Source organism: Erinaceus europaeus, chromosome 14 (genome assembly GCF_950295315.1).
Source record: "Erinaceus europaeus chromosome 14, mEriEur2.1, whole genome shotgun sequence".
NCBI lineage: Eukaryota > Metazoa > Chordata > Mammalia > Eulipotyphla > Erinaceidae > Erinaceus > Erinaceus europaeus.
The window spans coordinates 49,754,241-49,898,419 of record NC_080175.1 but is presented as its reverse complement, the minus strand read 5'-3'; positions in this window follow the sequence as shown (position 1 = coordinate 49,898,419).

The window sequence follows — 144,179 nt, the reverse complement described above, 5'->3', positions numbered from 1 at the left end:
AACAGATCGAAAAGTGGTTGCAGGCAGCTCATAGGCAGATAAAGATACTGCCTAAGCCAATTCAAATTTCCAAGAAAACTTTGTAAAGAAGCAAGAGTGATATTAGAAGGAAAAGTAACACAAGGTTTTAAAGGACGAATCTGCATTAGGGAAATCTCTGAGCCTAAGAAAGATATTGGAGGAATTAGCTGTATCTTCTCAGGAGCTACATTAAGTTCACTTCTCTTTAAGGCAGGGATTAGATAATCACGTAGGGCAGAGAGATCTGTATCTAATTCTCCCCATATTAACACGTCATCCATATAATGAAAAACCTTAAGGCCCTTATGAATATATGGAAAAAGGGCAAATTTAACAGCCTCTTGACAAATAGTAGGACTATTAGCCATGCCCTGGGGCAGTACCACCCATTCAAATCTATCAACAGGGCTGGCATTATTAACAAAAGGAACAGAGAAAGCAAAACATTTACAATCTTGTGGGTGTAAGGGAATAGAGAAAAAACAATCCTGTATTTCAATAGCTATGATTGGAATTCCTGTGAGAATCACGGAAGCAAGAGGCAAACCCCTTTGGGGGGAGCCCCAAAGCTGCATGGTTTTATTAACTGCATGAAGATCTTGGAGGAGGTGCCATTTTCCTGAGCGCTTTTTAATCACAAAGACTGGAGTATTCCATGGGCTCTGAGAATGACGAATGTGTCCCAAAGATAACTGCTCTTGGACGAGTTCTTTTAAAATTTCTAGCTTCTCCCTAGGCAAAGGCCACTGTTCCACCCAGACAGGCTCATTAGAAAGCCAATCTAAGAAGGGAGTTCTGTTACGAACAGTGGCAGTTAGAGTTATGGTGCTGGTTGGGTCTAGCAGTCTCACAGGAGTGAGTGTGGTGTCCTGCAGAGGTGTCTGAGGATATCACTACATCTAAAGATTCCAGCAAGTCTCTTCCCAATAAATTGGTGCTTATATCAGCTATTAAAGGCCAAAAGAATCCTGTAGTTCCTTCTGGATCTTCCCACACAAAGGAATCTCATGTGAGGAATGCCTGAGTCAATCCTCCAACACCATGTAAGCGGGGTCCTGGGAGGAGTTTCCAACTCTGGGGAACCTCTGCTTATCTTAAGATTGTCTTATCTGCTCCCGTGTCAATCAAACACTTAAAAGGAATATTACCAATCTTTACTGTCATAGTTGGGTGACCCCTTTCTAAAACAGGGGTGGTCCATAAAATCTCAGGCTCCGAATTCTTGCTGTTCTTTTGCTCCAGCCGGTTATTTCTATGCTGGAAGTTCCCACATACAGTGAGTTCCTCCTTCTGCTCACCCTCTGTTATTGTTACTTGGCGTGGTGGGTGTAGCAATGGGTTTGGTCCCAAGCTGGGATTCGGTTTGTGGAAGAAGGGCACAGCACCAAGGGGGTGACCTGTTTCCTTCCCTCTTGGGGGCGGGGCTAAGGGAAGCCCCACACCTAGTTTAAATCCCTGTTTACATTTGGCAGAGGCGTGCCATTTCTATGGAACCTTGACCAACAATCTCTCCTCCAGTGAAATCCTTTCTGGCATCTGGGACAAGGCATTCGTGGTCTCTGATTCCCTGTCTGGAGGCAGGGTTGCCCTGATTGGAGGTGGGGTTGCCCTGACTGGAGGCGGGGTTGCCCTGACCAGAGCAGTGGTTGCAGTCTATTTTCTGGACATTAGTTACACCAATGCCCTTTGCGACCGCACTGAAAGCAAGCCCCTTTTTGCTTATGTAAGGTAGCTGCATAGGCCTGTAACATAGGTCCTTGAAAAGAGCTTTATCTGAGATCCTGTGTAGCTATAATCTAAGTATCTGGGTGTTCGGTTTTAAGAGTGATATAGGCCTGTCGAAAATGCAGAAGCATTTCATCCCAGACTATGGATCGCAGGAGAGAAAACGAACATCAGGATTATAAATCTTCCTTTCCAAACTCGACTGGACCCTGACAATGAATTTAGTGAGAGATTCATCAGGTTCTTGTTGAAGGGAGATAATGGGGGCTGAAGCTGCTCCCATGGGTGGCGTTAATTGCTCCAATGCTTTTAATGCACACAGGTGCACCTGATCAAAATACCCAGGTGGAAACTTGGCTTCCGCCTGTTGAATCCCTGTTTCTAATTGGCCTGTTTCAAACAATGCATCAAAATTCCCCTCTGGCTGATTTTGAATATTTTTCCGCGATTGCTGTAAACATTCATCGTGAAAAAATGCCTCCCATTGCAGGAAGAGGGGCCCTGGGAGCATAGCGTGAGTTACATCTCTCTAATCTTGGGGGGTATTAAGGTTCTGAAGCAGGCCTTGTAAAATGGACCTGGTCCATGGGGCATGAATACCGTCATCCTTGATAGCCTGGCATAGTTCCTTCAGGTCTGTGGTGGAATATGGATACCAGGCCTGAGGTTTTTGTCTATTGGGGGCGACATTGACCAGAAATGTGTGGACTTGCTCTGATAAGTGTGTAGTGGTAGGAGGAGTCACCGAAGTGGAAGCTTCTGGACAAGTGGCCGAAGAAGTGGTTTTGGAGACTACAGGAGTATTCGGACATGTGTCTGTCAAAACGGAGGTGGGCGAAGAAGAAGCTGTGGAGGCAGCAGGAGGTTCTGTACACATGTCTGCCAAAATGGGAGTGGCTGAAGAAGTGGCTGTGGAGTCCAAAGGAGAATTCGGACACGTGTCTGCCAAAATAGGGGCCTCAGAGCAAGATGCAGAGGAATTAGGGTGGGTCAGGATCACGACAGGCCTTTGCTTCTTCTTGTTTTTAAAGTGCTGGTTAAGTTCTATTATCACTTCCTTTATCTCTTGGACCTCAGCCTCTAGGTCCTTAAGCCTTTTGAGAGGTTGCCCTATATATCCCTTAAAAGCTGCTATAATGATCAACAGGATATAAGGTGCAGCCCCGAGAATAATGTCCCAGATATATAAAAATTGTATACTGGAAAAAGAGTGCAGAATTTGGAAAATATTTTCCATGGTGGAGAGATCTCAGGAAAACAATAAGAAAGAAAAAAAGTCACAGTGCCTTAACACAATATTGCAGATACCCAAAAGGTGTGTACTTATCTAGGATGTCTTCTTGTAAATCTGCTGCTTACGTGTCCCTGTTCCAGGCGCCAAATGCTGGGATAGCCTGAGGGTGCTTCTTCCCAAGCTAGTGCTCTCTGGGTTGGAGAGAACTCAACTGGAGCTGATCTAGGCTGCTGCGTGGGAGAGGGATCAGGAACTCGTGCCGCACTAACTTCGCAGGAGATACACTCTGGAACTCTCAGAGCCGGAAAGCAATTTCCAAGTGTGTTTAATCAGAAGAGCAGCTGTTTTTATACTCTCCAAGTAGGGTGGAAACAGGATGTGACATATAGAGGGTGGAGTGAAAAGTGACTGGTGGAAGATCAGGGTGTGACAAGGAGAGGGGGTAGAGCAGGTGAGAATTTTACCACTAAACCACTAATGCCCTGGAGGGAGTGTGGTGCTTTATGTAAATGTAAAAGTGATTTATGTAAATAGGCTGCTTTGAATGGGATCAAACCAATCCCTATATAGGCATACCAGTGCTTGGTTAAGCAGAAGCCAGGAAGAGCTGGCATACTATCCAACACCCTCTACTCCTACAGTCTTCACTGATGGTTGGAAAATGGGAGCTGCTGCCATTATGTATTATCTAGACAAGCAATACCCCAAACATCTCTTTACTGAGCTTCCTGATAATTCCCCTCAGTACAAAGAACTCTATGCTATTTTCCTAGCCTTAAAAGCAGTACCAGAATCCTTCAACTTTTTTTTTTCTGACAGTGTGTCTACTCTTAACTTACTTCCATGGCTTGCCTGTTCTTATGTGATAATTGATGTCAACCCACTTTCTCCTCTCTTAATTCAAATTGCCTCCATGCTTTGTTCTCGAATCCAACCACTGTATTTCAACACTTTCATTCCTACATCCCTCTTCCAGGTCCCCTGTCTGAAGGGAATGCTTCAGTTGACCACCTCACTTCCACAGGAATTCTCCTAGCCTCTGCCTCTAATCCTGCTGACTTTCATTCTATAACCTATGTTAATCTTAGAATCTTTGGGTTCTATTTTCTGATATTCCTCTGGCACAGTTTAAACATATTTTTGCTACATGCTCCTCTGCAGGTCTAATCAAGATATCTGCTGTTCAAACTCTTTGGGTTAACTGCTGAGGCTTAAAATCCAACACTCTTTGGCAAATTTATGTCACCCACTTACCCAACTTTGGCAAACAAAAATATATGTTTGTCTCAATTGATACCTTCTCTAAATTTATGTGGGATACAGCTCAGACTGAAGAAAGCTCAAAAAAGTAAATAAGCAATCTGCTCTCCTCTTTTGCTATAATGGGCATACATCTTCAGATTAAAACTGACAATGGTCCTGCATGTACCTACAAACAATTTAAAGATTTTTGTTCCCTCTGGAACATTACTCTTACTACAGGGATTCCCTATAATCCACAAGGACAAGGAATTTTCTAGAGGGCCCATCAGACCCTTAAGGCTCAATTAAATGAAGAAAAAGGGGCAATATACCCCCAATATCCAGGTGGCAAAAGCCTTAGCTACAATAAATCTCTTTAATATTTACAAAAACTCAGACCAACCTCCTATTATTCTTCATTGGCAAACACCATCCACCCTCCCAGATATTAAGGTCAAATGGAAAGACACGCTCAGTAAAATTTGCAAAAGGCATGACCCTCTATTGACCATGGAGAGGGATTTCACATGTGTTTTTCTTCAGAATAATCAAAACCTGTCTGGCTTCCTGACTTCCATGTCTGGCAATACCCACATGATGGCACTGCTATCCCTGAGGAACAAGAAGCACTGCAAGAGGACTGGCTGCAGGATGCACCCCAGGACCCATAATAGGACATGGCAGAATCTGAAAAATCTGCTTCACAGACCCCCCCTTTCTCTGAATATCTTATACTATGACTGGCCAGTTGTGTTTTGTGAGTGAGTGAGTGAGTTAATTTTTTTGAGTGATTTGGATGACCAACAATTTTTGTATGACCCAATTTGCTCAAAGTACTCTGAAACTTAATTGACTTTATGTGAAAATGCTGGACGTAGCCATATTTTGTGGAGATGTCCAGAAACAGTCCAATTTGTTTTTTACTATTTTGAATATATATCTTGGTATAAATGTAAAGTGTTTAATCTTAAACTGTGTGAGTAAAGATGGTTTAACTAAGGAAGTACAGATCTAAATTTGTGTTTGAAATGATATGTCTTAGTAACAAAAGTTTTTCTCCTCTTGTGTGTTATAACTACATGTTTAAGTGTATGTTTCAAGTTTGGTAAACAATAACTTAATGGTTAAAAGTGTAACTTTGAAGCTACATTATTAGCAGGCAAGGTAAAATTAATTTGCTAAAGTAACTAACTAAGGTAAAAGTCTAAATATTTGACGTGATAATACATCTCCAAAATTAAAATACTAATTCTCTATACAGATAATTTTTGAATGACCCACAAGAATCTCCTGTAAACTAATCTTGTGGAAATTAATCCACAACAAATCTGGCATCAGTCTACATTATAAATGTTCAAAAAAAAAAAAAAAAAAAACCATCGTCACTAACATGTGTTAACTCTCTAAGTAACCTGAGTTTGCTTAAAGTCCAAAGTAAAAAAAGTTGAAAATCAATATATATTTTAATGAAATTTGGTCTGCAGATCCTGCTGTATAGAGACTGCTACATGAGGTTACATAAAATGATCTTTTAACAAAATTATAAAGATACTTAAACCGATTATAGTCATCGAGTTATCAATTATATTAAACTTCTAACTTGTTAAAAGTTTTTTTTTTATTTTTTCTTCACAAAGTAATTGACTACAACTATGTCAAAGCCTTCACATGAAGAAACATCTGCTCATATGGTAAGGTATTAAACTATAAGATGTTATTCCATATACAACTTATATAAATTAACAACAGTAACATATTTTTCTACACTTGACTGGTATATCTCATTTTGACACTAGGCCAGCCTTTGTCAGCTAACAATTTCAAAACTTTTTTTTTTCCTTTATAACATCACCCATGCCACAGACATTCCTTACAATCCCCAAAGACAAAAGGTTCTGAAAAGGCTTAGGTCCAATTAAGTAAACAACAAAAGGGAGATACATACCCTCAATATTCAGTTACCTAAGGCACCAACTACATTAAACCTCTTTTAATATCTATAAATAATTGAACTAGATGCCCTGCTAACCGTGGGAAGTGGATTTGTTTGTGGTTCCTTCACACGGAATCCCCAGAAATCCATTTGGATACCTGTCATCTGACATCACCCACAAGATGTCATGACTACTGTGCACCCCTGAGACCCATGATGTGACCTGACATGATCTGAAGAACCTGATACACAGACTCCAAGGACAGAACTTTCTTACTGCATTTTCTCTCATCCATCACTGGCTGGCCTTCCTGCTTCTGCTTTGCCTGTCAAGTTTTGGCAGTTCCAGCTCACTCTCTACAGAAAAGCAAAATTCTGGTGGTTGACCTTCCCCATCGAGATAGACATGCAGCATTTCATCCCCTGGCATTTCTATTCCTGGTAGTCTGCATTAGACTGATGCCTCTATTGGATTTGCTGGTACACCTCTTGGACACTTTACACCATTTTACTACAGCTTCCCTTTTCACTGCTGGGTTGCTCAAAGACTGACCACAGCAGTCCATGGACATTACAGGTTGCTGTCTTGGGACTCTATAGGCGACATCCTCTCACCTGCAGGCCCTGTCCCCAGAGGAAGGAAATTCCCATCAGGCCTCCTCTTGGTATCACATGGCTCTTGCTGCTCTCTTACTTGTCCCTTCCTGTCCTGTTCCAGTTCTTTGGAAAATGCCTGCATGATATCATGATATCATTCAGGTTTATGCCCAAAATGTTTCTGTTCACCCCTACACTACTATTCCTCTCTCACAGATGGAGTCTTCTACAGACATCGACCCATTTTAATGTGACGACTATATAGAAAGATAGGGAAAGGTGTAGAAAAATTGTGTAGAGATGGTGAAGCCTGGCAGAGCCTAACCTATGAGATGAGTCCATCCAGGTAAGTCTCTCTCTCAACAGAGGGGTTGAGCAAAAGGGGGGAGGGCACAAAAATCTCACAAGGTTGGTAGCTATGTAAGTCTTCCCTCCACCACAGAAACATCCTACATCTTCCCACCAGAGCTTGGCATTCTTTAAAAAAACATTTAAGCCCGCTCTGCTCTAAATGTCCTATACTATGACCATTAGATAAAAATAAAGGGGGAGGTGTTGGGATATTGTGCAGATTTGGTAGAACATTGGCACAGCCAAGAAAACATTATATTTCCATGCAAGTTTTATTTACAGATATCCACCACATTGCCCCCCCCCCAGGGTATCACCCATTCCCTGAGACCTGAAACCCTAGCAACAATTGCTACGGAAGCTTTCTACCTTCCCAGAGTGCCTTGTTCTCTCCATCCCCTTTTCTAGCCAATCCTGTCCCAACTTGCCACTTCTGGAATTTCTCCCTGATTCCGCCTTTCTCTCTCTTGCTTTTTTCCTTTCTTCAGTGTCCCAGAGAATGGTTGCTAAGATAGTGGGAGGTGGACATTTTTGCTAGTTCCAAGTGATCTAAACCACTCTGCTCTTGCCCATTTCTGGGGTGCCCACATGAATAAAGATTTCTGTCCCCGCACTGCTCTAGTGTCTTCTCTCTCCCCAGCAATGCAACCCAACATGAAAAGAAAGTTGTTTTTTTGTTGTTGTTGTTGTTGTTAGCTAATAGGAGAGAAAACAGAAGGTGGAGGGAGGAGGGTGAGAGAAACAAGTTCATTCACACCATCTGTTGTCTTCAAGTTCCCATCTTGACAAATGTCTCCTGATATTGCATCTTAACTTCGCATATGATTGAGATTAGCCCATATTCATCCTTATATTTCTTACTTATTTCACTTAACATGATTTCTTCGAGCTCCAACCATAGTGCTCTAAAAGTGGTGAAATCACCATTCTTAATAGATGAGTAGGATTCCACTGTGTGAGGTTGTTTTACTCTTTAATATATATCCCCAGGAGAGGAATTGCAGGGTCATTGGGTAGGTCCACTTCTAGCCTTCTGTTAATTCTCCAGATTGCTCTCCACAAGGGTTGGAGCAGTTTACATTCCCACCATCATTGTAGGAGGGTTCCTTTGTCCAGTTTATAGTCTTATTCTCAACTATGACACCATTTTTTGAGACAATACTTGTAGTCCGCCTGCATGTTAGCACTCAAGATTTAGAAAAAATTACTAAAGTCATGGCCTCCTTTGAACATACATAGAATAGATTTCCTTGCTTCTCCCCACACAAAGACCCTACATTTCATCTGCACTATTACTACCTTTGCATTCTTATTTGTTGAACAATTTATTTTATATCTTACAGCCTTAAATCACCAAGTTGCAGATGGTATCATGATTCCATCCTGACTTCCCTAAGCAGACAACATCACCAATGTGACAGGGAACTCCACTTCTCCAGATCCTTGCCTCACGAGGGAAAGATAGAAAAAGGCTGGAGAAATGGATCCATCTGCCAATGCACATATCCAGCAGTGAAATAATTATAGAAGCCAGACCTTCCATCTTCTGCACCCAATAAAAATGTTGGGCCCTTACTCCCAGGGGGATAAAGAACATGGAAGCTTCCAATGGAGTGGATGGGACTTGGAACTCTGATGGTGGGGACTGTGTGGAATTAAACTTCTGTTATCTTACAATCCTTTTAATCATTATTAAATCAATAATAAACTTATTAAAATACCTAATCTCTCAAGTTATTGTATCAATTTTTATTCATAGTAAAATGTAATATTCTGTACATCAATGTTTATATTCAAAAATGATTATTATCAATACTTAGCAAAGTTTTTCACTTTTACAAAGTTTCTTTTTACATTCATAAAAAATGGCTGTAGATACTTGCAAACCAACTATTTTCTATAATATTCATAGAAAGAATGAACATTGAAGATTAAAAAGAAAAGACAATTCCTGTATTCAGAGTTATTTTTGTTCATGACCCTCAGTTTTAGTTTATTATTATTATTGTTATTATTATTATTATTATTTTCACCGAGGCTTGGTGCCTGCACTATGAATCCATTGCTTTTGGAGGCTATTTTTTCAGATGTTTTTTTATGGTTGTTATTGCAGTTTTTTGTTGTTGGATAGGACAGAAGGAAATTGAGAGAGAAGGGGAAGAAAGAGAGGGGGAGAGAAAGACACCTTCAGACATGCTTTACTGCTTGTGAAGTGACCTCCCGGCATGTGAGGAGCCTGGGGCTCAAACTGTGATCCTTAGGCAGTCATTGCACTTCATGTCATGTGTGCTTAACCGACTGTACTACCACGTGATCCCCAGTTTTAGTTTATTCTTGAATCCAGAGTCAGTGAGTATATTAATAGCAGAAGTTTCATTTCAAAGTTTTACCTATAATCAGTATTTGGTGGTAAGAATACTGCATTATTTCTAAGCATAAAGAGTAATAACATCAATTTAGTCAACTATTATCTATTTAATATGTATCAATTAAAGTTTATTCCATAAGTATTTTTCAGGGTTTGCTATTCCACTTTATCTACTATGGGATGCAAATATAGAGTTCATGAAGGATAATCCTTCTCAGATACTGGAAGTGGAGAGATTGAGAAGAAGTTGAGAGAAAAGAAAGCAAATCTAAAGAAGAATATAAATGAGCAATTTTTTTTGGAAAATAAGTATTGCTGACATTGCATAACATGGATCTGGGGCTTGGTGGTGGTGCACCTGTTTGTGCACACAGGTTACAATGTTCAAAAACCCAGGTTCCATCCCCTGGCACCCACCTTCTTGGGGAAATATTTCTTGGGTGTCTCTCTTTCTTCCTTTCTATCCCCCTTTCCCTATCAATTTTATTACTGTTTCTATCCAATAAATAAATAAATTAAATTAAAAATATAAATGATCTCAGAATTGTTCACCTGAAACTAGACTGAAGATATGTGTAGCTATTGGGTAGTGCCATAGTTGTTATAGTCTTCCTTGTTTCAGCTTTATGAAAATAAATGTTCCCAGTGTGAATTTCTGATTGACTTCAACAACTACTACAAGATAATTTAATGCAAAACTTTATTAGAGGGAAATTATGTAATCTATTGCAAGAACTATGTTTGAGACAAGGGTTCCCAGAAATATAACAGGTCCAACTTCCTCCTGCTCCTTATTCATGTATCATGTGCATCAGCATTTAGCCAACAATTTTGATTTTAATATAATTCAAGTAGAAGTCAGTCTTCAGATAAGTTTTTACTTATTTATTCTTTAATGTATTGTCAGAGATAGAAATATGGATCCCATGCATGATTTCTACTGTGAGATGCCTTCCTGGTTGCCTCTTCTGCTCTATTCTGTATAAGTAAGAATCACCATTCTGTTATCCATGGATTCCCACTGGTTACCAATGTCTTCTGTATGTTTCTGAGATCAAAGCAAGAACTCACATATGCAATGAAGTCACTCACCAGTCACCCCCTCTCTGTCTTTCTGGGGTTTTTGAATACATGGATTACCACTTAATCTAGAGAAGATGAATTATCTGATTAGCCAAGTGGCAAACAATATAATGTGAATATTAAAATATTTAGGATTTCACTCAAATAAAATTTACCTGCCATTTATATGGTGTAGAGCATTATATTCCCAAGTGAATTTTTTGCAGGGATATACTAATGGTTTAAATACTACATTCTACCCCCCTTTTCCCTTCTCTTCCTTCCTTCCTTATTTCCTTCCTTTTTCTTCTTTTTTTATATTTATTTATTTATTTCTGTTGCCCTTGTTGTTTATTTTTGTTGTTACTGCTGTCATTGTTGTTGGATAGGACAGAGAGAAATCAAGATAGGAGGGGAAGACAAAAATTGGAAGAAAAAGATAGACACCTGCAGACCTGCTTCACTGCCTGTAAAGTGACTCCCCTGCAGGTGGGGAGCAGGGGGCTTGAATTGGGATCCTTAAGTTTGTCCTTGTGCTTTGAGCCAGGTGCTCTTAATGTGCTTCACTACCTCCTGATTCCCTTTTTCTCTTTTCTATCTTGCTCTCTAACCAGGTTTATTTCTGTGATTTAGGTCCTACACATGAATTCACCTCTGCTGAAGACATTCATTGATTCATTCATTTATTCATTCATTCAGTTTTTGATACAGTTGTCCATTGAGATAGAGGGAAAATGAGATAGGAGATATACCTGTAGGACTGTTCCAGTGCTGTCAAGATCCCCCTTCTGAAGATAGGACTGGAGGGTTTACGTTACACATGGTTTATATAAATGTAATATATTGATACATAGATGGACTTTAGTAGTTTATGGGCTTTCCCCCTGCATAGTCTTTCATGCTCCCTCTATTTAATTTTCATAGAGACATGGAGAGAGATACAGAAAAAAAATAAAGAAGCACAGAGTGGAAGATATCATACTACTGAAGTTCTCTTCAGTTTAGTGGGGGGTGGGCCCAAACTAGGGTCATGTATGTGGACAGCAGTGTATTATCCAACTGATTTATTTTACCAGACTAGATAAAATTATTTGTGTATTTTCATAAGTAGTGAGACTTTAGTTAAGATAAGCATTCTATTGTATTTTCTACTTTCCCCAATCTGCAATGTTTAAAAAAGGAGTCTCACATTATATACCTCACTTTTCTCTGACATGTGTAGTGTATTTGAATATTCACTCAGATACAGATTGTTGTCTACTAGCTTTTCTTGGATGATTAAGACTGTCGTCTGGGAGTTGGGTGGTAGCATAGTGGGTTAAACACATGTTGTGTGAAGTACAAGAACTGGCATAAGGATACCGGTTTGAGCCTGGCTCCCCAACTGCAGGAGGGTCATTTCACAGTGAGTGAAGATGTTCTGCAGGTATCTTTCTTTCTCTACTCCTCTCTGTCTTCCCCTCCTCTCTCCGTTTCTCTCTGTCCTATCCAACAATGATGACATCAATAACAACAATAACTATAACAACAAAAAGGAACAAGAAAATATGGGAAGGCAAAATGGATGTTCACATTATTTTAGAATTTCTGTAATAGAATACATTTAAAAAATTTAGCAAATAAATGTTTTCCAGTTATTAAAGTGTATGTTGCTGTGTTAAGTACAAGGTTATATGAAACTATAAATCTGGGAATTAATAAGTGAGATAATGTTTACTGCTGATGGTTAATTAGCAGAGTATTCCCCCAATCAGTTAAATGGATAAATCAAATGCATATTTAATTCTGATCTTATAAAGCATTAATGATATCTAAAGATAAGACATAACCAAAACATACATAAACTCAACGTATGTGTCAATTTTCAATTCTCATGGAATTTTAGTTAATAATTAACAATAATTCTTTCTTTATTTTTATTTTAAGAAAGCAAAGTTTGTCCTCATCATATTCAAGTAAGGAAATGCAGTGGTGCAGCTGTTTTGGACATATAAAGATAAAACTTTTGTCAGTCTTTCAAATAAGGGACCATCAAAAAAAGATCTGCTATGAATATAGGTAAACACAGATCTTTTTTTGATGGGTATTTTTGGTTTCTTAGAGAATATCCTTAGCAGAGGAATTGCAGAGTTATAGGGTAGGTCCACTTCTAGCCTTCTAGAGTTCTCCAGACTGCTCTCCACAGAGGTTGGGCTAATTTACATAACCACCAACACTGAAGGAGAGTTCCTTTGTCTCTCACAATCTCTCCAACATTTGCTGTTGCTGTCATTTCTGATATATGACATTCACACAGGAGTGAAGTAATATCTCATTATTATATTTGACAATCAATGACTTGGATCAAATTTCTTAAGATGCTTATTGGTCTTTTGGATCTCTGATGAATATTCTGTCCATATGCTCTCCCATTTTTGGACAAGGTCATTTCCTTTTTTATTGTTGAGTTTGGTAAGATTTTTATTATTATTATTATTTTATATTAGCCTCTCTGACAATTATTTTTTATCAAATTTTGAAAAAATTAGGATCTCATTTTGTTGATTCTTTTTCTGGGTATTAGAAAGCATATGAATATATTAATGATTTTAAATGTTTTATAAAATAATGTAATATTTGATTTTGAGAGCAAAAATTTGTCTTTATGTGAGAGTTGAGTACATTTTAGACAGTTTTCATTGAAAGTTCACTATACTACTCTTCTAAATTTTGTACTTATATAGAAAAGTTGATAAAGTGTTATATTTGTAATTCCTGTGTGATGCCAACATGAATAACTATAGTTATTATATGTGCCCAAGTAAGGTTATAGATTATTGAAAAGTACAGTTTTATATATTTGGTGAAAATGTAAAATAATGATTCAACTAGAATAATTTATTAAGCTTGTTAAGTTTTTTATACTTATATTTAGATCATGGAGGATAAAGAATTTCACATGGAGGATAAAGAATTTCATTAAGTTTCTAATATTACAATTTCTTTGCTGTGCTTATATAAGTATAAATATATCTACAAATGTTTTGTAATAAAAAAGTACACAGGTTCAAAATGTATAGGAGATTAATCTATGACAAAGGTGCTTAAAATATAAAATGAAAAAAAAAGAAATAAAATATTCAGTAGTATAACTACTGGGAAAACTAGGTAGCTACACATAGTAGTATGAAATAGGGACACCCCATATCATCATGCATCATGCTAACTCAAAATTGACAGAAAACATACAAATGCATAGAAGAAATATTGGTAGAGCACTTCATAATATCTGCTTCAGAAATGTCTTCAATGAATTAAAAAAAAACTGGAAAAAATGTATATATCATCAAAACAAAAGGACATTCTATTGAATGGGATAATTGTATTTTGTGAAAAGAGCAATAAACAATGAACAAAAGTATATAATGAACTCAAAACTCAGAAACAACAAAAGCTCCATTGAAAATGTAGAGAGGATATTAACAGAATCTTCACCAACAAAGATAACCAATACCTACATAAGATGTTCTCTATAATAAAAATAAAAATATCTGTGGCATTTTGTTGGAGTTTAATAAGTAGGTTTATTAGTTACATAAAAACCACACTGAAGCAGAGTTTCTGAGGTGAGGCTACAAAGTAGCTAGCATCAGCTACTTTTCTCTCCTCTCCCTGGTCAACTAGAAATATCAAAGTAGATCACCTTAGACCACAACAAGTTAAGACTAGGACAATTTTGGGAATCCACCAAGTCATCTGTGAGTACAAACAGATGTGGGTCATGGACAGAGAAGAGGCCAAAGAGAGATTCCTGGGGCTAAAGCCCTTATCTACTCCAGAGATGCTGGTAACATTTCATGTCCATGTTTGTGAAAGCAGTAGTAATAATAACTAAACTATGGAAGCACTCGTGTATCCAATAGAAGATGAAGGGTAAGAAGTTGTAGAATATATCCTCACTGTAATACAAACTAGCTATAAGGAAAGATTACATGTTTCCCTTTGCTACAACATACAAGGAAGAGATAATCATGTTCAGCAAGACATATTAAAAGAGGAAGGACACTGCCACCTCAACATGCTTCACCTCAGACTGTGTCCAGAGACTTCACGTGTGGAATGACAACCCTTCAGCTTCATTACTCGGGTGAGACCTTTCCTTTTATAGTACACTCTAATTTCATCTCAGGTAGTTCACTTTCTAACAAAGTCCCATAACCTAGATATACACAAGTTTCTGTGAGAGAGAGCTTATGTGCACAAGTATCCATAAACTACTGCAAAATATATACCTGAAAGCAGTAGTATACTAGAGTTTGCAGTGAGTACCTCCCTAACACTTCCTCTCCACTATTCCAAGCTTGGGATCCATGATTGCTCAACAAATTGTTTGGCTTCGTATGTTAACTCTCTTTTCAATCACCAGGTTCCAGATGCCACCAGGATGCTGGCCAGGCTTCCCTGGATTGAAGACCCCACCAATGTGTCCTGGAGCTCAGCTTCCCCAGAGACACACCTTACTAGGGAAAGAGAGAGACAGACTGGGAGTATGGACCGACCAGTCAACGCCCATGTTCAGCGGCGAAGCAATTACAGAAGCCAGACCTTCTACCTTCTGCAACCCTCAACGACCCTGGGTCCATGCTCCCAGAGGGCTAGAGAATGGGAAAGCTATCATGGGAGGGGGTGGGATATGGAGATTGGGTGGTGGGAATTGTATGGAGTTGTACCCCTCCTACCTTATGTTTTTGTTCATTAATCCTTTCTTAAATAAAAAATTAAAAAAAAAAGAAAATGGGAAAGCTATCAGGGGATGGGATGGGATATGGAGACTTGGTGGTGGTAATTGTGTGGAGTTGTACCCCTCCTATCCTACGGTTTTGTTAATGTCTCCTTTCTTAAATAAATTTTTAAAAAAAGAGGAAGGACAAATAATAGATGGTTTCATTCATAGAGGGGACCGAAGAAACAAAGAAAAGGACACTATAGAGTTAATCCTCAGTGGACAATATTCCATCACGTTAGGGGTAGGGACTCAGAAAAGGAAAAGAAGAAACACTGAAAGGAGGCCTGGGACCTCAATCCCTGTGGTGGAGCAAAACTATGGTTTAGTGGATTGTTAGTTGTACTGAACTAACCTGGGAAAATATGCGTAAAATGCCTTTGTAAAAATAGTGATTGTTGGGAGATTCCAGAAGATGGCCAACTGAGAAGCTGCTACTGGCTTGAGCTCCAACAACATCTACTGGAAAAGGTAGGATTTATTGCCTTTAGCAGGACAGTCAATAAGGGGTCCTAGTGGTGACACCAAGGAGGTAACTATAACTCAATTTGGGTTAGAAAATAGAGTAAAAAGAAAGGAAAAAAAAATATTATTCCCTAAGTGCACCCCTTACCCCTCCCCCCATAACCAGTCCCTGAGGGCCAGAGATTTGCTCCTAGCAGGATCCCCTGCTGAGATTCTTTCTTTAACAAGATTCCTGTCCCACCAGGAGGTGTCATTCCAATTCCAATTCTATTCCTTTCTGAAACCCTTGGCCTTTTTTCTTTTTAAGTGGCCAATTCCAGCTAAAAATATTCCACCAAGCAGAGTGTTTCTCTGACAGGGAAAAATTGCCTGAGTTTTTGTTGTTGTTTGTTTGTTTGCTTTATTTTCTCAGCAATCAACTGTCTCTGATCAGGGGGACTGAGGCAATCTGGAGCCATCCAAGCTGAAGACAAGAAGGTTTTTTTTCTTTTTTTTTACTCTATTTTATTTTACAATCAATATTAGATAAACACATATCCCTTTCCCCCTCTCCATCAGGTTGACCAGAATTAACTCTTAGTGTATTTTCCATTGCTAGGATACTGAGTGTATTATCCATTGCTAAAGAAACTTGTTTTACTCTTCCTTACTCCCTTACCCAATTTCACCCTCCCCTGCCTAGCTAATTAAATAATAAATAAATAAATAACTCTTTCATTTTACTGCTTTCTTATTACTGTTCTTTTTCTTATTTTTTTTCTTTCCTCTCTCTCTATTTTCTTCTTTTTCTAATTCTTGTCATGATTTCTAACTTTCTACTTCAGCTTTCTGAATTCACTGATACATGTTTGGGAATTATTTTGGGGAAGTAATCTGACTCAGAGTGGACTCTGTCTGCATGTATCTCTGCTCTACTTCCCTTTCTCCTATAGCTACCACTAGAATATACAGTGTATAGTAGATTTGCATAACTGTCTATTCTTGCTATTCTTATCTATTCTTACAATTCTTGTCTATTCCTGAGGTGGGTTTTTTGTTGTTGTTTATTTGTTTTACTTCCTTAACAATCAGCTACCTCTGCTCAGGAGGCTTGAGGCAATCTGTAACAGGTTTTTTACCCTGCTCTATTTTATTATTAATATTATATAAAGGTGTTTCTTTCCCCCCTCCTTTAGGTTGACCAGAAATAACTCTTAGGGTATCTTCCATAGATAGGGTACTAGGTGTCTTATCCATTGTAAGAGGAACTTATTTAACTACTCCTACATCCTCTATAGACTATCCCCTTATCCCTCCTCCTAGCAAATTAAAAAATAAAATAAAATAAAAAATTAATTAATCAATTAAAAAACTTTCCTTTCACTGCTCTTTTATTACAGCTCTTTTTCTTATCTTATTTCTTTTCTCTCTCTTGTTTCTCTTTTTTATCTTGTCTTCCTTTATTCCTTCCTTCTTCTTTGGCTTTCACAATTCAATGATGTTCACTTATGAATTGTTTTGGGGAAGAAATCTGACTCAGAGTGGACTCTCTATGTGTGTATCTCTGCTCTACTTCCAATTCTACTCTTGCTACACCTAGAATATACAGTGGATAGTAGATTTGAATGATTGTCTATTCTTGATAGCTCTTCATTCCTATCTCTTTTTTCTTCACTTGGACTTGGTGGCTATTTTTTCACAGACTATACATTTTCATAAAGGTATTTAGTACAGTGTTGCTTGTACTCAAAACACAACAACTGAGGAACAACAGATCATAAAAATAAGAAACACATAAATCAAAAAAATGGGTAGATCAAAAACAAATAAAACTGCTACTCCAATGAATGAAGACAAGAGCCCAGAAGAAACTACAAATCAGCCAGAAGTAACCATAGATAAGAAAACTCTGCAAGCAATAATAAACTTATTAATCACAGAAATGAAAACAACATTGGAGGAAAGGAATGGCAGTATTAGGAAAACAACAGTTGAAACCCCCAAGGAAAATACTGTTTATCTTGAGGCAATTAGAGAACTGAAAGCTGAAATAGCTGAACTGAGGAAAGAAGCTGGGGGAAGGGGAAGCAGACTAACAGAAGCAGAAAACAGAATTAGACAGAGGATGAGTTAGAGAAAACAAAGAAAGAGGTGAAAGAGCTTAAAAAGAGATTGAGAGACACTGAAAACAACAACAGAGACATATGGGATGATCTCAAAAGAAGTAACATTCGTATAATTGGCCTGCCAGAGGAAGAAAGAGAGGAAGGGGAAGCAAACATTCTAGAGGAAATAATACAAGAAAACTTCCCAGACCTGAATAACAGAAAGGATATCAAGGTTCAAGAGGCCCAGAGAGTACCAAACAGAATCAACCCAGACCTGAAGACACCAAGACACATCATAGTCACAATGAGAAGAAGTAAGGATAAAGAAAGGATCCTAAAGGCTGCAAGAGAGAAAAAAAATCACATACAAGGGAAAACCCATAAGATTATCTGCAGACTTCTCCACTCAAACTCTAAAAGCCAGAAGCAAGATATCTATTGAGCCCTGAATGAAAAGGGGTTTCAACCAAGGATAATATATCTTGCTAGACTTTCATTCAAACTAGATGGAGGGATCAAAACCTTCTTAGATAAACAACAGGTAAAGGAGGCAACCATCACCAAGCCGTCCCTGAAAGAGGTTCTAAAAGACCTCTTATACACAAGAACATCACTATAGTACTTGCAATATATCAGAGCAAACAATTATTTTTGAACAATGGCAATACAATACATTAAATCCATAATATCAATAAACGTCAATGGCTTAAACTCACCCAGCAAAAGGCATAGGGTGGGGGGATGGATCAGAAAACATAACCCAACCATATGCTGCTTGCAAGAAAACCATCTGTAACAACAAGACAAACATAGACTTAAAGTGAAAGGATGGAAAACTATCATACAGGCTAATGGACCACAAATAAGGGCAGGAACAGCCATTCTCATCTCAGACACGATAAATTTTAAATTAAATGAAGTAATAAAAGATAGGCAAGGACATTACATAATGATTAAAGGATCAATCAGCCAAGAAGACTTAACAATTATTAACATCTATGCACCCAATGAGGGACCATCTAAATACATTACGCACCTACTGAAAGAATTTCAAAAATACATCTATAGTAATACAATTATAGTGGGAGACTTCAATATCCCACTCTCACACATAGACAGATCAACAAAGCAGAGAACCAATAAAGATACAAGAGAATTGAATGAAGAGATTGACAGACTAGACCTCTTGGACATTTTCAGCGTTATCACCCCCCAAAACTGGAATACACCTTCTTTTCAAATCCACATAACACATACTCAAGGATAGACCACATGTTAGGCCACAAAGACAGCATCAATAAATTCAAGAGCATTGAAATCATCCCAAGTATCTTCTCAGACCACAGTGGAGTAGAACTAACATTTAACAACAAACAGAAAATTATTAAAAGTCACAGAATTTGGAAACTAAACAACATACTCCTTAAGAACCACTGGGTCAGAGACTCACTCAAGCAGGAAATTCAAATGTTCCTGGAAACTAATGAAAATGAAGACACAACCTATGAAAATATTTGGGACACAGCTAAAGCAGTAGTGAGAGGGAAACTTATAGCCATATAATCACATATTAAACACCAAGAAGAAGCTCAAATGAACGACCTTACTGCACACCTCAAGGACTTAGGGGAAGAGGAACAAAGGAACCCTAAAGCAGCCAGAAGGACAGAAATCACTAAAGTTCGAGCAGAAATAAACAACATCGAAAATAAAAGAACCTTACAAAAGATCAATGAAGCCAAATGTTGGTTCTTTGAAAGATTAAACAAAATTGACAAACGCCTAGCCAGACTCAACAAACAAAAAAGAGAGAAGACTCAAATTAATAGAATTGTAAACGATGCAGGAGATATCACAACTGACATCACAGAAATCCAGAGAATCCTGCAAAACTTCTATAAAGAACTATATGCCACAAAGCTAGAGAATCTGGAAGAAATGGAACAATTCCTAGAAACCTATGCACTTCCAAAACTGAACCAAGAAGAACTACAAAATCTAAATGCACCAATCTAACACAAAGAAATTGAAACCGTTATTAAGAATCTCCCCAACAACAAATGTCCTGGACCAGATGGCTTCACAAACGAATTCTACAAAACTTTCAGGAAACAGTTAGTACCCATACTTCTAAAGCTTTTCCATAAGATTAAAGAAACAGGAATACTCCCTTCCACCTTCTATGAAGCCCACATCACCCTGATACCAAAAGCTGAAAGGGACAGAACAAAAAAGGAAAACTACAGACCAATATCTCTGATGAACATAGATGCCAAAATATTAAACAAGACCTTAGCCAACCGGATAAGGCAACACATCAAAAAGATTGTTCATCATGACCAAGTGGGATTCATCCCAGGAATGCAAGGCTGGTTCACCATCCATAAGTCAATCAATGTCATTCACCACATCAATAAAAGCAAAGCCCAAAACCACATGATTATCTCAATAGATGCAGAGAAAGCCTTTGACAAAATCCAACACCCATTCATGCTCAAAACTCTACAAAAAAAAGGGAATAGATGGGAAATTCCTCAAGATAGTGGAGTCTATATATACCAAACCTACAGCCAACATCATACACAATGGACAGCAGCTGAAAGCATCCCACCTTTTATCGGGGACTAGACAGGGCTGTCCACTGTCACCATTACTCTTCAACATAGTATTGGAAGTTCTTGCCATAGCACTCAGGCAAGAGAAAGAAATCAATGGAATACAGATTGGAAGGGAAGTAGTCAAGCTCTCACTATTTGCTGATGATATGATAGTATACATAGAAAAACCTAAAGAATCCAGCAGAAAATTACTGGAAGTTATTAGGCAATACAGCAAGGTATCAGGCTACAAAATCAATGTACAGAAATCAGTGGCATTTCTTTATGCAAACACTAAATCTGAAGAAGACATCCAGCAATCACTCCCATTTTCTGTTTCAGCAAACTCAATCAAATACATAGGAATAAAGTTGACCAAAGAAGTGAAAGACTTGTATGCTGAAAACTACGAGACGCTACTCAAGGAAATAGAAACTGATACCAAGAAATGGAAAGATATCCCATGCTCATGGATTGGAAGAATAAATATCATCAAAATGAATATTCTCCCCAGAGCCATATACAAATTTAATGCAATACCATGAAAGTTCCACCAAGCTTCTTTAAGCAAATAGAACAAACACTACAATAATTTATCTGGAACCTGAAAACACCTAGAATTGCCAAAACCATCTTGCGGAAAAAAAACAAAATAGAGACATCACACTCCAAAACCTTAAACTATATTATAAAGCCATCATCATCAAAACAGCATGGTACTGGAACAAAAATAGCCACACAGACCAGTGGAACAGAATTGAAAGCCAGAAATAAATCCCCACACCTATGGACATCTAATCTTTGCTAATGGGGACCAAAGGATTAAATGGGAAAAGGAGACTCTCTTCAATAAATTGTGCTGGGAAAACTTGGTTGTAACATGCAGAAGAATGAAATTGAACCACTTTATGTCACCAGAAACAAAAATCAACTCCAAATGGATCAAAGACCTAGATGTCAGACCAGAAACAATCAAATACTTAGAGGAAAACATTGGTAAAACACTTTCCCACATACACCTCAAGGACACCTTTGATGAATCAAACCCAATTTTAAGGAAGACTAAAGCAGAAACAAACCAATGGGACTACATAAAATTGAAAAGCTTCTGCACATCCAAAGAAACTATAAACAAATAAAGAGAAACCTCACAGAATGGGAGAAGATCTTCACATGCCAGACATCAGACAAGAAACTAATCATCAAAATATATAAAGAGCTCAGCAAACTTAGCACTAAAAAAGCAAATGACCCCATCCAAAATGGGCAGAGGGAATGAACAAAACATTCACCTCAGAGGAGGTCCAAAAGGCTAACAAACATATGAAAAACTGCTCTAGGTCACTGATTATCAAAGAAATGCAAACTAAGACAACACTAAGATACAACCTCACTCCTGTAAGAATGGGATACATCAAAAAGGACAGCAGAAACAAATTCTGGAGAGGATGTGGGGACAGAGGAACCCTTTTACATGGCTGGTGGGAATGTGAATTGGTACAGCCTCTGTGTAGAGCAGTCTGGAAAACTCTCAGAAGGCTAGATATGGACCTTCAATATGACCCAGTAATTCCTCTCCTGGGGTTATACCCCAAGGACTCTATAACACCCAATCAAAAAGAGGTGTGTACTCATATGTTCATAGCAGCACAATTCATAATAGCTAAAACCTGGAAGCAACCCAGGTGCCCAACAACAGATGAGTGGCTGAGAAAGCTGTGGTATATATACACAATGGAATACTATGCAGCTATCAAGAATAATGAACCCACCTTCTCTGACCCATCTTGGACAGAGCTAGAAGGAATTATGTTAAGTGAGATAAGTCAGAAAGATAAAGATGAGTATGGGATGATCCCACTCATCAACAGAAGTTGACTAAGAAGATCTGAAAAGAAACTAAATGTAGGACCTGACCAAATTGTATGTAGGGCACCAAAGTAAAAACCCTGGTGTAAGGGGTAGACATGCAGCTTCTTGGGCCAGTGGGTGGAGGGATTGGGTGGGAGGGATGGGTCACAGACTTTTGGTGGTGGTAATGGTGTTTCTGTACACTCCTAGCAAAATGTAAACATATAAATCTCTAGTTAATTAATTTGAGAGGGGTAAAATCAATTGTATGTCTCAAAGTTTTTCAAAACGCAAACTGAATCTTTTTAATATATAGGCTGTGTATTTGATATGCTGACTCTCTCAAAAGCCTAGACCAAGTAGATCAGAAGCATCCAATAGCACAGCTATATACAAGATATTGGGTACTGTACAACAAACCCTAACAAAAGGACATTTCAAAGTTAACCCAATTACCAAATAATGTGATGATAACATTAACTATTGATTGTCTTTTGGAACCCTAAGACAGCAGGAACCTCACATCTCCACTATAGAGCCCCTACTTACCCCATTCCTGGAACTCAGGATAGGGCCCACTTTCCCACATGCTTCTCCCAGTCCACATCAAATAATATTGCATCTGCCGATCACAACCTAACCAATGCAACGATTGCCACCTCAACATGCTTCACTTCAGACTGTGTCCAGAGACTTCACGTGTGGAATGACAACCCTTCTGCTTCATTACTCGGGTGAAACTTTTCCTTTCATAGTATACTCTAATTCCATCTTAGGTGGTTCACTTTCTAACAAAATCCCAAAACCTAGATATACACCAGTTTCTGTGAGAGATAGCATATCTTCACACGTATCTATAAACTACTGCAAAATATATACCTGAAAGCAGAATTACATTAGAGTTTGCAGTGAGTACCTCCCTAACACTTCCTCTCCACTATTCCAACCTTTGGGTCCATGATTGCTCACCAATTTGTTTGGCTTTGTATGTTAACTCTCTTTTCAGTCACCAGGTTCCAGATGCTATCAGGATGCTGGCCAGGCTTCCCTGGATTGAAGACCCCACCAATGTGTCCTGGAGCTCAGCTTCCCCAGAGACACACCCTACTAGGGAAAGAGAAAGGCAGACTGGGAGTATTGACCGACCAGTCAACATCCATGTTCAGCGGGGAAGCAATTACAGAAGCCAGACCTTCTACCTTCTGCAACCCACAATGACCCTGTGTCCATTCTCCCAGAGGGATGGAAAATGGGAAAGCTATCAGGGCAGGGGGTGGGATATGGAGATTGGGTGGTGGGAATTGTGTGGAGTTGTACCCCTCTTACCCTATGGTTTTGTTAATTAATCCTTTCTTAAATAAAAAAAAGAGAATGAATCCTAAAGGATGCAAAAGGAAAACACAAAGCCATATATGGGGAAAATTGATGAGACTATCAGCAGATATATCCACTCAAACTCTAAAAGCCAGAAGACAATGGCAAGATATCTACTAAGCACTGAATGAAAAAGGGTTTCAACCAAGGATAATATATCCTTCTAGAATTTTATTCAAACTAGATAGAGGGATCAAAACCTTCTTAGACAAACAACAGTTAAAGGAGGCAACCATCAAGAAACTGGCCCTGAAAGAGGTTCTAAACAACCTCTTATAAACAAGAACATCACTATAATACTTGCAATATTAGAGCAAATAAAATTTGTTGAACAATGGCACTACAATACATTAAATAACGTAATATCAATAAATGTCAGTGGCTTAAGCTCACCCATCAAACGGCACAGAGTGGGGGGATGTATCACAGAACATAACCCAAACATATGCTGCTTGCAAGAATCCCATTTGACACAACAAGATAAACACAGACTTAAAGTGAAAGGATGGAAAACTATCATACAGGCTAACAGATCAAAAGAAAAAAAAATGGTAGGAACAACCATTCTAATCTCAAACACAATAGATTTTAAATTAAATAAAGTAAAAAAAAATAAGCAAGGACATTACATAATTATTAGAGTATCAATTAGCCAAGAATACTTAACAATTATTAACATATATGCACCCAATAAGGGATCATCTAAATACACAAAGCACCTACAGAAAGAACTTCAAAAATACATCAATAGTAATATAATAATAGTGGGGTACTTTAACACCTGATTCTCACACTTAGATCAAAAAAGCAGAGAATCAACAAAAAAATAACAAGATAATTAAATGAAGAGATTGACAGACTAGACTTCTTGGACATTTTCAGAGTCCTTCACCACAAAAAACTAGAATACACCTTCTTTTCAAATAACACATACTCAAGGTTAGACCACATGTTAGGCCACAAAGACAGCATCAATAAATTCAAGAGCACTGAAATCATCCCAAGTATCTTCTAAGACCACAGTGGAGTAGAACTAACATTTAACAACAAACAGAAAATTATTAAAAGTCACAGAATTTGGAAACTAAACAACATACTCCTTAAGAACCACTGGGTCAGAGATTCACTCAAGCAGGAAATTCAAATGTTCCTGGAAACTAATGAAAATGAAGACACAACCTATCAAAATATTTGGAACACAGCTAAAGCGTATTGAGAGGGAAACTTATAGCCATACAATCACATATTAAAGAACAAGAAAAAGCTCAAATTTACAACCTTACTGCACACCTCAAGGACTTAGAGGAAGAGGAACAAAGGAACCCTAAAGTAACCCAGAAGGACAGAAATCACTAAAATTAGAGCAGAAATAAACAACATTGAAAATAAGAGAACCATACAAAAGATCAATGAAGCCAAATGTTGGTTCTTTGAAAGATTAAACAAAATTGACAAATCCCTAGCCAGACTCTCCAAACAAAAAAGAGAGAAGACACAAATTAATAGAATTGTAAACGATGCAGGAGATATCACAACTTACACCACAGAATTCCAGAAAATCATGCAAAACTTCTATGAAGAACTATACACCACCAAGCTAGAGAATCTGGAAGAAATGGAACAATTCCTAGAAACATATGCCCTTCCAAAACTGAACCAAGAAGAATTACAAAACCTAAATGCACCAATCACAGACAAAGAAATTGAAACCATTATTAAGAATCTTCCAAACAGCAAAAGTCCTGGACCGGATGGCTTCACAAACGAATTCTACAAAAACTTTCAGGAAACAGTTAATACCCATACTTCTTAAGCTTTTCCATAAGATTGAAGAAACAGGAATACTCCCTTCCACCTTCTATGAAGCCAACATCACCCTGATACCAAAAACTGACAGGGACAGAACAAAAAAGGAAAACTACAGACCAATATCTCTGATGAACCTAGATGCCAAAATATTAAACAAGATCTTGGCCAACCAGATACAACAGCACATTAAAAAGATTGTTCATCATGACCAAGTGGGTTCATCCCAGGAATGCAAGGCTGGTTCAACATCCGTAAGTCAATCAATGTCATTCAACACATCAATAAAAGCAAAGCCAAAAACCACATGATTATCTGAATGGAGGCAGAGAAAGCCTTTAAGAAAATTCAACACCCATTCATGCTCAAAACTCTACAAAAAATGGAATAGATAGGAAATTCCTCAATATAGTAGAATCCATATATAGCAAACCTATAGCCAACATCATACTCAATGGATAGAAGCTGGAAGCATTCCCCCTCAGAATGGGAACTAGACAGGGCTGTCCACTGTCACCATTACTCTTCAACATAGTATTGGAAGTTCTTGCCATAGCAATCAGGTAAGAGAAAGAAATCAAAGGAATACAGATTGGAAGGGAAGAAGTCAAGCTCTCACTATTTGCAGATGATATGATAGTATACATAGAAAAACCTAAAGAATCTAGCACAAAACTACTGGAAGTTTTTAGGCAATATAGCACAGTGTCAGGCTACAAAATCAATGTACAAAAGTCAGTGGCATTTCTTTATGCGAACACTGATTCTGAAGAAGACATCCAGAAATCACTCCCATTTACTGTTTTACCAAAATCAATAAAATACCTTGGAATAAAGCTGACCAAAGAAATGAAAGACTTGTATACTGAAAACTATACTGAAAACATCCAACCAAAAACATGTGTGTACTCCTATGTTCATAGCAGCATAATCCATAATAGCTAAAACCTGGAATCAACCCAGGTGTCCAACAACACATGAGTGGCTGAGAAAGCTGTGGTATATATACACAATGGAATACTATACAGCTATCAAGAACAATTAAACCACCCTCTCTGACCCATCTTGGACAGAGCTAGAAGGAATTATATTACATGAGCTAAGTCAGAAAGATAAAGATGAGTATGGGATGATCCCACTCATCAACAGAAGTTGAGAAAGAATATCTGTAAGGGAAAGTGAAAGCAGTATCTGACTAAATTGAAAGTAGGGCACCAAAGAAAAAACCCTGTGGTGAGGGGTAGACGTGGCTTCCTGGGCCTGTGGGGATGTTTGGTAGGTGGGTGGGATGGGACACAGTATTTTTGTGATGGGAATGGTGTTTATGTACACTTCTGGTAAAGTGTAGTCATACAAATCACTAGTTAATTATTATGAGAGGGGGGAAATTAATTGTATGTCTCGAAGTTTTTAAAACACAGACTGAATCTTTTTAATATATAGGCTGAGTATTTGATATGCGGACTCTCAAAAGCCTAGACCAAGTAGATCAGAAGCAACCGGTGGCACAGCTATATACAAGATACTGGGTACTATACAGCAAACCCTAACAAAAGGACATTTCAAAGTTAACCCAGTTACCAAATAATGTGATGATAACATTAACTATCCATTGTCTTTTTGAACCCTAAGGCAGCAGGAATCTCACATCTCCACTATAGAGCCTGTATTTCCCCCAGTCCTGGTACCTTAGGATATGGCCCACTTTCCCACATGCCTCTCCCAATCCATATCAAATAATATTTCATCTGCCGATCACAACCTAATCAACGCAACAATTGCCACCTCAACATGCTTTAGCTCAGACTGTGTCCAGAGACTTCAGGTGTGGAATGACAACCCTTCAGCTTCATTACTCAGGTGAGACCTTTCCTTTCATAGCATTCTCTAATTCCATCCCAGGCAGTTCACTTTCTAACAAAGTCCCAAAACCTAGATATAGACCAGGTTCCAGGAGATAGAGCATATGTTCACAAGTATCCATAAAATAGTGCAAATTATATGCCTTAAAACAGAAGTACACTAGAGTTTTCAGTGAGTACCCCCCAACACTTCCTCTCCACTATTCCAACCTTTGGGTCCATGATTGCTCAACAATTTGTTTGGCTTTGTATGTTAACACTCTTTTCAGCCTCCAGGTTCCAGATGCTATCAGGATGCCAGCCAGGCTTCCCTGGACTGAAAACCCCACCAATGTGTCCTGGAGCTCTCCTTCCCCAGAGACCCACCCTACTATGGAAAGAGAGAGGCAGACTGGGAGTATGGACCGACCAGTCAACATCCATTTTCAGCGGGGAAGCAATTACATAAGCCAGACCTTCCACCTTCTGCAACCCACAAGGACCCTTTGGTCCATACTCCCAGAGGGATAGAAAACGGGAAAGCTATCAGGGGAGGGGGTGGGATATGGAGATTGGGTGGTGGGAATTGTGTGGAGTTGTACCTCTCCTACCCTATGGATTTGTTAATTTATCCTTTCTTAAATAAAAAATAAATTAAAAAAAAAGTTATGGGGTATGTATCTAGTGGTTTATTGCTTTGTCATTTAAAAAGATGATACTGAATTCTTTGAAATAAAATATAATTTTAAGTTATTATGCTAAATAAAATAAAGAAGTGAAAAAATATATAGTGATTGTTAAGAGCAAGATTATATTAATAGAATATGCCATATTATTTCCAAAATCGTATAATAAAATCACCTTTGCATTCTTAATATGTATAAGAAACAAAGACCAAAAGAGTAATGTATGAGATAAGCAAGAGAAATTTCACTGTAGGTCCAGGAATCAGTAGCATGTGAGATTTGTAGATTTATTTATTTTTTTATTTTTTGGTTTTGTTCAGAGTTTCACTTCTCTAAATAACTTTGTTAGATAGAAACATGAGAGAGATAGAGACGTAGATGGAGCAAAGGAAGGAGAAAAAAAGAGAGATATATATGGAATGAAGCTTGCCCTAATGTACTATTACTGCAGTGTTCTATTCAGTGGGTTTGAAATTGGTTGCACACATGGCAAAGAAGGTGTTGCTTCCAAGTGAACTTTCTTAATGACCCAAATATTTTATATTAAACAGATGAGAATAATTGATTATACTTAAAACAATAACACTGAGAACTAAAGTTTGTGATGATATAGTCCTTATCCAGAGATCTTATGCTAATATTACTTTATAAAATTTTATTAGCTGAGGTTTCTATGATTCTAATCTAAATCTGTCTTAATGTCATACAATTATTCAAATAAACATGATAAAGAAAATAATTAAAACCTTTATTTTAAAAAATGTTGGAAGTGTAATTTTATTTAGATTCTAGACATTGAACTGTGAATACCCTTTAATAAGAAGAGATAGATGGCTGAGGAAAATTTTAGTTTTGGATAGGTTTAGTTGTGTGTGTGCATGTGACAGTTTACACATACTAGTTATGTATACTAGATTACATTACAAAAGAAATTTACATAGTATTTCAAGTATTTGCTATAAAGCTTAGTATTTGTGCTTTAATAAGCTTACATAATGACTGTACTTCAGGTTATTCATTTAAGTAAAGTTCTTTGTTATTATTTAATCCAATGAATTTTCTTTTTTTTACTCCTCTGAGAACTTTGTTCTTCTTAGAGTCATCAAACATCACATATCACAAATCTCTGATTTGTCATTGTTTTTTAACTGCGTTTTTAGATTTTTAATTTTTACCTTTTTTCTTAATTTCTCTTACTTCGTCTTGATTTACTGATTCTTTGTGTACATACATTCATAATTTACAATTCAGGAAATAAACAAATACCTAACAACAGATGAATGACTAAAAATGTGTGGTATACATGAGCAATGGAATATTACTCAGCTATTAAAAATGATGACTTAGCATTCATTACTTGAATTTGTATGAAATTTAAAAGAATTATATGGAAAGATAAGTCAAAATAGAACACATATTACATGGTTTCATTTGTATTTAGAATTTAGGAAAGAAAGGGAAAATGAACTGTGAAACTCAGATTGTCTGTGGTGTGTTATTCCTAATCAAAGGAATTGTAGCAGAGAAAATAAATGGAGGGGCCTGGTGTGTGTATGTGTGCACAAGTGCATATATGTGTACGTGTGCATGTGCATGTGTGTGTGGTGGTATTGGTGGTGATGTGTCAGGGCCTGATGATGGAAGAAAAGGACCAAAGCTGGGAGGGAGAGTGTTCTTCAGACACCTATCATGATTAGATGACAATTTGTATTCATATGTTAACCAATCTATTGTAAGTCATTAGCTCCAATAAACATTTGCAGTGAGTAAATAAATGAAACAAGAAAGTAGAAAGACCTAAAAAGATACTTTAAAATTCTTAATGAATAGTTCTACTTAGACATAGATACCCTTCTCACCTACTTCCTATTACACTTCCCTCAGTTTCCCCAAAGCTAACCTTATCAAAGTAAGGAATGCAAAAGCTGAATAAGAGCAAGAGACTGGTATACTTTAATGATGACTCCTTAGTCACCATCAGGCCACCCCATCAGCTAGGGCCATAGTTGGGAAATCTTAGGATTCTCATACAGGTATGATGGGTCTATACCTCAAATAAAGCCCTCTCTCCATTTTCACTGGTCATCTCCATCAGAAACAACATAATGGACCACTTTTGGGCACCCACAGAACTTTGTCCTCAATGTGGATCAACAATGATAGAGAATGTCCCATCCTTCTAAGGGAGGATGGATAATATACTCTATCACCAGAGGAAGATGGGTCCTGAAATTAGTGCAACTTGGAACATTCCTACTCATGACCACAGAATTGCAAACTCTGAGATCAGGGATACAGAGATTACATATGCTCCTATGCTGAATATAGGCCCCAGATCAAGTTCATGGGGTTTTCAGTCAACAATATTTATACACTTTCCTATATTTGGGAACTACTCTCTTCCCTAATCCAGCTTTCTAGCCCTTTTTCTAGCCATGACATCATCTTCTCAGATAATAACATGGGTTCAACTGCATGCATATCAGATGTCAGGCTCAGTCAAAAACTAGTAAAGTTATGGGCCTTTTTGAATATAACTAAAATAGGCCTACTACCTATCTTCAAAACCGAGACCCAAAATCTTCATCTACAATAGTTCAGCTTTTAGGTACATTATTAGTCAACAATGTGTTTGGCTTTATATGTTAATTCTTTTTTCAGCCATCAGGTTCCAGATGCTAACATAATGCCAATGAGTCTTCCTTAAGTAGATGACCTCACCAATGTGTCCTGGAGCCCTGCTTCCCTAGAGCTCTTCCTCACTAGGTAAAGAGAGAGACAGGCTAGTAGTATGGATCGATCTGCCAATGTCCATGTTCAGTGGGGATGCAATTACAGAAGCCAGACCTTCAACCTTCTACACCCCATAATGACCCTGGGTCCATACTCCTAGAGGGTTAAAGAATAGGAAAGCTATCATGGAAGGGGATGGTATGTGGAGTTATGGTGTTGGAAATTGTGCGGAATTGTACTCCTCTTATCCTATGGTGTTTTCAGTGCTTCCATTTTATAAATAAAAATGTAAAAAAATAATGCAGAAAAAAATTGAGTCTTTCTATACCTCTGCATAATTATAAAAGTGCTGTTGGTAATTACTGAGTATTGTCTCTGTGCCAAAATTTAGAACTATGACAGACTGTTCTTTTCTTTTTTAAATTTTTTAAATATTTCTTTAATTTATTTATTCCCTTTTGTTGCCCTTGTTGTTTTATTGTTGTAGTTATTATTGTTGTTGTTGTTGTTGGATATGACAGAGAGAAATGGAGAGAGGAGGGGAAGACAGAGAGGAGGAGAGAAAGATAGACACTTGCAGACCTGCTTCACCGCCTGTGAAGCGACTCCCCTGCAGGTGGGGAGCCGGAGTTCAAACCAGGATCCTTATGCCAGTCCTTGTGCTTTGCGCCACCTGCGCTTAACCCGCTGCGCTACAGCCAGACTCCCTTTTTTAAAAAATTTTTTTTTAGTATTTATTTAATTTATTTATTCCCTTTTGTTGCCCTTGTTGTTTTATTGTTGTAGTTATTATTGTTGTTGTTGTTGTTGGATAGGACAGAGAGAAATGGAGAGAGGAGGGGAAGACAGAGAGGAGGAGAGAAAGATAGACACCTGCAGACCTGCTTCACTGCATGTGAAGCGGACAGACTGTTATTTTCTATGAAGCAAGACTGAAAGAAAATAATCATTCCAAACTGACTTCAAAGATATCAGATATTAAAATTGAGCCAATGCATGGGAAAGAAAATAAAACTCATTGATTTAAAATGTGCATCACAGGCCTAATTATTTTATATCATTATTGTTTTTAGATATAATGGTACTACAATACCTTCAATGCATAATATCAATAAATTTCATTGTCTTAAATTCACCCACTAAAAGGCACAGATTAGGAATACAGATCAGAAAACATAAGCCAACCATTGCTTTCTGCAGTAACCCCACCTAATTTACCAAGACAAACACAGACTGAAAGTGAAAGGATGGAAATTTGTCACATAAGATAATGGACAACTACAAAGGTAAAGAACAGCTAATCTCATCTGACACAATAGACTTTAAAATAGAGTGATAAAAGATAGGCATAGACATTATATAGTTCATAATCTAATACTACAAAAAATCAGAGATGGAAAATTCCTTAAGATAGTGGAGTCCATATACAGCAGACCTACAGCCAGCATCATACTAAATGGGGAAAATCTGAAAGCATCTCCCCTCAAATCGGGGACTAGACAGGGCTTTCCACTATCAACATTACTCTATAATATAGTATTGGGAGTTCTCGCCTTAGCAGCCAGGTAAGAGAAACAAATCAAAGGAATATACATTGGAAAGTTGAACTCAAGCTCTTACTCTTTGCAGATGATATAATACTATAAATATAAAAACCTAAAAAATCCAGAAGGAAGCTTCTGGAAACCATTTGACAATATAGCAAGGTGCCAGGCTACAAAAATCAGTTGTATTTCTTTATTAAAACACTAAATCAGAAGACAGTATCAGAAATCACTCTCATTCACTATCACAGAAAATTAATAAAATATCTAGGAAAAAAACCTGACCAAAGAATATTTGTATACTGAACACTATGAGTCACTGTTCAAGAAATAGTAAATGAGGAGCTAAATGTGAGATTGACAAGTGTATAAGGTTCCATGGAGGGTACTGTGTTATTAACAAAGGCAGTGAAGACATATTTTGCAATTGCACTAATGGAAAGATTGCCTATAGCTGTCAGTTATGTGATGGCTACTGTTACAATAGTGGCACATGCCAGCTGGACCCTGAGACAAATGTACCTGTGTGTCTATATTCTAGCAACTGGTCAGGCACACAATGTGAGAGACCAGCTCCAAAGAGTAGCAAGTCTGATCATATTAACACAAGAAGTGTTGTCATCATTGTCCCGCTGGTCCTCTTGATGACACCTTAGTCATCGGCTTAGTACTTTGTAAAAGAAAAAGAAGGGCAAAAACTATTAGAAGACAACCTATTATCAATGGAGGAATAAATGTGGAAATTGGCAATCTGTCTTACAACATCTATGAAGTGGATCATGATGATAATGATGGAAGTCTTTTAGATCCTGGTTTTATGATAGATACTACAAAGCCAACAAATTACTCCAATCCAGTATATGCAAAACTATACATGGATGGGCAAAACTATCGAAACTTCTTAGGAAGTGTTGATGAAAGGAAATAACTACTTCCAAAGAAAATAAAAATTGGGATCAGAGAAACAGTGATATAATTAGTGATACCTTTTATATACTGTACAAATGTGTAAAATAGAAGGATTACCTTTGTATGTTACAACAGTACTATACTTGTTTTGGCATCAGCATTACCTCTTTCTTTATCTTTTCCCGGTTAATTGCTTTTCTGAGTTTTATTTTTTGCTGATTACTATTGATTGACCATTTGTAGGGTATTTTTATGAAAAAGAACTGCACTACAGTCCAATTTACAACAATGCTGCTGATATGACACACCTTTAAATTTGTTAAAAACACAACATATGAACAATCTATTTTATATATTTGGGTTCTACTGTTAGAAGGTAAAAATATTGTTCCAGAAATAAAAGGATTAATGGACACCTCCTGAGAGAAAGAATTCAAGGCTGAGGGTTAACTGACACCTCCTGAGAGAAAGAATTCAAGACTGAGGGTTAATGGACACCTGAAAGAATTCAAGGCTAAGTGTTAATGTACACCTCCTAAGAGAAAGAATTCAGGGATAAGGCCTTGAGTAAGAGGAAAGCATCTGGACAATAAAGATAAGGAACTGAAATGAGAAAATAGCCTTGGAGATAGGAGGGGAGGTAACCATTAGTCAAATACCACCACAACCCCCTGGACAAACTGTCTTGTGATAACTTGATGTTGTAAAGTTTACCCGAAATTAGTATATGAACCCTGCCCTGAGTCACGTAGACCCAGGGGGCTGATTCCTATTTAAAAGGGCTGAAACTTCAAGTCAGGATCGGACATTTTTGGCTACTACTGCATTAGAGTGTCTGTCCCTGGTGCCAGTAATAAAGGCTCTTTGCTTTTACATCACCTTTGGTGCATTGTGGATTTCTTTATATCACGGACCCAGGTGCTACACTACTTAATCAACAGAGATCACTGCACTTATTCATTACATGGTCTATAACTATGAGATAACTGTATTATCTCATGTTTCTTTTGTGTTTAAACTTACACAGAATGTTCAACTCTCTTCTTTGTCCCTATTAAGATGGATTCAGACTGCTTAAAATGTATGATCCTCAGAAGTTCAGCATCAGCTGCTTTGAAATTAATATTTGATTGCTGAGTGATAGATGAAAATGTTAAGGAAAATCTTAAAAGTAAATTAATTAATTTGCATGAACACATATGACTACACTTGCAAAACTTTTGTGGACTCTACATGATATACTAAATGTATACACTCTATAAGCAATAGGTATATTTAGAACATAGCAAAAATATAACCCAAAATGAAAAAAAAAAAGTGCTTGCTATGGATAAGATCTTTTGCCTTTTGTTCTCCCTTAGTCCTGAGATAAATAGCCTAGAGCACAGCAGGGCATTGGATAATTCTTCCCAGTCATATGCATTTTGTAGAAGATTGACCCAACCCTTTATCATTCAGAACATTCAAGAATAATGTATAAGCACACAAATTGATGGCAGAATTTTAATTATGTAAGTGCATTCTCCTTCACCGGTCAAAAGTAAGACAAATAACAGCTATTGTGATGTAAATTAATTGATACATATTTCAATAGGCAATATAATTAATCTATTATTCACCTTATGGAAAATATATTCTTCAAGAACTTTACAGATTTGGGGGGGGGGAAATGATCTGCTGATAAAGTTGGAGAGTATACTGACCAGTTATTCTGGTACTCTGGTTTCTTTTGGATTTGCAAAATACATGGACCCTATTCACCTTTTTGTTTTGTTTTCAAATTTTGATCAAAGGAAGTGTGATTTATTTAAGTTGTATAGAGAGGATAGTATTTTTATACAGATATCTTTAAAGGAACAATACAATTTATTCACAAAGTATAGAGGGCTTTTTATTCCTCTGATAGACATGACTGACTTTTAGCTATCATAATGTATTAACCTAACAGATGAAATATGTTTGTGGTTGCTCTTTACCCCTTTGTACAAGCATTAAAAACTACTGTTTTATAAAGGCTTTTTGTTGTACTATGTGCATGCATACTGCCTATTTCTAAACTTTGCCATACTGAGGCCTTCATAAACTATTGATTTATGTAATACTAGTGCAATTTTGCTTGAACAATGTTATGCGTATCATAGACTTTTTCAGGTTCTTGTTTAATTACATATTTTTATTAGAACAATATTTTTCATTTTGGTTATAATAGTCATTTTGCGTATGTTTCTACAATGAAGTGTTAAATACTTTATAAAAAATTGTTGACTGACTTATTTAAATAAAATTATACATATTTAAATAAAAAAAGAAATTTTGGAGGAGCTTCCGGAGGCAGAGCTACAAGCAACAGCAGATCGCTTTCTCTCCTCTCCTCTCCTCTCCTCTCCTCTCCTCTCCTCTCCCAGATCAACTAGGAATACCAAAGGAGACCACCCGGGACTGAAACAAGACAGGACTAGGATAACCACAGGAACCCACTAAATTGCCGGTGAGTACAATCACGTGTGGCTGGTGACAGAGAGAAGAGAGGAGCGTAAGGAGAGATTAAGTGACTGCTAACAGTCCAGAAGTTTATCAATTGAGACACCACCTCCAGTCTGCTCCACCAAGAAGGAGACAGCTGAAGGGAGGAGAGGATTACCCAGAGGCTCACCAAGTGCAACTCTGAGTCTCCATTGCTACTACCCTCAGAATCTGGAGCAGCAACAGGGAGGCACACCAGGGGACAGAGATCTAACCAGGAAACTCAGGAGAAGACCTATACCTCGGTGGCATAGCTGAGGGGCTGTGAAAGTCCCTTTGCATAACCACTGGATTATCTCTGCCATACCCTGCTTTATCTCTTGGTCAGGAGTCAGTGATTAATCTGAAGCCTATTGATAGTTTAAAAGGCCTCAGGCTCCCATAGCCTACAGGGGAGAAAAAAAAAAAGAGGCTTTTACACCACTGAGCTCCAACTCAAGGATTAAAATACTATTGAAACAACTGTTAACTTCCACCACTGTGAACCCTTTAATTAACTTACTTAGACACAAGTCAATCCAGGCAATAGCAATCAGTAATTTGAAAAGTACTGATAAAGGGAACTCATAATATATAAAATGGTTAAAACAATAAGAAGAAATATTGGAGAATTGAACCAGGACAAGAGTCCAGCTAAAAGTCCTCCAGAGGGTGAAGCACAAAATAACAAGTTCAACATCCAAACATTAGCTAAGGAAATAATAACAGGAGTGAGTAAAGAATTTGAAAAAATTGTAATCAGAAATACAGGAACAACAAATGAGACTATGGAATAAAATACTAATTATATCATGGTTACTAGAGAGCTGAAAGCTGAAATCACTGAGCTAAGAACACAACTAGCTGAACAAACTAAAACAGTATCAGAACAGGGAAACAAAATAGATGAACTCCAGAAAACAGTAGAGGGCAGAGAGAATAGAATCAATGAGGCTGAAGACAGAATTAGCAAGATGCAGGATGAATTAGAGACAACTAAAAATAAGTAAGAGATCTCAAAAAGAGATTAAGAGATGCTGAAAACAACAACAGAGTCCTATGGGATGACTTCAAAAGAAAAAATATACGCATTATTAGCATACCAGAGGAAGAAAGAGAAGGAGAGGAAGAAAGCATTTTCCAGGCCATAATGGCTGAAAATTTCTCTAGTCTAGACAACATCAAAGACACAAAGATTCAAGAAGCCCAGAGGGTCCCAAATAGAATTAACCCAGACCTAAAGACACCAAGACATACCATACTTAGAATGGAAAGGAATAAGGATAAATAAAGGATCCTGAAGGCTGCAAGAGAAAAACAATGAGTCACCTACAAAGGAAAACCCATAAGATTAGCAGCAGACTTCTCCATACAAACACTACAGGCCAGAAGAGAATGGAAAGATATCTATCGAGTGCTCAATGAGAAAGGCTTTCAACCAAGAATACTATATCCTGCCAGACTGTCATTCAGACTAGATGGAGGCATAAAAACCTTCTCAGACAAGCAACAGTTGAAGGAATCAACTATCACCAATCCTGCCCTGAAAGAAGTTCTGAAAGGTCTCCTATAAGCAATTAGACCACCACACATAGGACATATATCAAAACACTCTAAAACTTTACAAGAATGGCATTAAAATATCTTCAGTCTTTGATATCAAAAAATGTCAATGGCCTGAATTCACCTAGTAAAAGACACAGAGTAGGAAGATGGATCAGAAAACACAACCAACAATATGCTGTCTACAGGAAACCCACCTAACTCAACAAGACAAACACTGACTTAAAGCGAAAGGATGGAAAATTGTCATACAAGCCAATGGCCCACAAAAAAGGGCAGGAACAGCTATTTTCATATCTGACACGATAGACTTTAAAATAGATAAGATTTAAAAAGATAGGAATGGACACTACTTAATGCTCAGAGGATCAGTCAATCAAGAGGACTTAACAATTATTAACATCTATGCACCCAATGAGAAGCCATCTAAATACATCAAACTTCTACTGAAAGAGCTACAACAATATATTAACAGCAACACAATCATAGTAGGGGACTTCAACATCCCACTCTCTCAACTTGACAGATCATCCAGGCAGAAAGTCAATAAAGAAATAAGGGAGCTAAATGAAGAGATAGATAAACTGGAACTATTGGACATTTTCAGAGTGATTAATCCCAAGAAACTGGAATACACATTTTACTCAAATCCACATGGGTCATTCTCAAGGATAGACCATGTATTAGGCCACAAAGACAGCATCAGCCAATTCAAGAGCATTGAAATCATCCCAAGCATCTTCTCAGACCACAGTGGAATTAAACTAACACTTAACAATCAACAAAAGATTAGTAACAGTCCCAAAATGTGGAAGCTCAACAGTACATTTCTTAACAACTTCTGGGTCAAAGAGGAAATCAAGGAAGAAATCAAAATGTTTTGAGACTTCAATGAAAATGAAGACAAAAGCTATCAAATATTTGGGACACAACTAAAGCAGTACTAAGAGGGAAGTTCATAACTATACAAGCACACATTAGGAAACAAGAAAAAGCACAAACAAACAGCCTGATTGAACATCTTAAAGATCTAGAAGAAGAACAACAAAGGCACCCTAAAGCAACCAGAAGGATAGAAATCACTAAAGTTAGGGCAGAAATCAAAAACATTGAGAATAAGAAAACCATACAAAAGATCAACGAAAGTGAATGTTAGTTCTTCAAAAGAGTAAACAAAATTTACAAACCTTTAGCCAGACTCACAAAACAAAAAAGGTAAAAGACACAAATAAATCAGATAGTAAGTGAAAGAGGAGATATAACAACAGACACCGCAGAAATTCAACATATCATGCGAGGCTTCTATGAACAACTATATGCCACCAAGCTAGAGAACCTGGTTGAAATGGACGATTTCCTAGATACCTACCAACTTCCAAAACTAAGTAAAGAGGAAGTGGATAACATGAACAGGCCCTTCACAGATAATGAAATTGAAACAGTTATCAAAAGTCTCCCCAAAAATAAAAATCCTGGACCAGATGGTTTTACAAATGAATTCTACAAAACCTTCAAAGAGAAACTAATACCTCTATTTTTAAAAGTCTTCCAGAAGATTGAAGACAATGGAATACTCCCTGCCAGCTTCTATGAAGCCAACATCACTCTGATACCAAAAGCAGACATGGACACAACCAAAAAAGAAAACTACAGACCAATATCTCTGATGAACATATATGTGAAAATATTAAACAAAATTCTAGCCAACCAGATACAACAGTATATATATTTTTAATTTTTTATTTAAGAAAGGATTAATGAACAAAAACATAAGGTAGGAGGGGTATAACTCCACACAATTCCCACCACCCAATCCCCATAACCCACCCCCTCCCATGATAGCTTTCCCATTCTCTAGCCCTCTGGGAGCATGGACCCAGGGTCGTTGAGGGTTGCAGAAGGTAGAAGGTCTGGCTTCTGTAATTGCTTCCCCACTGAACATGGGCGTTGACTGGTCGGTCCATACTCCCAGTCTGCCTCTCTCTTTCCCTAGTAAGGTGTGTCTCTGGGGAAGCTGAGCTCCAGGACACATTGGTGGGGTCTTCAATCCAGGGAAGCCTGGCCAGCATCCTGGTGGCATCTGGAACCTGGTGATTGAAAAGAGAGTTAACATACGAAGCCAAACAATTTGTTGAGCAATCATGGATCCCAAGCTTGGAATAGTGGAGAGGAAGTGTTAGGGAGGTACTCACTGCAAACTCTAGTGTACTTCTGCTTTCAGGTATATATTTTGCAGTAGTTTATGGATACGTGTGAACATAAGATCTCTCTCACAGAAACTGGTATATATCTAGGTTATGGGACTTTGTTAGAAAGTAAACTACCTGAGATGAAATTAGAGTGTACTATAAAAGGAAAGGTCTCACCCAAGTAATGAAGCTGAAGGGTTGTCATTCCACATGTGAAGTCTCTGGATACAGTCTGAGGTGAAGCATGTTGAGGTGTCAATCATTGCTTTGGTTAGGTTGTGATCGGCGGATTCAATATTATTTGATATGGATTGGGGGAGGCATACGGGAAAGTGGGCCCTATCCAAGGGTTCCAGGACCGGGGGAAATAGGGGCTCTATAGTGAAGATGTGAGGTTCCTGCTGTCTTAGGGTTCAAAAAGACAATCGATAGTTAATATTATCATCACATTATTTGTTAATTGGGTTAACTTTGAAAAGTCCCTTTGTTATGGTTTGCTGTACAGTATCCAGTATCTTGAATATAGCTGTGCTATTGGATGCTTCTAATCTACTTGGTCTAGGCTTTTGAGAGAGTCTGCATATCAAATAAATAGCCTATATATTTAAAAGATTCAGTTTGTCTTTTGAGAAACTTTGAGACATACAATTGATTTCCCCCTCTCATATTAATTAACTACTGATTTATATGTCTACATTTTGCTAGGAGTGTACATAAACACCATTTCCACCACCAAAGGACTGTGACCCATCCCTCCCGCCCACTCCCACCCCCCACTGGCCCCGGAAGCTGCATGTCTACCCCTCACCACTGGGTTTTTACTTTGGTGCCCTACTTACAATTTGATCAGGTCCTGCTTTTAGTTTCCCTTTCAGATCTTCTTAGTCAGCTTCTGTTGATGAGTGGGATCATCCCATACTCATCTTTATCTTTCTGACTTAGTTCACTTAACATAATTCCTTCTAGCTCTGTCTAAGATGGGTCAGACAACAGTATATTAAAAAGATTGTTCATCATGACCAAGTGGGGTTTATCCCAGGCATGCAAGGCTGATTTAATATATGTAAATCAATCAATGTGATCCACCACATCAACAAAAGCAAGACCAAAAACCACATGGTCATATCAATAGATGCAGAGAAAGCCTTTGACAAAATACAACATCCCTTTATGATCAAAACACTACAAAAAATGTGAATAGATGGAAAATTCCTGAAGATTGTGGAGTCTATATATAGCAAACCTACAGCCAACATCATACTCAATGGTGAAAAACTGGAAGCATTTCCACTCAGATAAGGTACTAGACAGTGATACCCACTATCACAATTAGTATTCAATAGAGTTTTGGAAGTTCTTGCCATAGCAATCAGGCAGGAGCAAGGAATTAAAAGGATACAGATTGGAAGAGAAGAAGTCAAACTCTCCTTATTTGCAGATGACATGATAGTATACATGGAAAAACCTAAGGAATCCAGCAAGAAGCTTTTGGAAATCATTAGGCAATACAGTAAGGTGTCAGGCTATAAAATTAGCATTCAAAAGTCAGTGTCATTCCTCTATGCAAACACTAAGTTAGAAGAAATTGAAATCCAGAAATCAATTCCTTTTACTATAGCAACAAACACAATAAAATATCTAAGAATAAATATAACCAAAGAAGTGAAAGACTTGTATACTGAAAATTATGAGTCACTACTCAAAGAAATTGAAAAAGACACAAATAAGTGGAAAGATATTCCATGTTCATGGGTTGGAAGAAATAACATCATAAAAATGAATATATTACCCAGAGCCATCTACAAATTTAATGCTATCCCCATGAAGATCCCAAGCACATTTTTTAGGAGAATAGAAAAAATGCTACAAATGTTTATCTGGAACCAGAAAAGACCTATAATTGCCAAAAACAATCTTGAGAAAAAAGAACAGAACCAGAGGCATCACACTCCCAGATTTAAAACTGTATTATAGGGCCATTGTCATCAAAACTGCTTGGTACTGGAACATGAATAGACATATTGACATATTGAATAGAATTGAGAGCCCAGAAATGAGGCCCCAAACCTATGGACATCTAATCTTTGACAAAGGGGCCCAGACTATACAATGGGGAAAGCAGAGTCTCTTCAACAAATGGTGTTGGAAACAATGGGTTGAAACATGCAGAAGAATGAAACTGAATCACTGTATTTCACCAAATACAAAAGTAAATTCCAAGTGGATCAAGGACATGGATGTTAGACCAGAAACTATCAGATACTTAGAGGAAAATATAGGCAGAACTCTTTTCCGCATAAATTTTAAAGACATTTTCAATGAAACAAATCTAATTACAAAGAAGACTAAGGCAAGCATAAACCTATGGGACTATATTAAATTAAAAAGCTTCTTCACAGCAAAAGAAACCACTACCCAAACCAAGGCACCCCTCACAGAATGGGAGAAGATCTTTACATGCCATACATCAGATAAGAGTTTAATAATGAACATATATAAAGAGCTTGCCAGACTCAACAACAAGACAACAAATAACCCCATCCAAAAATGGGGGGAGGACTTGGACAGAATATTCATCACAGAAGAGATCCAAAAGGCCGAGAAACATATGAAAAAATGCTCCAAGTCTCTGATTGTTAGAGAAATGCAAATCAAGACAACAATGAGATATCACTTCACTCCTGTCAGAATGTCATACATCAGAAAAGGTAACAGTAGCAAATTCTGGAGAGGGTATGGGGTCAAAGGAACCCTCCTACACTGCTGGTGGGAATGTAAATTGGTCCAACCTCTGTGGAGAACTGTCTGGAGAACTCTCCGAAGGCCAGAAATGGACCTACCCTACGACCCTGCAATTCTTCTCCTGGGGATATATCCTAAGGAACCCAACACATTCATCCAAAAAGATCTGTGTATACATATCTTCTTGGCAGCACAATTTGTAATAGCCAAAACCTGGAAGCAACCCAGGTGTCCAACAACAGATGAGTGGCTGAGCAAGTGTGGTATATATACACAATGGAATACTACTCAGCTGTAAAAAATGATGACTTCACCGTTTTCAGCCGATCTTGGATAGACCTTGAAAAATTCATGTTATGTGAAATAAGTCAGAAACAGAAGGATGAATATGGGATGATCTCACTCTCAGGCAGATGTTGAAAAACAAGATCAGAAATGAAAACACAAGTAGTACCTGAAATGTAGTTGGTATATCACACCAAAGTAAAAGACTCTGGGGGTGGGTGGGTGGGGAGAATACAGGTCCATGAAGGATGATAAATGACATAGTGGGGGTTGTATTGTTAAATGGGAAACTGGGGAATGTTATGCATGTACAAACTATTGTATTTACTATTGAATGTAAAACATTAATTCCCCAATAAAGAAATAAAAAATAAAATAATAATAATTAAAAAGAAATATTAAATGATACCAAGAAATGGATAGATCCTATATTCATGGATTCAAGGAATTAATATCATAAAAATTAATTTTCTACCCAGAACCAAATACAATTTTAATGTGATATGCATTAAAGACATACCAAGGTTTCTTTCTTTTTTTGTGAATAGAACAAAAATTATAACAATTTATCTGTAACCAGAAAACACATAAAATGGCCAAAAAAGTCATAAGGAAAAAAAACAGAAATGGAAGCATCACACTCCCATATCTCAAACTATATTCTAAGACCATCATCATCAAACAGCCTGGTACTGGGACAAAAATAGGTACACAGACCAGTGGAAAAAAATGGAAAGTCCAGCACTAAACCTCCACACCTATGGACATATAATCTTTGATAAAGGGGCCCAAACTATTACATCGAGGTAGGAGTATCTCTTCTATAATTGGTCCTGTGAAAACTGGGTTGAAACATGGAGAAAAATGAAACTGAATCATTTTATCTTACCAGAAACAAAGTCAACTCCAAATGAGTTACCTTGGATGCTAGGTGTCTGCACCATGAATCCACTGGCCCTGGAGGCCATATTTTCCCATTTGTTTTGCCATTTTTGTTGTTATTGTTATTGTTGTCATTTCTGTTGTTGGATAGGACAGATATAAATCGAGAGAGAAGGGGAAGACAGAGAGGGAGAAAGTAAGACACCTGCAGACCTGCTTCACTGCTTGTGAAGTGACCTTCCTGCTGATGGGGGCTTGAATCAGGATTCTTACACTAATCCTTGTGCTTTGTGCAATGTGCTCTTAACACACTGCACCACCACCAGACCCCCAACTAAAGCTTTCTTAAGAAAAGATACACATGACTCACAGATAAATGAAGAAATCCTCCACTTCACTTATTATTCGAGAAGCACAAATTAAAACTATACTGAAATACCTACCGTCTCACACCAGAGAGAATGGCTTCCATAAACAAGTCAGGACATGACAGTTGTTGGCAAGATTGTGGAGAAAATTAACTCTGATATACAGCTGGTGTGAATGCAGTTTGGCGCAGCCCCTTTGGAAGACTGTATGAAAAGTCCTTAAACAGGTAAAAATCAAATTACCTTATAACCCAGTGATACCACTCTTAGGTATTTATCCAAAAGACATTGAAACACTAATTTTAAGGAACATATTCACTCTTATGTTCCTATTAACAAAGTTCATACTAGAAATTATTAAAAGCAGCCTAAATACCTATCAATAGATTATTGCTTAAAAAGTGGTAGAATATATATTCTGTGGAATACTATCTGCAATCAAAAAATATGATATTGTTTCATTTGGGACAAAATGGATGGAACTAGAGGTGACTATGCCTAACAAAATAAGTAAAGAGGTGAAAGACAACTATCCGCCAGTTTCATTCATTGGAATTTAGAGATCTGATGCATGTGAACTTGAAAAAATAAAACAGAAGCAAGCAACCTGTTTGTAAGACTTATGAGAACTATATTATTTATCTTTGAGTCTATCAATTTGGAGTATGGAAATCTGGTGGTGGGTGTGGTATGGTTTTATACACATAATCTTACAGTCTTGTAATATACTACTAATAACAGATCAAAAATAGAAATAAATAAATTTAATGTTAACACAGTAGATGGATATTTTTAACAGAATAGGCATACATTAATGTTTACTTTAGACTTCTATTGATGTTATAATATGAAATATTTTCTCAACTAGTCTATAGTATGAGATGCAGAAAACATAGTCTGTCTTCTTTCATTAGTTACAAAATACACAGTGTAAACAGAAAAATGTAAAGTATGTTTTTATTTGTAAAGTGCTTGTAATTACATTAACTTTCCAATACATTTCAAATACACTGTAGAAGTGGAAGCTGAATGTGTGTGTCACTGTTGACATGAAGTAGAAAATTAATATTTATTTATGTTTGTTATTATTTTGATTTTGTACAGAAACTCATATATTTCTGTTTAGGTGAAAATGCCAGGAGGGCCATCTGCTGGTAAAAATACAGTTTTTGAGTAGGACTTAAGTTCTTTTGCTATTTAAGGAACCATGATAAATTGTATTAAGGGAGAAGTGAGGCTATACGGAGTAATGCTAATGTCATATCATCGGGAAGACAAATAATATTGAATAATGAAATGTGATGTCTAAGTATGTATTGATTTTAAATGATATTAATGCTTCCACTTGTACTTATAAATGATATATTTCTGATTCATATTTAAAATTATGTGTTCACACAGATAGCAATCCCTAAGAGATGAACTGTTTATTTTACTGAATCTATTATTAAATCTATATGTAAACATAAATTTCCAGGTTCATATCCAGATTTCAAAATTGCTATTACAGTCCCTTTTTGTAATAGTTACAAGACATTTTAAGGAGACATTCATGATATTTTCATTGGAATTGTCACATTAATGTTCTGTGAAATGTTCATTTGAGTCTCTTCAGATTCAGTACTTCCAGCTCATTGAAAAATACTATTTAATACTATTTTCTTGGGACAAATCTTTTTTTTTTTTAATTTTTATTTATAAAATGGAAACACCGAAAAAAAAATAGTATAAGAGGGGTACAACTCAACACAATTCTCACCACCAGAACCCCATATCCTATCTCCTCCCCTGATAGTTTTCCTATTCTTTAGCACTCTGTGAGTATGGACCCAGGGGCAATATGTGCCGGGCTAGCTTTGCCGGAGAGATGAGGAACTCGTGGCAGTGTGGTAATATAATTCTTTATTGATGTGGAAGTGCCAGAGTCAGGTGTGAGCACAGCAGGTTTAGGCCATGTGGAGCTAGCAAAATGGTTGCTTCCAGCCATGCACACCAGCCCTTCTACAGGTTGGGATGTGGAAGAGAAAGGGAGAGAGAGGGGGAAGAAGAAAGAGCAGAAACAGAAGTGACTTTTATAGGAGAATTCCAGGAGTGTCAAGTCAGGACCAAATTGCCTAGGGTAGGATGGAGAAAGAAAAAGGCATTCTGGGAAGGTAGAAAGCTGGCTGGATTAGCTATAACCTGAGGGGATAACGTGGTGGGGATATGTAAATAATACTTGCATGGGAATATAGTGGTTTGTGGGCCCTGAAAATGTTCAACCACATCTGCACAATATCTCAACAAATATGGGGTGCAGAGGTGGGAGGTCTGCCTTCTGTAATTGCTTCCTCACTGAACATGGGCATTGACAGGTTGATCCATAATCCCAGTCTGTCTCTCTCTTACCCTAGTGGGTCAGGGCTCTGGGGAATCAGGGATCCAGGACACATTGTTGGGGTTGCCTCTGACCAGGGAATTCCAGTGGGTATCATGGTAGCATCTGGAACCTGGGGGCTTAAAAGAGTTAACATATAAAGCCATACAAATTTTTGATCAATCATTAACCTAAAGGCTGGATTATTGCAGATGAAAATTTGGAGTCTCCATTTTGAAGACAGCTAGTAGGCCTATTTTAGTTATATTCCAAAGAGCCCATGACTATACTAGCTTTTGCCTGAGCCTGACATCTGATATTCAGGTGGACCCAAGTTGTTGTCTGGGGAGGTAATGTCATGTCTGGAAAAAAGTCCAGAAAGCTGGATCAGGGAAGAGAGTAGCTCCCAAATATAGGAAAGGTGTTTAAATATTGTTGACTGTAAACTCCACCAATGGTCCATATTCAGCATAGGGGACTATGTAACTGCTGCATTCCTGTAGGTCTGAGTTTACATTCTGTGATCATGAATAGGAACATACCATGTTGCACCAATTTCAGGACCCATCTTCTGAATCAGGTGGTAGATAGAGTATGTTATCCAAGCTCTATTCAGAGGATAGAACATTCTCTCTGGTTATTAAACCACATTGAGGGCAAGGTCCTATGGGGAAACACAAAGGGGTCAATTATGTTGTTCCTGATGAAGATAACCAGTGAACACGGAGAGAGGTATCTAGGCCCACCATGTCTGTGTGGGAAACTCAGGAATCCCAGACTAAGGCCCCAGATGAGAAATGTTTTTATAATACTGGCTCTAGAACTTGGCATAGAATATGTTCTGTTAGTGTTAATTTTTATGTTATGTTTTATTAAGGGAATAAAAATGTATAAGACAGTTGTCACATGGATAATTTCTTATCCTGTCATCATAGTTGTCAACACAGATTTACCTCCTCTTCTTTCTTCCTCTATCCTCTTCTTTCGCCTTCCCTCAACCTTCCCCTCCTCCTTTCTCTCCTTCTCTCCTCCTTCCACTCCTTCTCTCCTCTACCCCTTCCTCCCACTCCGTAGCCTCCTGCCCTTCCTCCCCTTCTTCTTTTCCACCTCATCTTACCTTCTCCCTGCTTCTCCCTTCCAACCTTCCCCTCCTCCTTTCTCTCCTCCTCTCTACCCCCCTTTGCCCCTCCTCCCCTTCCTCCCCCTCCCTAGCCTCCTGCCTTTCCTCCCCTTCTTCTTTTCCACCTCATCTTACCTTCTCCCTGCTTCTCCCTCCAACCTTCCCCTTCTCTCCTTCTTCCCTCCTCTTCCTCCTCCTCTCCATCCTCTTCCTCTGACTTATTTTCTACTATTAGGTTTATACCTCTGGGGCTCAGTGGTGGCAGGATTAATCCAACACTCCCAGCAACCATAATTTTATCTTTCTTTGATTTCATATGGATACAGAAAAATTGAGAAAAGAGAGGTATATAAAAAGGTACAGAGAAAGAGATGCTTGGATCACTGCCTTACATCTTCTGGTTGAGAGCAGAGCCTTGAGCCTGGATCTTTGTTTTTGTAAAATACATACTTCTTGGTGACTCAGTTTTCTTCAAAACACTCTAACCCCAGTCTAGGTTCCCTTCCACCATCAGCCACTAGGACCTAAAAGAACCTAGTCCCCAGAGTCTTTTGCTTTGGTGTAATACACCAGATCCAATCCAAATTCTGTTTAATGTTTCCTCTTCTGTTCTTATATATCAAGTTCTATGAGTGAGATCACCCCACATTCCATTCTTATTTTCCTGGTTTATCTCACTTAAGTGATTATCTCTTATGATACTTTGAAGTTCCATCCAAGGTGAGGTGGAAAAATTGAATTTATCATTCTTCACAGCTGAGTAGATCCCATTGTGTATATATACCACAACTTTCTCTGTCAGTCATTTGTTGTTGGACACAGGGTTGCTTCTAGGTATTGACTATTACAAATTGTGCTGCTAGGAACATAGGTATAAACAAATGTTTTTGGATGGGTGTGTTTGATTCTTTAGGATATATCCCCAGGAGATGAATTGAGCGTCATAGGGTAAGTTCATTTCTAGCCTTCTGAGAGTTCTCCAGAATGATATCCACTGGGGATGGACCAGTTTACATTCCTATCAGCAGTTCAGGAGGGGTCTTTTGTCCCCACAAACTCTCCAGCATTTGTTGCTGCTACATTTTCTGATGTATGACATTCTCACAAGAGTGAATTGCTATCTCATAGATTTTTTTATTTTCATTTCTCTGACAATTAATGCATTTGAACATTTATTTCACATTTTTTTTTATCTCTTCTTTCATGAACATTCTCTTTATATTTTCTTCCCACTTTGGATGGGGTTGTTTTTTAGTTCATTTATCCTTGTTGTTGTTGTTTCTGAGTTTAGTTATTAGTCTTTTGATTGATGTATGGCCTGGCCCCAAAACAATATTTGTTGAAGAGACTGTCTCCATTTCATAGGTTGGGCCCTCTTGTCAAAATCATGCCTGAGTCTCTGAGCCCTATTCTTGACTTTTATTTAAGAATGGCCAAGTGAATGGACATCCATGAAGGTCCATGTTCTTTGTTCATAAGGCATACCCTTTTTGCTATAAAAATTGTAGCTTTCACAAAATGGATGTTCTTTATTTATTCTTCTGTTTTATTTCTTTTGAATAGAGACACTGAGAGACTGAGAGAGGAAAAGAGACAGAGACACCTGCAGACCTGCTTCACAGATCACAAAGCTTGTTCCATGTAGGTTGGGAACAGGGGCTTGAACCTGGGTCATACAAATCTGTTCACTCAAGCAGGTATGCCATTGTCTAATCTCCCTCAAATTAAAAATTATATATTATCTTGTAATTGAGAGACCATTGTATGATACCGTAGTTAGTAGTTGTTATCAGGGCTACAATTTGTCATCTGCTCAAATTTCTGAGCATTTCCACTTCATTAGGTCTTCAGCATCTTTTTACTCTCATCCCCACACCAACTGCCCTTCAGTATTTTCTAATCTGAAGGAATAGAATAGCAACTGGGTTATCAATATAAATGATGGGGAGCCATTTTGCCTAATACATGACTCAGTCTGGCCCCCTCTACTTTCTCAGGTGTCCTTACAGTTGTTATATCTTTCCCTCTCTCCCTGTGTGTCTATCTCTATCTGAAAATATTGACCTGTAGCAGAAAAGCTTCAGTGATGACAAAAAAAGTTTGTTATGAAAACAGGACTTAAAAGTAATCATATGATTTATTTATATGATTTATATGAAATAATCATAGCATAATGGTTACACAAAGAGACTCTCATGCTTGAGGTTCTGTAAGTGCCAGGTTCAATTCCCCCACACCACCATAAACCAAAACTGGTAAGTGCTCTAGTAATAATAACAATCATCATCATCATCATCATCACCAACATCATCATCATAATCACACTCATCATCATATGTTTATTCTGGAGTAATATAAAAGTTGAACCAGGGGCTAGGTTACAGCACACCTGGTTGAGTACACATATTACAATGTGCAAAGATTCAGGTTCAAGCTGCTACCTTTTTTGATGCATGACAATTTCATAGTTGTCTTTATTTGCATGTCTCTGACAATCAACAAAATAGGACTTTTTATATGCTTTTATATGTTTATATGCCTTTTGAATTTCTTATATGGTGGATATTCTGTTCATATTCACTCCCCATTTTACTTTTGTATTGGTGAAATATTTTGTGTTAGTTCAGTTTCATTATTCTGCATGTTTCAACCCAATTTTTCCAACACCACTTGTAGAAGAGACCCTTCTTTCCCCCTTTAATAGTCTGGGCACATTTGTCAAAGATTAGATGACCATAGGTATAGGGGTTTACTTCTGGGCTCTCAACTCTATGCCACTGGTCAGTGTGTCTATTTATGCTCCAGTACCAAACAGTTTTGATTACAATGGCCTTATAATACTATTTGAGATCTGGGAGTGTGATGCCCCCAGTTATGTTCTTTCTTCTCAATATTGTTTTGGCATTTCTATTTATTTTTATTTCTTTCTTAATTTCCTCTTTAACCCAGTAGTTGTTAATTGCCGGGCTAGCTTCGTGGGTGGGAGACAGATGACCAGGGACTCATGGCTAAGTGGTATGCAGATCAGTCTTTATTCATGCGGAATGCAGCACAATCTAAGACATCTAAACTAAACTAAACTAAACTAACTCTAACCACAATCCTGTCCTTATATATATACTTGCCAAGTAGAGTGTAAGAAGGATGTGATGTAGAGAGGGTGGAGCGAAAAGTGACTGGTGCAAATCAGGGTGTACTACGACAGAGGGTGGAGCAAAAAGACATCATGAACCAGTGGGGATTAAACCAATGCGCTGCAAGCAGGGAGATGTTTAGTTAACAGTGGTTATGTAAATAGAATACAGTGTTAAGCAGGGGGGACTAACCCAATGAAACAGAAGGGATGTTAGAAGTATACCAACAGTTAATCCTATTGATTTATCCCAGTTGAATTTCCATACTTCGAGGATTTTACTATTTTTTTTTTTGTTGTAAAGTGTTAATTTAATTCCACTGTGGTCTGAGAAGATTCCTGGGATGATTTCAACCCTCTTGAATTTGTTGCCACTGTTTCTGTGGCCTAGCCTATGGTCTATTCTTGAGTATGCCCTATGTGAACTTGAATAGAGTGTAAATTTCAGTTTCTTGTGGTGAATACCTGAAAATGTCCAATAGTTCTAGTTTATCTACCTCTTCATTTAGTCCCCTTATTTCTTTATTAATTATCTGCCTAGAGGATATGCCAAGTTGAGAAAGTGGGGTGTTGAAATCCCCTGTTAGTACTGTGTTGCTGTTGATATATTGCTGTGGTAGGAGGATTCAATTCTGCACCTCAACAGGACAGAAAGTTTGTTGTCAGCCTGAGTGCCTACAGCAAATCTTTCTGGAGTATCTCTTCCATAGGGGAGGAAATTCAAGGTCTCTATGTGGCTTAGCTGCTGACTGTGGCCTGGTTTTCCTCTCTGCCCCAGCAGAAGTCCTTTCGGAGAACTGAGTGCCTTGTTACCCTGAAGACAGATCTTAAGGGCTGTCACTCACTGATCTTTCTGGAATCAACTGAAATGCTTGCCAGGTATTTTTGACACCTGCATCTGTTGTGTCACATTCATGAACTGTCCTTCCTTCCTTCCAATATCCTTCTGCCTCCGGCCAAACATGTCCACCTGTCTTTAAATAATGGTGCTTTATTTATTTATTTTAAACAATATTCAAATATGTGGTCTGATGAAGTTTTTCATGATTTCTCAAAGTATTGGATGTGTTGGGGAACTCAGTCAGTGAGTGATGCCTTCTCTTAGAAAACATCCTGTATTTCTTTATACTATTTCAAAGGATATTTCATATTTTATTGGATGGAGACAGAAAGAAATTAGGGAATGAAGGAGATAAAAATGGAGGGAAGAAGAAGAGAAGCTTGCGTCAGTGCTTTACCACTTGTGAAACTTTCCCCCTACAGGTGGGTACCAGAGGCTTTCACCTGAGACTTTTCTCATTGTAGCATGCACTATCAGATATTACACTCTGTGTTTGTGTGTGCGTGTGTGTGTGTGTGTGTGTGTGTGTGTGTGGAGAGAGAGAGAGAGAGGATGTAAGATAACATAGATACAGTCCTTTGCACTACAGAGTGATAGCTGTCTGAAATTTATAGTTTTCAGGATATCAAATTTTATATTTAAATTACTCACATATTTATTTTCATTTTTTTATTTGTGATTAACAGTAGGTTACAAGATTATAAATTTTATATGTATAATTCCATATTACAGCCACCACCAAAGTTCTGTATACCCACATACCCATCTTCCAAAGAGAGCCATTATAGTTCTTTAAAAAGTCTTACAATTTGCTTGCTTCTGTTTATTAAGTTTATGTGTATCAAATCTCTGGATTCCACATAAGAATGAAACCATCCAATAATTGTCCTTCATATTTTTATTTACTTCATTAAGCATAATTACCTTCATTCATTTTCATCCATTTTGTCTCAAAGGACACAATATCATCTTTTTCTTGATTACAGAGTAGTATTCCATGTAATATATATTAACTTCTTTAGCTAGTCATTTATTTATGGTCACTTAGGCTGCTTCCACTCTTTGGTTATTGTGAATAATGCAGTTATGAACATAGTGGTCCATAGGCAGATTTTAATTAATGTCTATATGTCCTTTGGGTAAATTCCTAACAAAAGGATACTAAAATTTAAATTCTACAGAAATAGTTTGTGCTTGGAAAATAGGATGACTTAGTCCAGTGTGTGAGACTATTTTTAACATGCTGATTTATTATGTGGGAAAAGACATAGGAACTTTGAATATACTGACTTTATTGTTTCTACTTTTGACAAATGACATATGCCACACAACAAGTTATATTTAAACATATTTATTGTTATTATTATTAAAATATCACATTCAAATTCATGAAAATATTAAGCTTCAATTCTTCCTTTCTTCCATATACTATTTTGAAAATTCATAACATTTAAATTTTTATTATATTGTCAATTTTGATATATTTTTATTTTTTAATTATTATACAGAGAAAATTAATTTGAGAGGGTAAGTGGATATTAAGAAGGTGAAAGAGAGAGAGAGATACCTGTAACACTGTTTCACCAGTTGTGAAGCTTTTCCCCTACAGGTGGGGAACAGGGGTCTGATCCCAAGTCCATGTTTACTGTAATCTGTCAATTTAAATATTGTGTATGCTTATCTGCTGAGGACACTGTGATACTAATTTTAAAATAGCACATATCTGATTATCTGTAAATCCATGTGACATACAAATACGTTTGTTAGGAGAATATGAGCTTTGTCTAATATATGGATTAATTTAATTGTAGTTTATAAATCAATAATTGAAACAAACACACAATTTCATTATATAATAGATCCTCAGAGTTTCCTTAATATACACCACCCCCCCCCAAAGAGATTTGCTCTGGTGCAATACACCATGTCTAGTCCATGTTATACATTGTGGTCTCCTTCCCTGTCCCTATTTTATTAAGTCCTGCTAATGAGTGAGATAATTTGGTATTTTCCCTTCTCCTTTTGGCTTATCTCACTCAACATGATGTTCTCAAATTTTATCAAAGAGGATGCAAAGGAGACAACCTCATCATTTTTAACAGCTGAGTAGTACTCCATCACATATACTTTAACATAGGAATAGACATTTATATTCTGATAGTTATTTCTGTCTCTTTTGCATAAATTTTCAGGTGAGTATTTGCTGGGTCATAGGTTAGGTCCATAGTGTTCTAATATTTCTCTAAATTGCTTTCCAGAGTGGTTGGACTGTTTTTTTACTCCTTGCAGGTGGAATTTAAGAAGTAATGACACTTAGAAACAATACAGGATACTAGAATTTAACACATAGGATAAGATAACACAGAGACAAGATTGTATAGATGTTTAAAATGATAATTTTGTTTTGGAGGTAAAGAAAATGCACTTATTTTCCCTGATGGATAAAGAATTCCCTTTTAGTTTTAATTTTTAAGTCATGTTCTAAGACCAAGAAGGTACTTGGAGAAGGTCTCTAGTGTTTTTTTTTTTTTTCTGTTATTATTCCCTAGGTCATTCTATCTATGTGGTAATTATGTTTTAATACTAAACTCCTCCAATTAAGCTTGAGTCTTGTTTTTGCATAGAAAACAGTCTTTCTGATAGACCTGTTAAACTGTCTTTAGCCAAAAACTAAGAATAAAAATCACAAATCTTGTATTTTTCCAATTCCCACTCTTTATTTACTTTCTTATTTATTTATTTATTTATTTTCTCCAGAGCACTGCTCAGCTCTGGTTTATGGTGGTGCTGAGGGTTGAACCTGGAACCTTTGATGGCTTTATCAAAAAACTCTTTTTTAGTTTAACCAGTATGTTATTTCCCCTTATCTTGCCTTCCATTATTTAGCTGCTTGAGTATAATAAAGTCCTAAAGAAAATGTTTAGTTCCTGGGGTCTGACAGTGGCATAAGCATTTGAGTACACTTTTTTAAAAGTATTTTATTTATAAAATGGCAATATTGACAAGACCACAGGATAAGAGATGTAAAATACCATACAATTCCCACCACAAGAACTCTGTATCATGTCCCCCACCTTAAAAACTTTTCTTTTTTATTTTTTTTCGCCCAACTCCCAGATTTTATTTCAAAAACTTTTCTATTCCTTATCCATTGGGGAATATGGACCCAGGACCATTATGGGATACAGAAGGTGTAAGTAATTGCTGGCTTCTGTAATTTCTTCCCCACTGAACAAGGGCATTGGCAGGTTGGTATATATTTCCAGCCTGCCTCTTTCTTTCCCTAGTGGGTCAGGTCTCTGGGAAGGTGGGACTCCAGATAATATTGTTGGGGTTGTCTGCCCAGGGAAGTTTGGTTGGCATCATGGTAGCATCTGGAACCTAGTGGCTGAAAAAGCAGAAAAAAAAATGTTGACAAATCATGAACCTAAAGGCAAAAATATTGCAGATGAATGCTGGTGCTCACATGGAGTGGCTCCATCGGGGGGATAGATAAGCCTCTGACCCTTCCTCACCAACTCTAGTGGCTGTGTGAATTCAGAAAGAGACATTGGGGAACATTCTGGTACAAACATTTGTTTATTGGGAGAAGAGTATAGGCCTTTATACTGAGTTAAACAAAAGACACTTTTCACATATCTCAGAGATTACAGTTTTCTTAAAGGTCAGCTTGCTCCTATGGTAGGGGGCTGGTATGACAAGAATTGATGAGATACATAAAGGTCAAAACAGTTTGTTTCCATGATGCAGGCAAGTTAATTATCCAAAGGTATTTGAGAGAAGCATAGGGGTTAAACCAGTAAGGTGAGGTAGAGAAGAAGAAAAACAAAAATTGACGTAAATCACAGCTATCAAAGGACATAAGGAAATAGAATATGGGGTCTCATTGCCTGGTGTTGGCGGGGTGTATGATAGAGTGTGTTCTCCTTTATGATCAAAAGGTGAAGTGGATGTGTGAACTTTGAGTAAACCCTAAAGCAGACAACCATTTGACCTGCTGACAGAAGGGGAAACTAAGTATGAGAGGCTTGTGGGCTTTCTGTGAGCTTGAGAGACTAACAAGGAGAAACTGAGTCTGGGAGACTCTTCCCTCTTGGCTAATCTCTATAAGAAGAGAGGCTAACAAGTGAGGTGTCTTTCCAGACTTCCATCCAAGGATGGGAGAGCTCCCATAAGCTCTACCAAGCTTTCACATAGTCCCATAGATGAAGATCTGGGAATCACCATTTTGGAAAAAGGTATTAAATCTATTTTACTTATATTTCAAGGGGACCATGACTTTACTAGTTTTTTCCTAAGCCTGACAGCTAACATGTAGGTGGACCCAAGTTATTATCTGAGGAAATTTTGTCATAGTAGGAAAAAGGACTATAAAGCTTGATCAGGGAAGAGAGTAGCTCTAAAATATGGGTAAATTATATAAACATTGTTAACTGTAAACTCAATAGATTAGATCTGGGGCCCATATTCAGCACAGGAGCCTATGTAACCTATCTATGCATCCTTATAGATCTGAGCTTGCATTCAGTGGTCACAGCTAGAAACCAATGACAGTGGAGAGAGGGATCTGCTAGAGGTCTAGGCCCATCATGTCTGTTTCTTTTCCTCAAGATTGGTTTGGAGTTTCTATGTGTTTTCTGGTTTCATATAAATGATTGTAGTTTTTGCTCTATTCTCTTAAAGAAACTTGGTGGGACTTTGATAGGTATCATATTACATTTGTATATAGTTCTGGGTAGATTATTCTTTTGATGGTATTAATTCTTCCAGTCCATGAGTGTGAAGTATTTTTCCATTTCTTAGTATAATTTTCTATTTACTTGAATAGCAACTCATAGATTTCAATATACAAGTCTTTCACTTTTTTTGGTAAAGTTTATTCCTAGATATTTTGTTGATTTTGCTGCCATATTGTGGGGAAATGATTTCTGGATATCTTCCTCTTCTGACTTAGTGTTTGTTTAAAGTAATGACACTAATTTCCATATGTGAATTTTGTAGCCTCTAACCTTGATGTTTTGCCTAATTATTTCTAGAAGATTTCTGATGGATTATTCATATTTTTGTATGTATACAATCACATCATCTTCAAATAGTAAGAGTTTTACTTCAGCCTTCCAATCTGCATTCCTTTGCTTCCTTTCTCCTGCCTGATTGCTATGGTGAGAACTTCCAATACTATGCCACTGATTTGAGAATGCTTTCAGCTTCTGTCTACTGAGTATGATGTTTATTGTAGGTTTTCTGTATATGGACTCCACTATCTTAAGGAATTTTCCATCTATTCCCTTGTGTGTGTGTGTGTGTGTGTGTGTGTGTGTGTGTGTGTGTGTGTGTTTTGATCATGAACTTATGTTGTATTTTATTCTCATAGCCCCAGCAGAGCTGATGCTTAGGCCAGGTGGTCAACCACTCAGTAAAGCACCAGCCCCCTAAAAACAAACAAACAAACAACAACAACAAAAACTTGGCCTGGGAAAATTCCCTCTTCTGGATGACTACCAGCTGAACTCAAAATCTTGATAATGATATTCACTCCACAGGTGAATATCAACAGGAATGTTTCCTGGTCTTTAGCTGGTTTCCTTAGCCATCTGGCCTGGGAATAAGTCTTGGTCTTGGCCTTGGCCTTGGCCTTGGCCTTGGCCTTGGTCTTGGTCTTGGTCTTGGTCTTGGCCTTGGCCTTGGCCTTGGTCTTGGTCTTGGTCTTGGTCTTGGTCTTGGAAAGGGGGGTTGTTCAGAGAGAAAGAGTAAACACTCACAACTCTGTGCCTCCTTTGTCCTTTTCAATCCCTGTTTTCCATCCTAAGGGTAGATTATATACTTTGACCTCTGTTACTTACTTCCTCACCATTGGCCTGGAAATCCTGCCCTTAACCAAAATTCCCAGTATTATAACAGCCACTTTGTAGAGCATATGCCAGGTGTTGTCTTCAAGCTGCCATCTTTTCTCCCCACCCCCAATTATTACAGTATTCTATGTCACTATCAAATCACAATGTACATGTTAATAGAAAATTATATATATATATATATGGAAACCTCGAGAGTTCCAGGAAGATGGCGGACTGAAAAGCTGCTAGCAGCGTGAGCTCTGATCACATCTTCTGGAAACTGTAGGATTTTCTGCTTTAGCAGGCCAGTCAATAAGGGGTCCTAGTGGTGACACCAAGGAAATGACTATAATTTAATTTGGGTTAAGAATTAGAGTAAAGGTGGCACGGACTAGCGGGCGGGCTGCTCCAGACTTCCCAGGCGGCGGCGGGCAAGGCGGGTGCGCCGGGCATTGTCCTCCGCCCAGGAAGGCAGCTCCTCCGTCGGTTGCAGAGCGCTGCTGGGCGGCCGGCAGAGGACCCGGAGGGAGCACTATAGCTCGGGGGCTTTCTCTTGGGAGTCTCCAGGGACCACTGCGACCCTGACAGCGGATCCAAAGACTTCTTAAGTATAGCTCTCATTGGATCAAAGGACTTGGAGCTAGTTTTCATGTTCGAGAAATCCTTTAAAAAAGTCTGGAGGGGGGGTTTCCCGGAAGATGGCGGACTGAGAAGCTGCTAGCCGCTGAGCTCCGAACACATCCCCTGGAAACAATAGGATTTTCTGCCTTTAGCAGGCCAGCCAATAAGGTGTCATAGTGGTGACAAGGAGATGACTATAACTTAATTTGGGTTAAGAATTAGAGTAGGGGAAAAAATTCTTTTTTCTTCCTTTTAATTTTTAAGCATACCCCCCCCCACTACAAGCAGTCCCTGGGGACCAGCTCCTAGCAGGATACCCCACACCACCAAACAGGGTGCTTTTTTGAATTCACTGATACACATTTGGGAAGTTCCTTGCACTGCTCTTTAATTACAACTCTTTTTCTTATCTTCTCCCTTTTGTCTCTCTTGTCTCTCTCTCTCTCTCTTTTTTTTATCTTGTCATACACTTATTACTTCTTCTTTGCCTTTCTGAATTTGTGAATTACTTTGGGGAAGAAATCTGACTCAGAGCGGACTCAATGTGTGTATCTCTGCTCTAGTTCCCTTTCCCCTCTTGTTACCCGTAGAATATATGGTGGATAGTAGATTTGCATAACTGTCTACTCTTGCTATCCTCTCTTTCTTTTCTCTTTCTTCACTGGGATTTGGTTACTATTTTTTCATGGACTGGAGAAATTGTGTGGCTAACTGGTAATGATTAAACTACTTCAATACTTACTTCAGTTGCTACTGTAATTCGGGAGGTTGATGAGTGCAATTGTCATAAAGGTATTTAGTACAGTGTTACTTGTACTCAAGACACAACAACTGAGGAACAACAGAGCATAAAAAAAGAAGAAAGAAACACATAAATAAAAAAATGGGTAGATCAAAAACAAATAAAACTGCTACTCCAATGAATGAAGACAAGAGCCCAGAAGAAACTACAAATCAGCCAGAAGTAACCATAGATAAGAAAAGTATGCAAGCAATAATAAACTTATTAATCACAGAAATAAAAACAACATGGGAGGAAAGTAATGGCAGTATTAGGGAAACAACAGTTGAGACCCCCAAGGAAAATACTGATTATCTTGAGGCAATTAGATAACTGAAAGCTGTAATAGCTGTAATGAAGAAAGAAGCTGAGGCAAAGGAAAGCAGACTAACAGAAGCAGAAAACAGAATTAGTCAGACAGAGGATGAGTTAGAGAAAACAAAGAAAGAGGTGAAAGAGCTTAAAAAGAGATTGAGAGACACTGAAAACAACAACAGAGACATATGGGATGATCTCAAAAGAAGTAACATTCGTATAATTGGCCTGCCAGAGGAAGAAAGAGAGGAAGGGGAAGCAAACATTCTAGAGGAAATAATACAAGAAAACTTCCCAGACCTGAATAACAGAAAGGACATCAAGGTTCAAGAGGCCCAGAGAGTACCAAACAGAATCAACCCAGACCTGAAGACACCAAGACACATCATAGTCACAATGAGAAGAAGTAAGGATAAAGAAAGGATCCTAAAGGCTGCAAGAGAAAAAAAAATTCACATACAAGGGAAAACCCATAAGATTATCTGCAGACTTCTCCACTCAAACTCTAAAAGCCAGAAGCAAGATATCTATTGAGCCCTGAATGAAAAGGGGTTTCAACCAAGGATAATATATCTTGCTAGACTTTCATTCAAACTAGATGGAGGGATCAAAACCTTCTTAGATAAACAACAGTTAAAGGAGGCAACCATCACCAAGCCGGCCCTGACCTCATATAAACAAGAACATCACTATAATACTTGCAATATATCAGAGAAAACAATTTTTTTCAGAACAATGGCACTACAATACATTAAATCCATAATATCAATAAATGTCAATGGCTTAAACTCACCCATCAAAAGGCACAGGGTGGGGGAATGGATCAGAAAACATAACCCAACCATATGCTGCTTGCAAGAATCCCATCTGTCACAACAAGATAAACACAGACTTAAAGTGAAAGGATGGAAAACTATCATACAGGCTAACGGACCAAAAAAAAGGGCAGGAACAGCCATTCTCATCTCAGACACGATAGATTTTAAATTAAATAAAGTAATAAAAGATAGGCAAGGACATTACATAATGATTAGAGGATCAATCAGCCGAGAAGACTTAACAATTATTAACATCTATGCACCCAACGAGGGACCATCTAAATACATTAAGCATCTACTGAAAGAATTTCAAAAATACATCAGTAGTAATACAATAATAGTGGGAGACTTCAATACCCCACTCTCACACTTAGACAGATCAACAAAACAGAGAACCAATAAAGATACAAGAGAATTGAATGAAGAGATCGACACACTAGACCTCTTGGACATTTTCAGACTCCTCCACCCCCAAAAACTGGAATACACCTTCTTTTCAAGTCCACATAACACCTACTCAAGGATAGATCACATGTTAGGCCACAAAGACAGCATCAATAAACTCAAGAGCATTGAAATCATCCCAAGTATCTTCTCAGACCACAGTGGAATAAAACTAACATTTAACAACAAATGGAAAATTATTAAAAGACACAGAGTTTGGAAATTAAACAACATGCTCCTTAAGAACCACTGGGTCAGAGACTCACTCAAGCAGGAAATTCAAATGTTCCTGGAACCTAATGAAAATGAAGACACAACCTATCAAAATATTTGGGACACAGCTAAAGCAGTACTGAGAGGGAAACTTAAAGCCATACAATCACATATTAAACACCAAGAAGCTCAAATGAACGACCTTACTGCACACCTCAAGGACTTAGAGGAAGAGGAACAAAGGAACCCTAAAGCAGCCAGAAGGACAGAAATCACTAAAGTTCGAGCAGAAATAAACAACATCGAAAACAAAAGAACCTTACAAAAGATCAATGAAGCCAAATGTTGGTTCTTTGAAAGATTAAACAAAATTGACAAACCCCTAGCCAGACTCACCAAACAAAAAAGAGAGAAGACTCAAATTAATAGAATTGTAAACGATGCAGGAGATATCACAACTGACATCACAGAAATCCAGAGAATCCTGCAAAACTTCTATAAAGAACTATATGCCACAAGCTAGAGAATCTGGAAGAAATGGAACAATTCCTAGAAACATATGCCCTTCCAAAACTGAACCAAGAAGAACTACAAAATCTAAATGCACCAATCTCACACAAAGAAATCGAAACCGTTAATAAGAATCTCCCCAACAACAAAAGTCCTGGACCAGATGGCTTCACAAACAAATTCTACAAAACTTTCAGGAAACAGTTAATACCCATACTTCTTAAGCTATTCCATATGATTGAAGAAACAGGAATACTCCCTTCCACCTTTTATGAAGCCAACGTCACCCTGATACCAAAAGCTGATAGGAAACCTCAGAGAGAGAGATAAGGGGAGAGAGATACAACACCAGTTAATGGTTAGTATTAGTGCTCCCATAAGTAATTTATTAATGAAGCTGTTTCTAGGGGCCAGTTGGTGGTACACCTGTCTAAGTGAACATATTACAATGCATAAAGACCCAGGTTCAAGCCCCAAGTTCCCACCTGCAAAGAAAAAGCTTGACAATTGGTGAAGCAGGGCTGCAGATATCACTTTGTTTCCCTCTTTCTCTCCCCCTTCCTCTCAATTTCTGGCTATCTCTGATAAATAAGGATAATAAAGAAAAATTAAAAATAAGTAGTTTCTGATGTAGTGTGCATTTAAATAAACAGTGAACAATCATATTAATTATAGAATGATAGAACTGTATTTATCATATTTCCTTAAAGACTTCTTTTATTATAGACTGCTATGATAATTTATGAATATTTGAATAAATTAGGAATTGATGTGTAAGTGTCTTCAAATAGTTATCATCAGGTGCGATACAGTGGCATGCTTGGTAGAGCAGACATGCTATAATTAACAGAAACCTAGGTTCAATTTCCTGGTTCCCCTCTGCAGAGTGGAAAATTTCTTGAATACTGAAGTTATATAGCAGATGTCTCTTTCTCTATTAATATCTGACTCCTGTCCCTTATTGATCCCTTTTCTACTAAATAAATAAATTAAAATAGCTAATACATTTTTTTGTTATTTTGAAAATAAAGTTGTATGTTTACTTGAAAAAAGATGTATTTATTGACATACATGCAGCCCCTTTACATATATGATTTTTTCTTTAGAGTTCACTAAGTGATCAATTTATTTAAATAAGCATATAGATAAGTTTCAAAGATACACACTATTTAGGAATACTAATTCATACACATATATGAATTTGTACTATTTCCAGAAAAATATATAAAAAACATCATGCTATATTTGATTTGTATCTAATGTAACTTCATGAGTGAACAAAAACATTTCTACTAACCTTAAACTGTTAGTAAAATAATGAAAAAAATGAAGGAAAATGTTTTCAAGCCATACAGATCAAAGTCTGAAAGCATTTCATCTTTTTGTTTATTGTTAATCACTACAGAAATTATAGGAAATCAAATTATCTTTCATGTAATATTTATAAATATACAAAATTAACTCAATATGATATTGTAAAATAATATTTAACCTTGAAACAAATTTCTACTAATAATTTTTTCAGAAATCATATTTTCTTCTATATAATTTGATTTTTTTATTGCTGTCACTTTATGATTGATTAACTTTTGGGGATGATATTAAACTCTTGCCTGCTGTTTTTAATTATTTATTTTTAACTTTCAACTCTACTTCACTCTTCTAAACATGTTCTGTTTGCCTTTGTTGTATAAAACATACTGTCAGAAAGCAAAGGTAATTTATAACTAATTGAATTCCAAGTTGTACATATGCCTTTGCAATGGGCAGAAATAGATAATGCAATATGTACCTTGGAATCATTATTACACTTCAAGCACACGCTGATTAACTTTTATTTGAAATACATGAAAATCTGATAATTTTTAAGATATGTAGTCAATTTTCATATATTAATAGTAAAAAGAGTTGTTTATTTTTATAATTTGATACAAATGACATAAGCAATTCACATCCCAAAGTATACAGGTGTTTGCTATAGAATGAAACATGCTCCTTGTAACTTTATATGAAATATGACTAGACCTGCAGAAATGATGTTATGAATACATTTCTGACTTACTGTGACATTAGGCAGGACTAAACATGACAGAATTTTTTTCTTTTCTTTTTTTATCTTTTTATTTATTTATTTATTTATTTGTTCACTTTTGTTGCCCTTGTTTTATTGTTGTAGTTATCGTTGTCATTGTTGTGATAGGACAGAGAAATGGAGAGAAGAGGGAAAGGCAGAGAAGGGAGAGAAAGATAGACACCTGAAGTCCTGCATCACAGCCTGTGAAGTGACTCCCCTGCAGGTGGGGAACCGGGGGCTCTAACCAGGACACTTGATCTGGTCCTTCACTTCTGAGCCACCTGCGCTTAACCTGCTGTGCTACCACCTGACTCCTGACAGAAAAAAATTTATGTTGATGAACATTTGGACATGTTTGAGTTATTATAATTCATAATTGTGTTAGAATAAATAAGACATAATTTTAAACTTTGAATTGTGTTATTTTATTATGATAAATGACATCTCATAGAAAATTGTATCTGATAAAGTTATTCTTTAAGTAATAAAATATATTTTACTGTAGCAATATTATATTAACCAAATACTAGCATATAGGTAGTAGATATTTCTTACGTACATATTGAAGGTGTAATATATTGAGAAAACTGTCACTGATTAGTCTTGTTTGGTAGTATAGTAGACTACTCTAAAGGCTGACTCCTAGATTCTAAACAGTCTCCCTGTAATATAGATATACCATAGATAAGTCAACTATAAAACTTATCATTAGCAGATAGTCATAATGCATCACTATGTTACCTGCAAATATTTCTAATAATTGATATCATTATAATCATTGAAGACAAATTATTAAATTCCCCCTTTTAAATAATCATGATTTCTACTATGCTCAAGGACCCAGGTTCAAGCCCTGGTCTCACCTGGGGGGCACAGACTTCACTAGCAGTGAAGCAAGAAGTTTACATATCTTTCTGTCTCCTTTTCTTTTTTTTTTGTTTTTTGTTTTACTTATTTATTATTGGATAGAGGCAGAAAGACATTGAGAAGGGAGGGAGAGAGAGAGAGAGAGAGATACCTGCAGTCCTGCTTCACCACTTGTAAAGCTTTCCCCCTGCAGGTGGGGACCAGGGGCTCGAACCTGGGTCCTTGTGCACTGTGATGCGAGCACTGAACAAGGTGCGCCACCACCTGGCCCCCTCTGTCTCCTTTTCTGTCTCCCTTTACCTTCTCAGTTTTCCTCTGTCCTATCAAATGAATAAATAACTTAAAATAATTTTAAAAAGAAATATCTAATATTAGAAAAATAATTAAGTGGATTCTAGAGAAATAATACACATTTTAAAATGCCACGTGTTAACTTACATAAGGAGAAAATACCTAGCCTATGTGTGAATAACATACAGTTTCTTGGATAATAGTAAGCTATGATGGTAATTTCATTTTTAATTTATTTATTGGGGAATTAATGTTTTACATTCGACAGTAAACACAATAGTTTGTACATGGATAACATTTCTCAGTTTCCCACATAACAGTACAACCTCCAATATGTCCTGTCATCCTTCTTGAACCCACAATCTCCCCCCACATCCATCCACCCCACACCCTCACCATTTCTCTACCCCCTGCTGTCTTGACCACATAAGGTATCCCTTAACAGACATCTCACCGCTGCTACTCCCTACCACTCTTTAAAAAAATCTTCTCTGCTGCACAATAAATGTACGATTCCCCACAATGGTATCCTGAGTGATCTCTGATTCCATCTCTTGCCATGGTCTCCAGAGAAAGAGATCTCAGTGAGCTCACTCCTGATACCCTTGGTCTGTACCTGTTTAGCTCCCACTTCTGGTGCACAACAGAGTGGGTTAGCCAACCAGGTCTGACCAAGGAAAGGGTCCATGAAGGATCCCAACATTATGTTAAGCAAAACAAGGCATTAAAATATTATATAAAGAAGCAAAATAATAAAACAAACAAAGTAAAAAAAAAAAACTGAGGCTGTGAAACAAAGAAGAGTGGAGGGCTTGGGAAGTTGGTAAAGATTCACAAGACTATGATGGAGAAACTAATTATTCACCTTGGATGTAGATATGCAACACATATTTGAAAGGAGTATGAAACTATTAAAAATAATACAATTTTAGAGAATGGGAAAGCTATCAGGGGAGGGTATGGGATATGGAGATTGGGTGGTGGAAATTGTGTGGATTTGTACCCCTCCTATCCTACCGTTTTGTTAATGTCTCCTTTCTTAAAAAAAAAAAAAAAAAAAAAAGAATTTAATCTCCTCACCACCGCCAGCTCTGCTCCTGGTTCATCTCTCTCATGTTGCTGAGTGAGTAACAGCCCAGGCTGGCTCCGGTCACCTTCTCTCCAACCCAGAGAGTAAGCACCTGAAAAGAGACACATCCAAGCTAGCCCAGCAGTTGTTTGTCCATTAAGGCAGTGCTTTACTTTACCAATGTGCTATATTGCTATATTTATCATAAAAGTTAAAATTATACTTATTAAATAAAATAAAATGAAAAAAGCGAGTTGGGTGATAGTGCAGTGGGTTAGTCACATGTGGCGCAAAGTACAAGGACCTGCATGAGGACCCGCCTCCCCACCTGCCGTGGGGTCGCTTCACAGGTGGTGAAGCTGTACTGCAGGTGCTATCTTTCTCTCCCCCTCTGTCTTCCCCTCCTCTCTCCATTTCTCTAGGTCCTATCAAACAATAACATCAATAACAACAATAACCACAACAAGTGCAACAAATGGGAATAAATAAAATTTAAAAAGTATAATTATTTATTTACTTATTTATTCTAATGTTATGTTGTCAGTGTGCTTGGCACCTCATACATTTGTGATACTATCACTGAAAAGATTCACTGGACCTATTTTTTCATTCACCATTTTGTCTAAGAAAAAGGTGAATGAAATGTTAAAGAGAGAGACTGGCTGAAAAGGGAGACAGGATAGCACCATCCCACCATTCATAGAGTTCCTTGCAACTATAGTTTTCCCATGTAGTACCTGTGCTCTACTCGGGGCTTGAACTCTACAGATTAAATTATTTTCTGGTCCCCAACTTATTTACTAAAACTTTAAAGATAACAGAATATTATGAGGAGACAAAATACTGGTTATGCAAAAAGAACTTTCACCCCTGAGGCTCTCAGGTCCCAGGTTCAATTCCTAGAACCATTATAAGCCAGAGTTGAGCAGTGCTCTGGTCTTTGTATATTTCTCTCTAAACCTCTCTGTATTCTTTTCTCATTAAAATAAAGTATTTGAAAAATAAATAAATATTACAGAGTAATTTCTTCTGCTGAAGAAGTCTCCAGATTTCTTGATATTTGTTGTTATTCTTATTATTGATTTACCTATATCCTCCATGTTTACAAAGGATGTCTGATTGATTATTATCAGATTAATGAGGCCTGTAGTGCTCTTGTTGTGAGCTGGGGGCTCAAGAGTAGACCATGAAGATAGTAGGACTTTTCTCTGGTTTTCAGTTTTCATAAAAGTCTATGAATTTATGAACATGTGAGAATGGGATATAATGACACAATGGGAAAAACATGGACTCTTGCCACTCATTGCTAATATCTTGTCCCATGTACCAGTTTCATCTCTGTGAGTTGCATTATACTTTTTATAATAAAACATTAATTCAGTAGCTGTAATATATCTGTGGGTTATTTGAGCCACTCTAGCAAATTTATTATAGAGAAAGTCATGATGAATCTGATTTATAATTGATCAGAAACAAATTCCCAAGATAATGAAATCTAGATGTCACAGAGTAACAGTTTGTATCATTAGCTCTGTTTGATACTATTTTGTGGTAACTATATTTAAGCACATCATAGATTTATATTTTGATGTTTTGTTTTACTTTAAAGTACATATCAATTGAAAATGGGATATGGGGAAGATATCTTATTTTGCATTTAGTAAGTTTTTTATTTATTTACTGAAAACACTTATCTTCCTTTTTATTAGCATTACATTTATTGTATATACAAGAACATAGAAACTAGAAGAAAGTGGGGGCAGGTGTTGGCATACCTGATTAAGTGCAAACATTACAGTGCACAAAGTCCTGGGTTTAATTCCCTGCTTCCCACCTTCAAGGGGAAAGTTTCACAAGTGGTGAAGTAGTTATGCAGGCACCTCTCTATCTCTTCCCTCTCAATCTCTCTGTCTTTACCCAACAATAAATTTAAAAATAATAATTAAAGACAAAACTAGAAAAAGGTAGGATATAAAACACTCTTTATAAATACTTGATGCATTATTATGCAGTACAGTTTTCTAATCTTTTTTATATATGTACTTTTATTTATTTATAAAAAAGAAACATTGACAAAACCATAGGTTAAGAGGAATACAACGCCACATAATTCCAACCACCAGAACTCCGTATTGCATCCCTTCCCCTGGTAGCTTTCCTATTCTTTAACCCTCTGGGAGTATGGAACCAAGGTCATTGAGGAATGCAGAAGGAGGAAGGTCTGGAATTTCTTCTGTAATTGCTTCCTGGCTGAACATGGGCATTGACAGTTTGATCCATATTTCCAGCCTGCGTCTTTCTTTCCCTAGTGGGACAGGATTCTGGGGAAGCAGAACTCCAGGACACATAGGTGGAGTTGTCTGTCCAGGGACGTCTGTTTGGCATCATGCTAGCATCTGGAACCTGGTGGCTGAAAAGAGAGTTAATATATAAATCCAAACAAGTTGTTGACTATTCATGAACCTTAAGGCTGGAGTAGTGCAAATAAAGAGTTGGGGGGGGGGTTCTCTCCATTTTGTAGATGCCTATTAGGCATATTTTAGTTATATTTCAAAGGACATGTGGCTACACTAGTTTTTGTTTGTTTGTTTGTTTTTGTTTTTTCCCTGATCTTGAAATCTGATATGCATGTGTATCCTAGTTACTATCTGGGGAGATGATGTTATGGCTGGAAAGATGGATCAGGGAAGAGAGTAACTCCCAAATATTGGAAAGGTGTATAAATATTGATGACTGTAAACCCTATCTATTTATAAATTAATTTTGACCTAAAATTGTTGGATATCTTCTGAAGTGAAAGTTTTGTTTATATCCACAGCCCAGTTTTGAATAGGGTCATTTGGTTTTTGGTGCTAAGTTTGCTGAGCTCTTTGTATATTTTGGTGATTAGTCTCCTGTCTAATATATGGCATGTGAAAATCTTCTCCCATTCTGTGAGTGGTCTCTTTGTGTGATGGTTTCTTTGGCTGTGCAGAAGCTTTTCAATTTGATGTAGTCCCATTGGTTTGTTTTTGCTTTAGTCTTACTTGCAATTGGGTTTTTTTCATCAAAGATTCCCTTGAGATTTAGGTGGGAAAGTGTTCCACCAATGTTTCCCTCTAGATATTTGATAGTTTCCAGTCTGACATCCAGGTCCTTGATCCATTTGGAGTTGATTTTTGTTTCTGGTGAGATAAGGTGGTTCAATTGCATTCTTCTGCATGTTTCAACCTAGTTTTCCCAGCACCATTTCTGCATGTTTCCCAGCACCATTTCTGCATGCATTCTGCATGTTTCAACCTAGTTTTCCCAGCACCATTTATTGAAGAGAGCCTCCTTCTTCCATTCAATGCTTTTGGGCCTCCTTAGATGTCCACAGGTGTGGGGGGTTAGATCTGGGCTTTCAATTCTCTTCCACTGGTCTGTGTGCCTATTTTTGTTCCAGTACCAGGCTTTTTTGATGATGATGACCTTATAATATAGTTTGAGATCTGGCAAATGATGCCTCCATTTCGGCTTATTTTCCACAAGATGGTTTTGGCAATTCCAGGTGTTTTCTGGTTCCAGATAAATGATTGTAGTTTTTGTTCTATTCTCTTAAAGAAGCTTGGTGGGACTTTGATAGGTATCACATTAAATTTTTATATGGCTCTGGGAAGAATATTCATTTTGATGATATTTATTCTTCCAATCCATGAGCATGGAATGTCTTTCAATTTCTTGGTAGCAGTTTCTATTTCCTTGAGTAGTGACTAATAGTTCAGTATATAGGTCTTTCATGTCTTTGGTCAGATTTCCTCCTATATATATATTTTTTTTTAATATTTATTTTGTTTTATTTATCCCCTTTTGTTGCCCTTGCTGTTTTATTGTTGTAGTTATTATTGTTGTTGTCATTGTTGGATAGGACAGAGAGAAATGGAGAGAGGAGGGGAAGACAGAGAGGAGGAGAGAAAGATAGACACCTGCAGACCTGCTCCAACGTCTGTGAAGCAACTCCCCTGCAGGTGGTCTCCTGTATATTTTATTGATTTTTCTTCAAGAGTGAATTAGAATGATTTCTGCATGTCTTCCTCTTCCATTTTAGTGTTTGCATAAAGAAATGCCACTGATTTTTGTACATTGATTCTGTAGCCTGACACCTTGCTATATTGCCTAATAATTTCCAGTAGTTTTCTGCTGGATTCTTTAGGTTTTTCTATGTATACTATCATATCATGTGCAAATAGTGAGAGCTTGACTTTTTCCCTTCCAATATGTACTCCTTTGATTTCTTTCTCTGGCCTGATTGCTATGGCAAGAACTTCCAATACTATGGTGAAGAGTAATGGTGATAGTGGACAGCTTTGTCTAGTCCCTGATATGAGGGGAAATGCTATCAGTTTCTATTGAGAATGTTGTTGGCTGTAGGTTTTGCTATATATGGATTTCACTATCTTGGGGAATTTCCCTTCTATTGCTATTTTTTGTAGAATTTTGATCATGAATGGGTGTTGGATTTTGTCAAACGCTTTATTTGTATTGTTTGAGATAATCATGTGGTTTTTTGGTTTGCTTCTATTCATATGGTGAATGACATTGATTGACTGTGTTCAACCAGCCTTGAATTCCTGGGATAAATCCCACTTGGTTGTGATGAACAATCTTTTTGATATACTGCTGTATCCAGTTGTCCAAGATATTGTTTAATATTTTGGTTTGTATGTTCATCAGAGACATTGGTCTGTAGTTTTCTTTTTTCTTTCTTTTTAAATTTTTTATTTAAGAAAGGATAATGAACAAAAACATAAGGTAGGAGGGGTACAACTCCACACAATTCCCACCACCCAATCTCCATAACCCACCCCCTCCCATGATAGCTTTCCCATTCTCTAGCCCTCTGGGAGCATGGACCCAGGGTCGTTGAGGGTTGCAGAAGGTAGAAGGTCTGGCTTCTGTAATTGTTTCGCCGCTGAACATGGGCGTTGACTGGTCGGTCCATACTCCCAGTCTGTCTCTCTCTTTCCCTAGTAAGGTGTGTCTCTGGGGAAGCTGAGCTCCAGGACACATTGGTGGGGTCTTCAGTCCAGGGAAGACTGGCCAGCATCCTGGTGGCATCTGGAACCTGGTGATTGAAAAGAGAGTTAACATATGAAGCCAAACAATTTGTTGAGCAATCATGGATCCCAAGCTTGGAATAGTGGAGAGGAAGTGTTAGGGAGGTACTCACTGCAAACTCTAGTGTACTTCTGCTTTCAGGTTTATATTTTGCAGTAGTTTATGGATACGTGTGCACATAAGCTCTCTCTCACAGAAACTGGTGTATATCTAGGTTATGGGACTTTGTTAAAAAGTGAACTACCTGAGATAAAATTAGAGTGTACTATAAAAGGAAAGGTCTCACCCAAGTAATGAAGCTGAAGGGTTGTCATTCCACACGTGAATTCTCTGGACACAGTCTGAGGTGAAGCGTATTGAGGTGGCAATCGTTGCGTTGGTTAGGTTGTGATCGGCAGATGCAATATTATTTGGTTTAGATTGGGAGATGCATACGGGAAAGTGGGCCCTATCCAAGGATTCCAAGACTGGGGGAAGTAGGGGCTCTATAGTGGAGATGTGAGGTTCTTGCTGTCTTAGGGTTCAAAAAGACAATCGATAGTTAATGTTATCATCACATTATTTGGTAATTGGGTTAACTTTGAAAAGTTCTTTTGTTATGGTTTGCTGTACAGTATCCAGTATCTTGTATATAGCTGTGCTATTGGAAGCTTCTAGTCTACTTGGTCTAGGCTTTTGAGAGAGTCTGCATATCAAATACACAGCCTATATATTTAAAAGATTCAGTTTGTCTTTTGAGAAACTTTGAGACATACAATTGATTTCCCCCTCTCATATTAATTAACTAGTGATTTATATGTCTACATTTTGCTACGAGTGTACATAAACACCATTCCCACCACCAAAGGAATGTGACCCATCCCTCCCACCCACTCCCACCCCCCACTGGCCCAGGAAGCTGCATGTTTACCCCACACCACTGGCTTTTTACTTTGGTGCCCTACTTACAATTTGATCAGGTCCTGCTTTTAGTTTCCCTTTCAGATCTTCTTACTCAACTTCTGTTGATGAGTGGGATCATCCCATACTCATCTTTATCTTTCTGACTTAGTTCACTCAACATAATTCCTTCTAGCTCTGTCCAAGATGGGTCAGAGAAGGTGGGTTCATTGTTCTTGATAGCTGCATAGTATTCAATTATGTATATATACCACAGCTTTCTCAGCCACTCATCTGTTGTTGTGCACCTGGGTTGCTTCCAGGTTTTAGCTATTATGAATTGTGCCATTCATACAGGAGTGAGGTGGTATCTTAGTGTTGTCTTAACTTGCATTTCTCTGACAACCAGTGACATAGAGCAGTTTTTCATATGTTTGTTAGCCTTTTGGATATCCTCATATCCTCTGCCCATTTTTGGATGGGGTCATTTGCTAAGTTTGCAGAGCTCTTTATATATTTTGGTGATTAGTTTCTTGTCTGATGTCAGGCATGTGAAGATCTTCTCCCATTCTGTGAGGGGTCTCTCTGTTTGTTTAATAGTTTCTTTGGATGTGCAGAAGCTTTTCAATTTGATGTAGTCCCATTGGTTTGTTTCTGCTTTAGTCTTCCTTAAAATTGGGTTTGATTCATCAAAGATGTCCTTGAGGTGTCTGTGAGAATGTGTTTTACCAATGTTTTCCTCTAAGTATTTGATGGTTTCTGGTCTGACATCTAGGTGTTTGATCCATTTGGAGTTGATTTTTGTTTCTGGTGAGACAAAGTGGTTCAATTTCAATCATCTGCATGTTTCAACCCAGTTTTCTCAGCACCATTTATTGAAGAGAGCCTCCTTTTTACATTTAATCCTTTGGGCCCCCTTATCAAAGATTAGGTGCCCATAGGTGTTGGGATTTATTTCTGGGCTTTCAATTCTGTTCCACTGGTCTGTGTGCCTATTTTTGTTCCAGTACCATGCTGTTTTGATGATGATGGCTTTATGATATAGTCTAAGGTCAGGGAGTGTGAAGTCTCCATTTCTGTTTCTTTTCCGCAAGATGGTTTTGGCAATTCTAGGTGTTTTCAGGTTCCTGATAAATGATTGTAGTGTTTGTTCTATTCTCTTAAAGAAGCTTGGAGGAATTTTGATGTATATTGCATTAAATTTGTATATGGCTCTGGGGAGAATATTCATTTTGATGATATTTATTCTTCCAATCCATAAGCATGGGATATCTTTCCATTTCTTGGTATCATTTTCTATTTCCTTGAGTAGCAAATCATAGTTTTCAGCATACAATTCTTTCACTTCTTTGGTCAACTTTATTCCTAGGTATTTGATTGATTTTGCTGAAACAGTACATGGGAGTGATTTCTGGATGTCTTCTTCTTCAGATTTAGTGTTTGCATAAAGAAATGCCACTGATTTTTGTACACTGATTTTGTATCCTGATACCTTGCTATATTGCCTAATAACTTCCAGTAATTTTCTACTTGATTCTTTCGGTCTTTCTATGTATACTATCATATCATCTGCAAATAGGGAGAGCTTGACTTCTTCCCTTCCAATCTGTATTCCTTTGATTTCTTTCTCTTGCCTGATTGGTATGGCAAGAATTTCCAATACTATGTTGAAGAGTAACGGTGATAGTGGACAGCCCTGTCTAGTCCCCGATCTGAGGGGGAATGCTTTCAGCTTCTGTCCATTGAGTATGATTTTGGCTGCAGGTTTGCTGTATATGGAATCCACTATCTTGAGGAATTTCCCATCTATTCCCATTTTTTGTAGAGTTTTGAGCATGAATGGATGTTGGATTTTGTCAAAGGCTTTCTCTGCATCAATTGAGATAATCATGTGGTTTTTGGCTTTGCTTTTATTGATGTGGTGAATGGCATTGTTTGACTTACATATGTTGAACCAGCCTTGCATTCCTGGGATGAATCCCACTTGGTCGTGATGAACAATCTTTTTGATATTTTGCTGTATCTGTTTGGCCAAGATCTTGTTTAATATTTTGGCATCTATGTTCATAAGAGATATTGGTCTGTAGTTTTCCTTTTTTGTTCTGTCCCTATCAGCTTTTGGTATCAGGGTGATGTTGGCTTCATAGATGGTGGAAGGGAGTATTCCTGTTTCTTCAATCGTATGGAATAGCTTAAGAAGTATGGGTATTAACTGTTTCCTGAAAGTTTTGTAGAATTCGTTTGTGAAGCCATGTGGTCCAGGACTTTTGTTGTTGGGAAGATTCTTATTAACGGTTTCGATTTCTTTGTGTGAGATTGGTGCATTTAGATTTTGTAGTTCTTCTTGGTTCAGTTTTGGAAGTGCATAGGTTTCTAGGAATTGTTCCATTTCTTCCAGATTCTCTAGCTTTGTGGCATATAGTTCTTTATAGAAGTTTTGCAGGATTCTCTGGATTTCTGTGATGTCAGTTGTGATATCTCCTGCATCGTTTACAATTCTATTAATTTGAGTCTTCTCTCTTTTTTGTTTGGTGAGTCTGGCTAGGCGTTTGTCAATTTTGTTTAATCTTTCAAAGAACCAACATTTGGCTTCATTGATCTTTTGTATGGTTCTTTTATTTTCGATGTTGTTTATTTCTGCTCGAACTTTAGTGATTTCTGTCCTTCTGGTTGCTTTAAGGTTCCTTTGTTCCTCTTCCTCTAAGTCCTTGAGGTGTGCAGTAAGGTCGTTCATTTGAGCTTCTTCTTAGTGTTTAATATGTGATTGTATGGCTATAATTTTCCCTCTCAGTACTGCTTTAGCTGTGTCCCAAATATTTTGATAGGTTGTGTCTTCATTTTCATTAGTTTCCAGGAACATTTGAATTTCCTGCTTGAGTGAGTCTCTGACCCAGTGGTTCTTAAGGAGCATGTTGTTTAATTTCCAAACTCTGTGTCTTTTAATAATTTTCCGTTTGTTGTTAAATGTTAGTTTTACTCCACTCTGGTCTGAGAAGATACTTGGGATGATTTCAATGCTCTTGAATTTATTGATGCTGTCTTTGTGGCCTAACATGTGGTCTATCCTTGAGTATGTGTTATGTGGATTTGAAAAGAAGGTGTATTCCAGTTTTTGGGGGTGGAGGAGTCTGAAAAATGTCCAAGAGGTCTAGGGTGTCGATCTCTTCATTCAATTCTCTTGTATCTTTATTGGTTCTCTGTTTTGTTGATCTGTCTAAGTGTGAGAGTGGGGTATTGAAGTCTCCCACTATTATTGTATTACTATTGATGTATTTTTGAAATTCTTTCAGTAGATGCTTAATGTATTTAGATGGTCCCTCATTGGGTGCATAGATGTTAATAATTGTTAAGTCTTCTTGGCTGATTGATCCTCTAATCATTATGTAATGTCCTTGCCTATCTTTTATTACTTTATTTAATTTAAAATCTATCGTATCTGAGATGAGAATGGCTGTTCCTGCCCTTTTTTGTGGTCCGTTAGCCTGTATGATAGTTTTTCATCATTTCACTTTAAGTCTGTGTTTATCTTGTTGTGACAGATGGGATTCTTGCAAGCAGCATATGGTTGGGTTATGTTTTCTGATCCATCCCCCCACCCTGTGCCTTTTGATGGGTGAGTTTAAGCCATTGACATTTATTGATATTATGGATTTAATGTATTGTAGTGCCATTGTTCTGAAAAAAAATTGTTTTCTCTGATATATTTCAAGTATTATAGTGATGTTCTTGTTTATATGAGCTCTTTTAGTACCTCTTTCAGGGCCAGCATGGTGATGGTTGCCTCCTTTAACTGTTGTTTATCTAAGAAGGTTTTGATCCCTCCATCTAGTTTGAATGAAAGTCTAGCAAGATATATTATCCTTGGTTGAAACCCCTTTTCATTCAGGGCTCAATAGATATCTTGCTTCTGGCTTTTAGAGTTTGAGTGGAGAAGTCTGCAGATAATCTTATGGGTTTTCCCTTGTATGTGAATTTTTTTCTCTCTTGCAGCCTTTAGGATCCTTTCTTTATCCTTACTTCTTCTCATTGTGACTATGATGTGTTTTGGTGTCTTCAGGTCTGGGTCGATTCTGTTTGGTACTCTCTGGGCCTCTTGAACCTTGATATCCTTTCTGTTATTCAGGTCTGGGAAGTTTTCTTGTATTATTTCCTCTAGAATGTTTGCTTCCCCTTCCTCTCTTTCTTCCTCTGGCAGGCCAATTATACTAATGTTACTTCTTTTGAGATAATCCCATATGTCTCTGTTGTTGTTTTCAGTGTCTCTCAATCTCTTTTTAAGCTCTTTCACCTATTTCTTAGTTTTCTCTAACTCATCCTCTGTCTGACTAATTCTGTTTTCTGCTTCTGTTAGTCTGCTTTCCCTTGCCTCAGCTTCTTTATTCATTACAGCTATTTCAGCTTTCAGTTATCTAATTGTCTCAAGATAATCAGTATTTTCCTTGGGGGTCTCAACTGTTGTTTCCCTAATACTGCCATTCCTTTCCTCCAATGTTGTTTTCGTTTCTGTGATTAATAAGTTTATTATTGCTTGCATACTTTTCTTTTCTATGGTTACTTCTGGCTGATTTGTAGTTTCTTCTGGGCTCTTGTCTTCATTCATTGGAGTAGCAGTTTTATTTGTTTTTGATCTACCCATTTTTTTATTTATGTGTTTCTTTCTTCTTTTTTTTTTATGCTCTGTTGTTCCTCAGTTGTTGTGTCTTGAGTACAAGTAACACTGTACTAAATACCTTTATGACAACTGCACTCACCAACCTCCCGAATTACAGTAGCAACTGAAGTAAGTATTGAAGTAGTTTAATCGTTACCAGTTAGCCACACAATTTCTCCAGTCCATGAAAAAATAGTAACCAAATCCCAGTGAAGAAAGAGAGGATAGCAAGAGTAGACAGTTATGAAAATCTACTATCCACCATATATTCTAGGGGTAACAAGAGGGGAAAGGGAACTAGAGCAGAGATACACACATTGAGTCTGCTCTGAGTCAGATTTCTTCCTCAAAGTAATTCACAAATTCAGAAAGGCAAAGAAGAAGGAAGAAGTGTATGACAAGATAAAAAAAGAGAGAGAGAGAGAGACAAGAGAGAGAAAAGGGAGAAGATAAGAAAAAGAGTTGTAATTAAAGAGCAGTGCAAGAAAATTCCCAAATGTGTATCAGTGAATTCAAAAAAGCACCCTGTTTGGTGGTGTGGGGTATCCTGCTAGGAGCTGGTCCCCAGGGACTGCTTATGGGGGGGGGGAGGAGGTATGCTTGAAAATTAAAAGGAAGAAAAAAGAATTTTTTCCCCTACTCTAATTCTTAACCCAAATTAAATTATAGTCATCTCCTTGGTGTCACGGCTATGACCCCTTATTGACTGGCCTTCTAAAGGCAGAAAATCCTACAGTTTCCAGAAGATGTGATCAGAGCTCATGCTGCTAGCAGCTTCTCAGTCCACCATCTTCCTGGAACCTCCTCTTTTTTTTTTTTTTTTTTGGTCTTTATCTGCTTTTGGTATCAGGGTGATGTTGGCTTCATAGAAGGTGGAACGGACTGTTCCTGTTTCTTTGATCTTATGGAAAAACTTTAGGAGTATGGATATTAACTGTTTCCTGAAGGTTTTGTAGAATTCACTTATGAAGCCATCTGGTCCAGGACTTTTGATGTTGGGGACATTCTTAATAACGGTTTCAATTTATTTTTCTGTGATTGGTGCATTTAGGTTTTGTAGTTCTTCTTGGTTCAGTTTTGGAAGGGCATATGCTAGTAGGAATTGTTCCATGTCTTCCAGATTTCCTAGCTTGGTGGCGTATAGTTCTTCATAGAAGTTTTTCATGATATTCCGGATTTTTGTGGTGTCAGTTGTGATATGACCTCTATTGTTTACAAGTCATAGCAGTGGGTCTGCAGCTTGGGCAGCTCCCTGTTAGCTCAGGCACATTGAGCCTAGACAACTGATTGAAAAAAAGGAAAAAAAAAAAAAACTTCCAGGCAGTCTTTCCCAGGCAGGATAAGAGGCTTTGCTTAGTCAGATATTTATCACTCCAATTGGACTGAAGTCCCTTACTCAGAGGAAAAAAAAAAAAAAAAACAAGGTATTCAGAAAGGAACAAGATTGAAGTGGCACCCCTGCTCAACCAGTAATCTCGGTAAACAAAAAATTTCAGTGGGGAGCCTTCTGGCAGTGGATCCCTACCCTCCAGGTCTGGTTATTTGGGAGGGGGGAGAGAAATAATAAAAAAAAATTCCTTTCTTTTTGCTCTACTTTTTAACCCAAATTGAGCTATAGCCACTCCCTTGGTGTCATGCTTAAAATGTCTTGTTCACCGTCTTGCTGAAGGACAGGATCCGATGCTTTCCAGCAGTTATTATCAGAGCTCAAGCCAGCAGCTGCTTCAGAGTCATCATCTTGGCTTTGCCCCCAATTCAATTCTTTATTAATCAGAGAGGCAAGGCTTTTAAGAGCTGGACCCCAGAAGTGGCAAGTTGGAAATGGAAAATGTCTTGACATGGTTTGGAAAGGGGCAGAGAAAGTCAAAAGGGGCTGGGAAAGGTAGAAACTTATTTAGCAACTGCTGCAAGGGTTTTAACTGGTATGATTAATAATATACTGCAGGCAGGGAGGGTCTTGAGGGTAGAAAGAAGATAGATCTCTGTGAGAGAGAGCTTATGTTCACACGTATCCATAAACTATGAGACACACCTTACTAGGGAAAGAGAGAGGCAGACTGGGAGTATGGACTGACCAGTCAATGCCCATGTTCAGCGGGGAAGCAATTACAGAAGCCAGACCTTCTACCTTCTGCAACCCTCAGTGACCCTGGGTCTATGCTCCCAGAGGGCTAGATAATGGGAAAGCTATCATGGGAAGGGGTGGGTTAAGGAGATTGGGTGGTGGGAATTGTGTGGAGTTGTACCCCTTCTACCTTATGTTTTTGTTCATTATCCTTTCTTAAATAAAAAATTTTAAAAAAAAGTAAAAAAAAAAAAAAGAAGATAGATCAAATGAATGGAATGGGTTGGGATCTTTCAGGCAAAACAATGATTATATAGATAATAAGGGAGCAGGCCATAATATCAGGAATGCAGGGTGTTTTGTGAGGCAGGGAGTCTGATAAGGTGAGGCAAACCTTGTTTTATTTTTTCCCTCCTTGCTCAACCTCTCAGTAGAGAGAAACTGACATAATGGATGTCCCGTCAAGTAAAGCCCTGCCAAGCTCAACCACATCCTCACAATTTCCCTACAAACCACCCATTTGTCCATGTATTCTAGTTGGCAGATACTAACTGAAATACTCTTCTATTTCAGGTACTTTGAAATACAGGACTGAACTAGGCCTGGTCCCTTTCATTTATATAGAATTCAAACTTCTTAGGAAAAATAGTTGCTTCTTTTATCTCATTTATATTTTAGTATATAAATTATATTTTCTGTCACATTGTGGATTTAAATTAAATATTTAAATTGAGGTAGTTACCCCATGCATTTTAATTCAAATTGAAATAAATGATCCACTGTATCTCAGAATAACATGGAAAGGAAGAAAAATTAAAAAAAAACATATGTAAGAAAGGATATATCTTGCAAATATATATATGATGAAAAAATGAAAGAGGGAGAGAGAGCGAGAGATTGAGGTGGGGGAGAGAGAGAAAGAAAGGGAGGGAGGGAGGGAGGCAGGCAGGCAGGCAGGAAGGAAGGAAGGAAGGAAGGAAGGAAGGAAAGATGGAAGGTAGGTCTTGGGTATTCACTGATAACCAAATATTAAGTTCATTTCATATTAAACAATATATGATTAATTTCTTTTTCTATGAAATAATTTTCTAAATGCATCCATTATAAAAAAATGAAGCAGATATTTTCACCACATATGAGGACACAATTGATCAATCTTCTACTCAGTTAAGCATTTCACTCTTTTTGAAATAATTATCTTGTCATCTGTTCTAGTTATTTTGAAAAATACTAAGTTCAGAAGCAATATCATAGTTTCACATTTATTCAACTTTCAGCAAATCTCAAAACAGCAGTGGAAATAAACCAAATTTCTAAAGTCTCAAAAGCATTTTTGATGCTCCCAAGCTCGGAGATAATCAATAAAAGCTGGAAAAAGAATAGACATACTGTATTTTAATATTGTAAATAATTTAATTGTGTTAAAATTTGATAAAATATTTATTATTTATGTGTTATTAAAATGTGTAAGTTATCTTGTAGTCCTATGTTGTGTGATACAACATAGGACTACAAGATAACTTACACATTTATATTTACATAGTTATATATTATAAATGTGTAGATAGTATACACATTACATGTGTCCAAAAATGTATTTGTATTTTAATTTACACATTTATAATTTGAAAGTAATACATTTAGCAAATTTTAAAGAAAGAGATAAAATAATTTTTCCATATGACTTTATAATATTTACATCATAGTTTCTAGGAGTTCATATTTGTACTTCAGATGAGATATTGGTAAATGAGTTTTTGTGATAGCAACAATAAAATATACATTTTATCAGCACACAATTAACATATATTTATTAATATGTGATGATTTATTCCAAATATTATTAATATAATTTAACATATGCTTTCATAAATTACTTTGTAATATTTACTTTTCAAATACGTGTTGATATGTAGTTAATCTACTATGAGTTTTTATAGTCCATGTGTTCACTCACTTTGAGTAATCACAATGAAATCTTAGCTGACTGAAATACATTAGCTTTTAATAAATATGGCATTCAAAATAAAATCTCTATTCATTTAAACTATCACATTCCAGACTACTTAATTTTAATAAGAAGGAAAATGTGCTTTTGATCATTGGAAGCTTTATCAGAGGTCTTGACTATAGAATGGGCATTTGTTGTTTAGATCCCATTTTTTCCTTCACAGAATTTTTAGAAAATGAGGTAGTCAATACTCACAACTAACCTCTAGATAAAGTCTTATTGCTTGAGATGGGAAATTATAAAGAGAGTTAAGGATCTTGCTCAAGGTCTGTGTAACATGGTGTCTCAGTTAAGCTTAGCTTATAGATTGACTGCCCCCATAGCATATTTACACTTTCTGGTCAGAATGTTTTTTAGACAGCCTTGTGACTGAAAACCTCTTTTAATAATATTTAAACAGAGTTGTTGACATATCTCCAATTGCACAATTATACAGTCTGTTAACCAACATTTTCAAAGTATAGTTTCTAGGAAGAATCTCTCTCTCTCTCTCTCTCTCTCTCTCTCTCTCTTTGTCTCTCACTCTAATCTGGACTCATATTTTATATAACATATATTCCATATATTCCATTCTCCTTATGTTACTCTATTTCAAAACAAAACTCAAATTATAAATGTGTAAATAAAATTATAAATGTGTATATTTTCATATTACAAACTACAGAAATGGTTGTCACTATTATCTTATTATTGAAATCAGTTTTACAGCAGAACACTTTGCAATACTGGACCAAAAGACCATACTTAGTTGTAATCTTGCTAGATTGATTGGTTTTTAAAATGGCTTCAAATTATTTTGTTCAGCACGTAGTAATCTATTTTTTAATATATTGGATGCTTAATAACAAATATATTATTCTATACCAGATGACACAGTTTTATTTCAGTAGATGTTTACCATTTCAATATATCTACTACATCTTATTTTTCTGAAAAGAAGACATACTCTTTTAGCCTTTTTTTCTGTAATAATATTATTATTATTATTATTATTATTATTATTATTTAATTTAAGAAAGTATTACTTAACAAAACCATAGGGTAGGAGGGGTACAATTCCACACGATTCCCACCACCCATTCTCCATATCCCACCCCCTCCCCTGATAGCTTTCCCATTCTCTATCCCTCTGGGAGCATGGATCCAGGGTCATTGTGGGTTGCAGAAGGTAGAAGGTCTGGCTTCTGTAATTGCTTCCCCACTGAACATGGGTATTGACTAGTCGGTCCATAGTCCCAGTCTGCCTCTCTCTTTCCCCAGTAGGGTGGGTCTCTGGGGAAGCGGAGCTCCAGGACACATTGGTGGGATCTTCAGTCCCTGGCCGGCATCCTGACGACATCTGGAACCTGGTGACTGAAAAGAGAGTTAACATACAAAGCCAAACAAATTGTTGAGCAATCATGGACCCAAAGCTTGGAATAGTGGAGAGGAAGTGTTAGGGGGATACTCACTGCAAACTCTAGTGTACTTCTGCTTTCAGGTATATATTTTGCAGTAGTTTATGGATACATGTGAACATATGCTCTCTCTCACAGAAACTGGTGTATATCTAGGTTTTGGGACTTTGTTAGAAAGTGAACCACCTGAGATGGAATTAGAGTATACTATGAAAGGAAAGGTCTCACCCAAGTAATGAAGCTGAAGGGTTGTCATTCCACACGTGTAGTCTCTGGACACAGTCTGAAGTGGAGCATGCTGAGGTGGCAATCATTGTGTTGGTTAGGTTGTGATCGGCAGATGCAATATAATTTGATATGGATTGGGAGAGGCATGCGGGAAGTGGGCCCTATCCAATGGTTCCAGGACAGGGGAAGTAGAGGCTCTATAGTGGAGATGTGAGGTTCCTGCTGTCTTAGAGCAGTCTGGAAAACTCTCAGAAGGCTAGACATGGACCTTCCATAATTCCTCTCCTAGGGTTATACCCCAAGGACTCCATAACACCCAACCAAAAAGAGGTATGTACTCCTATGTTCATAGCAGCACAATTCATAATAGCTAAAACCTGGAAGCAACCCAGGTGCCCAACAACAGATGAGTGGCTGAGAAAGCTGTGGTATATATATACAATGGAATACTATGCAGCTATCAAGAACAATGAACCCACCTTCTCTGACCCATCTTGGACAGAGCTAGAAGGAATTATGTTAAGTGAACTAAGTCAGAAAGATAAAGATGAGTATGGGATGATCCCACTCATCAACAGAAGTTGAGGAAGAAGATCAGAAAGGGAAACTAAAAGCAGGACCTGAACAAATTGTAAGTAGGGCACCAAAGTAATAACCCTGTGGTGAGGGGTAGACATGCAGCTTCCTGGGCCAGTGGGGGTGGGAGTGGGTGGGAGGGATGGGTCACAGTCTTTTGGTGGTGGGAATGGTGTTTATGTACACTCCTAGTAAAATGTAGTCATATACATCACTAGTTAATTAATACGAGAGGGGGAAAATTAATTGTATGTCTCGAATTTTTTCAAAACACAAACTGAATCTTTTCTCAATATATGCAGTGTAATTGATATGCAGACTCTCTCAAAAGCCTAAACCAAGTAGATCAGAAGCAACCAATAGCACAGCTATATACAAGATACTGGGTACTGTACAGCAAACCCTAACAAAAGGACTTTTCAAAGTTAACCCAGTTAGCAAATAATGTGATGATAACATTACCTATCAATTGTAATATTATTTCTATTCTAAGCACATACTGCCTTCACTTCAATTTGGTGCTATTTTTCTCCCCTCACATACTATGATTTATAGCTCTAATAAAATATCTAAGAATCCCAGCTACTGCAATGCCCCAACTGTTATTATTTTGCCCTGAGTTCTTACGACCACTTGAACTAAGTTTTGGATAAGTCAACTCTGATACAGTATGAAAGTATTTATCACAAATTCTGTCACCAACACTGCACTTCTTACCTGGCTGAACTGTTCATAATATTTATTCCTTTTAGCTTGAATCTCTAAGATTAATTCTTGCATTAATTTTCAAATCATATGTCAGTCATATATGTTCTAGTTTAAATATATACCTCTGGGATTATTATTAGCACTGTGTCCATATATGTTTTTTATAATAAATGGATATGACCTTGCTGTATACATAGAGGGCAGTGAAGTAAGCTTTCAATTATTGCCTAGCTTATACATTCTAACCTAATCCAAAAGTCTGCGAGGTAATTGAAATTATTTTCCTTGTATTATCTACTCTCACCCATTAGCTCTGTGCAATACATTTTAGAGATTCCACCATTCTATTTGTATTTTAAACATATCATCTGTAGGCTGATCTTTCTTATATACATTGAATACAATATAAACTACACAAGTATTGATTCTTACACATAATTAAACCTACATGGAAATTATAGGAATTATAATATAAATTTATGTCATTAGCTAAGGTAATTGTTGATTGCTTTGCAAATAAAATTTCATATAAAGTATGTTATTAAATATAATAAAGCTCAAATATAGCATAAAATCAGTTTATAATAGATAAATATTCAATAAGAATGAATTATTTCCATTTTTCTTACCTAGGTGTTCCAGCTTTACACAGAGAGCATGATCTCAAATAAATGTCTTGGTAAGAGAAAGTTAATAAATATTATCAATTTGTGTTTTGAAAAACTTTGAGACATACAATTGATTTTCCCCCTCTCCAATTAATTAACTAGTGATTTATATGTCTATATTTTGCTAGGAGTGTACATAAATACCATTCCCACCACCAAAAGAATGTGACCCCATCCCTCCCACCCACTCCCACTCCCCACTGGCCCAGGAAGCTGCATGTCTACCCCTCACCAAAGGGTTTTTACAAAACACAAACTGAATCTTTTTAATATATAGGCTGTGTATTTAATATGCGGACTCTCTCAAAAGCCTAGACCAAGTAGATCAGATGCATCCAATAGCACAGCTATATACAAGATACTGGGTACTGTACAGCAAACCCTAACAAAAGGACTTTCCAAAGTTAACCCAATTACCAAATAATGTGATGATAACATTAACTATCAATTGTCTTTTTGGACCCTAAGACAGCAGGAACCTCACATCTCCACTATAGAGCCCCTATTTCCCCCAGTCCTGGAACCCTTGGATAGGGCCCACTTTCCTGTATGTCTCCCCCAATCCATATCAAATAATATTGAATCTGCTGATCACAACCTAATCAACTCAACAATTGCCACCTCAACATGCTTCACTTCAGACTGTGTCCAGAGACTTCACATGTGGAATGACAACCCTTCAGCTTCATTACTTGGGTGAGACCTTTCCTTTCATAGTATACTCTAATTTCATTGCAGGTGGTTCACTTTCTAACAAAGTCCCAAAACCTAGATATACACCAGTTTCTGTGAGAGAGAGCAAATATTCACACGTATCTATAAACTACTGCAAAATATATACCTGAAAGCAGAAGTACACTAGAGTTTGCAGTGAGTACCTCCCTAATACTTCCTCTCCACTATTCTAATCTTTGGGTCCATGATTGCTTTGGCTTTGTATGTTAACTCTCTTTTCAGTCACCAGGTTCCAGATGCCATCAGGATGATGGCCAGGCTTCCCTGGACTCAAGACCCCACCAATGTGTCCTGGAGCTCAGCTTCCCCAGAGACACACCCTGCTAGGGAAAGAGAGAGGCAGACTGGGAGTATGGACCAACCAGTCAACGCCCATGTTCAGCGGGGAAGCAATTACAGAAGCTAGACCTTCTACCTTGTGCAACCCATAGTGACCCTGGGTCCACGCTCCCACAGGGATGGAGAATGGGACATCTATAAGGGGAGAGGGTGGGATACGGAGATTGGGTGGTGAGAATTGTGTGGAGTTGTACCCCTCCTACCCTATGGTTTTGTTAATTAATCCTTTCTTAAGTGAAAAAAATGAAAAAATAAATATTATCAAATATCTCATAGGATTTCTCTGGAAGAGCAGTTTTAAAATTTCATAGTCATGTGCTATAAATAAGATATGATTTTATGTAGTCTCATTTTCCCCTTTTTAGATTTGAGGCTTATATAGCTCAATTACACAGCCTATATATTAAAAAGATTCAATCTGTGTTATAAAAAACTTCGAGACATACAATTAATTTTCCCCCTCATATTAATTAACTAGTGATTTATATGACTACATTTTACTAGGAGTATATAAACACCATTCCCACCAGCAAAACACTGTGACCCCTCCCTCCCACCCATTCCCACCTCCCCACTGGCCCAGGAAGCTGCATGTCTACCCCTCACCACAGGGTTTTTACTTTCGTACCCTACTTACAATTTGGTCAGGTCCTGCTTTTAGTTTCCCTTTCTGATCTTCTTACTCAACTTCTGTTGATGAGTGGGATCATCCTATACTCATCTTTATCTTTCTGACTTATCTCACTTAACATAATTCCTTCTAGCTCTGTCCAAGATGGGTCAGAGAAGGTGGGTTCATTGTTCTTGATAGCTGCATAGTATTCCATTGTATATATATACCACAGCTTTTCAGCCACTCATCTGTTGTTGGGCACCTGGGTTGCTTCCAGGTTTTAGCTATTATGAATTGTGCTGCTATGACTATAGGAGTACACACCTCTTTGGTAATTAATCTGCAGACTCATTCAAAAGCCTAGATCAAGTAGATCAGAAGCAACCAATAGCACATCTATATACAAGATACTGGGTACTTTACAGCAAACTATAACAAAAGGACTTTTCAAAGTTAACCCAATTACCAAATAATGTGATGATAACATTAATTATCAATGGTCTTTTTGAACCCTAAGACAGCAGGAACCTCACATCTCCACTATAGAGCCTCTACTTCCCCCAGTCCTGAAACCCTTGGATAGGGCCCACTTTCCCGTATGCCTCTCCCAATACATATCAAATAATATTGCATCCGCCGATGACAACCTAATCAACTCAACAATTGCCACCTCAACATGCTTCACTTTAGACTGTGTCCAGAGACTTCACGTGTGGAATGACAACCCTTCAGCTTCATTACTTGGGTGAGACCTTTCCTTTCATAGTATACTCTAATTCCATCTCAGGTGGTTCACTTTCTAACAAAGTCCCAAAACCTAGATATACACCAGTTTCTGTGAGAGAGTGCATATGTTCACAAGTATCCATAAACTAGGGCAAAATATATACCTGAAAGAAGAAGTACACTAGAGTTTGCTGTGAGTATCCCCCTAACACTTCCTCTCCACTATTCCAAGCTTTGGGTCCATGATTGCTCAACAATTTGTTTGGCTTTGTATGCTAACTCTTTTTCAATCACCAGGTTCCAGATGTCATCAGGATGCCGGCCAGGCTTCCTTGGACTGAAGAACCCACCAATGTGTCCTGGAGCTCCGCTTCCCCAGAGACCCACCCTACTAGGGAAAGAGAGAGGCAGACTGGGAGTTTGGACAGACCAGTCAACGCCCACGTTCAGCGGGGAAGCAATTACAGAAGCCAGATCTTCCACCTTCTACAACTCACAATGACCCTGGGTCCATGATCCCAGAGGGATAGAGAATGGGAAAGCTATCAGGGGAGGGGGTGTGATATGGAGATTGGGTGGTGGGAATTGTGTGGAGTTGTGCCCTTGTACCCTATGGTTTTGTTTATTAATCCTTTCTTAAATAAAAAAGAATATATATCTCATACTACATTATTTACAAATGTATCTTTGAAATATTTGCTGATAAATTTTATAGTTCCTCAGGAGATAATAGAATAACTCCATCACACTGTTCTTTTTTTCTTTACTTTTTTCTTTCTTTCTGCATTTGTCATAAAGGTCTTTAGTATAGAATGGCTTGTACTCAAAACACAACTGAAGAACAACATAACAGAAAAATACAAACCACATCAATAAAAAACAGGTTAAATCAAGAGAAAACAAAACTGCTACTACAATAAATCAAGACAGGAGCCCAGAAGAAACTCTAAATTCGTCAGAAGTAACCATAGATAAGAAAAATATGCAAGCTATAATAATCCTAATAATCACAGAAATGAAGAAAATTATGTAAGAAATGGCTATCAGAATTAGGAAAACAAAAGATGAGACCCTTAAGGAAAACACAGCTACCTCAAGGTAATTAACAACTGAAAGCTGAAATAGCTGAGCTAAAAGGCCAATTACCAGAAAAAAACTAATACTATAACTGAACTGAAGAATGCAGCTAAAGGAAGGCAAATCAAGATAACAGAAGCAGAAAACAGCATTAGCCAGAGAGATTATGAACTAGAGAAAACTAATAAAAAGGTAAAAGAGCTCAAAAAGGGATTGAGAGACACTGAAAATAACAACAGAGACATATGGGATTATCTCAAAAAAAGTAACATTCATATAATTGGCCTACCAGAAAAAGAAACACAGTAACGGTAAGTAAACATTCTAGAGGAAATAATAGAAGGAAAAATTCCCAGACATAAACAACAGTACCTTTTAATGTGATACCAATCAAAGTTCCACCAAGCTCCTTTAAGAGAATGGCACAAAAACTACAATCATTTATCTGGAACCAAAAAACACCTAGAATTGCCAAAACCATCTTGAGGAAAATAAGCAGAAATGGAGGCATCATCTGCCAGATCTCAAACTATTATAAGGTCATCATCATCAAAACAGCCTGGTACTGGAACGAAAATAGGCACACAGACCAGTGGAATAGAATTGAAAGCCCAGAACTAAACCCCTACACCTATGAACAACTAATATTTGATAAGGGGGCCCAAAGAATTAAATGGAGGAAGGAGGCTCTCTGCAATAAATTGTGCTTTGAAAACTGGGTTGATACATGTAGAAAAATGAAACTGAACAGCTTTATCTCACCAGACACAAAAAATCAACTCAAAGTGGATCAAGGACCTGGATATTAGATAACAAAAATATCAAATACTTACCGGAAAACATTGGTGGAACACTTTCCCACCTAAACTTCAAGGACATCTTGATGATACAAACCCAACTGCAAGGAAGACTAAAGCAGAAACAAAACAACACAACTACATCAAATTGAAAAGCTTCTGCACAACCAAAAAAACTATCACACAAACAACAAGACCCCTCACAGAATGGGAGGAGATCTTCATATGCCATAAATCAGAGAAGAGACTAATCATCAGAATATACAAAGAGCACATCAAATTTAGCAACAAAAAACATATGACTCCATCAAAAAATGAGCAGAGGATATGAACAGAACATTCACTACAGAAATATCCAAAAGTCTAGCAAACACATGAAAAATTGCTCCAGGTCACTGATTGTCAGATAAATGCAAATAAAGACAACACTGAGATACCACTTCACCCCTGTGAGAATGGCATACATTAAAAAGGACAGCAGCAACAAATGCTGGAGAGGCTTTGGGGACAGAAGAACCCTTCTGCACTGCTGGTGGGAATGTAAATTGGTCCAGCCTCTGTGGAGAGCAGTCTAGAGAACTCTCACAAGGCTAGACATGGACCTTCCATAAGACCCAGTAATTCCTCTCCTGGGGATATAAACCATGGATTCCATAATTCCCAATCAAAAAGATATGTGTACACCTATGTTCATAGCAGTATAATTTGTAATAGCTAAAGCCTGCAATCAACCCAGGTTCCCAAAAACAGATGAGTGGCTGATAAAGTTATGGTATACATACACAATGAAATAGTATGCAGCTATTAAGAACAATGAACCCACCTTCTCAGACCCACCTTGGATGGAGCTAGAGTTAATTATGTTAAGTGAGCTAAGTCAGAAAGACAAAGATGAGTATGGGATGATCCCACTCATCAATAGAAGTTGAGAAAGAAGAACAGAAAGGGAAACTACAAGCAGGATTTGACTAAATTTCTAGTAGGGCACTAAAGTAAAAACCATGGATTGAGGATGAGGGTGCTTGTTCAGCTTCACGAGGTGGGGAGGGGGTGAGTGGGGATGGTATGGGGCACAGTCTTTTGGTGGTGGAAATCGTGTCTATGTACACTCCTATTAATTTGTAGTCATATAAGTCACTATTTAATTACTATGAGAAAGGAAAATTGTTTGAATGACTCAAAGTTTTTAAAGCACAGACTGAGTCTTTTTAATACACAGACTGAGTCTTTGGTATATTGACTCTCTTTAAAGCTTAGATCAGGGAGAACAGAAGCAACCAGTGGCACAGATACATACAAATAATGTCAAAGGACAAATTATGGTGATGTTGTGTATGATACAGAAAATCCTAACAAAGGGGTTTTTCAAAGTTAACCCAATTGCCAAATAAAGTTTTTACAGCAATAACTATCTATTGTCTTCTTAAACCCTAAGACAGCAGGAACCTCCAGCTTACTCTATAGAGCCTATATTCCCCTCAGTCTTGGGACCTCTAGGGTGGGGCTCACTTTCCTGCATGGTTCTCTCAATTCATACCAAATGATAGTGCATCCACCAATCCCAGCCTAATCAATGCAACAAGTACCACCTCAGCATCTTTCACTTCAGACTGTGTCCAGAGATGTCAGGCATAGAATGTCAACCCTTCACCCTGATTTCTCCTGTGAGACCTTACCTTTCATAGTATTCTCTAATTCCATTCCAGAAGGTTCACTTTTTAACAAAGTCCCCAAACCTAGATATAGACCAGGTCCCATGAGATAGAGCATTTCATATGTCTCCATAAATTAGGGCAAAATATATACCTGAAATAAAAAATAAACAATAGTCTATATAGAATCAGTATAAAGTTCATAATGAAATGGTGTCTACTTAGACTTAGATACCCTCCTCACCTACTTCCTATTAGAGTTCTCTCACTCACTCCAAAGCTAACTTTAGCAAAGCAAGGACTGAAAAAGCTGAATAAGGACAAGAGACTGGCATACTTTAATGATGACTCTTCAGTTACTATCAGGCCACCCCATCAGCTGGGCCCTAATTGGGGAGTCCTGAGATTACCAAACAGACATGATGGGCCTAGACCTCAAATAAATCTCTCTTCCATTGTAATAATGGAATAATTCCTGCCATTTATATCAGGAATAACACAATGGACTTTTTTGTGGGCCCCCATGGGACTTGCCCTCAACCTGGACTGAGAATTGTAAAGAATGTCTCATCCTTAGAAGGGAGGATGGACAACATACTCTATGATACACCTGAGGAAGATGGGTCCATGTTAGTGCAGCTTGGAATGTTCCTACTCATCACCTTAGAATGTGAGCTCAGGTCTACAGAGATGCAGATGTCACATAGGCTTCTAAGCTAAATATTGGTCCCAGATCACATCAACCAATGGGGTTTACAGTAAAATATTTCTACACCTTTCCCATATTAGGGAGCTTCTCTCTTCCATGATCCAGCTTTCTGGTCCTTTTTTCAAGCTATGACATCATCTCCACAGATAATAAATTGGATCCACATGCATATCATATTTCAGGCTCAGGGGAAAAAAACACTAATATAGCCACAGGCCCTTTGGAATATAACTAAAATATGCCTACTAGCTATCTACAAAATGGAGCACTCCCCAACTCTTCATCTGCATTATTCCAGCCTTTAGGTCCATAATTGGTATATTAATTCTCTTGTCAACCACCAGGTTCCAGATGCTACAATGACACTGACTAGAGTTCCCTAGACAGACAACCCTACCAATGTGTCCTGGAGCTCTGCTCCCCCAGAGCCCTTCCTCACTAGGGAAAGAGAGACATCTGGGAGTATGGATTAACCTGTCAACACCCATTTTCAGCAGGGAAGCAATTACAGAAGCCAGACCTTTCACCTTCTGCACCCCACAATGACCTTTGTTCCATATTTCCAGAGGGCTCAAGAATAGGAAAGCTATCATGGGAGGGGATGGGATAGAGTTATGGTGGTGGGAATTGTGTGGGGTTGTACCCCTCTGATCTATGGTTTAGTCAATGTTTCCTTTTTATAAATAAATTTTTTTAAAGTGAGATTACTGTTAGACTTGAACAAAAGACTGTTTTTTTATTCATGAGAAAGATAGGAGGAGAGAAAGAACCAGCCATCACTCTGGTACATGTGCTGCCAGGGATCGAACTCAGGACTTCGTGCTTTAGAGTCTAGTGCCTTAACCACTGTGCCACCTCCCAGACCACAAAAGACTGTTCTAATATATTTAGCACAAACTTATGTACATGAGAAAAACATATGCTTTGTGAATACTGACCATTTTAATGGTAATTGATGTGAACATAATTTAAAAGAATCTTTAATGCTTTTTGATAGTATACGTAATAAATCTCGTAAAAATCTCAAGATTCAAAGAACAAGCCTCTATAATACTGAAATAAGCTTAATATAATAAAGATATGGCAATTAAAATAGTAACACTGAAAAGTTCAAACCTATTGTAAAAACAACTTACTAGTGAACATGTAAAGTTTCCTACAGAGAAATAGTTTATTTCCTACAGAGGAAACATTATATAAATACAATCCTCACTACAATATAATCTGGTCCTAAGAAGAAAATGCTGATCAATAATTTAATATCAAAGATAACATTTGTCAATAATATAAAAAATAAAGAATGGTGTCTAAAATCCTAAGGAATAGTAAGCTGCATTTTGTGGTTTTTGTCTGTAAAACGTTTTTTTGAAAATCTATACTATGTCCTATGTTCTACATTTGCAAAGAAAAATATATGTGTTTTGAAAATTAGAGAATCCATGGCAACAAACTGAACCAAATTTGAATAAGTATATTTTTTCACTATATTTTACTGCAAGGAACAGTTTCATTAGGAGAAAACTTACTGACTACTTCCAGTTTCTAATGTCTCAGTACAGTTAAGCAATTAAGTAAGCGTCACAAGGTAATAAATAGGTAAACTCTAAGAACTGAAGGACCACTGCAAAACTTTAATTATTTTTCTTCAGGAAAGCAAATTTTACTGATGGGGGAATACTGAATAAAGGGTAGTTACCTTGTGCAGGAAAGTCCACAACAATAAGGGTGACTGAATATTAACCCCCTTTTCAAAGCATGAAATGAGCTTTGGAATCACTCTGGAGTGTCATGGCAGATTGTATCCAGGGAATCCAACTTTTTTTTTTTTTTAAATAATGATCAACAGAGCTATTGGATAAGAGGGATACAAATCTACACAATTCCTAACACCAGAGTTCCATATTCCATCCCCTCCATTGCAAGGTTTCCTATTTTATCCTTCTAGGAACATGGACCCAGGATCATTACGGGGTACAGAGGATGGAAAGTCTGGCTTCTGTAATTGCTTTTCCACTGGACACAGATATCCTCCTCACATACAACCTATTTCACTTTTCTCAATCACTCCAGGGCTAACCATGTCAGACAACATAAGAACTGCAAAAACGAAAGACTGGCATACTTTAATGATGACTCTTTTGGTTACAACAAGGCCACCCAATTATCTGGGGTTATGACCTAGCTATGGCTACAGAATGTGAGCTCAGATATATAAAACCTAGATAAGGGTAAGAGACTTGAATACTTTAAGAATGACTCTTATTTATTTATTTATTTATTTATTTATTTATGAAAAGGAAACATTGACAAAACCATAGAATAAGAGGGGTACAATTCCATACAGTTTACGCCATTAAAACTCTGTAACTCATCTCCTCCCTTGATAGCTTTCCTATTATTTAACCCTCTGGGAGTATGGAACCAAGGTCACTGTGGGATGCAAAATGTGGAAAGTCTGACTTCTGTAATTGCTTCCCTACTGAACATGGGTATTGACAATCGGATCCATACTCCAGTGTGCCTCTCTCTTTCCCTAGTGGGATGGGGTTCTGGGGATTTGGAACTTCAGGACACATTGGGGAGGTTGTTTTTTCCAGGGTAGTCTGGTTGGTATCATGCTGGCATGTGGGACCTGGTGGCTGAAAAGAGAGTTAACATATAAATCAAAGCAAGTTGTTGACTAATTATGAACCTAGAGGCTGGAGTAGTACAAATGAAGAGTTGGTGGGGGGGTCTCTGTTCTGTAGATAGCTAGTAGGCATATTTTAGCTATATTCCAAAGGGCCTGTGGCTATACTAGTTTTTTATTTTTGTTTTTTCCCCTGAGCCTGAAACATGATGTGCGGGTGGATCCATGTTATTATTTGTGGAGATGATGTCATGGATGGAAAAAGGACCAGAAAGCTGGATCAAGGAAGAGGGTAGCTCCCAAATATGGGGAAGGTGTATAAATATTGTTGACTGTAAACCCCATCAATTTGATGTTATCTGGGGCCCATATTCACCTTAGGAACCTGTGTGACCTCTGCATCCCTGTAGATGTGAACTCACATTCTGTGGTCATCCATAGGAACATTCCAAGCTGCCCCAATATCAGGACCCATATTCCTCAGGTATATCATAGAGTATGTTGTCCAGCCTCCCTTCAGATGATAGAACATTCTCTACCATTGTTGATCCAACTTGAGGGCAAGGTCCTATAGTGGCACACAAATTATGTTGTTCCTGATATATATGACCAGTAAGGATGGAAAGAGGGATTTATTCGAGGTCTAGGTCCATCATGTCTGTTTGGTAATCTCAGGATTCAGGATTCCCCAGTTAGGGCTCCAGCTGATGGGGTGGCCTGATAGTGACTAAAGAGTCATCATTAAAGTATGCCAGTCTTTTGCCCTTATCCAGCTTTTTCAGTCCTTGCTTTGCTAAGGATAGCTTGGAAGTGAGTGAGGGAAGTATAATAGGAAGTAGGTGAGGAGGGTATTTAAGTCTAAGTAGACATTATTTCAGTTATGAGCTTCATACTGACTCACTGTAGACTATTGCATATTTTTGCTTTCAGATATATATTTTTACCTAATTTATGGATATATGTGAACATATGCCCTATATCATGGGTACCTGGTCTATATATAGGTTTTGGGACTTTGTTAGGAAGTGAACCACCTAGAATGGAATTAGAGGATCCTATGAAAGGAAAGGTCTCACCCGAGTAATCAGAGCAAAGGGTTGAAATTCCATGTCTGACATTTCTGGTACAGTTTGAAGTGAAGCATACCTAAGTGGAACTTTTGTGTTGATTAGGTTGGAATCAGCAGATGGAATATCATTTGGTATGAATTCAGAGAAGCATGCAGTAAGTGAGACCCACCCCATAAGTTCCAGGACTGGGGAAATATAGGCTCTCTAGAGGAAGGGAGGTTCCTGCTGTCTTAGGGTTTAAGAATACAATAGATATGTATTGCTATAATCAAATTTTTGGCAATTGGGATATCTTTGAAAAATACCTTTGTTAGAATTTGTTGTATCATACACATCACCATAATTTATGTCCTTTGACATTATTTGTATATAACTTTGCCATTGGTTGCTGCTGTTCTACAAGATCTAAGCTTTTAAGAGAATCAACATATCAGAGACTCAGTCTATGATGCATTCATTAAAAAGTTTGAGATATTCAATCAATTTTTGCCCTCTTATATTAATTAAATTGTGATTTATATGACTAAAAATTAATAGGAATGTACATAAACACCATTTGCACCACCAAAATTTGTGTCCCATCCCACCCCTCCAACAACCCCCCCCATGAAGCCAAACAAACGCCCTCACCCTCAACCCATGGTTTTGACTTTGGTGCCCTACTCCATATTCAGTCAAATCCTGCTTTGAGTTTCCCTCTCTGTTCTTTTTTCTTAATTTCTGTTTATGAGTGGGATCATACCATAGTCATCTTTGTATTTCTGGCTTAACTCACTTAACATAATTCCTTGTAGCTCCATCCAAGGTAGGTCAGAGAAAGTGTATTCTTTGTTCTTAATAGATGTATACTACTTCATTGTGTATGTATACCACAGCTTTATCAGCCACTTATCTGTTGTTGGGCACCTGGGTTGCTTCCAGGTTTTAGCTATTATGAATTGTTCTGCTATGAACATAGGAGTACACATTTCTTTTCGGTTGGGTGTTATGGAATCCTGGTAATATATCCCTAGGAGAGGGATTGCTGGGTCATATGGAGGATCCATGTCTAGTCTTGTGAGAGTTCTCCAGTCCATGATAGGATGGACCAAAAGAGTCATTCTTTTTTAAATTGGTCACTATAAGTCCATCCTATCATCTAGGGGGCCTTAGACTGGGAAGCCTGTAATTTCCACATAGATATGATGGGCCCATCCCTCTAGCATATCCCTCTCTCCTCCACTGCAGGTCATCTCCATCAGCATTATGGAACCATTTGTGACCCTTGTCCTCAAGGTGCAACAATGTTAAGGAATTCCCCATTCTCTGTAGGGAAAAAATTCTCTGGATCAACCTACTTGGTACTCTATGAAGACTGGTACTTAATTTAGTGCAACATAAAGTGTTTGTAGCAAACAGAACAGAACGTGAACCCAGTCCTCAGACCTACATGTTATACAGGATGTTATGCAGATGTTATACAGGAGTCTGTGCTGAATATGACCCCTATATCAGATCAATGGGGGCTACAGTTAATGTTATTCACATACTTTCTCCAAATTTGGGAGCTATTCTCTTCCCCTGATGCAGCTTTCTAGTCCTTTTACAACATCTCCCCAGACAACAACTTGGGTCCACCTGCATGTTAGCTGTCAGACTCAGGCAAAAAACTAGTAAGGTCATGGGCCTCTTGGAATATACCTAAAACAAAAAATATATATATCTTCAGTATCCTTGCTTTTAGGTTCATGATTAGTCAACAACTTGTTCTGCTTTATATCTTAGCTGTTTCAGCCACTACGTTCCAGATGCTACCATGATGCCACCCTCTCTGTGCAGAAAACCCCACCAATGTCTTGGAACCCTGCCTCCCCAGAGCCCTGCTATACTATGGAAAGAGAGAGACAGATTAGGAGTATGGATCAACCTGCCAAAGCCCATGTTCAGTGGAGAAACAATCACAGAAGCTAGACCATACACCTTCTGCACCCCATAATGACCCTGAGTTCATACTCATAGAGGGACAAAGAATAGGGAAGACTTCAAGGAAGGGGATAGGATTTCTAGTGGCAGGAGTTGTATGGAATTGTACTTCTTATCCTATGGTCTTGTCAATATTTCCATTTTATAAATAAATAAAAATGGTTTGTAATCTTACAGATGGGGACTATGAATGAAAATAACACAACTGTTTCATTTTCTTATGATTATGTCTTTGTAAATTAGCTTCTATTTTAAACTGGTTTCTAAATAATTTAGAAATTTTTTTCTTTATACCATGGCTACAGTTAAGAAAAACTAAAACATATATGGATTTTATACTCTAATTTTTACTTATAAAGTCTCAAAATTTCTTCATATAGTATATCTACTCCATAGTTACTTTTATTTCAACACAGTGTTTATTCCCCTTGCTTTCATTACACACATACTGAAACCTCTGTGAAAAATGGAGTATTTTCACCTTTTCAGCTGAAGATCATGTATCTCTGCCCATATGTGAACAGGGACTATCATTCTGGCAAGTACTACTGTCAGCTTCACTGTGTCTGATTCTGTTTTTATGCAACCTAAAACTTTTAGACAAGACCATATATTCATATTACAAAACAGAATATATTTTGAGATTTATCTGCCACACTGAGATATACATGTCAAGGAGCCTGGAAAATATAATACTTCATATTTTCTATGCAGTATATTTTGTAAGAGGATTACAATTTTCCAATTTACAAGATGAATATAACTGATACGTTAAACATAGAAGTTATTATTTATTATTGCTCTCAAATCTCATAAAACTAGTAATAATACTATTGTAAGACATCACTTTGACTATGATAGGGGCTGTTGATAGTGGAAATGACATAATGAAAATCACTTTTTATTATAGCCATATTCCTACAAAAGATGGTATAATATATGGATTCTTTAGTCGAAATAGGTGAAGTAATTTAGTTTTTCTATCATTTCATAGCTTAGTATTTTGACTGATACATCCTGGTAACTCCTTCAGGATGTTTAGTGGTTTATTTAAAACTTTTTTATTTTTTAAAGATTTTTTTATTCCATTTTTGTTGCCCTTGTTGTTTTATTGTTGTAGTTATTGTTATTGTTGTTGGATAAGATAGAGAGAAATGGAGAGATGAATGGAAGACAGAGAGGGGAAGAGAAAGATAGACATATGCAGACCTGCTTCACTGCTTGTGAAGTGTCTCCCCTGCAGGTGGGGAGCCAGGGCTGTCACTGGGATCCTTCCACCAGTACTGGCTCTTTGGGCCACGTGCGATTAACCTGCTGCGTTACTACCAGACTTCCTATTTAAATCTCTTAAGAATGAGAATCATAGATAAATTTCTGGAGAAACACAAATCCTTAGGATTGATGCCCATCATGGTCCCTTAAATGCATCAAGGGAAGCTGAAACAATGGTGGAGAATCTGAGGTATCTTATTTTCTCTGTATCGAACTTCATTTCTGCTGCCTCTATCATTTCTCCCTCTCTTTTAGTAAGAAATACAGAATAACAATAATTGAGGCTAGGGAACTATTTAGTGCTGGGATGGTCATTTACAAGCAATTTTGGGTTCATCTCTTAATCCACAGGTAAAAAAAAGCAAATAGCAACAATATGGCATAAAATTAAAATATGTTCTCTCTGGAAGATCATCTTCATGATGTCACAAAGACAGGAAATATTTGTTCTTTCATCTTGCAAGTGTTATCTGGGCAGCTTATTTTTAATGTAAATGAATAAGAAGGGAAATTAAATTTCCCTGGTCTTTGCTTATCTAATAATTATTTCTGATTTTAAAAGTAAATTTTATAGAAATTAAAATCCATGAATCAAAAAATAATAATAAATCATTTATGTTTCACATATTTGAATGCAAAATTATGTACTCGACTATTCACTGATTTGGAATTCTAACAAATATAAACTGCATTGGATGAAATTAATTTTCAAAAACTTCTAAAAACATTTTCAGTCATATTATTGATAAAATAACAGTTTATAGGATCAGTGTTTTCAAGCTGGTATTGGGTTTATTGGACCAGACCTCAACTTAGGGAGGGAGTTGACCTAGGTTTTAAGTAGGGTTTAAGTTTACCTTAAGTTTTATTGCATTTATTTGTTTGGTTATTATAATAGGTTATAATAGGGTTCTTTATAGGGGAAAATAATCGTCCTTTAGCTTATATATATATATATAGAGAGAGAGAGAGACAGAGAGAGAGCGCCATTATATTTCTTGGTGAATTGTAACAGTATTTCTTCTAAAGATAATCAAGAGGGTGACATTAATACTGTTACAGTATTGAGAAAAGTGATTAAGGGAAGTAAAGTAGGAGGTAATACAGGGTGTGTCTAGGCCTAAGAAATAAATATTTGTTTAGACACTTCATTGTATGATCTTTCTTTATTTTTTCTTATTGCTTGTTGTTTCTACTTATTATTTATTTAATTAAAATTGTGGTGAAAGGCCCACTGTCTGGGAAATCCTGAGAGGGTTGACCCTAAACCTCCTCCTCACAGGAAGGCCTGTAGACAGTTCCCTACTCAACACCATGGCCTTAAAATGGATGGAATTTTCCAGACCAGGAACTTTCTTGCACATGCTTCTTCATTCCCTTTGAACAAAGGCCATAAGTTAGACCAACTAAAACCCACCACAAACATCCTGGCTTTGCTTAACTTCCCCCTTGCCCCCTGTCCTGAGGTGCTCATGATTTACCTTTACAGAGAAGCCTATGCATAGTGAGCTTATGAACAGACCTTATATGGTAACTTCCCAGCAATGATCAAATCAAAGACTGAACCCTGTATTGTGTGTGGCTTAATGATTAGTAAATGATCTCTTCTCGTCACTAAACACTTGAGAAAATTGCCTTGCTTGTACACCTAATAAATGAGATGTCTTTCTGAAGTTCTCCTGGAGGTGGTGCTTTACTCTGTGCTCTAGCCTACATCAGCAGTCTTCCCAGGACCCCTGTCTCCCCCTCCTCCGTAGCTGCTGGCCTACTTGCAGAGGAGAACTGGCCCCCACAACAAATGATAAATTTGTTCAATTCTGCACATTTCTCACCAGAGTTTTGTATCCCATCCACTTGATTGGAAATTTTTAGATTCTTTATCCCACTGGAAGTATGAACCCAGGGACATTATGAGGTACAGAAGGTTGGAGTTCTGACTTCTGTAACTGCTTCTCTGCTATACATGGGCATTAGCAGGTGGATCCATACTCCCAGCCTGTTTTGATCTTTTCTTTAGAGGGGCAGACTCTGGAGATGTAGGGCTCTGGGACACATTCACAAGCTCCTCTGTCCAGGGAAGTCACATTAGTGTCATGATAGAATCTGCAATTTGGTGACTGAAAGGCAGTAAGATATAAAGCAGAACAAATTATTGAATTATTAGAAACCTAAAGGTAAGAATATAGCAGGTAAGATTTGGGTCTCTATTTGGGAAAAACGTAGGAATTCTATATTAGGTAGCCCATAATTTTACTAATTATTATTTGTTTGTCTTCAGTGTTGCTGGGGCTCAGTGCCTGCACTAAGAATCCACTTCTCCTGGAAGCCATTTTTCCCCTTTTGTTGCCCTTGTTGTTTATCATTGTTGTTATTATTATTGTTGTTATTGCTATCATTGTTGTTGGATAGGACAGAGAGAAATGGAAAGAGGACTGGAAGACAGAGAGGAGAAGAGAAAGATAGAAACCTGCAGACCTGCTTCACTGCTTATGAAGTGACCCCCCTTCAAGTGGGGAACCGAAGGCTTGAATGGGGATCCTTACACTGGTCCTTGCACTCTGTGCCATGTGCACTTATATCACTGCACTACTGCTTGGCCCTGACTTTACTCATTCTTATATATCCCAATAAATAACATGCAGGTGTGCTAAAGGTATTATCTGGGGATATGGTGGCAGAATTATGGATAAGACCAGAAAGCCATATAAGAGAAGACAGTTGCTACCAAATATGGTAAAAGTATATAAATACCATTAACTGTAAACCCCATCAATCTGATCTGGGGTGCATATTCAGCACAGGAACCTGTGCACTCTCTGTTTCCCTGTAGGTTTGATCTCGTATTCCATAGTGATGACTAGAAACATTCTAGGCTGTACTCATTACAGTATCAATCTTCCTCAAGTGGCAGAATATATTGATCTAGTATCCCTTTGGAGAGTCTAGAAATTTCTGTCATTGTTCCATATTGAAGACTAGGTCCTGATGAATCCCACAAGCACATCCACAATGCTGATCCTGATGGAAATGGTGGAGAAATTGATTTGTCTAGCCCCGTCATATCTATGTGGGAATTCCAGGATTCTCTGAGTAGGACCCTGGATGTTAGGGTGGCTTGATATTAACCAAGCAATCACTGAAGTATGCCAGTCTCTTGCCCTTATCCAGATTTTTTAGTCCTTATTTTGCCTGACAATGTTAGTCTTAGAGTGACTGAGGGAAGTAAAATAGGAAGAAAGTGAGGAAGGTATCTAGGTCTAAGTAGAAACTGTTTAAGTACTTTATGGTGTTTTTTCTTTCTTTCTTTCTTTCTTCTTCTTCTTCTTCTTCTTCTTCTTCTTCTTCTTCTTCTTCTTCTTCTTCTTCTTCTCCTCCTTCTTCTTCTTTTGTTTAGTTCTTTCTACTTGCTTGGTTCACTTATTGAGTCACTGTAGACTATTGTACACTTTTACTTTAAGCTGTATTATTTTCCCATAATTTATGGATACAGATGCGCACGGGCCCTATTTCACGGGCCCTGGTCTATACCTAGGTTCTATGGCTTTGTTAGGAAGTGCGCCATCTGAAGTAGAATTAAGGAGTTCTATGAGCTAAAAAAGGTCACCAGAGTCATGGAACTGAAGGGTTGGCATTCCAGACCTGAAGTCTCTGGACACAATCGGAAGTGAAGCATGCTGAGGTGGTTATTGGTTGCATTGATCTGGCTGAGGTCAGTAGGTGCAGTATCAAGTGGTATGGATCGAAAGAAGCATGAAAGAAAACAAGCTAAGCACCAGAGGTTCCAGGGCTGGGATAAACATGGGTTTTATAGAGAATAGGGAAGATTCCTGTTATCTTGAAGTTTAAGAAGGCAATAATAGATAATTATTGTTATATCCAAGTTATTTGTAAATTTTATTTATTTTGAAAATCCCAAGGTTAATATTTAGTGTACCCTACAAGACCTTACCATGATTTATGCCATTGAATGTTATTTACAAATAATTATATCTTATTTACTGACAAGAACAATTGCTTCTAGTATCCCTGGTATAGGATTATAGATGAATTAATATTTCAAAGAAAAAGTCATTATTAGAAATGTATTAACAGATTAATCTCACTGTTGATTTGAAAACTTGAGTGCTTATATATACTCAGACCTGGTGTCTATGCAGCAAAGTGTTTGAGTTATTTGGTCTAAATTTTCTTTCTCATATTGATTAGTGATATATAAGATTATAAATCAATAGGAGTGTATATTAATACAATGGTCACTACCAAAGGTCAGTGTCCCTACTGCCAACCCCCTACAGTGGAGCTGAAAATCTACCCTTCCCATCCCCCCAAAGATTTTTACTTCAGCGCAATATTCCAAACTCAGTCAGTTTCTGCTTTGTATCTCCGTTTCTGTTCTTCTTTCTCAACTTCTGTTAATGAGTGGGATCACCCCATATTAGTCTTTCTCTTTCTGACTTAACTCACTTAATATAATTCCATTTAACCCCATCCAGAATGGCTCAGAAAAGGTGGGTTCATTATTCTTAATAGCTGAGTAGTATTTTTGTTGTGTGTGTGTGTGTATTTCTACCACAAATTTCTCACCTATTTATCTGTTGTTGAACACCTGAGATGTTTCCAGTTTTTGGTTATTATGAACTGTGCTTCTATGAACATAATGTGTACACATAACCTTTTGGATAGATGTTATGGAATCCTTAAGATAGATCCCTAGGAGAGGAATTACTGGGTCATAAGGTCCATTCCTAATCTTGTGAGGATTCTTCAGGCTGCTCTCCACAAGGGCTGGACCAATTTACATTCCCACTAGTAGTTCAGGAGGATTCCTTTGTCCCCAAAACCTCTCCAGCATTTGTGGTTGCTGTCATTTTTAAAAAATATTTATTTATTTATGTATTCCCTTTTGCTGCCCTTGTTGTTTTTATTATTGTAGTGATTATTGTCATTATTGCTACTGTTGTTGGATAGGACAGAGAGAAATGGAGAGAGGAGGGGAAGACAGAGAGGGGGAGAGAAAGACAGACACATGCAAACCTGCTTCACCACCTGTGAAGTGACTCCCCTGCTACCAGGGCTCGAGCCAGGATCTTTAAGCTGGTCCTTGCATTTTGTGATACATGTGCTTAACCTGCTGTGCTACCAACTAACTCCCAGTTGTTGTAATTTTTGATGTATGATATCCTCACAGGGGTGAGATGGTATATTATGGCTTTTATTTGCAGTTCTCTGACAGTCAGGCATGGTGTCTTCTTTAGATCTTTCTTTTTCCTTTATTGGGGGATTAATGTTTTACAGTTGACAGTAAATACAATAGGCTTGTACATACATAATGTTTCTCAGCTTTCCACATAACAATTCATTAGATTTTGCTTGCTGATTTTTTTTCCCTCCAGTGTTATTGCTGGAGCTTGGTGCCTGCACCACGAGTCCACTGCTCCTGGAGGCTATTTGTACTTCTCTTTTTGTTGCTCTGGTTGTTTTATCATTGTTGTGTTTATTATTATTGTTTTTATTGATATAGTTGTCATTGGTTAGGACAGAGAGAAATGGAAAGAGGAGAGGAAGATAGAGTGGGAGAGAGAAAGACACCTGTAGACCTGCTTCACTGCTTGTGAAGCAACTCCCTGCAGGTAGGGAGCCAGCCAGCAGATTGAACCTGGATCCTTATGTTGGTCCTTGTGCTTTGTGCCATGTGTGCTTACCCCACTATGATACCACCCATCCCCCTGGCTTGCTGATATTTTTAAGTCTAAGACTAATCACAGCAAACTATTGAACATTTTTACTTTATATATTTTCCCCTAACTTGTGGATGTATGTATACATGTATACTGTCCTTTGGGCACTGGCCTATATCTAGTGTTTATAACTTTGTTAGGGATTGTACCATTTGAAATGGAACTAGGGAGTCCAATGTTTTAGGAAAGTTCTCACCAGAGTATTTGGAAACTTGACATCTCAAGTTTGGTATCTCTGGATACTGTTCAAAGTTAAACATAGTTATTTGTAAATAGCATTAAAAGACACAAATCATGGTGAGTAAATCCTAACCATGAGACTTTCAAAGTAAACCAAGTTCCCATGTAACTTGGTTATAATAATAATAACTATAAAATAATAATAATAATAATAATAATAATAATAATAATAACCAGAGCACTGCTTAACTCTGGTTTATGATGAATAGGGGATTAAACCTGGGACTTGAAAGCCTCAGACAGGAGAGTCTCTTTGCATAAACATTATGTTATCTACCCTTTCCCTCTATTACCTTCTAAAACTCCAAGACTGCAAGGAATCAACTCCATTCTCTTTAAAACCCATATTTATCCCAATCCTGGAACCTTTGGGACTTCGTATTTTTGAGATTTATTCTCTCAAACCCTTCCATGTGATACTGCCTTTTCTAACCTAAACTGAACCAATGCAACTAGTGTCATCATGCCACATTTCATTTTGTATTAAGGATATTCCAGTGCCATTATTCTAAACTTGCTTTGAGTGCTCTAATGTAGGACACATTTTTGGTGTTGATATCTCAAACTATGGTGATTATATCAGATTACATATGTATTCTGAAAATCCTGACCTTACTCTAAAGATGTGTCCTGACCTTACTCTAAGGATGCGGGCATTATTCCGGAATGTGGGATAAAACAGACTTCATGTTAGCCTGAAAGACTGTAGACCATGAACTTTGTTTATCCTGATGTGGCCAAAACCTCCCGGGGGATGGGTCCAATGCTACAGTGATCATAAATAATTTCTGGTATGCCTGGTATAATGCATAGTTGTTACTAATACAGATGGATTTCATGCCCCATGGACCAAGTCCATTTTACAGAGCTTTTTCCAGCACCTTAACACCCCCCAAGACTGGAAAACCTTAGCTTGTGCTGCACTTCCAGAACCCCTCTACCTGCAATGGAAGGCATGCTTCCATGATGAATGCTCTAGACAACCTCAGTAAAATAGCAACAAACAGATAGCATGGAATTTTGATGCATTGTTTGGAGTAGGAGAGTTTGAAACTGGAACTCAGCAGACAGAAGTCAAGTTTCCAACTGGTTACTTTGAACAGGTATGCATCTGTGCAACACAAGCATGGGAAAGGTTAACCCCAACCACAGTAGAGGCCTTAGTCCCCATTAACTCTATTTGCCAAGGCACTAACAAATCCTTAGCAAACTTCATCTCAAGGGTGAGGGCAACCTTAGAGAGAAAGATTTTAAATCCTGAAATCCGTTCTCTCCTCCTGTGTTCTATAGTCTGGGATGGCATGATACCACAATTCCATCAGGCATGCCTTAATCTTAAACACCTACACCCAGATAATTGGATTTTAGCGACACAGGAACTTACATCAGGCTCTTATGAGGCACCTATTACGACACGTGTTGATGCAGTTACCCCACGTAATCAAAACAGTGCCTACTTTCAGTGTGGTCACCAAGGGCATTGGCATAACCAATGCCCAGATAAGCTGCTACCACACCTACAGTCAGGGCAACCATGCCTCCAGTCAGGGCAGCAATGCCTCCAGTCAGGGCAACCACGCCTTCAGTCAGGGAGCCAGAGGCCAGGAACACCTTGTCCTAGATGTCAGAAAGGTTTTCATTGGAAGAGAGATTGTCGGTCCAAATTTCATAAATATGGCACACCCCTGAATTGTACAATTCAGGGCCTGAGATTTTGTGGACCACTCCTGTTTTAGAATGCGGTCACCCTACTATGAAAGTAAGGATTCACAATATTCCTTTTAAATTTTTGATTGACACAGGGGCAGAAAAGACTATATTAAGGCAAGCAGAGTTTTCCCCAAATTGGGAACTCCTCCCGGGACCCCATATACACGGAGTTGGAGGGGTGACCCAATCCTTTCTCACATGAGATTCGCTCATGTGGGAAGACCCGGAAGGTTCTACTGGATACTTCCACCCATTGGTAGCTGATATTAGCACCAACCTATTGGGAAGGGATCTTCTAGAATGTCTTGATGTTAGGCTATCCACAGATACTAACTGCCACTGTTCGTAACCAAACTCCCTGCTTTCTTCTTCTAGCGTTTGCCCTTCTTCCGCAACCAGTCAACAACGTCAGGTTGAGCCTGATGTAAAGTTTTGAGACCTCCTTTGAATCTGGAGAGGTGGCAGTCATTGACTATGTGGGTCATAGTCTGTCTGTAGCCACAGGGGAAGTTCGGGTCGTCTCTGGCTCCCCAGCGATGGAACATAGCGGCGCACCTGCCATAGCCTGTTCGATAGCGATTGAGGAGGGCCCAATCATAATGTGCTAGGTCAAAGCCAGGTTGACACTTGCAGGGGTTTGTGACGAGGTGACCGTTCCCCACCTCAATTGACTTCCAACTCTCTTTCCAAGAGTCTGGACCAGAGAAGTTCAGTGCAGGCGCAGGAGACCAGATTGGATGATGAGACGTCAAGTGCTGAACAGGGTGGGCGAAGATAACGCGTTTGGCGAAGGACAGCCCTTCAACATTAAGATGGAGGACTCGAAGAGTAGGACCAACAGCTTGAAAGCTGTCAGGAGCTTCTTGTTGCTGGCTTTGAAAGTGACTGGGATCCATGTGGATTCAGTCGGCTAGAAAGGATCGTCAGTTTCCCCAATGAATGGGTACTCACAGGATGCACCACGGGAAGGTCGATCCAATGCATCCCTGCTTAGAATGACTTTCTGAAGAGCCTGTCTGGGTGGAACAGTGGCCTTTGCCTAGGAATAAGCTAGAAATTTTAAAAGAGCTTGTCCGAGAGCAGTTGTCCTTGGGACACATTCATCATTCTCGAAGCCCATGGAATACTCCTGTCTTTGTGATTAAAAAACACTCATGAAAATGGCGTCTTCTCTAAGATCTCCATGTGGTAAATAAAACCATGCAGGTCTGGGGCTCCCCTGAAAGGGGTTTTCCTCTTGCTTCTGCAATTCCCACGGGAATTCCAATCATAGCTATTGATATGCAAGATTGTTTTTTTTCTCTATTCCCTTGCATCCACAAGATTGTAAACGTTTTGCCTTCTCTGTTCTTTCTATTAATAACACCAGCCCTGCTGATAGATTTGAATGGGTGGTGCTTCCCCAGGGCATGGCCAATAGTCCTACAATTTTTCAAGAGGCTGCCCTTTTCCCATATATTCATAAGGGCCTTAATGTTTTTCACTACATGGATGATGTATTAATATGGGGAAAATTAGATACAGATCTCTGTGCCCTACATGATTTTCTCATTCCTGGATTAAAGAAAAGTGGCCTTAATGTAGCTCCTGAGAATATGCAGCTAATTCCTCCAATATCTTTCTTAGGTTCAGAGATTTCTCTAATGCAAATCGTCCCTTAAAACCTAGTGTTACTTTTCCTTCTAACCTTACTCTTGCTTCTTTACAAAGTTTTCTTGGAAATTTAAATTGGCTTAGGCAGTATCTTTATCTGCCTACAAGCTGCCTCCAACCACTATTTGAACTGTTAAAAGGAAACAAAGAGCCCTCCTCAAAACGTAGGTTAACTCCTGAGGCCTCCTTGGCAATGGAAAGGGTTAACCAGGCCCTCCAGGACATATACCTTGTTCAATTCTCCCCCTCCTCTCCAGTAAACCTTATAATATTTAACTCCACCCCCACAGTAGTAGGGACATTGTGGCAGAACCATGGGGTTCTCAAGTGGCTTCACACGCCAGTAGGCAGAGCTCCAAGACTCCTCACTGAGATAGACACATTAGCATTCATGGTTCACCAAGGAAGAAATAGGTCTGTGAGGGTCTTAGGGAAAGAACCAGATTTAATCATCCTCCCCTCTTCTCTCACAGATAGAGAGTGGCTCATACGCCATCATTCCTGTTTTGCCATAAGCTTCGTAGGGTTTCCAGGACAAATAGATAACCATTTTTCTTCTAATAAATTGATAGCTTCTTTACCTCTTTTGCCTCTACTAGCACCTAAACTTTTTTTTTGAGATCCCATCCCCTCTGCTCCTACAGTCTTCAATGATGGTGGAAAAAAGGGAGCTGATGCTCTTATATATTACCCAGACAAACAATCCCCTAAACCTCTCTTTACTGAGCTTCCTGATAATTCCCCTCAGTACAAAGAACTTTATGCTGTTTTCCTTGCATTAAAAGCTGTACCAGAATCCTTCAACCTTTTTTCTGACCGTGTGTATACTGTTAACTTATTTCCATGGCTTGCTCGTTCTTATGTGAGAATTGATGACAACCCACTTTCCCCTCTCCTGATTCAAGTCGCCTCTATGTTCTCGAACCCAACCACTGTATATTCAACACCTTCGTTACCACAGCCCTCTTCCTGGTTCTCTGTCTGAAGGGAATGCTGCAGCTGACCACCTTGTCTCCACAGGAACTCTCCTAGTCTCTGTCTCTGATCCTGCTGACTTTCATTCCCTAACCCATGTTAATATTAAAGGCCTTTGAGCTCGATTTCCTGATGTTCCTTTACCACAGTTGAAACATATCCTTGCTACATGCTCTTCCTGTGCAAGTTTCATAAAAACACCTGCTATTCAGACTCTTGGGGTTAACCCCCGAGGCTTAAAAGCTAATGCTCTTTGGCAAATCGATGTCACCCACATATCAAACTTTGGCAAACAAAAATATGTGTTTGTCTCAATTGATACCTTTTCTAAATTTATGTGGGTGATAGCTCAGATGGGAGAAAGCTCTAAAAAGCTTTTAAGCCATATGCTCTCCTGTTTTTCAATTTAAATATTTTTGTTCACGCTGGAACATCACTCATACCACAGGCATTCCCTATAATCCACAGGGACAAGGAATTGTCGAGAGGACCCATCAAACCATTAAGGATCAATTAAATAAAGATAAAGGAGGAATGTACCCCCCCAATATCCAGCTAGAAAAAGCCTTACCTAAATTAAATCTCTTTAATATTTACAATAACTCGGACCTACCTCCTATTATTCTTCACTGGCAAACACCATCTACTCTTCCAGCTATTAAGGTCAAGTGGAAAGACCCACTTGATAAAGTTTGGAAAGGGCCTGACCCTCTATTGACCATGGGAAGAGGTTTTGCATGCATATTCCCACATAATTACTCTAAACCTGTCTGGGTTCCTGTCCGCCATGTCCAACAATACCCTCATGATGGCACTGTTATCCCTGAAGAACAAGAAATACAAGAGGACTAGATACAGGATAGATCCCAGGATCCATAATATGACATGCAGAACCTAGAAAATCTGGCTCACAGAGCCCTCTCTCCTACCCCTTCTCTGGATGTCTTATAATATGACTAGACAGTTGTGTTTTGTGAGTGTGTTAAATGACCAAAAATTTTAGTATGACCCATCTGCTCAGAGTACTCTAAATGTTGAAACCATTGTCACTAACATGCGTTAACTCTCTAAGTAACCTGAGTCTGTTTATAGTCCAAAGTAAAAATAGTTTAAAAATCAATATATATATTAACAAAAATTGATCTGAAGATCCTACTGTAGAGACTACTACGAGAGGTAACATTAGATGACCTTCAAACAAAATCATAAAGATATTTAAACCAATTATAATCATCAAGGTATCAATTATAGTAAAGCTCTAACTTGTTACAAGTTTTTTTTCACAAGTAAGTGATTGCAGCTATCAAGCCTTCATATGAAGAATCATCTGTTCATATGGTAAGGTATTAAACTCTAAGAAGTTCCTCCATATTCAACCTATGTGAATTAACAACATTCACATAGTCTTGTACACTTAACTAGTGTATCTTGTCTTGCCACCATAGGCCTGCCTTTGTCAGCCAACAATTTAAAGATGTTTTCCTTTATAACATCATGCCACAGACATCCTTTACTACCCCCAAAGACAAATGGCTGTTCCACTGGACATCGTATCCACTGACTGCTTCCCTTAGACTTGAGATATGATCCTGCCTCTTCATACCAATGGATACATTACCCCTGCCTTACCTGGCTACCCTTAGTTGTGGGACCCTTGCTTGTTTTACTTCTTCTGCTCACAGTAGGTCCTATAATTATTAACAAGCTCATGGCATTTTTGCAGCAACAGATTGATGTCATAAAGATGCAACCTATACAAGCTCACTATCATAGGCTGGACATGGTAGAATATGGAGTTGCTGTGGAGGATTTGCCCCCCTCCATCAGAACATCCACCATGTAGAGGGCTGGATAGCCAATGATGGGTAAATGGGAAACTAGCACTATACAGTCAACCTAAGACAGGGCACCTGGTACTACTGGGCAAAAATGACCAGGTGTTCCAATGACGGGTGAGACGGAAGGCTGATCCCCAAACCAAGACAGGCACAGTCCACCCTGCCACAAAACAAAGGCCGCCAAACATCGAAACATGCACCCATATATATATATATATATATATATATATATATATATATATATATATGAAAGGGGGACATGTGGGGAGTCACATGTGCCCTCAAGGTTGCTATTAGCATGGCCATAGAGTCTTTGTTAAAAGATAAGTTCCTGGGAGTTGGGCGGTATCACAGCAGGTTAAGCACACGTGGTGCTAAATTCAAGGACTGGCATAAAGATCCTGGTTCAATCCCGTGGCTCCCCACCTGCAGGGGGTTTCTTCACAATCGGTGAGGAAGGTCTGCAGGTGTCTCTCTTTCTCTCCTCCTCTCTGTCTTCCCCTCCTCTATCCATTTCTCTCTGTCATATCCAACAACCACAATATCAATAACGACAACAATAATAATTGCAACAATAAAACAACAAGGACAACAAAAGGCAATAAATAAATAAATACAAAAAAAGGGGGATAAGTTCCCGCTTCCCTACACCTTAGAGTCTTTGTTAAAAGATAAGTTCTCTTTCCCTATGAATCACCCAGGACCTTCCAGATAATGGCTGATTACCATGACAAATAATAATAATAATAAATAAATAGGAAAAATACATACCCCAATACTCAGTTGGCTAAGGCACCAAACCTCTTTTTCTATAAAGCATTCAAATCAGATGCCCTGCTAACCACGAGAAGCAGATTGTTTGTGTTTCTTCCACAGGAATCCCAGAAAAAAACATCTGGACCCCTGCACACCCTGACATCACCCACTAGATGGCATGACTACAGTGGCACACACCCCCCCCCCCCGAAACCCTAGATGTCATCTACCGTGATCTGAAGAACCTGATTCACAGACTCCAAGAACAAAACTTTATTACTGCCTGTCTGCCTTTCCTGCTTCTGCTTTGCCTGTCACATTTTGGCGGTTCCAGCTCACTCTCTACAGAAAAGCGGAATTCCAGAGGCTGACCTTCCTCATGCAGCATTTCATCCCCTGCCATTTCTCCCCCTAGTCACCTACTTTGGACTGAGACTTCTATCGGACTTGTTGGTATACCCTTTGGACACTTTAGACAATTTTACAGCAGCTTCCTTCCCTTCACGTTGCTGGATTTTCATAGACTGACCCTGAGGAGTTCATAGACTTTGCAGACTGTTGCCCTGGCCATTAGATAAAAGGAAAGAGGGAGATGCTGGGAAATTGTGCAGATGCAGTCACATCTGCCATGTTGACCCCTCAGGCTACTGCTAGTTCCCGCGAGAGTTGGGACATTCTTGGAGTGCCTGTTCCGCCATGTTGTGCTCTCAGGGCACTGTCTATTTCCCCACGATATTTGGAGTGCTTTGGTTACTCCTTCCCCCTCCCATTCTCACAAGAGTTATTATCCTATCCTGGAGTGCTATGGTTACTCCTCCCCCTTCCCATTCTCGCGGAAGCTGCTCCTATAAAAGCCCTTCTTCTTCCACACGTCTCTCTCTTGCCAGCACTTCACTTCGATGTTTAGATGCAGGAAAGGTTACTGCCTGAGGCGGCCATTTTCTCTAACTCTACGTGGCCCAACCTTCTTCTCTCGCACCCAACTCTGAGGTGCCAGCTCAAATAAAGATTTGTGTTCCCTCTTCACTCTGGATCTCCTCTCTCTCTTCTCTGTGGTGCAGAATGGCAGCTGTTGCTGATGCAATGCTGAAGAAATCTTCTATTATAATGGACATTAATACCTGTCACTTTGTTGTCCTACTAATCTATCAGTTATCCCATTATCTCAATTCCCTTCATTAATACTGAAAACCAAGAGTTGGAATGTTTAGAAATTGTTTAAAAGAAAAGGAGTCTGAAAAGTGTGCAAAAATGAAACATCCTCACCTCTGACTAATCTGTTAATTTTAGTTTATTTATTTATTTAAGAAAGGAGACATTAACAAAACCATAGGATAAGAGGGGTACACCTCCTCACAGTTCTCACCACCCAGTCTCCATATCCTATCTCCTCCCCTGATAGCTTTCCCATTCTCTATCCCTCTGGGAGTATGGACCCAGGGTCATTGTGGATTGCAGAAGATGGAAGGTCTGGCTTCTGTAATTGCTTCCCAGATGAACATGGGCGTTGACTGGTTAATCCATACTCCCATTCTGCCTCTCTCTTTCCCTAGTAGGGTGGGTCTCTGTGGAAGAAGAGCTCCAGGACACATTGGTGGGGTCTTCAGTCCAGGGAAGTCTGGTCAGCATCCTGTTGGCTTCTGGAACCTGGTGGCTGAAAAGAGAGTTAACATACAAAGCCAAACAAATTGTGGAACAATCGTTGACCTAAAGGCTGGAATAGTGTAGATGAAGTGTTGGGGGTAATCTCTGCAGACTTTTGTGTACTTCTGATTTCAGGTATATTTTTTTCCCTGGTTTATGGACATGTGTGCACAAATGTTCTATCTCAAGGGACCTGTCTATATCTAGGTTTGGGGATTTTATTGGGGAGTGGAACACCTGGAATGGAATTATAGAAAACTATGAAAGGAACAGTTTCACCTGAGTAATGAAGCTGAAGGGTTGTCATTCCACACCTGAAGTCTCTGGACACAGCCTGAAGTGCAGCATGCTGGGGTGGCACTCATTGTGTTGATTAGGTTGTGATCAGCGATGCAATATTATTTGATATGAATTCAGAGATGCATGCAGGAAAGAGGGCTCCACCGTAAGGTTCCAGGACTGGGGGAAATAGTGGAAATGTGAGGTTCCTACTGTCTTAGGGTTCAAAAAGACAATGGATAGTTATTGTTGTCCTCACATTATTTGGGAATTCGGTTAACTTTGAAATGTCCCTTTGCTAGGGTTTGCTGTATAATACCCAGCATCTTGTATATAGTGGTGCCACCTGTTTATTCTGTTCTCCCTGGTCTCAGCTTTTGAGAGAGTCAACATATCAAAGACTCAGCCTATGTATTAAAAAAGACTCAGTCTGTGTTTTAAAAAGTTCGAGACATTAGATCATTTTTCCCCTCTCATATTAATTGAATATTGGTTTATATGACTGAACTTTAATAGGAGTGTACATAAACACCATTCCCAACACCAAATGACTGTGTCCCATCCCACCTACCCATCCCCACACCCCACCACCCAGGAAGCTGAATGCCCACCCTCCCTCTCACCACAGGGTTTTTACTTTGGAGCTCTACTCTTGATTTAATCAGATCCTATTTTAGTTTCCCTTTCTATTTTCTTTTTCAACTTCTGTTGATGAGTGGGATCATCCATACTAATCTTTGTCTTTCTGACTTAGCTCACTTAACATAATTCCTTCTAGCTCCATCCAAGATGGGTCAGGTAAGGTGGGTTCATTTTTTAACATTGCTACAAGTTCTCTCTCTCTCTATCTTTCTCTCTCTCTCTCCTCCAATTTCCCTTTATCCTGTTCAACAAAAGAAAGAAAAAAAATACCAAGAAGTTTGGAATCATGATGCAGGCACCAAGTGCCCACAATAACCATGGTGATAAAAAGAACCTGGGAGACAAAAGAAAATGTAATGTTCCAGTGTTCCAGTACACAGACTCAATGTAGTATAAAGTAAATCAAGTTAATCATGACATAGTCAGTGTTCTAAGAGAAAACTATAATATAAACTATGACCTTTTATTGGGAAACTTCTAATATAATATATATTTGATATTCTGTACTTATGCATGTTTTAGGCTAGCACAAACTATGGTTTAGTTATCACTCTGTTAGGCTTGACAACTCCGTTGCTTCCCAGAGGTCAGTGGGTGTTGGGAGAGGCCAAAGCCACTCCTATGCCACAGTGATCATACAATAACTTATAAGAAACTATGTGACCTTTTAAAATTCAGATTGTTACCTACCTTGATACCATATGGGATTAATTAGTAAAATAATAAAAACATTGTACTTATCCTTAGATAACTGATTTACTTGTTATTTGATATTTACCCTGTGGAATCTATATCTGCTGTGACCCTAAACTCCTTTTCAAGTGCACCTTTTATGTTTCTTCCTAATGTCAGCTTTCTGTGAAACATATTTGTTACAAACCTATAAAAGGATGGACTGTTCTTTGTTATGGCACATACTTCTTCTGTCTCACACAGATAGAAGGATGTTTGGCACACTGGCCTTTCTTAGAATAAACTAAAGTCTTAGAAAAACTTACCTTGTTTGAATAAGTTTGATTGAGTTAGCCTGAGTGGAAATTTCAGTGTTAAAGTCCAGTGGAGCATGTTCTCACATCCTTTCTTTAAACAAATTAAGTAATAACATGAATCCCTTAATGATACTTAATCACTAAACAGCAACTAATCAAATATTACATATTTATTACAAACAGAGGTAATTATATTTCAGAGTCTGACCTCTATAATCTTTACTCAAGTATCTGTGAAGAATCTAATATATTCCATGCTATGTCTGTGCCCTTTTGGTACTCTACTATATTAAATTCCAGAAGCTTTTTTATTTGACTGATCACATGTTACTAGATATGTAGTAGGCAAGAATTTGAAAAGAAAAATTAGATTTATTCTTTGTTCCTTGAGTCAAATAAAGTTCCTGAGACATTAAAATATTATGTTTTGCTTTATTTCTGATAAAGATATAGTTTTATCTTTACAGAGAGTGAGTAATTTGGCATATCCTTGTCAATTAATATCCATTTAATAATAAATATTACTAGATATGCACTAGCATATGTAACTTCTATTTGTTTATTTATAACATAATAGCAGAAAGAGTAAAGAAACAAAAACACAAAAGCATCCTTCAATCTTCAGTGTGATGGGACTGAACTCTAACCTGGATTATGTGTATGTCAAAGCATCATTATTTAACTTAGAATTCAAAATAGAGTGTTTCAACTTTAAGTATAGCATGTTCAAGTCAGTTCCAGTGTTTAATAGAATAATAGAAATACAATGAATATCCACATATGAATTAAAGGAGTGGGATAATGTTCAGGCTATCAATCACAGTTAATACAGTCTCACTGTCACAGTCACTACCCTCTTGATCATTCCCCTTCATTGTTCACCTGTTTGACTGCAGTAATTGCAGAACTATTCTGCTTCCTGTACTGCTTCAAAGAATCCAAACAGAATTCACACCTACATTTTGAGCCCAGCTCCCAAATGTAAAATTTACTAAGAATTTTGCATGCACTTTCTGAGTCCTCTGAGATTTGGGGAGACTTAATCTCAATATTTATCTTTGTTCACATTTCCACCAGTTTGCTGTTGGTGTTTTTCTGTTTTATTTTTTAATCCTATCACAGCCCCATTTTGTAAGTTTATTAGTGCTCCACTTCTAGATATACTTGCATGCAGGTATTCTTTCCCAAATGTTAATACAAATGGTCAAATTTATTTAACACTTAGTAAATACTAGAAACTATTCTAAATGACCTGTGTAAATTAGTCTATTTAATGTTTACTAGCTGTAAAATGTGGAAACTAGGATGAACGTAGAATACATAACCAATTTTGTGTAATTACTCGATTAAGTCAAATAGCATATAAAAATCAGAAATACAGAGTCTTTTTAATATATAGGCTGCGTATTTGATATGTGGACTCTCTCAAAAGCCTAGACCAAGTAGATCAGAAGCAACCGGTGGCACAGCTATTTACAAGATACTGGGTAACCCTAAGAAAAGGACTTCCAAAATTAGCCCAATTACCAAATAATGTGATGACAACATTAACTATCCATTGTCTTTTTGAACCCTAAGACAGCAGGAACCTCACATCTCCACTATAGAGCCTATATTTTCCCCAGTCATGGAACCTTGGGGCCCACTTTCCCGCATGCCTCTCCCAATCCATATCAAATAATATTGCATCTGCCGATTGCAACCTAATCGATGCAGTGATTACCACCTCAACATGCTTCAGCTCAGACTGTGTCCAGAGACTTCAGGTGTGGAATGACAACCCTTCAGCTTCATTACTTGGGTGAGACCTTTCCTTTCATACTATTCTCTATTTCCATCCCAGGTGGTTCACTTTCTAACAAAGTCCTAAACCTTAATTTTTAAACAGATTTTCAGCAACTATATTGTTGTTCAGCAACTATAGGTTGTTACATGTGTGAGCTTTAGAACCCGGAAGGGAGAGTTTATTTGTTTTGGGCTTGGGGAAAAGTTAATTAATATCAGTTTATGACTTACATTGCCAGCACCAAAGGAATTGCAAGGTCAGTGGTTTAAGTTAAAAAAAAAAAAAAAAGAAGAAGCCAGACCTCCCACCTTCTGCACCCCATAGTCACCATACTCCCAGAGGGATAAATAGGAAATCTATCAGGGGAGAGGATGGGATATAGAGTTCTGGTGGTGGGAATTGTGTGGAGTGGTACTCCTCTTTTCCTATGGTCTTGTCAGTGTTTCCATTTTATAAAAAAATGATAATAATTAATCACATAGATTAAATGATATGCTCAGTAACATTTAGCTCACTCTAATGATGGCCCTTTTGGTGACTACCAAACCACCCCACCATACAGGACCCTACTCAAGGAATACTTGGATTCCCACATTGATGTGATAAGCTTAGACCTCTAACATCCCTCTCCACATCATCACTGGTCAACTCCAACAGGAACAATATCATAAATTCTCTATGGGCTTCTGCAGGACCTTGCCCTCAGTGTAGAACGATAATGGTACAAATTGCCCTACTCAGTTTAAGGAGGCAGCTATGAACATTGATGTGTTTCTATCTCCAGACACCATTTTGCTCTGGCAACAGATGACTCAGCCCCCTAGGCTGCTACCCTCTCTCCAGTGCTCCTGCAATGAACTCTCCTCACTATGGATGTTGCTTGTGTTTCCAAGGGTTTTGACTAGTGCACTCATGAAAAATTGCACAGGGGAAGGAAATGCTTTGGTTATTTATTTTTTTTCTAAACTACCATCCTGATGTAGTGTCTGCTTTTGGTCTGAGAGTTGAATAAATGATCCACTCTTTAAATCTGAAAAAAAAAAAAAAAAGAAGAAAAGAAAAGAAAAAAAAAAAAGAAAAAGAAATTGTCCTGCTCTCTAAAGAGAGGCTGGGGCAACCTACTCTGCCCCTGGTGAAAAACTGGTCATGAAATGAGTGCAGCCTAGAATGTTTCTAGCCATGAGCATAAAATCTGAGCTCAGACAGACAGGCATGTAGAGTTTACATAGGCTCCTGTGCTAAATACAAATAAATATGGGCCTTGGGTCAGATCAACAGAGTTTACAGTTAACAGTATTTCTATACTTTTCCTATATTTGGGAGCTAATCTCTGCCCTGACCCAAATTTCTTGTCCTATTTCCAACACAGTCCTCCCAGATAATACTTTTAGCACACCTACATATTAGCTGACTGTCCCAGGAAAAAATTAACAAAGTCATGGGCCCATCAGAATATAACTAAAATAGACTTCTTTACTTCTTCTAACATATAGACCCCAAATCTCATTTGGTATACTCCTATCTTTAGGTTTGTAACTATTAAACAATTTGTTCTGCTTTACATCTTAGTGCTTTTTAGTCAACAAGTTGCAGATGCTACCATGGCACTAATCTGACTTTCCTGGCAGACATGAGTTGACCTGTTAATGTCCACATACAGTGGAAAAACAATTATGAAAGCCAGACATCCCACCTTCTACACTCCATAAAGATCTTTGGTCCATACTCCCAGAGGGATAAATAATAGGGAAGATTCAAATGGAGGGGCCAGGATACAGAACTCTGGTGGTTGAAATTGTACCCCCCCTTACCCCACAATCTTGCCAATCATTATTACATTACTAATATTTTTAAAAGGTCTCTTCAATAGATGATGCTGAAAATATTGGACAGAAACATGTACAAAATTCAGACTATATCACCACCTAAAACCATACACAAAGGTCAAAGTAAAATGGATTAAAGCTATATATATATATATATATATATATATATATATATATATATATTAGTCCAGAAAATCTTAAATGTATAGACAAAATTTTCATGAAACTTGGCAGGATATTCACATCAAATATGTATTTTGAGTCTCAACTGCCTGGGCATGAAAAATTAAACAAGAGTAAACTATAATAATAAATAAATGGGATTAAATGAAACCAAAGAGCTAGCATGACCAAGTAACAGAGGAAATAAGAGAAGATATTTGCACATCATGCAGCCAACAAGTGACCAATATCAAACACATATATAGAAGTGGTACACTACAACAAAAAAAAAAACAAATAATAATAACCCAACAAAACATAGGTCAAATAATTAAGCAGAGAGTTTTCTAAAGATCCACACATGACCCACAGACATAGGAAGAAATTTTTCACTTTAAACATTATCATCAGAGAAATGCATATTAAAATACAATGAGATTTCACTTCACAACTGTGTGTATGTTCTACTTCAATAAACCAAGAAATGACAATTGTTGAAGAAACTGTGGAGAATAAAGGTTATCTACTACTCTCCTGGTAGGAATGCAGATTGGTGCAACCCCTTTGGAAGATTATGGGTAGTCCTTAAGCAAATAAAAATGGGGGCTGGGTAATGCACCTGGTTAAGCACTCACGTTTCAGTGAACAAGAACCCAGGTTCAAGCCTTTGGTCCCCACCTGTAGGGGGAAAGCTTCACAAGTGGTTATGCAGTACTTCAGGTATCTCTCTCTCTTTCCCTCTCTATCTCCTTCTCCCTACTCAATTTCTGTCTGTACTGAAAAATAAATAAATAATAAATCAATGCTTTTAAAATGAAAAATGGAGTTGACTAATAATACAGTGATATCAATTCAGGAATTTATCCAGAGGACACACAAACACTAATTAAAAGGGTCAGATGCAGCCCTATGTTTACAATAACCAAGAAGTAGAAGCTGCCAAAATGCACATCAACATATAGCTGGGTAAATATATATATGTATATTCCATAGGATAGTATCATGAAGAAGATGATATTGTATACTTTGGGAAAAAAATAGATGGAACTGGAGAAGAGAATCCTTAGAAAACAAGAAAGGAAAATCCACTAGTGATTGGTTTCACTCATATGTGGAACCAGAGTGAATTGATACACATGAACTTGGGAAAATAAGGAAAAGAAAAGAAAATAGAAGATAATATTTCTAAGACTGTAAGAAATATGGTTATCTTTGGAAGGTAGAAGTGTAAGACATAGAATTGTATTTGGTGGTGAGTCAATGTGGAAATACACTGTAATCTTGCAATATGTCAAATATGATATTCAAATTATGCAGATTACAACTGAAAATAATATATTCCTATTTATAGTAGTCTAATTTGTAGGCTTTTGTATCTGAAAACACTATGAATAATTTCCATATAAATTAATGATTATTCTCAGACAACAGAATAGACAAGTAAAATATGAAAAGTAAGAATGTCCTACTTTTGTGTAGTAGGAGAAATCAGTATTAAATATGTAATGTTTATTAAATTCCTATGATTTGATTTAATATTATGCAGTTATAATTTAATCTAGTTGTGGGTTTCACAATAGAAGTAATCCAGTCATCATAATAGCACAGATGAAGGATTATTTTATAAAGTACAGTCAAAATATGATGAAACATTAAACTTTACACCTTTATGGGCAGTTTAAACTCCCCAAAAATAAATATTTCATTTCTTTTCCATCTATTTCCACAACATTAATTTTAATAAATTTTATTTTGTTTAACTTATTTAATAAACATATAGCACAAAAAACTATGTGAAGTCACTAGTAGCACCCACAATGACCTTGGGTCCATATTCCCAGAGGGTTAAAGAATAGGAAAGCTATCAGGAAAGGAGATGGGATATGGAGGTCTGATGGTGGGAATTGTGCAAAGTTGTACCCCTCTATCCTATGGTTTTGTCAATGTTTCCTTTTTATAAACAAAAAAAAATAATTATGAAGAGTAAGTTGAAAAGCAGTCTTGAGTATTAGAGCTTTGTATATCATTTTATTTTACTTAGTCACTTTGGAAATAAGGGGATTATAGTCCAGTAGTAATTTTAGACATAATATAAATTAACCTGTGCTCTCTCAAGAAGTTGTTGTTAGACTAATGTTATAACTAGATAAAATAACATAATAAAATTACACTGAAGTAACTAATAATTGAAATATATCCCATCAAAATTTTGGCAACACATGTAGAGCTATGCTAAAATGGGAATTTTGGTAGTATACCCATATAAATAAAATGATAAAAAGCTTCAAACAAATAATATAATATATATGGGGGGAAGTCAATGTGCTTATCTCCAAAAAAATAATTGTCTAGAAAATTTTAAGGAATCTACAAAAGTACTAGTTGATAAACTTTACAAGATACACATAAAAATAATGGTGTCAAAATGACCAAATAAAGTGGAACTGCATTTCCCTTCTCTGAAGATTAAAACAAATTTATAGCAAAACACATCTACACTAAAATTTGTCTGCAACTTAGGTAATAAAACCCAAGAAGCAGAGGAAAGAGGAAGTTATTTAGGAGAGAAGAACACTGAGTAATACACCCCCTGGCTCTGCAAAGGTAATTTGTTGTCCCTTTTCTAATTTCTGCTATATATCAGCCCAGGAAATAAAATTCTGCAAGGGCCAGGGTGGGGAAAGTTCAGTGGCTCCATCACAGATTTTTGTTATGGTTTTGACTGCTCAGATGTGTAAGTCACATCTGACTACACCAATACCACCCATACAGAGGGTTTTCTCTTATAGCTTTGCCCCAACATTCTACTATGTGGGGGCCATCTTTGGACTCTTCCTGGGTCTTCCCAGAAGCTTTACACTACTATCCCTGTGATGGGTTCCAGGCCCAAATCCCCACATTTGTGTCCCTCATAAGATCAGTGATGACAAGATTACAAGCAGAATTGCTATGACACTAATGGGTCTCCAATTGTAACATGTGTGGTCATCATGCACTAGTAGGGGAATCACCCAATAGTTTCCACTATCTTGCCTCTGCAAAATTTCAGGAACCTGCTCCCAATTCAGCATCATATGCTTGCAAAACATTCACAAATAACCGATAACCTCAACAACCTCATCTTTACTGCCTCTCCCTAACTGATGGGGAAACAATTCTTTTCCCTCTGACCCATTCATTACACTCCTGTTTCCAGTCTTTTCTAATTGGATCAACTGCTGTATTCTTAGGCACAATCACCAATAGTAGAGCTTCAGATCCTATCTTGCTTGCTCCGTGACCAGCACTCTGTTGATAATTTCAGCTATAAGTTACTGGAAAAGTCTAACTGTAGCAAAATTTTCAAAAAGTACTCACAGAGGAGATCTCACTCCAACACTTGACCTTACTGAGGTGCAGTCAAGAAAAGGTGTTTTGTATAGATCACCAAAGAACAGCAAATATACTGGGGAGACAGAGGAAGCTACTCAAACAAATGAATGAAAACAAAATCTCAAATTCTTACACCAGGTATGTCTCATCGAAATGTCATCTAATTGTCCTAAGGATGCTCACAAATGAGATTAATAGGAAACATTTCTAAAGGGATAGAAAATTATGAAAAAAAGTGAAAGCCAAATCTAAGCAGAAGTCAAAGAGCTAAGTAACACAGTGACTGAACTGAAAAACACAACTGAGAATATGAACAGTAGAATGGCAAATACTGAATGTCAGCTCAGGTTGCTTAAGAACAAAGTAGAAAAAAAAAACTTTACAAAGCAAAAACAGAAAATTAACTAGAGAAAAGAAGGTATTATAAGATGTTCAAAGGTAAATACTAAGAATAATATTTGTATGTATCCATCTAGGAAACAAAAAAAGTACCAAATAAAATAAATGGAATCTGTGCATATTCATATTTGATGGAAAATGTATAAATTATCAGTTGAAGGAATTCATCACCACTAAACCTGTAGCTGAAAAGTAATGAAGGCGTTCATAAAAGTACTACAAGTTCAATGAGTACATATAGAAAAGTGATCATTAACTCTCTTAAATCCGTAACTTTACTAAATGCCTGTGTTTGACACTTAGCTTTAATTCATCCATCAATATACAGAGTAGTGGTATAAATCAGGAAATAACACCCAGACATCTACTGTCTATAGCAAAGTTATTTGAACTTTACTGGAAACAGAAAGGTGCAGTCAGATTTATAACAGACACAATACATTATAAGACAGGGAAAGTATTTAAAGGACAGAGATAATATACAATGATTAAAGAACTAGCTCATCAATAGGACTTAGCAATATCTACATTAACAAAGTATATAAAGAAAAATCAAAATATATTAGGAAACTCAACATTGCTACAAGGAGACACTGACAACAGCACAATAATAGAACAAGATTTTTATGCCCTGAACAGACAGGTAGACAAAAAACAGTAAAAAAAAAAAGAACTTTGAATGCAGAGATGGATTTGGCCTGCTAAACATTAACACCCTCCCCCCCCAAAAAAAAGTTGCATACAAATTTGTCTGTCATGCACATGGAATATACTCCAGTATACATCATATGATGGGTCACAAAACTAACATCAATACATTTGTGGATAAAAAAATCATATGAAGCACTTTTTCTGGTCACTGTATAAAATTGGGGTGGGATGGGAGAAGTCAGTTATGTTTGAGGACCCACAGTTGTGTGATGGAGTGAAAACTCTGGCAGGGAATGAGTCATACTGGCATATTTTAGGGAAGATGGAAAACTGTAACAATAAGCTTATTTCAAGACATTCCCTCAATACATGTAAATGAAAAGAAGCACACACAGAAGGCAAACATAAAATAATATTTGTATTTTAGAGTAATGATTAATATTGAAACTAATCAGGTGTTACTATACTTATAACCACTCTGTGAACTATAAATAAATATAATGAAATCCTTCAAGACTTATATGACTTTCAAGATTGTGGTTACAGGATTGAAGACCTGCTGGAAGGATTGGGGCAATTTATTTCCACTTAATATACCTGAGAATATAGAGATATATTTACACAAATATGTGCTACTGACTTATTTTTATTTTTCCATCAGGATTATTTCTGGGGGTTGGCACCTGATCAACAAAACCATCACTCCAGGGCACCACGTTTTCACACTGTTAAAACCTGAATCCTGCTCAATCTGCCTCTCCCCTCCCTACACACACCATCACCATCTGCCTTCTCTTGTAGGTGGAGACCATGGTACTATAAATTATTATCAAAGCCCCTAAAATTATTAAATCAAGAAAGATGTTCTTTTCGACAATATAAGGTGGGCACTTCTAAAGTTCATGCTGAAACATAATTCATCAAAATAAAAATTAATAAAATGAACCTTCTGAAAATCAAAAGCTTTGTTCGGTTAAACATTCTGGAAAACAATGGAAATATAAGACGAGATTGGGAGAATCTTTTCAAGTTGCATGCTAGCAATGGACAGGCAGTTAGGATATAGAGAGGGTTCTTACAATTTACTAACAGCTTTATATTTAAAAACTTAATAAAGACATATTTAGTATAATGGAAAAAAGCTTATGACAGTTTTTCAGACAATAGTTAAGTCCAAAAATTTAGCTTTCTCAGTATTTCAAATTTCTTGTGATAGACCAGTAATAAGAATTGAGAACTACTTATATTAACTAATTTTGCTTTAGTGTATGAACTAAACTTCTATGATAATTCATTTTTAAATGGCATGCTTAGACAAGTGAATGATTTTGGTCAGCAAAACATTACATTTTAAATGTCTTCTATTTATTCCATAAATATGTGCTTACCCTTCCTACTATGCAAGCCTGATCTAAGCATTTCATTATTACTTTAAATAAAATGTATTTTATTTCCTGATCAGCATATTTCTGCTCTATCAAGAAAAGAAAATAGGTTACTCAATTAAAATATCCATAAATACCACTGGTAAATACAACTTAGATTTATCAGAGCAAGATAAAATAGTTTTATTTTTGAAATTATTAATCATGAAATCTAAAATGATTTTATATAATAATTATTTTTCTCAGATATTAAAAATAATTTTTACCAAGAACATATGAAGCTGAAGTTGGTTGGCATTTTAAAGACAGATCAACTCTAAAGATTAGATATCTATATCTGTCTATCATCTTTATCAGCTGCTTCTATGTCATAAACAATTATTACAAATGAATAGACCAATACTCTTGTAACATGAATTTATCTGATTTTTTTGAATATCTCAGACAGTGCTAAAAGAAGATTAATCAAAAGCAAATAGACAGCTACCTAGTTAAAGCTCATATAAAATGTTGGTCTCATTTATATACAAGTTTACTAATACAACTGTAGGTCCTAGAAAAATTTCTCAATAGTACATAAAGCATAACTTTATTGCTAAGAAATAATTGCCCTCCAACTGGAGACTCTAAGCTTTAACTATTGTCTATAGGACACCAAGGTACCAATATTGTTAGGGTAAAAGAGAATTTAAAATAAGACTGAAACTGGTTGGTATCTCACCCTGTAGAGTATGCATACTAGCATGTGAGAGGATCTTGGATAATGCCCCTGGTCTGCAACTGCAATGGGGAGGTTTCACCATCAGTGGAGAGGTGCTTCAGGTGTCTTTAATTTTCTGTCTCTTTCTTTTCCCCTCTATATCTCTCTCATCCACTGAAAAAGAGGGGGGGGGCTTGCTGGGAATGTTGGCATCGTACAGGCAGTGAAACCCAGAGGTAGCCCAGGTTATTGAAACAAACAAAAAACAAAAGCACAAAGAGAGAGAGGTGAACGGGGAAAAAATGGCTGATACTATCATGTTCACACTTTGCTAGTGAGTGTGCACACACAGAAAATTCATTTTTAGAGTATGAATGCACTTTGTAATTCACTATATTACAATTCTGCCAATTACCTGAGCAATATGCATCTAGCAATATACTTTTCATGTTATATTTGAAAATACTAACTTCTCTTTCCCTGGCTGTCACAACAACATTCATATCATTTTTAAACAACCATCTGCAAAAACAATTTACTGATTTCCAATTTTCTAAATATAACATTAAATTTTTCAGAATTTTTCATAATGATTGCTGAAATATGTGAAAACAGGTCATGTTGCCTTCTATTTAAAATTCCAAAGGTCTTTCTATTTCTATGTAATGAATGTAAACTTACTATTCTTGACTGGCAGTATGAACTCTTGATTTGCCCTCATGATCTACAGCTCTAGTCATACTGACTTCCTTGTTGTTCTTATGCATCATTTAAGTTTATTTATCTCTATAAACTGAATTACTACTGGCTTTCAGGGCTTAGAAAATGTTGGTGTTTAGCATGATTAACTCACTCTTCCTTACAGAATATTTTCACAGAAGCAGCTTTTGATTTGGGGGAACTTATTGTCTACTTCCTACTTTAACTTTCTCTGATTTTTTTATTTTTTTTTTTAAATCTATTGCTTGATTTGAAATAAATTTGTTCATTTTCTTGACTTTCTTTTAGTCAAAAATTGGTTTATGGGGCCAGATGGTGGTTCACCTGGTTTAGCATACTTGTCACAATGTGCAAGGACCAGGTTCAAGCCCTCAGCCCCCACCTGTAGGGGGAAAGCTTTGTGAGTGACAAAGAAGGGCTTCAGCTGACTCTCTGTCTCTATCTCCTCTATTTTCTCAATTTCAGACTATCTTTATCCAATAAATAAATAAGGACAATTAAAAAATAACTTTAAAAAACTTGGGTTGTGGTATTTTTTTCTTTTGTATCAAATGTATTAAATGTCTTATTTTTTCCTCTAAATACTGCCCTGCTATATAAGTTTATATTTGTATTTTAATTTAGTTTTAGCCATTTCTAAATGTCTTTTGATTTTTATTTGACTTCTGAGGTATTTAAAAGTGCATGGATTTAATCTTCAAGTGTGTGGAATTTACCAATTAGTATCCGTCATTGATTATTTATTTAGTTTTATGCAATCAGAGAAAATATTTTACATGGTTTTTGCCCTTCAAAATTTGTTAAGGCATATGCTATATTCCAAAATGTGGTCTATCTGTTTAGTGTTCTAGGTGAAGTCAACAAAAAATGGCATTATCTCCTATAGTTGTGTTTGTCTATTCAGGTTATGACATGATTATCATAACTGTATAATAACCCACAAAACTGTAGTTTTTATTGGTAGTTCAGGGTCCTCATGAATACACACTTTTTCTGCTTATAAACACAATTTATTCTTTATTTTTTATTATAGATAGTTGGTGATAAATTATACATACATATATATTTGATAGATAAATAGAAACAGAGAACAGACATCATCACACCTGTACCACAGCCTTCTGAAGTGATGCTGGAGTTTGACTCAAAGGACTTGCCCTCACCAGTAACCTTGGTATCTAGAAATATTTTTGAGTAAATGAAACATTAATTTCTTTCATATATAAAAATTACAATATTACTGTCAGTTTTGCACTATTGAAAACCATGCAGTGTATTCATTACATTAATTCACCAACAAAGGGATAGAAGAGCTTCAATTTCACAACTCACTTGCCCTCTTTGATTATAACTCTTTCATTATGGTGACCAATAATTGACTAAATTATTGTTTATGCTGTACTTACATAATAGATGTTTTCTTTATTAGATATTGATGGGGTCATATGAGATTCATTTTTCACTCTCTACTTTGATTCACTACATATTAGTATATTGACACATGTTTACAAATAACATAATTTCATCAATTATGTGTTGCATGCTGTTTATATTCTACAAAGTTGATTTTTTTCTCTATTTATTGATGTCATTATAACCCAAATTATGTTTGATTTATTGAAATTTATTGTTTCCCAGTATATGAACTCTTAATGAAAATCTTCCCAGAGCACTTGAGAAGAATGTGTATTACAGCAGAATGTTTTATAAGTATATATTAAGCTAATTTTGTTTAATTGGCCATAGAACTAATTTGTTTCTTGGGTGATTTTCTGTCTATATGATGCATCATTGTTTTCAGAGACACAATAAAGTCACCATTGCTATTAGCATTATTACACTTGATATTATTGTGTTATTTGTTGCTCTTCCTTAAGTTTACTAGTATTTTCTACACATATTTTTGGTTGGAAGTCAGTTTTAAATGTTACAAGTATAGTGATTTCTGCATTTTATGTGTATTTTTTGTAAAAACCACCTAACCTTATAGTTTAAGTAAATGTCTTATGTGTAACTTATATTAATCATACATTATTTGTGACTTGTAATTGGTTAAGTTCAGTGGACTGAGAGTGAGAGTAATATTGAAATTATATGTGCACTTCCAGCTACTGTTATATCTTTAGTTTTCTGATTCTATTTCTGTATTCAATTTTTGTGGACTTTTTTTTACAATTTAGATAGAATATCTACATTTAATAATTTTTATTATTGGCAATAATAATCCAATTTATTTTCATTTTGTCTAGGAAAGTTTTATTTATCCTTTGCATCTGACCAATACCATCTTGCACAAGATAGTGATTTTTTTTTACTTTATATCTTTTATTTATTTATTTATATTTTTTTATTTATTTAAGAAAGGAGATGTCAACAAAACCATAGAATAAGAGGGGTACAATTCTGCACAATTCCCATAACCCAATCTACACATCCCACCCCTTCCCTGATAGCCTTCCCATTCTCTACCTCTCTGGGAGTATGGATCCAGGGTCATTGTGGGTTGCAGAGGGTGGAAGGTTTGGCTTCTGTAATTGCTTCCCTGCTGAACATGGGCGTTGACTGGTTGATCCATACTCCCAGTCTGTCTCTCTCTTTCCCTAGTAGGCTGGGGCTCTGAGGAAGTGGCGCTCCAGTACACATTGATGGGGTTGTCTGTCCAGGGAAGTCTGGTCAGTATCCGGAACCTGGTGGCTGAAAAGAGAGTTAACATACAAAGCCAAACAAATTGTTGAACAATCATGGACCTAAAGACTGTAGTAGTGCAGATTAAGTATTGGGGGTATTCCCTGCATGCTCTTGTGTACTTCTGCTTTCAGGTATATATTTTTTCCCCTAGTTTATGGGAATGGGTGAACCTATGCTCTACCTCAGGGGACCTGGACTATATCTAGGTTTGGAGACTTTATTGGGGAGTGGAACACCTGCAATGGAATTAGAAAATACTATGAAAGGAAAGGTCTCACCCAAGTGATGAAGCTGAAGGGTTGTCATTCCACACCTGAAGTCTCTGGTCACAGTCTGAAGTGAAGCATGCTGGGGTGGCACTCATTGTGTTGATTAGGTTGTGATCCACAGATGCAATATTATTTTATTTGAATTGAGAGCAGCAAGAAGAAAAGTAGGCCCCACCCTAAGGTTCCAGGACTGGGGGAAATATAGGCTTTATAGTGGAAATGTGAGGTTCCTGTTGTCTTAGGGTTCAAGAAGACAATGGATAGTTATTGTTATCATCACATTATTAGGTGATAGGGTTAACTTTGGAAAGTCCCTTTGATAGGGTTTGGGGTATAGTACCCAGCATCTTGTATATAGCTGTGCTGTCAGTTGCTTCTGTTCTCCCTGGTCTAGGCTTTTGGGAGAGAACATATCAAAGACAGCCTATGTATTAAAAAGACTCTGTGTTTTAAGAAGTTCTAGACATATCATCAGTTTTTTGCCTCTCATATTAATTAAATAGTGGTTTATATAATGTTTACACTTTAATAGGATTGTACATAAGCACCACTCCCACCACCAAAAAACTGTGTCCCATCTCCACCACCCACCTCTGCCCCCCCACCCTCCACTGTGCTGGGAAGCCCAAAGGCCACCCTCCCCTTCACCACAGTGTTTTTACATTGGTGCCCTGCTCTCAATTTAATCAGATCCTGCTTTTAGTTTCCCTTTCTGTTCTTCTTTTTCAACTTCTGTTGATGAGTGGGGATATTTTGACTGGCAATGTTTATCCTTGAAAAATATTAATGAGTTAGTTCATTTAATTTTAGTCTGTAGATTCTAATGCTGAAAAAGCTAGTGAAAGTCTGATAGCATATATAAATATATACCCCTCCCTCACTAGCTACTTTTGATATACTATCTTTGTCTTATGTCCTGATAATGCTATGCTACATGTCTTTACATTTAGACAGCTAGGTACTATGCTAGTTTTGTGGACTTATACAGAAAGCTTATGACCTATCCCTGGGAAATTTACAGAGAGTATTTTTAAAATAACATCTTTTACTTTGCCACCTATAGAATATTCATTATTCTTATGTTGTCTGTTTTATTTTTCTTTATTTATTATTGGGAAGTTGATGTTTAATAGTAAAGTTTGGGGCACATTGGTTGAATTTTTCCATTCACAAAAATATGAGTCTACAAAACACTCCCACTTAAAAACTAGGTCCATAATCACATACCAAGACCTGAGTGTTCTGACTCCTTCACCTATCTCCCTCTCCTCCTTCACCAGATTGTTTTAGTGAAATACACAAAACCCAGTCCAAGTTTTCCTTTTTTTCTCCTTTTTGTTCTTCTTTCTTAAGTTCTGTCCATGAATGAGATCCCTTCAAATGTATTCTTTGGTTCTGGCTTATGACACTCAACATGGTTATTTTTTTAATTTTATTTATAAAATGGAACACTGACAAAACCATAGGATAAGAGGGGTACAACTCCACACAATTACCACCACCAGAACTCCATATCCCATCCCCTCCCTTGATAGATTTCCTATTCTTTAACCCTCTGGGAGTATGGATCCAAAGGCATGGTGGGATGCAGAAGGTGGAAGGCCTGGCTTCTGTTAAATGCTTCCCTGCTGAACATGGGTGTTGATAGGTCAATCCATATTCCCAGCCACCCTGCCTCTCTATTTCCCTAGTGAACATGATTATTTCTATCTCTATCATTTTTTTCTATTTTCTTGTATTTACTTATTTAAGAAAAGAGACATTAACAAAACCATAGGATAGGAGGGGTACAACTCCACACAATTCCCACCACCCAATCTCCATATCCCATCCCCTCCCCTGATAGCTTTCCCATTCTCTATCCCTCTGGGAGTATGGACCCAGGGTCATTGTGGTTTGCAGAAGGTGGAAGGTCTAGCTTCTGTAATTGGTTCCCCGCTGAACATGGGCGTTGACTGGTTGATCCATACTCCCAGTCTGTCTCTCTCTTTCCCTAGTAGGGTGGGCTTCTGGGGAAGCAGAGCTCCAGGACACATTGGTGGGGTCCTCAGTCCAGGGAAATCTGGTCATCATCCTGCTGGCTTCTGGAACCTGGTGGCTGAAAAGAGAGTTAACATACAAAGCTAAACAAATTGTGGAACAATCATGGACCTAAAGGCAGGAATAGTGTAGATGAAGTGTTGGGGGAGTACTCTCTGCAGACTTTTGTGTACTTCTGCTTTCAGGTATATATTTTTTCCTGGTTTATGGACACGTGTGAACATATGCTCTGTCTCAGGGGACCTGGTCTATATCTAGGTTTGGGGACATTATTGGGGAGTGGAAAACCTGGAATGGAATTAGAGAATACTATGAAAGGAAAGGTCCCACCTGAGTGATGAAGATGAAGGGTTGTCATTCCACACCTGAAAAATCTGGACACAGTCTGAACTGAAGCATGCTGGCATGGCACTCATTGCGTTGATTAGGTTGTGATTGGCAGATGCAATATTATTTGATGTGAATTCAGAGAAGCATGCAAGAAAGTGCACCCCACCCTAAAGTTCTAGGACTGGGGGAAATATGGGCTTTATAGTGGAAATGTGAGGTTCCTAAGGTTGAAGAAGACAATGGATAGTTATTGTTATTGTCACATTATTTGGCAACTGGTTTAACTTTGAAAAGTCCCTTTGTTAGGGTTTGCTGTATAATACCTAGTATCTTGTAGATAGTGGTGTCATCAGTTGCTTCTGTTCTCCCTGGTAGGCTTTTGAGAGAGTCAACATAAAAAGACTCAGCCTATGTATTAAAAAGTCTCAGTCTGTGTTTTAAAAAGTTCTAGACATATGATCAATTTTTCCCCTCTCATATTAATTTAATAGTGATTTATATTACAATTTAATAGGAGTGTACATAAACACCATTTCTACCACCAAAAGACTGTGTCCCATCCTGCTCACCCACCCCCACCCCAACCCTCACCCCCGGCCCCCCTACTGCCCTGGGAAGGCAAATGTCTACCCTCCCCCTCATCACAGAGTTTTTACTCTGTTGCCCTACTTTCATTGTAATCAGATCCTGTTTTAGTTTCCCTTTCTGTTCTTCTTTCTCAACTTCTATTGATGAGTGTGATCATCTGTTGTTAAAATTTTCAGAAGCTCTTGCCGGGCGGGCTGGCTTCATGGGTGGGTAACAGAGACGCGGAGACAACGGCTGGGCAGGGAAGCTGTATTTCTTTATTCGGGAACAACGATTCACAAACTAAGACAAACTAATCACCAAACAGAACTCTGCTGTCTCTTTGCGGCGGCACAAGCACTCTCTCTCTTACTCTGGAACTCTGCCACTCTCCAACTCTGGCACTCTGGAACTCTCGTACTTGAGAGCCCTCTGAAACTCTGGCACACTGGAACTCTCTCTTACTCTGTAACCCTGAAACTCTCGAACTCGAACTCTCGTACTCAGGAACTCTGGCACTCTCCAACTCAGGAACCCTCTCCCGGGGTTCCTTGGGGCGGGGCCAAGCAGGCCCGCGAAATTAACAGGACTGATCCAATTCTCTTGGGGGGGGGGGGCTAGAACAAACCAATGTAAAGCATAAGACAATTCCCCCTTTTCTTTTTAACTAAATGACTATAGTATCAAGGGTGTGGGGTGAACAGAAACATATAACAAAAAGCATGTTGCCAAGGGAAGGCCTGAGGGGGCCATATCTGAAAAAAAAACATTTCTTGCCTCTGGGGGGCTACTTGCCTCGATGGGCATTAGCATGGGGGCGGGGACGGCCTAGAGTCCCACAGGCAGCTGGCTGCAACTTACTTACTATGAAACAAAACTTGTTATTAGCATATCTACTGCACGATCCAACGTTTCTAATAGAGAAGGAATTTGAGACTTTTACATATCAACAACGTCTTTTAACCTTTTGTTACACCCATTCAAGATGGAGACACACCCTAGGTGTGGGCCGGAGAGGAAACCTCAGGCATGAGAATAATTAGCATAGCCATTGTGCGATCTACCATTTCTAATAGAGAAGGTAGTGTTTTACATATCAACAATTGTCTTATGCTTTACATTGGTTTGTTCTAGCCCCCCCCCCCCAAGAGAATTGGATCAGTCCTGTTAATTTCGCGGGCCTGCTTGGCCCCGCCCCAAGGAACCCCGGGAGAGGGTTCCTGAGTTGGAGAGTGCCAGAGTTCCGGAGTTCGAGAGTGCGAGAGTGCGAGAGTTTCTGAGTTCGAGAGTAAGGGAGAGGGTTCCTGAGTTCCAGAGTAAGGGAGAGTGCTTGCGCCAACGCAAAGAGACAGCCGAGTTCTGTTTGGTGATTAGTTTGTCTTAGTTTGTGAATCGTTGTTCCCGAATAAAGAAATACAGCTTCCCTGCCCAGCCGTTGTCTCCGCGTCTCTGTTACCCACCCGTGAAGCCAGCCCGCCCAGCAAGAGCTTCCGAAAATTTTAACAACAATCATCCCATACTCATCTTTGTCTTTCTGACTTAGTTCACTTAACATAATTCCTTCTAGCTCAATCCAAGATGGGTCAGAGAAAGTGGGTTCATTGTTCTTAATAGCTGCATAGTATTCCATTGTATATATATACTAATGCTTTCACAGCCACTCATGTGTTGTTGGGCACCTGGGTTCCTTCCAGGTATTAGCTACTATGAATTTTGCTGCTATGAACATAGGTGTGCACATGTCTTTTTGATTGGGCATTATTGAATCATTGGGGTATATCCCCAGGAGAGGAATTACTGGGTCATATGGAAAGTCCATGTCTAGCCTTGTGAGAGTTCTCCAGACTGCTCTCCACAGAGGCTGAACCAATTTACATTCCCACCAGCGGTGCAGAAGTGTTCCTCTATCTCCACAGTCTATCCAACATTTGTTGCTGTCATCCTTTTTGATGTATGCCATTCTCACCGGAGTGAGGTGGTATCTCAGTGGTGTCTTTATTTGCATCTCTCTGACAATCAGTGATCTGGAGCAGTATTTCATATGTTTGTTATCCTTTTAGATCTCCTCTGAAGTGAATGTTTTGTTCATATCCTCTGCCCATTTTTGGATGGGGTCATTTGCTTTTTGGTGCTGTTTGCTGAGCTCTTTGTATATTTTGGTGATTAGTCTCTTGTCTGATGTATGGTGTGTGAAGATTTTCTTCCATTCTATGAGGAGTCTCTTTGTTTGATAGTTTCTTTGACTGTGCAGAAGCTTTTCAATTTGATGTAGTCCTATTGGTTTGTTTCTGCTTTAGTCTTCCTTGCAATTAGGTTTGTTTCATCAAAGATGCCCTTGAGATTTAGGTGGGAAAGTCGTCCACCAATGTTTTCTTCTAGGTATTTGATAGTTTCATCCAGGTCCTTGATCCATTTGGAGTTGATTTTTGTTTCTGGTGAGATAGGTGGTTCAATTTCATTCTTCTGCATGTTACAACCCTGTTTTTCCCAGCACCATTTATTGAAGAGAACCTCCTTCTTCCATTTAATACCTTGGGCCCCCTTATCAAAGATTAGATGTCCATAGGTGTGGGGGGTTAGGTCTGGGCTTTCAATTCTGTTCCACTGGTCTGTGTATCTATTTTTGTTCCAGTACCAGACTATTTTGATGATTATGGCCTTATAATATAATTTGAGATCTGGAAGGGTGATGCATCCATTTCTGTTTCTTTTCTTCAAGATGGTTTTGGCAATTCTGGGTGTTTTCTTGTTCCAGATAAATGATTGTAGTTTTTGCTCTATTCTCTTAAAGAAGCTTTCTGGAACTTTGATAGGAATCATATTAAATTTGTATATGGCTCTTTGGAGAATATTCATTTTGATGATATTTATTTTTCCAATCCATGAGTATGGGATTTGTTTCCTTTTCTTGGTGTCAGTTTCTATTTCCTTGACTAGTGACTCATAATTTTCAGTATACAAGCCTTTCACTTCTATCTCTATCTAAAATGAGGTGAAGAAGGTGACTTTGTCATTCTTAAGAGCTGAGTATTATTGCATTGTATATGCATATAAAGAATACAACTTTTTAGACTTTTATCTGTCCTTGGACACCTGGGTTACTCCCAAGTTTGGGTTATTGCAAATTGTGCCGCTATATGTATAGGTATAAACAGATCTCTTTGGTTAAGTGTGCTTGTTACCTCATGATATACACCCATGGGACGAATCATCCAGTTACAAGATAGGTCCATTTCTAACCTTCTGAGAATTTTCCAGACTGTTCCACACAGGGTTAGAACCAATTCACATCCCCTTAAGCAGTGTAAAAGAGACGCTTTTTACCCCTACAAGCTTTATGGCATTTATTGTATCCTTTCTGATGTATGACACTCTCATGGGGGGTTGTTGCAAATAAAATTATAAGGGGCTTTGGCTGTGGCTCATAAGGATTCAGCTGAGAGACAGATGGGAATAGGTTTAAAGGAATCAAGGTTTTATCAGGGCAGTAAAGAGGTATGGGACATTATTTTAGGTATTGCAAAATAAGCAGTTATTAGGAGTTAAGAATAAGCTAGGTCCATAAAGTCCATGAGTAGATATCAAAGGTTCAGTCCCATGAGATAAACAATTATCAGCTGACTTATAGGTTACTTATGGATGTAGAGGAGCCTTAGAGTTTACAGGATAGCTGAGTCACACGTGTTCAGTTCACAGGAGTGGGAGCCATGACAGACACCTTAAGCACCTCATCCTAGATCTATCTGACCAGGAGAAGAAGAAGCAGCCAAAGAGAGTAGACTTCTGGCTCATTGTGCTTATAAGTTTGTTCAGTCCACCCACAATACTTTATGCATTTGCACACACCTGATCTACCCACAGTTCATTGTGCATGCTCTGTCACCAAGGCTGACATCAGCAGAGAGCTATATCCAACTTCCTATGGTATACTGCATCATGGCAGGGCTTAAATAGTATCTCCTTGTCTTTGCATTTCTCTGATATTTACTGACTTTGGGCATTTTTCCATATGCCTGTTGCTCCATTGGGTATCTTCTTTAGTGAATATTATGCCCATATCCACTTTCTTTTCTACTTTTTTTTTTTGACTCCTGGGTTATTGCTGGGCTTGGTGCCTGCACTATGACTCCACTGCTTCTGGAGGCCATTTTTCCCATTTTGTTCTTGGTCTTGTTATTATTATTGTTGTTGTTGTCCCCATTGTTGTTGTTGTTGGATAGGACAGAGAAAAATTGAGAGAGAAGGAGAGACAGGGGGAAGAGAAAGACACCTATAGACCTGCTTCATCACCCATGAAGTGACCCCCCCTGTAGCTAGGGAGCCTGGGACTTGAACCAGGATCCTTATGCCAGTCCTTGTGCTTTACACCATATGATGTAAACACTTTACGCCTTTGGAACTTTAAAATATTTTTTCCTCTCATTTTGGTGAGCCATTTGTATATATTAGTTATTTTCCTTTTTTCTTTTTTTCTGTGAATATTTTTTTCAATTTGGTTTTGTCACACTGGTTTATTTTAGTTTGTTTTTTTAATTTTAATTGGGGAATTAATATTTTACATTTGACAATAAATACAATAGTTTGTACATGCATAACATTTCCCAATTTTCCATATTAGGTTCCATTAGGTTATTTGTCATCTTTTTTGGACCTGTATTCTCCTCCCCACCCACCCCAGAGTCTTTTACTGTGGTGCAATATACCAATTCCAGTTCACATTCTGCTTGTGTTTTCTCTATTTTGTTTTTTATTTTTAATGCAAATTGATTTTAATTATCAGAGCACTACTCAGCTCTGGACATTGAGCCAGGGATATTGGATCCTCAAGTATGAAAGTAATTTTTGTATAACCACCGTACTATCTCCTCAGCCTTCTACACTTCTTTATTAAGCTACATTTATAAGAGCTAACATACAGTATCCATTCTCCTCTTGATGAATTATCTCACTTATTGTGATTCCTTTGAGACCTAACCAAAATGAGACAAAGGAAAATGTTGCTATCATACTTAACAATGGAGTTACTTGCACTGTGTATATATAGTATGAATTTCTTAGTTATTCTTCTGTCCATAGACATCTGGGCCTTTTCCAAGTTTTGATCAGTATAAAATATGCTACTATTAACTTAGGTATAGATATATTTTTGATAGGTCCCCCCCCTCTGGATAAGTCTCCAGGAAATAAGTTTATAGGTCTTGGATAAGCCAATTTTATCTTCTGAAAAGTATTTAGACTATTTTCTGAAGGTACTGGAATAATTTTCATTCCCTCTAATAGTTGGAAGTGTTTCCTTATTACTACAACTTTGCCAGTACTAGTTATTTCTGTCTTTTCTGATGCATGACATACTCAGAGGTGAAAAGTGGTATCTCATCATTGTCTTTATTTACATTTCTCAGATAATTTGAACAGAATCTCATGCCTGTTTGTTCTCTGAAATTTTATTCATTGGTAAAGATTATATTGTTGTCTTTTCACCAATTTAAAATGGGATTTTCTTTTTTTTTACTAGTAGTGAAAACTTTATATAATTTGGTTATTTGTTCTTCATCTTATGAAGAACTGTATGATATATATGCTGAACTCTGTATGTTCAACCATGAAAATTAAAACATCATAAATATATTTATTTATGTGTCCACACATAAAAATGTATTTCTTTAGTCATGATATTGTAGACAATAAAAAAGCCAATGAATACAACTCGAGTCAGAACTCTAATAGAGTGGCATTCATTTTAAATCAGGAAAGATTTTCATAAGACTTTGTTGTTTATTTTCTGAACTTACCTGTAGTTTTTAACAAGGTAAAAGGCAAATATTTTGTACAAAACGATGATAAATATAAAGCACTTATTCCAGAAATATTTACAATAGCTAGCAGCATGACTTTCAGAATCTCCTACATATAATAGCAATTTATCTCTTTACCCAAGTTCACTGACATTGTCAAGGCATATTTAGCTCAGCATGATAATTTAAATTTCATACTTGATGGTTTCATGAAGTATTCTTACCCTGGGGTTTCAGCTAAAAACTTCCTTTTTTTTCAATAAATTACCATCTATTCATATCTCATGGCTTCATTAGAATGTTCAGATGCAAATAATCAAAACACCACCTGCTTTCAAACTATATTTACGTAAGCATTTACTTCTGATTTGTAATTTGGATAGCGATGGAAGAAATTTTTGTGACCATAATCCTTGGTAGGCAGCCAGAAATAACGAGTTTTGTGATAATCCCATATAGGACAAGATTATCTGTTTTATCAGATAGTTTGGATATAAATTATTTGTTTTATATTAAAGTACAAGGGGGTTAAGTTAGGACAAAGTGGAATACTGACATTTAAATGTTAGTGACTAAAATAAAAGTTTAAAAATATTTAGTAGAAACTGTATACATCTTCCAGTTTCATTCTAATTTCACTTGCTAGACATATTGTGTAAGTTAACATCTAAAATAACCTGTCTCAAACTTAATTCCCTCTATATTATTATAAATAAAAATTACCATTTTCTAATTCACACAGTCACTGATTCTAGGAAGTATGTTTAATTGTGATCTTATATTAATTCCATTTATTAAATATATTAATCAGTCCTGATTAATATTGTTCATATTAGCCTTGTGAAGAATCAAAGACAAAAAGTTAACAAAAAGACAAAAAAAAAAATCTAGTAATAGCTTCCATTCTGAATTCAATAGCTATTATTGTGACTATAATATATTATGTCATGGACATATTATAGAGAGTGAGACTATTCCTTAGTTATTTAACTTGATCTCTTATTATTATTTGTGATTTTTATCAATGGTTAAAAATGTTGTGAGATATTAGAATATAATTCCACACAGTTCCTACCACCAGATTCTGTGTCCCATCTCCCCCACTGGAAACTTTCCTTTTTTTTCCCCCAAAGGCTATATATTTTTCTTTTTCTTTATTAGATGAATTACTGATTTATAGTCAACAATAATATAATATACAGTAGTTTAGGGAGTCTGGATGTAGCACACCTGGTTAAGTGCACGTAGTGCAAAACTCCAGGACCAGCATAAGGATCCTGGTTTGAGCCTCTGGTTCCCCACCTGTAGGGGATGTCATTTCACAGATGGTGAAGCTGGTCTGCAGGTGTCTATCTTGCTCTCTCCCTCTATGTCTTTCCTTTATTTCTCCATTTCTCTACGTCCTATTCGGCAGCAACGACTTCAGTGACAACAATAATAATAACCACAACAATGATAAAAACAACAAGTGCAACAAAAGAGGAAAATAAATAAATAAATAAAACATTTTTTAAAATAACTAAAATACAGTAGTTTATACATGTGTAGCATTTCTCAGTTTTCCTCATAACAATTTAATCTCCCAGCTAGTACTTTTTTCACTGTACCCTATGTGAATTATCCCTCTAGTAGGGTACGTGAACACTGTACCCTACTAGAATTATCCCTCTGGGAGTATGAATCAAATTTCCAATCCCCATTTTCAGCAGGGAAGCAATTACAGAAGCCAGGCCTTCCATCTTCTGCACCTCACAATGACCTTGGGTCCCCACTCCCAGAGAGATAAAGAATAGGAAAGTTATCAGGGGAGGGGATTGAATACAGAGTTCTGATGGTAGAAGCTGTATGGAGTTGTACCCCTCTTATCCTATGGTTTTGTCAATGTTTCCTTTTTATAAATAAAATAAATAAAATAAAAGATGTAAATATATGGAAAGACATCTGATAATCATGGGTTGGACATCTATCTCTCTTCCTCTCTTTTCTACTTTACTTTCAAATGTTCTATTTCCATTAAGCAAAATAATGGAAAAAAACTATGCTGAATAGGTAGATTCATTATGAAGATACCCAGCCCCAATGATAACCAATGTGTCAGTAAAAATAATAAAATAGCTTGGTTTTATTGCATATTTTCAAAGTTCAAATATGTAAAATTGAAATAATGAGACAAAATAAAAGTGAAATGGTTTAGGTTTTAGTTTTAGTACTTGCTTATTTCATTTAGTTAATAATAAATAATAGATTAGAAGGTAGAGTCAAGATAGCAGTTTGAAAACAGCAACTAGGCTGACATTCCTAAAAACAAACAAACAAACAAAAAAGAGGGAGTTGGTGATAATGCAGCAGGTAAAGTCCATGTGGCAAAAAGTGCAAGGACTGTATCAAAGATCTCGGTTTGAGCTACCTGCTCCCCACCTGCAGGGGAGTTGCTTCACAAGTGGTAAAGCAGGTCAGCAAGTGTCTATCTTTCTCTCCACCTCTCTGTCTTGCCCTCCTCTCTCCATTTCTCTCTGTCCTATCCAACAATGATGGCATTAAGACCTACAATAATAACTACAACAACAAAACAACAAGGGCACCAAAATGAAAAATAAGTAAATATTTTTTAAAAATTAAAAAGAAAAAAAAATGGAAAAACTATTAATGCTTGGAAATTCTAAGTGGGTATAGAATTTCCAGGCCAGTAAGAGAGAAACTAGAGAAGAGTGGACAAAGAGGAAACATAGTGAAATATTATAACTCATCTATAAATTGGCAAAAGGGTGCTGAAAAGGACAAAGGACAACTGAACACCACCAAGTTGCAAACACTACTACGATGCCATCCTTTTGGTGGGGCTCTGAGGATGCAGGGTTCCAGGACACATTGGTGGGGTTGTCTGTCCAGGTAAGTCTTGTTAGCATCATGGTAGTATATGGAACCTGGTGGCTGAAAAGAGAGTTAACATATTAACATATAAAACCAAATAAGTTGTTGGCTAGTCATGAACCTAAAGGCTGGAATTGTGCAGACGAAGTGTTGGGGGAGGGTCTCTGTTTTGTAGATAGCTAGTAGTCCTATTTTAGTTATATTCCAAAGGACCCATGACTATACTAGTTTTTTTTTTTTTTTTTTTTTTTTTTTCCTGAGCCTGTAATCTGATGTGCAGATGGATCCAAGTTATTGCCTGGGGAGATGATGCCATGGCTAGAAAAAGGATCAGAAAGCTGAGTCAGGGAAGATAGTAAGTCCCAAATAAGGGAAAGGGATATAAATATTGTTGACTGTAAACCCATCAATTTGATCTGATCTGGGGCCCATATTTACCTTAAAAGCCTATGTGACCTCTGCATCCCTGTAAATCTGAGCTCAAATTCTGTGGTCATGAGTAGGAACTGTCAAAGGGAACTGCAAAGGGAACTGGAAATTTGTCTGTATATTATCAGAACACCTGAAACTAGCCTTCTCTAAAACTTGGCAATTTCGCTCTTGGAGATTTACCCAAAGGGGGGGGGGAGTGTTAATGATTTCACAAAGCATTATAGAAATTAGAATGTATAGACTAGAAACTGTTACTTCTTAGAGAATGTTACACTGAAACCAACTGTTACTTGTTAGAGACTTTTACATTGAAACCAACAGTTCCTTGTTACAATCCTTAAAGCTGTGAAAGCCATTAAACTGAAACCAACCACTCTTGTTCTGTGTACTATAAAAAGCCTAGAGCAACAATGTTGCAGAGTCGTTGGCAGCAGACTCTCCCCTTGGGTGGAAGGGTGTTGGCTGCCCAAGCTTAAGCTTGCTAATAAAGGCTCTTGCTATTGCATGTGATGCTGGTCTTCCTTGTGTGAGATCAGGACTCAAACTTCTGGGCACAACATTTGGGGTCCTGTCTGGGATCCCCATCTCACTAAAGGAATGCCAGACTCACTGAGCCTTCTGGATCGGTCTATCTATAGTGAGAGACCCTTGGAGTCGAAGGCAGACGCGCTGGGCGGCTCCAGATCCAGGGTCTTGGGAGATGTCTCAGGCCCTGCTGTAGGGGATTGGATCCCCCTCACAAATTTGGAAGGGGAGAGTGGGTCACTCCCATGAAGCAGTGAAAGGCTGTTCTCCCATCTGTAGGGAAGTGGTGGTGTGAGAGGCCGTCCTCCCATCTGTAGAGAAGAAGCAAGACTGGTCAAACTTCAGGCATCTGTAGCAAGAGACCCCTGGAGTCGAAGGCAGACGCGCTGGGTGGCTCAGGGTCCAGGGTCCTGGGAGATGTCTCAGGCCCTGCTGTAGGGGATTGGATTGGACCCTCCTCAAAAATTTGGAAGGGAAGAGTGGGTCACGCCCATGATGCAGCAAAAAGCTGTCCTCCCATCTGTAGGGAAGCTGCGACGAGAGGCTGTCCTCCCATATGTAGGGAAGTGGCATGAGAGACCATCCTTCTATCTGTAGGGAATCAGTGAAAGGCTGTCCTCCCACCTGTAGGGAAGCAGCGTGAGAGGCCGTCCTCCCATCTGTAGGGAAGCAGCGAGAGCTGTCCTCCCATCTGTTGGTTCAGAGTGTTGGCGGCTGGGCTTCTAGAGTTTTCTATAAATATGTTGTTGTCTCTGTATTCTCTTTGTGTATGTTGTCTCTGTATTTTCCTTGTGTGTGTTGTCTTTGTATTCATTATCAGTTTTGTCTTTCTTAAGTCCAAAGTCAGGAGTCAGGCATCTTCGACTCCTCTGACTATGGTCCTGGATCATTTCAAAGAATTCAAACAGAGAGCTCACAATTTAAGTCTAGGAGTAAAACAAGACCGGATGATCACTTATTGTCAAGATAAGTGGCCAACTTTCTCTACCGGTTGCCCCCAGAAGGAACATGGAACCTGCCTACTATCTATGTTACTAGAGATGTCATCTTCAGACACCCAGCACACCTGGACCAGATTTCTCATATCCTTACTTGGAAGGATCTGGTAGAGAACCTCCCCTCTTGGCTAAAACCTTTTCTTCCTTCACAGGGTTTGAGACCCACCATTCTTGCTTTAAAGAATTCTCGTTGTCAGCCTACTACCCCCTCCATGCACCCTCCCACTTCGCCCTCTTACCCTATTTTCCAAGATGGTCCTGAAGTAGACCTCCTAGAGTACCCTCCTCCCTACCAACCTCAACTTCCCCCAGCCCCACAGGAACCCCCAGCAGCAGGCCAGGACTTACGGAGCCCTTCTCGTACAAGAGCCCGTACAGCCCAGAGAACCTATGACTCGGTGGCCCTCCCTCTCCGAGCCCTAGGACCCCTGAACAAGAATGGTGAACAAGTAATGCAGTATTGGCCATTTTTCACTAGTGACCTTTATAATTGAAAAATGCAGATCCCTAAGTTTTCAGAAAAACCAGAAGCACTCATTGACCTGTTAGATTCTGTTATTTTTACCCATCAGCCAACCTGGGATGACTGCCAGCTGCTTTTTCCATGAAGAAAGAGAAAGGATCCTCTCAGAAGCCCGAAAAAAGCCTGGGGTAGATGGGAACCCCAACTTAAACCCAGCCCTGATAGATGCTGGTTTCCCTCTGATAAGACCCACCTGGGATTTTTACTCACCTGAAGGTAAGGAGAAGCCCCAGGTCTATCACCAGACTCTAATGGGAGGTCTCCGGGCAGCTGCATGCTGACCCATCAATTTAGTTAGTAGTGTGCAACAGGAAAAGACAGAAACCCCAGCTGCCTTCTTAGAAATAATTATGGAGGCATATCAAATATTTACTCCCCTAGATCCAGAAGCTCCAGAGAATAAGTTAGCAGTGATTATGGCCTTTGTAAACCAGGCTGCCCCTGATATACAAAACAATCTCCAGAAAATAGATAGATTAGAACTACAGGCAGTAGCAGAGAAAGTCTTTAACAACCGAGAGATCCCTGAAGAATGCCAGTTACGGGAAATGACAGCAGCTAGGGAGCGACAGATTCACAATATCACTTAGGTATTGTTGGCAGCTACGGCAGAATGCCCTCAGTGGAAAGGCAGAGAGGCCCAAACTCCCTGAGGGTTTGAAAAGAGCAGAGGTATACTTAAGATTCCTACTTCCACGACCTAACAGACAGTAAGAGAATTCTTGGTGTTGATGGGATTTTGCAAGCTGTGGATCCCAAGTTTTGCCAAAATAGCAAAACCCCTGTATGAGGTGATCCAAGAAGGGAAGCATTTTAAATGGACCGAGGCTCACAAGAGTGCCTTTAAACAACTAAAGCATGTCCTGTTGCTGGCTCCGGCCTTGGGACTGCCTGATGTAACTAAACCCTTTCATCTTTTCATAGATGAAAAGCAAGGGATAGCGAAAAGGGTCCTAAACCAAACAGTAGGACCCTGGATGCAGCCAGTAGCTTATTTCTCAAAAAAGCTAGACTCAGTGGTGGCCGGATGGCCACCGTGCCTCCAAATCATAGCTGCTGTGGCTATGTTGACAAAGGATGCTCCGAAGTTGACTCTCGGTCTTAAATTGACCATGGCTACTCTTCATGCTGTAGATGGAATCCTTCGACAACCTCCTGACAGGTGGATCAGCAATGCCCGATTAACTCGTTATCGAAGCTTGTTGTTAAACCCACCTGTCATTCAGTTCTCCTCCAGAGCATCCTTGAACCCAGCTAGCTTGCTCCCTGACCCCGAATTAGATGCGCCCTTACATGACTACTCTGAGATTCTGAGCTGAACATCCAGCCTCCATGAAGACCTGAAAGACCAGCCTTTAAAAGGAACAGAAGTGAACTGGTATACTGATGGGAGCAGCTTCATCAGAGATGGGGTAAGGTATGCTGGAGCCACAGTAACTACTGAACATGAGACTGTGTGGGCAGCCGCCCTGCCTGCAGGGACTTCAGCCCAAAGAGCTGAACTAATTGCCCTCACAAAAGCCCTGAACCTAGGAAAATGGAAAAGACTTAATATCTACACTGATAGGTGCTATGCCTTTGCCACAGCCTGTTGTCCAAGTTCAGCGTGCCAGTATGCCAGGCTAGCTTTGCGCTGGTAGACAGATGACCAGGGACACAAGGCTGAGCAGAGAAGCTATATTTCTTTACTCATGAGCCAACAATTTAAAAAACTAATCTAATCACCACACAATTTTTTCCTCCGTCTTTCTCCTCTGGCGGCAGAGTCAAGAAACCAGGAAGTATATATGGTAGGGGGTGGGGAGAAGGAAGAAGCGTGAAAAGCAAGGGCTAAACCAAATCTCCTAGCAGGGAGAGTGAGACCAAACCAATGTAACACAATGACCATGTAAATAGACCACAACATCAAGCAATGTAACAGGAGGGATCCCAGAAGCAGAACTAGAAGCATACCAACAATTCCCCCTTTTCTTTTTAACTAATTGAACATAGTATCAGGAGTGTGGAGTGATCATAAACCTACATCGTACAGGCATTTTCAAAAAAAAAAAATTGGCACAAACATGGAGGAACAAGTAAGCGAGCAACAAGATCCAATGTGATGCCAAGGGAAGGCCTGAGGGGGGCATTTCTTGCCTCTGTGTGCAAGGCTTTATCAAGCTAAAGGACCTTTCTCTGTGGGCTTTTCTTGCCTCGATGGACGTTTCCTGTCTCTGTGGGCATTACCTAGCATGGAGGGAGATATGTCCTATAGAGTGCCAAGGCAGCTTGCTGCAGTCAGTCTTTGAGAAACCCAGAAGCATAAAGGAAAGCCACTGTAGTGTTGTGTACCAGTAAGTCCGATAGAAGTGCCAGTTCAAAGCAGATGTCCACTGAAGAATTGCCAGAGGGTGGAACGTTGCATGAGGAAGGTCAGCCTCTGGAATTCCGCTTTTCTGTAGAGAACTTAACAGCTGCAATTCACTTACGTATGAAACAAAACTTTTAGCAGGTTAAAAGTTTACCACAATTGATAAATAGATTATTATAATTGGTTTAAGTATCCTTATAAATTTGGAAGGTCTTTCTCATTCCATTTTAAGGCTGCTTAACCAATTTAAGCGCAATAAAATATGGTAAGGCAAAGAACCACTGCTAGAGCCTCAGGCATGAGAATCATTAGCATAACCATTGTGCAATCTACCGTTTCTAATTGAGGAGGTATTTGAGAGCTTCACATACCAACAACGTCTCTTTTTTTTTTTTTACCCTTTGTTACACCCATATAAGATGGAGACACACCCTAGGTGTGCACAGGTTTTTTTAGACCAACTTAGTTAAAATATATTGA